Source organism: Cynocephalus volans, chromosome 5, assembly GCF_027409185.1.
Source record: "Cynocephalus volans isolate mCynVol1 chromosome 5, mCynVol1.pri, whole genome shotgun sequence".
NCBI classification, from domain to species: domain Eukaryota; kingdom Metazoa; phylum Chordata; class Mammalia; order Dermoptera; family Cynocephalidae; genus Cynocephalus; species Cynocephalus volans.
The window spans coordinates 36,802,976-36,947,154 of record NC_084464.1 but is presented as its reverse complement, the minus strand read 5'-3'; the positions used below and the strand labels follow the sequence as shown (position 1 = coordinate 36,947,154).

The window sequence follows — 144,179 nt, the reverse complement described above, 5'->3', positions numbered from 1 at the left end:
GGATGCATGTACAAACTGGTTACACCAGAACAAAGTTTGTACTCTAGTTAACAGTATTCTACCAATATAAATTTTCTAGTTTTGGTATTGTTATACACAAATACAGTTATAAAGATATCAGTATCAGGGGAAATTAGTTGAAATGTATAGGGTACTTTGGACTATTTTTGCAAATTTCTATGAGTCTATTATTATTTTCAAATAAAATATTTTAAAAAGTCAGTAAGACAGACAGAGAGAGTGAGAGAGAGAGAGAGAGAGAGAGAGAGAGAGAAGGGGAGATAAGAAATTTGCAGTGAAAAAAATGCCCTAGAATAATATATTCTTTGAAGTATTTTGTCCTTCAGGTTAATTATTACTATCATTACTCATGCATAATCTACAGGAGGTACTTCTATTTTTAATGTGTAACTCAGAACCCCCAGAACTTGTAACTGAAATACACTCTTTAAAGGCAATTTGGCTGAATTAAAGAGCTAAACCTGTTTTCAGTAGGATCTTCCTTGTTGATTGTAGCTCCCTCCTAAGAGGTCAAGCTTTACTTACAATTATACTTCAGAATAAGTGCGAAGTGTATATACTTTGAAAAGGCATATTTAAAATACCAGTTTCTCCACTTTTTTGTGTGTGCAATTTAATATACTAATGGAACAGTTCAAAAAAATAAAAGAAGAACACTCAGAAAACACCAGTTTAACCCAGGTCAAAACCCATAACATTAGCTACCAGCACCCCAGAAATCTGTGTCTCTTTCTTGCTTTTTTTTACAGCTTTATGGATATATGATTTATATACCATAAAATTCACCTGATTTAAGTGTACCAGTCAATGAATTTTAGTATAATTACAGAGTTGCACAGCTATAACAACAATCTAATCTTAGAATCTTTGCATAACCCCATAAAGAAACCTCGTGCCCATGAGCAGTCACTCTCCATTTCCCATCCACACCCTCACCCCCACCCTGGCAACCACTGATCAACTTTCTTTCTCTATAGAGAAAATGGAGAAAATTTATTCCATTGCATAAATGGAATTATACAATATGTGGCCTGTCTTCTTTCACTTAGCATAATTTTTTGAGGCTCATCTATATTGTAGAATATATAATATAAGTAATTTATTCCTTTTTATTGCCACATAGTCTTTCATTGTATGGATATACACATTTTATTTATCCATTAATCAATAGATAAACATTTAGATTCTTTTCACTTTTTGGCTATTATGAATAGTAGCCCAAATGAGTATTCACGTACAGGTTTTTGTGGGAACATATGTTTTCAGTTCTTTGGGTAGAGACCTAGGAGTGTAATTGCTGGATGATACAGAAACTCGATGTTTAATGTGTTGAGAATCTGCTAACCTGTTTTCAAAAGTCCCATCAACAATGTATGTTGGTTCTTATTTCTCCATATCCTCACCAACACTTGTTATTATCTATATTTTTTATTATAGCCATCCTAAGGGATGTGAAGTGACATGTCATTGTAGTTTTGACTTGAATTTCTTTCATGACTAATGGTGTTGAGCTTTTTATTCATGTGCATTACTGACCATTCGTGTATCTTCTTCAGAGAAATGTCTATTCAAATTCCTTGATCATTTTTTGATGGGGTTGTTTTCTTATGATTGAGTTTTAAAGGTTTTTTAAAGTTTATTATTGATAGAAGGTCCTTACATATATATAATTTGCAAATATTTTTTCTCAGTGTGTGGAATAGCTTCACTTTCTTGACGGTTTCATTTGAAGTACAAATGTTTTTAATTTTGATAAAGTGAAATTTATCACTTTTTTTTGGCTTTTGCTTTGGTTGATGTATCTAAGAAATCATTGCCTGACCTAAGGTCACAAAGATGTATTCCTATTTTTAAAATATAAATGAGCCAAAGGTGTCCTCCATATATTAGCCCCTAGGTTGTTCACTTCATCACGGCAGACCGTTAACTCAAAGGCTGGCAGCACCAAACTTAAATTTTTTCACATTCAATTGTTTTAAACATGGCCCAAATAAGCAGAATTTTAGCCATTTAGAGCTGGTTTTGCATACCCTATGAAATTTCCTAATGTTTACTAGCCATAGATGAGATAAGCCCCAGTGCTTTAAAGACCCCAAGCCACTATGGTTTGGGAGTTTTCTGACCCAGAGACTCCCCACTGCACTGCTGCGCACCATCACCTAGATGCTTAGCCACATTTCAGATCCTCTCCCCTGGAAGTCCCCTTGCTCTCCTCCCCTTCTCTGTAAGCTTCTGGATAGTGACAAGACGTGAAAGCCTTCCTCCCCCTTTAAACCTGTTAAAGCAGCACCCTAATAAAGCCTGTGTGTGTTACTACCACTTTGTGGTCATATCTTTTTTTAATCAGTCCAGAAATCTTTGAACTCCTTCCCTACAGTTGTCCTCTAAAGTTTTATAGTTTTAGCTATTACATTTAGGTCTGTGATTCCTTTTATTTTGTGTGTGTGGTGTGGGACAGGACCACAGTTCATCCTTTTGCATGCAGCTCTTCAGTTATCCCAGCACCATTTGTTGAAAAGATTATTCTTTTCCCCATTGAATGGTTTTGAAACCCTTGTTGAAAATCAATTGACCATATGAACATGGGTTTATTTCTGGACTCTGAATCCTATTTCACCAATCTATATGTTTATCTTCATGTCAGTAGTACACTGACTTGATTACTGTAACTTTGCTGTAAGTTTTGAAATTAAGAAGTGTGAGCCCTCCAACTTTGTTCTTTTACAATATTGCTTTGACTATTCTGGGTCCTTTGTATATCCACATGAATTTTATGATTAGCGTGCCCATTTCTGAGATTTGGATAGGAATTGCACTAATTCTGTAGATAAATTTGGGAGTATTATCATCTTAACAATATTAAGTCTTTTGATCTATGAATGTGGGATATCTTTCTCTTTATTTAGGTCTTTAATTTCTTTCAACACAATTTGGAGTTTTAAGTATACAGTTTTTCATTTCTTTTGTTAAATTGATTTCTAAGTGTTTATTCTTTTTGATGACATTCTGAATGAAATTGTATTCTTAATCTCTATTTTGGATTGTCCATTGCTAGCATATAAAAATGCAATTGATTTTTGTGTATTGATCTTTTATCTGCAACTTTGCTGAACTTGTCTATTAGCTGCAGAAACTTTTTAGGGAATTGCTTAGGATTTTTCTATATAAAAATTATCTTAACTACAAATAGTTTTTATTTATTAGCCTAATTTGCCTGTACTAGAACCTTCAGTAAAATGTTGAATAGAAGTGGTGAGAGCAGACATCTTTGTTTTGTTTCTGATTTTAGAGAGACAGCATTCAGTTTTTTTTGCCATTAAGTGTAATAGATGTGGATTTTTCATAGATTCCCTTAATCAGATTGAAGAAATTCCTTTCTATTATTAGTTTATAGTTTTTTAACAAAAAAATCATGAAAGAATATTGAATTTCTTTTCAAACATATTTCTTCATCTTTTGAGACTATCATGTGGATTTTATCTCTTATTCTACTAATATAGTATATTACATTAATTGATTTTCAGATGTCAAATTAATCTTACATTCCTGGGATAAATCCCACTCAGTCTGGAAGAGTTTATGGAGGATTGATATTAATTTTTTTTCTTGATGGTTTGATAGAATTCACCAGTGAAGCCATCTGGGCCTGGGCTTTTGTTGCAGAAAAGTTTTTAATTACTAGTTCAATCTCTTTACCTGTCATAGATTTATTCAGGTTTTCTATTTCTTCGTGAGTCAGTTTTGGCATTTGTCCACTTTACCTAAATTATCTAATTTTTTGGCATGTAGTTGTTCATAGTATTCTCATAATCCTTTTCATATTTGCAGAATTGATGCTAATGTCTCCTCTTTCATTCCTAATTTTTTCAACCTGTGTTTTTTGTTTTGTTTTGTTTTGTTTTTATCTTGGTCAGTCACCTAAAGATTTGTCAGTTTCACTAATCTCTTCAAAGAATCAGCTTTTGGTTTTATTGATTTGTCTACTGCTTTTGTTTTCTATTTCATTGGTTTCCACGCTGTTATTATTTTCTTCTTTCTCCTTGCCTTGGGTTTAGTTTGCTCTTCTTTTTCTAGATCTAAAGTTAAAGGCTTAGATTATTGACTTAAGAGCTTTCTTTTCTAATATAGCCACTTAAAGCTACAAATTTGCCTCTATGTCTTGCTTTAGCTGCATCCTATGTAATGTGCCCTTTTCTGATTATAACTCTTTTCCACACTAAATATATGTACTACTCTGACTGCTTTAATGTTTTTTTCACTTTCCTAAACAATATACTTTAGTTTGTCTTTTTCAGAACTCAATATAAACAAAATCATATTGCATATACATATTTGTATGCGTGTGTGGTTTTCTCCTTTTGTCCACCATTATGTTTGACTACTGGTGCATGTTGTTACAAGTGATCTTAATTGGTTTGTTTACATTTATGTATTATATTCCATAACATGATATTCCACTGTTATAATGTATAATTTATTTATATAATTATATAATTTGAACAGTTGAATTGTTTTCAATTTGGGGCTAATAGGAATAATGCTGTGATGTACATCCCTCTGTATGTATCTTGGAGAACATATGCACACATTTCTCTTGTGTTGAGACTTTGCTAAGCATAGGACTGGTAAGTCACAATGTATGTATATTTTCTATTTTACTAGATAATGCCACATTGTTTTCCAATGAGATTGAACCATATTTCTTTCCCACTAGTAATGCATGAGGTTTTCTATACTCTCCGTCACTTGGTATTTTCAGTTGATTTAATTTTACTTAATCTTATAGGTGTAGTGGTATCTCAGTGTAGTTTTAAGTTTTATTTCCCCAATTACTAGTGAGGTTGATCTCTCTTTATACATTTATTGAACGCTTGGACATTCTCTTTTGTGAAGTGCCTATTCAAACCTTTTTGCCCATATTTTTTATAGGTTGCATGTCTTTTTTATTATGGATTTATAAAAGTTCTTATATATTTTGCATAGAAGACTTTTGTCATATGTATGTTGCTTGTGTGTATTCCATTTTGTGGCTTATCTTTTCACTCTTTTATAGTGAACATGTTATTATTTTAATGTAATCTAAAATATCAATAATTTTCTTTTTGGGTAGTGCTCTTTGTGTTTTGCAAAAAAAAATCCTCCCTACCCCAAGATCATAAACATTTTCTCATAAATAACTTCCAAAAGCTTGATTAAAGACTATTAAATAATCTTTAATCTGTCTGAGATTGGTTTTATCTATGTATAAGGAAGGAGTTCGATTTATTTTTCCAATCTGGATTCCCAACAATCCCAGAAACTTTTATGGAAAAATTTATCCTTTCCCTACTGATCTACAGAGTCACTTATCAAGTGTTGCTGTATATGTGGGTTTGTTTCCAGGCCTCTATTCTGTTTCCTTGATGTATGTTATCTATTATTGAGCCAATAATACACTATCCTAATTATGATAGCTTTACAATAACATTTATATTTTACAAGACAAATCCTCTCCTGCTTTGTTTTTCTTCAAGAGTGTTTTATCTCTCTTTGGCCCTTTGCACTAACAAATAAATTTTAGAATAAGTTTTAAAGCTGTAAACCAAACCAAACCAAACCAAACCAAACAAAATACTACTTTCTGTGAATTTTATTTGGATTGCAGTGAATCTATAAATCTGGTTGAGGTGAATGGGCATCTTTATAATATTGAATTTCCAATCTATGAACATAATATAACTCTTCACTTATAGATCTACATACTGTCTCTCAATAGAGTTTTATAATCTTCTCCATAGAGATCCTCACATCTTTTGTTAGAATTATTTCCTGGTATTTTATATTCTATGCTATCTTAAATGATATCTTTTATTTATTTTATTTTTTATTTATTTTTTTATTATTTTTTTAAATTTTATTTTGTTGATATACATTGTGGCTGATTATTGCTCCCCATCACCAAAACCTCCCTCCCTTCTCCCTCCCCCCCTCCCCCCCAACAATGTCCTTTCTGTTTGCTTGTCATATCAACTTCAAGTAATTGTGGTTGTTATATCTTCTCCCCCCTCCCCGTTTTTTGTGTGTGTGTGTATGTGTGTGTGTGTGTGTGTGAATTTATATATTAATTTTTAGCTCCCACCAATAAGTAAGAACATGTGGTATTTCTCTTTCTGTGCCTGACTTGTTTCACTTAATATAATTCTCTCAAGGTCCATCCATGTTGTTGCAAATGGCAGTATTTCATTCGTTTTTATAGCTGAGTAGTATTCCATTGTGTAGATGTACCACATTTTCCGTATCCACTCATCTGATGATGGACATTTGGGCTGGTTCCAACTCTTGGCTATTGTAAAGAGTGCTGCGATGAACATTGGGGAACAGGTATACCTTCGACTTGATGATTTCCATTCCTCTGGGTATATACCCAACAGTGGGATAGCTGGGTCGTATGGTAGATCTATCTGCAATTATTTGAGGAACCTCCATACCATTTTCCATAGAGGCCACACCATTTTAAAGTCCCACCAACAATGTATGAAAGTTCCTTTTTCTCCGCAACCTCGCCAGCATTTATCGTTCAGAGTCTTTTTAAATGATATCTTTTAAAAAGTTAATTGTATTATTTGTTGCTAGTATGAAAATGAATTGATTTCTTAAACTATCGACTATATACCTAACAACTCTGCTAAACTCTCATAAAGTCCTATAATTTCTGTGTGGGTTCTTTTGGATGTTTTATGCATACAATCTACCTATCTTCAAATAATGAAAGTGGGTTTATTTATTCCTTTCCAATTTTTATGTTTTGGATTTCTTTCTTTTTTTTTTTTTTCTTTCTTTCTTTTTTTTTTTTTTTTTTGACTTAATGCCCTGGGTATTTCATCCAGGTCTCCTTAGTTTTACTTAATGTCTTTTTTTGTTCCAAAGTTACATCTAAGATACCACCTTACAATCAGTTATCACGTCTCCTTAGGCAACTCTTGGCTCCAATATTTCCTCAAACTTTCCTTGTTTTTAGTGACCTTTACAGTTTCAAGGAGTACTGATTAATTACTTTGTAAGGTTCTTCTCTATTGGAACTTGTCTGATGTTTTTCTTGTAATTAGACTGGATTTATGGGCTTTGGGGATTAAGTCTACAGAGGTAAAGTGCCATTTTCATTACATTATATCAAGATTACATACAAACATTATTTATCACTGTTGATAATGATTTTGATCACCTGCTGAGGTAGTGTTGGTCACATCTCTAGTGTAAAGATTACGGTCTTTTTTTCCCCCCATTTCCATACTGTACTCTTTGAAAAGAAGTCCCTATGTGCAGTCTACATGTAAGAGGTGAAAATTTATGTTCTCCTTTCTTGCGGGCTGAGTGTCTACACAAATTATTTGGAATTAGTCTGTAAGGGATATTTGTCTCCCCTCCTCCCCCACGACTTACTTATTTAGTCAATCATTTATAACAGTATGGTCTCATGAATATTTACTTTGTACTTTAGGTATAATCCAGTACCACTTTATTTTACTGCAGAGTGTTCCATCTTTGGCCACTGGGAGCTCTTTCAGTTGACTCCTTTGTCCTTTTGACATAGCCCCATCAATGTAGCTGTTTGGAGTTTGTTTTTTAGCATGTCTTTACTCTCTGTCATTACAAGGTGCTACAGGCTCATCTTGTATATTTCCTGTCTCAGTCCTAGAATCAGCCATTACTTGAAGGGTTCCTGGTCTCTTTTATTAAAGAATGATATTATAAACCAAGATCTGGGAGCTAGGTGTGCTTATTGCTATGGGGCATTGTTGCTTCTAGGACCTCTCAGCTGATTGAGCAAAAAAATAAATGTCTGTGTACTAACCCATGTACATACATATTCCTATAAATATTTGCATGTATTTCCACTAATATTTACATTAAGCTAAACATGAGTTCATACTGATGTCTGTAACTCTAATCCATTGTCACAAGGATCAGTCTAACACCCTCCCCACACTTATCTATAAATTCCCATTTCAACAGTGGCTCTTATCATTGACATCCTTTTATTTAATTGTGCAATTTCAGTATACATGTACAGAAGTCTCAGAATTATAAACCCATACACCCATATGAGACAACTTTATAAACTAAAGCACAATGCTTAAATGCAGTTCTTTTTGTCTTTAGTCTTACTGACTTAACTCATTTCCAAAGATATTTGTTCAGCATCTTTCCCCCTTACCCACTTCAGTTAGGTTGTTTCATACATTTGTTTCATACGCTTGTTAGATTCTCTTGTCATAGTCTGCATTTTTTCCTGGAATGCTCTGATCTTTTATATGATTTTGTAAACATTTGCCTACATTAAGGTTCATTCCTTGTGCTGTGTGTTTTGACAAATACATAATGTTGTGTGTATATGTACATTAAAGTCTCATGCAGAATAATTTCACTACACTAAAAATCCCCTGTGCTTCACCTATTCAACCCTCACCTGATCCTTCTACTGTCTCTGTAGTTTTTTCTTTTCCTGAAAGTCATATAGTTGGAATCATATAGTATGTGGCCTTTTCAGACTGGGTTTTTCACTTAGCAATATGCATTAAAGGTTCAGACATGTCTTCTTGTGATTTGATAGCCCATTTCTTCTTCTTTTTTTTAAAAACAGACTTTATTTTTTAGAGCAGTTTTAGGTTTGCAGCAAATTACTCAGAAAGCACAGAGAGTTCCCACAGTTCCCATATGCCTGCTTCCCCACACATGCCTCCTCCACTCTCAACTTGTTGTGCCAGAGTGGTCCATTTGTTACAATCAATGAACCTACACTGACACATCATTATCAACCAAAGTTCCTCATTTATATTAGGGTTCACTCTTGGTGTTGTACATTCTATGGGTTTTGACAAACGTATAATAAGATGTATCTAACATTATAGTATCATACAGAACAGTTTTACTGCCCTAAAAATCTTCTGTGCTTGCCTCTTCATCGCTCCCTCATCCCTAGCCCCTGGCAACAACTGTCTCCATAATTTTGCCTTTTGCCAGAATGTTGTATAGTTGGAATCATACAGTATCTGGTCTTTTTTGATGGCTTCTTTCATTTAGTATTATGCATTTGAATTTTCTCCATCTTTTCATGGCTTGATAGCACATTTCCTTGTAGCACTGAACAATAATCCATTGTCTGGGTGTACCAAGTTTATTTATCTATTCACCTACTAAAGTGTATCTTGGGTACTTCCAAGTTTTGGCAGTTATGAATAAAGCTGCTATAAACATTCTCATGTGGGTTTTATGTGGATATAAGTTTTGAACTCCTTTGGGTACATACCAAGGAGTGCAATTGCTGGATTTTGAGAAACTGTTTTTTAAGGAACTGCCAAAGTGTCTTACAGAGTGGTTGTACCACTTTGTATTCCCACCATTAATGTATGAGAGTTCTTGTTGCTCCACATCCCCACCAGCATTTGGTGTTGTGAGTGTTTGGGATTTTCAAAACTCTAATAAGTGTGTTGTGGGAACCTACTGCTGTTTTAATTTGCAATTGCCCATCATATAATGTTGCCTGTCTTTTCATATGCTCATTTGCTATCTATATATCTTCTTTGGTGAGGTGTCTGTTCAGATCTTTTGCCCAGTTTTTAAATTAGGTTGTATGTTTTCTTATTGTTGGATTTTCGAGTTCTTTGTATATTTTAGGTAACAGTCCTCTATCAGATATGTCTCTTGAAAACATTTTCTCATAGTCTGTGGTTTGTCTTCTCATTCTCTTGACATTATCTTTTGCAGAGCAGAGGTTTTTAACTTTAATGAAGTTTAGCTTATTGATTATTTCTTTTATGGGTTTTGTCTTTAATGTTATATCTAAAAACTCATCACCAAACCCAAGGTCATCCATGTTTCCTCCTATATTTTATAGATTTGCATTTTACATTTAGGTCTCTGAGCTATTTTGAGTTAATTTTATGAAGACCTAGCTTTTTTTTTTTTTTAATAATTAGAAGGAGAATACTCTAAAATAAAGATAAAAGTATATTATACAATTGAAATGTATGTAGTAAAAAGAGTATATAGTAAGATGTACATAGTAAAAATAAACACATAAACCAGAAGCATAGTCATTTACTATTATTCTAAATATTATATACTATACATATTTGTATGTGCTATACTTTTATATAACCGGCGGTGCAGTAGGTTTTTTTACATCAGCGTCACCACTAACACATTAGTAATGCATTGTGTTACGACATCACTATGGCTACATGACATCACTAGGTGATAGATTTTTTCAGCTCCATTATAATTTTATGCGGCCACCATTGGACATGTGGTCTGTCACTGCCTGAAACATTGTTATGTGGTACATGACTGTAATTGATCTTTGAATGTCAAACCAGGCTTACTTACATACCTGGAATAAATCCCTTTTGGTCATAGTGTATAATTCTTTTTATATATTGTTGCATTTGATTTGATCATATTTTGTTGAGTATTTTTGCATTTATGTTCACGAAAGATGTTGGTCTGTAGTTTTCTTTTCTTGTAATGTCTGTCTGGTTTTGGTATTATGGTGATGAAGAGTTCATAGAATGAGTTAGGAAATATTCCCTCTGCTTCTATTTTCTGGAAGAGACTGTAGCAAATTGGTATAATTTCTTCCTTAAATGTTTGGTAGAATTTACTGGTACACCTATGTGGACCTGATGCTTTCTGTTTTGGAAGCATTCAGGGCCAAGGGAAGACATGCCCTTCAACCCTCTGAAGGTTCTCTGAAAAATCATCTGATAAACACAAATTAACATGAAGAAATGGCATAACAAATGTTATTATATCATAATTTTAAGTGACACAGAAGCCTTCAGAATGAAGGCTCAAAGATATAGGGAAAATTGTTCATATTTACGCTCAGATTCTATGAAGTAGACACAGCTGTGTACAAATGTGATTGGACAAGAAAAGCATGATCTAATTATCATAGACTGAGTGGGAAAACCTAGCAAGACCTGACTGTTCAGATTCTTCTTGGCCTCTCTGTGTAGCATTCATTCCTCCAGGGTACGAGGCAGGACCTTTCCTGGAATGGGACTCTTATGACCTACATAGAGTTAGACAAGGCAGGTCAGAGAATTTCTTTATGGTCAGCTCCAGGACAGAGAGGTGGGGGAAAGAGTAGAGAATGTCTATGACTCACCTTGGGAAAGAGGGATTCTAGTTTCTATGGCTTGCCTCAGGGGAGAATGAGGCTAAGAGACAGGAGGACAGGAGAAGATCAGAGGAAATCTTTGCTTTGGAAGCTGCTTCTGAGGCCTTCACCTTGGGGTATTGCTTTCTGGACCATAACATTCCCTGCTCTGACACTTCCCCAAGAAATTTTATAATCCAGAAATCGGGTGGTGAATTGTTTCATAAGCCATTGAATCAGATTCTCCATTTCAAGAAAGGACAGTCAATAAAACAATTAAACCTTGTCTGTCATTTTAGGCAGTGGTGTTGTAGATTGCCTTCCATCAAAGTCAGGCCTCTATTTAGTGTAAGCAATATGATACCTAATAAGAGGCGTTTCTATGCAAACAAAATAAAACAAATGTTAATGGTTAGAACAAACTATAAACTCAGTTTTTGAGTCCAGAGGGCGGCCAGTCAAGAAGATTTTAGATGTCAAGCTTAAAGTATATTCAGTTGGAGCGAGAGCAAACAGTGGCAATCTGACAAAATTTTCCGGTTTGGAGTTTGTGTCAGGTGTCCCAGTGAAATTTTGAATAGTACATAAAGTAACAGGCACAAAGTTTGTTTATCTGTAAATTGAAATGTTAGTGTGGAGAGTCACAGCCAACAACTGGAGGAATCTTAAGAAATTCAGGATTCAGTTTGGATAATAAAAACTCAAAAACAATGGACAAGTCTTAACTTATAGCAGGTGTATTATAGTGATTTTTTAAAGTATAATTTTTTTCTCTCTAGTTCCCCATTTTTACCAAAGATATCTATGACAAGACTAATTCATTTGGAAAATAAGTTTAATCTTTGGCCAGGTTATTTGCATAAAGTGCAGCAAGAATAATGATTTATCTTATAAGCACTTTTTAAATTGGCTTCGCTGGGACTTTTATAAGGAATCTCAGATTAGACTCTTAAAAGCCTCTTGAGGCTTAGGAAGGCAAACCAAGGATTTGCCTCACTCCCAGACTATTACCTCTGTGAAATGGGTGAATTCCTCTTTTCTGGAGGTTCCCAAAATACCTTGGTTCTTGGGCCTGTCAGTAAGGTACATTCTTTGCTTACCACAAGGCCAGAAGTCTTTTCAAGGGACTTTTTATTGGTTCCATAAAAGTCAGCATCAATTCCTTAAAGCAATCTGGTAGTAGCCGAAAATATGACATTTTAATTAAAGCCTTGGTGAAATAACCAGTGTTTCCAATTTTGTCCTGTTATAAGAAAGTAGATTCTTAGCGAACTCATGCAAATAACTATATTGCCATAAAATTTTTAAAAACTCAGGAATAGTTTTAAAATCTTGGAGGATACAGTTAAGTAGAGAGAAAAGTAAATGTTTCAATTTTGCACAAACGTATACTTTACCCTGTTGTTGTAAAGCTATAAATAGCCCAAAAAGAAAAAAAAAAAAAATTCTTAAACCTGTAAGACAAAACAAAACAAAAAGAATAGCAATATTTCAAACAAAAAGGCAAAACCAATCATTTTGATCCTTCTTTAGTTTAGTCCCATGTAATTAATTCTTGTTCTTTTTGATGTTAGGTTAACAATTTTTATGAGTCCTGTTGATTTTTTTTTTTTAAATTAAAGCTCTGGAGGTTTTTTCCTTTTCTTTTTTCTCCCCAGCAAAACCCCAGTCCAACTGGATAATCTGAAAGTGATTAGCAGAGGACTGTATTTCAGCTTGCTTATTAGAGTCTTTTTATCCTTTTCATAGACCTCTTAAAGACATAACAATTTAGGATTTGTGGAGAGCTTTCAGAAAGAAAAGCATCAAAATAAAGCAATTTACTGTGGATATTCAAGACACAACTGACAAAGAAACTTGGGTACTTTTATGACCTACAATAATTTTATATAATAGCCATAATTATGATTGATAACATATACAAAGACTTATCAGAATCTTAGGAATTTCATATAATTTTGGAATATACATTAACACCACACCTATACAAATATAAAGTTACATGTTTTTGAAAGAAACCTTAAATCTTTAACTCAGTTTTTTTTGAAGTAATCAAAAGACCTAATAAAGACATAGAATCTGTTTTTCACTCTCACCCGCTTTTTTTTTTGTAGTTGACTCAAAAGAAGAACACAAATCTTTACTATCTTTTATCAATACTACATGAAAATCTTGTTTAAAAGAGAAAACCAAATTTTACTTTTGTACTAGTATACTATTAATACTAAAGCCAATTTTAATTAAACCTTAAACAAATCCATCCAATTTTAGTCAGTTTTGACCCCATAAAACAAAAGTTTTATAAACTTTTCATAACCTTTTACAATTTTTAAATTATATTTAGTTTTGTGTATAACAATTTTTAACTTGAAACAAGCTTTAAATATCCTCTAAACAAATTTTTAAAAATAAAAATCATACTTTTATGTTTTTTAAACCATTTTATGAAAAAAACATATATTTAAAAAAAACACTCTGGATATAGATTTGTTTCTTTTTTACCTAATAGTTTTAGTTATATGTATTAATTACAATTATAACTCTTAGTAACAGTAATTTCCAGTGAAAAACCTACGACGCAAGCAATTTTGAACTTTTTATATCAATATTTGTAGATGAAACCATTTCCTAATTTGCGAAGAGATGTGTTTTAAATTCTTTTAAAAAGATCTCAGTATATTTAGCAGTATATTTAGCTTTTTTTGTATTGCATAAAAACATTAAAATATATAAACTTATGTGTAATAACTAATGTTTCAGTATTTTAACTTAGAAATAACTCAGACATTTACAATTACCTACTACTTAATTTAACATAACATGAGTTTAAGATTTTAAATTACTGAAAAGAATTTTGAAACTATGACAATTTTACTTATAATAGTTTAATCCATTCACATTTGTCTAATTTATTCATTTTTTTTCCTTTGAAAAAATGAAAACCGAGCTAAATATCAACTCCTGGGTATCTTTCCCCTAGCCATCCCGGGTCCCAAGTACCCACATGCCATTCAGAACAGCATGCAGGGCCAAAGATAGAACAGATCTACAAAGACAATGTCTAAAGGATATTGTTCCTACTGTTACCAAACCAGGCTTTTAGGCTCATCAGGTGTTAGAAATTGACAAGAAGCCATACTAAAAACTCAGACAAGGCTTTATTGGGGCTTATGCTTGAGCACAAAGGAGAAGGCACAGAAAGGAGGGTCCTTCAGATGGCTCCCCGAAAGGAGCCATTCAGGGTCATTTATAGGGCTAGGTGCAGGCCAGTGTCACCGTTCTCCACCTCTAGAAGAGGTTCATTCTATTCTTCTTGGTTGCCATATGGGCTAATGCTCAGGGCTTCAGTCCTTACACCTGCTCAGTAGGTCCAAGATACATTAGTCCATTTTTGTGTTGTTATAACAGAATACCTAAGACTGGGTAATTTATAAAGCACAGAGGTTTATTTGCCTTATGATTCTGAGACAGTTGCATCTGGCATGGGCCTCAGGCTGCTTCTACTCATGGTGAAAAGCAGCAGGTAGCCAGTGGGTACAAGCAGATCACATGGCGAGAGGAAGCAAGTGAGAGCAAGGGGAGGTGCCAGGGTCTTTTAAACAACTAGCTCTCACAGGAGCTAATAGAGTGAGAACTCATTCATTAATCCCCCCACCTAGGGAGAGCATTAATCCATTCATAAGGGATCTGCTCCCATGACTCAATCAGTTTCCAACACTGCCACATTGAGGATCGAATTTCCATATGAGTTCTGGGAAGACAATACATCCAAACTCCTACAGGCAGTGTTGCTCACTAACTTCAACCCAGGAGGGTCACTGCAGTGGTCACCCTGAAGCTTTGTGTGCACGCAAGAGTCAGGGCTAACTACCTTGGGGAAGTTTGTGGTTTATAAAGTTGCTTATCTTAGCAAAAATAGCTCAGCTGGGTATGCTGGATGGATTCTTTGAAAATAGCTTAGCTGGGTGTGCTGGATTCTTTGTGGCTGGGGTAAGGGGCCTTGAGTCCAGTCCCTATTCTGTCTCACTACCAGCAGTGCCAGGAGGCAGAGCTGAGACAAGGAGGGGACCATATTGGGTTTGGCTTTGTATTGCAGCTAGTGGCCCATGTGCTGTGAACACATACGTCCCCAGGCCTCACCATGGCCACCTGTCCAGAACCCAGAATTTAGAGGCATAGGACCAAAGACAACCTAACAAGATGTGTGCAAGGCTGGGGAAGCCCAGCAGCCTGTCCTCACAGCTTTTAGTTCACAAACAAATTAAGCAAGTATCAAAAATATCACAGAGGTAACAATTTTATAACCTTAAAACATCTATCAGACAGTATAAATCTGTTTGATCAATAGACAGACCTAGGCAAAAACGTTTAAATTAAATTTTGGAAATATATCTATTTTATCAACAATTTTAAAAACTAGTTTTATTGCCAAAAAGTAGAACCACATAAACTTCAAAAGCACTTAGGCTTATTTACTTATGAGTGCACACTATTTATAAGCCAGTATGGTACCATGTAGACAATAGACAAACACATGTATAGACAAACATTTAGACACAACATAGAGCTTACACATGTATACATGTATAGAGAAAAACACAGAAACAAATATACAATATAAAACTCACTAAAAAAAGGACAACTGAATTCAAATGTGTCTCTCTAAATGAAGCAAGTTAAAGCTTATCTGCCCCCTGTGGCAGGAACCCTCACTGATTTTTAGAGAAAGCAGGGTAGCAAATTTAAATCTCAAAGCACAGAGAAAGAGTGCAAGCTTTCCTAAGGAGTTTGGGTGTGTTAGAAGTAACACAGAGTAAGATTAAAAATGAATGTCAACACAAAATAAAATCAGAGTTTCACCATAAGATTTTAGGAGGAGATACACAGGTGGACCTACAAGAAAATTTGAAGTTTGTTAAAATAACAAGTTGAATGCCAGAAAGTCCTATTTTGGAGACAATCTATGACAAATTGTTTTTAATATAGTTTTTGTCCCTTAACTGTGTTATTGAACTAAGGACAAAGCCACTTAACAGATAGAGCCAAAGACTCTTGCGGCTCTGAGAGGAAAGCAGCCAACCCCAAAATAGGTCATTGGTGTGCCATGGCTACCTTTCTCATGAGGCCTCAGAGTCTTTGGTAAAAATACCAACAAGAGAATAGAAGTTCAAGAAATAGGGTTTCAGCCTACTAAATAGTTTCATTGGGGAGAAGCAAAAATCCACAGAGAGAAATAGAGGCCTAAAAGAAAATATACACAAACAAAACCAAAGAGGTGCAAAGAAGACATCTCAGGATATCATAGAGCCAGTCAGTATGCTAGTCATGAACGGACCCATTCGTCGAGCTCAGAGAGAAGCTAAACAAACCAAAGATCCTAACACTTTATAAGCCAAAATTTCAAATCTAAAGCAAAGCTGACAAACAAAACTTATTTTTATCAATGCTTTTATCCTGAGTTAACGGGATTTTGTGATGGGTCTAAAATTTGTTTCGACTCCAATCTCTGTTCAAATGCTGTTAGCTAGTTTTCTGGATACTAACATTTCAAAGAAATTTACATCTCCAAGGGATTAGTTCTCCGACCAGGAATAGAACCTCAGTAGTGATGATCAAAGCATCAAATCCTAGTCATTAGACGACAGAGCCAAGAAAGATTTTAAGACTAGTTGTTATTTTAATCTTTCAATACGTACTTATAGGTGGAGGCCAAGAGAGAATGCTCTTAGTTGGTCACAAACCAAGCTCCAAGACATAAAAACAAGGCCAGAGGAAAAGCTTATTCGGTTTTTGTTTCAGAGACCCACAGCAAAGTTTATCTAAATAGACACCGGGCTGGTAAAAGCTGCAAAACTTTCCAGTCTGCAGGGCCAGCTTGAACAACAGGCTTACAGGGATTTCTAGACTTGTATTCTACCCTATGGTACCCCACTTCATGACAAAACCACATAAAAAGACAAAGGAAAAAAATAAAGACTATTTCTGGGAGGAAAAGGATCCGATGATATGAATATTCATACCAGATGTACACCAGAATCACTACATCTCAGACTAGTCATAGAAATCCTTTTCTTTCTGTTCATTGAAATTTTGAAAAAGAGACAAGCAATGGTTTTCACTATCAACTTGGCCAGATTCTACAAAGAGAGAGAAACTGGGAGTCTGGTAGGTAAGATAAGCTTACCGTTTTGCCAGGTTTCAAGGTCTGGTCTCCCTCAGCTAAGGCTTCCAGAAGAGCAGGGTGGCTTTGGTATCCTGCTCACAGCACCCTAACTCTAGGGGCCAAGGCAAGACATCCCTTTCAACCCCCTGAGGGTTCTCTGAAAAATCACCTGATGAACATGAATTAATATGAAGAAAAGATATAATGAATTTTATTTGATCATAGGTTTACATAACAAGGAAGCCTTCAGAATGAAGACCCAAAGATATCAGGAAAATTGTCCATATTCATACTTAGATTCTATGAAGCAGGCACAGACATGTAGAAATGTGATTGGACAAGAAAGGTATGATCTAATGCTGATGGACTGAGTGGAGAAACCCAGCAAGGCCTGTCCAGATTCTTCTTGGCCTCTCCGTGTAGCATTTATTTCTCCAGGTTATGGGACAAGACCCTTTCTGGAATGGGGGTCTTATGGCCTACAATCAGACAAAGTAGGTCAGAGAATTTCTTTATGGCCAGCTCCGAGACAGAGAGGTAGGGGAAAGATTAGAGTATATCTGTGACCAACCTTGGGTTCTAGTTTCTATGGCTTGCATCAGGGGAGTATTAGGCTGAGAGACAGGAAGGCAGGAGAAGGTTGGAGGGAAACTGCTTTTGAAGCTGCTTCTGAGGACTTCACTTTGGCTTATCACTTTTGGACCCCAAGGTTATTAGTTATTGATTAAATTTATTTTGTACATATAGGTCTATTCAGATGGTCTGTTTCTTTTTGTGAAACTTTTAGCAGATTGTGTCTTTCAAAGAATTGGTCTGTTTCATATAGGTTATCAAATTTTTGAGCATAGAGTTTTTCATAGCATTCCTCTATTAGCCTTTTAATGTCCATGGCGTCTGTAGTGTTGTCTCCTGTTTCATTTCTGATATTAGTATTTTGTGTTTTTTCTCTTTTTTTTCCTTACGTAGCCTAGCTACAGGCTTATCAATTCTTTTGATCTTTTCAAAGAATGCACACTTGTTTTAGTTGATTTTCTCTATTGACTTCCTGTTTTCAGTTTTATCAATTTCTGCTGTGATTTTGACATTACTTCTGCTTACTTTGATTTAATTTGCTTTTCCTTTTCTAGTTTCTTAAGATGAAAGCCTTAGATTATTGATTTTAGGTATTGGATATCACAGGGAACAGTAGGTGAATTTTCCTTCTTTGAACCATAGAGTGTTACTGGGCACAGGTCTAACTACCTGCCTCCTCTCAAAAACAAGCCATTCAAAAGTCAAATGTGGGTGAAAATGGAAGTTGGCTTTTATTCAGGAATACCAGTGACCTGACAGAGATGTTAGCTCAACCCATATCTTCAGTAAACCTGAAGGAGAATGGCCAGACTAAAGCCAACTCCAAAACTCAGATTTACCAAGGAGTTTTTAAAGAGGGGGTTAAGGAAATGGAATGTGAAAAAAGAAAAGCAGGAAGGAGGGGGACATGAGATGCAGGGGCTCTGCAAAAGGAATCAGGTGCAAGGTCTTGCCAAGGCTCCTGGTTTCTGCTCCCGTCCTCACTGTTATCTCAGGGTCCTGCTGGAGGGGTGGAATCAGCCTAGCTTTACTGAGGTCTTCCTCGGTTTCCCAGGGTTTGGATAGTACATGCCTTGTGGCAAGTAGCAGCTTTAAGGTGGCTGGAAAACAACTTTAAGTTTATGTAAATAATGTTATCTTGCCCCATAACCAAGGTTCAAAATATCAAATAACCATGGGAAAAGAAAGAACTCAGGGAAATGTATGCTGAGAAAAAATCTGTCTTTTAAAAATTTGCCTACAGCCCATGCAGTTTAGTTCCCAACATGGCTTCAGTCTTGCTCACTCCAACGGGAGTGCACATTTCATTCTCGTGAGTGTATTCTTTCATTCACCAGATATTTACTGAGTACCTACCATGTGACAGGCACTGCAGATCTTGGTCTTCATAGAGTTTACACTCCTGTGAACAAAACACTGACCATCTCTCCATTTAAAACAAAACCAAAATAAACTAATTTTAAAATTACAGGTAGTAAAATGCACATATAGACTGACAATTCTGAATGATTTTGCCTTTTCTTTCTCTAGCCCCTTTTCTCAGAGTATTACCCTCTGGAAGATTCCTAGTTTTAACAGAGGTAGCCTTTATTGGGGCTCCCTACCTTGCTTGGACCCAAAGCATAATTGACATTTCTATCCCTGCCTCTTTCTCAGCTCTGAGCTGAGAAGCCCTGGCCACTGGCCTCTAAAGAGATCCTCAGCATTTGTGGTAGCATCAGAGCATGAATGAATTAAGAAAAAAAAGAGAGAGAGAGAGCAGTCGGCGGGACACGGCAGGGAGGCGCACACCCTGCGCCACTGCGTCCCTGCGCCCCTGCCTCCTGGCCTGCATCCTGGTCCCGCACGCGGGGGGAGAGCTGAGACACCCATTCCCCAGATACACTTTATGGGGTTTTCAAGATGGCGGTGGCTGCGGCGGTTGGCGCGGAGTAGCTGAGGTGGAAAAGGCAGCCACTGGGCCTTAGGCAGCCGGGAAACTTGTGGACCTTCCTCTTGCCATCTCTTAAGGGAGGACCGCTGCTGGTGGCCGGTCGTGGGGGCTGACCGCCACTTTGCCCTCGGCAGGAGAGGCTGCCTCATTTACAGGCAACAGCTTTGAAGTATGGAGCAGGAAAAGAACTGTTTCTTAGCTGCAAAAGCGAGTCTCTAAACAGGGAACACGGCGCCAGGGCTGCTGTGGATGCAGACAGGATCCCAGAGGCCGGGGCCGCGCTGAAGGCAGCCAGCTGCCCTACTCAGGATTCGAAGTTTCAGGCCGGCATAAAAGAAGATTCCTGGGAGCTCCTGAGCCACGCCGCGGGACTGAGAGAGCAGCCCAAGGCAGCGGGAACAGAGAATGGGGAGGGTGACAAACCAGAGGCAGAGAGTGAGCGCCCGACCTGGCACAGCCCTGTGAGTGACCCCCGACCCAGCCCTGCTCGGGAGGCTGATGCCCACCCGGCTTCCGCCTGCATCACCGGGCCACTCACCACCCTGGGGCTGCCTCCATTTTCTCAGGTGGTGGCAGCTCCAGCCCAGCTCAGCCAAGCCTGTCCTCCTCGCCCGGCTCGGCTCCTCACTGAGCCTTCCCACTTGCTTGCCCCAGCGCAGGGCTTCCCGGGGCCTGCGGGCTGGCCTCCCCTCCCAATCCCTCCACGGTTCTCTGGTGGGGCTGGTGGCGTGGGGCATCCCCGCCAGCATCGGGAGGGCAAGGAAGTACGGGCAGGGCCGACTGTCACTCCACCACACCCTGGACTCCGGCCCCCGGTAAACTTCCTGTTACTGGGAGGCAGATACCATCTCTGCAGCCACCAGTTCGGAAAAACGGTTAACCAATTTCTGGTTAGAAATAGTATGATAGGAGAGTTCCCAAGTCCGCTTGAACCTGCCGGAGAGCTGACTGCAGGCGGGCACCGGACTCGGTCCGTGCCGGGAGGATACAAAGGTGAACCGTGTGCTGCGGGCTCCTCCCCCGAGGAGCTCACGCACTGGTGTGGGAGATAAGACAAGTACACAAATAACCGCGATACCAGGAGGAAGGTGATAAGTCCCTAGAAAGATCTACACAGTGCTACAAAGGCACCCAGAGCAACTGGTCGTCTGGGCCTAGCAGAAACTTGGTAGACTTCCTGGGTGAGGCGGTACCGAGCAGGGTCTTGTAGGCCCAGCTCATAGACGAGGGTTGCAGAAGACACGTCCCAGCCCAGCCCAGTGTGCACAGAGTGGGGAGACATCCGGCCAGGGAGGCGGAGACTCAACAGAAACCACACACCCTGTGGGGTCGCCACTGCACGATCCAACAGCCCGGGCCGGAGCACATGGAACAGGGAGAAGTCCTGCACGGGAAGTGAAAGCTCAACAGAGATCACACACCCTGTGGTGCGTGATCCACCAGCCCAGCAGAGTCCAAGCTGACCAGAAAGGTGGCTCCGCGGAGAGGCCCAAGACCCGAGGCAACCACACACACAAGGCACTAGAGGCCAACTGAGCAGTCACAGAGGTAGCCATACCAAATTGGCAACCACAGCAAAATCTTAGTTAGTCAATAGTCTCAAACCGGTGGACTGTGAAACCCCCTGCCACGATGAATAAACATCAAAAAAAAGATACCAGAAATACAAAAAATCAAGAAAGTACACCACCAAAAGTTAATAAATTTCAAACTCTAGATTCTATAGAACAAGAAGCCCTTGAAATGACTGACAAGGAATTTCGAGTGATAATTCTAAGGAAACTGAATGAGATACAAGAAAACTCAGCTAGACATCATGATGAAATGAGGAAAAGTATACAGGACCTGAAAGAGGAAATGTATAAGGAAATCAATGTCCTGAAAAAAAATGCAGCAAAACTTGCTGAACTGAAGAAGTTATTCAGCGAAATAAAAAACACAACGGAGAGATTAACCAGCAGGCTTGTCGAAGGTGAAGAGAGAACCTCTGAACTTGAAGATGGGCTGTTTGAAATAACACAAGCAGACAAAAAGAAAGAAAAAAGAATCAAGGACATGGAAGAAAATCTGAGAGAGATATCAGACAACCTCAAGCGCTCAAATATCCGAGTCATGGGTATTCCAGAAGGGGAGGAAAACGGAGATTGCATTGAAAACATATTCAACAAGATAGTGACAGAAAACTTCCCAGGTATAGGAAAAGTCACAGATCTTCAGATCCAGGAAGCTCAAAGATCTCCAAACGTATTCAACCCAAAAAGGCCTTCTCCAAGACATGTCATAGTCAAATTGGCAAAACTCAGAGACAAAGAGAGAATCTTAAAAGCTGCAAGAGAGAAGCGTCAAATCACCTGTAAGGGAGCCCCAATCAGGCTAACATCAGACTTTTCATCACAAACCCTAAAAGCTAGAAAGGAATGGGATGATATTTTCAAAATACTAAAAGACAAAGATTGCCAGCCAAGAATACTCTACCCTGCAAGGCTATCCTTCCGAAATGAAGGGCAAATAGTATATTTCTCAGACAAACAAAAACTGCGGGAGTTCACTAAAACACGACCACCCTTACAAGAAATCCTCAAGGGAGTACTGGGTTTGGTTCCTGAAAAATAACTACCACTGCCATAAAAACCCAAGAAAAATCAATACCCACTAGTATAATAAAAATGGCATCCATGAAGAGAAAACAAGCAAACAAAAACGCTATCTACAACCTAAGGAACCAACAAACACAGAAACCAAACAGTAAATCAGAAAGCAAGGAACAAAAGACACCTAAGACAACCAAACAACCAATAAAATGCTAGGAATAAATCAACACCTTTCAATAACAACTCTTAATGTTAAAGGCTTAAATTCCCCAATCAAAAGACACAGACTGCCTGACTGGATCAAAAGGAGGACCCAACTATATGCTGCCTACAAGAGACCCACCTCACCCATAAAGATTCACACAGACTAAGAGTGAAAGGATGGAAAAAGATTTACCATGCAAACAGAAAAGAAAAACGAGCTGGAGTAGCTATTCTTATATCTGACAAAATAGACTTTAAACTAAAAACCATAAAAAGAGACAAGGAGAGACACTACTTAATGATAAAAGGACTGATCCATCAAGAAGACATAACAATCATAAATATGTATGCACCCAATGTTGGAGCAGCCAGATTTATAAAACAAACTCTATTAGACCTAAAGAAGGAAATAGACACTAGTACCATAATAGCAGGGGACCTGAACACCCCACTGTCAATATTAGACAGATCATCTAGGCAAAGAATCAGTAGAGAAACACAAGATCTAAACAAGACTCTAGACCAATTGGAATTGGCAGATATCTACCAAACATTCCATCCAACAACCTCAGAATATTCATTCTTCTCATCAGCACATGGATCATTCTCCAGGATAGATCACATATTAGGTCACAAATCAAGTCTCAATAAATTCAAAAAATTGGAATTATCCCATGTATCTCTCAGACCACAATGGATTAAAACTAGAAATTAATAACAAACGAAACTCTGGAAACTATACAAACACATGGAAATTAAACAGCATTCTACTTAATGACATATGGGTCCAAGAAGAAATCAAGCAGGAAATCAAAAAATTTATTGAAACTAATGAAAACAATGATACATCATACCAAAACCTGGGGGATACTGCAAAAGCAGTATTGAGGGGGAAATTTATTGCATTAAACGCTCACTACAAAAGAATGGAAAGATGGCAAGTGAACAACCTAACACTTCACCTTAAAGAACTAGAAAAACAAGAACAATCCAAACCTAAAGTTAGCAGACGGAAAGAAATCATTAAGATCAGAGCAGAACTTAATGAAATTGAAACCCAAAAAACAATTCAAAAGATCAATGAATCAAAAAGTTGGTTTTTTGAAAAGATAAATAAAATTGACAAACCATTAGCATGGCTAACAAACAAAAGAAGAGAGAAGATTCAAATAACAAAAATTAGAAATGAAAAAGGTGATATTACAACTGACTCAGCTGAAATACAAGGAATCATTCGAGACTACTATAAACAACTATACGCCAACAAATTTGAAAATCTGGAGGAAATGGATAAATTTCTGGACACACACAAGCTCCCAAAACTGAGCCATGAAGACGTAGAAAATTTGAACAGACCAATAACAATAAAGGAGATTGAAGCTGTTATCAGAAGGCTTGCAACAAAGAAAAGCCCAGGACCAGATGGATTCACAGCAGAATTTTACCAAACATTCAAAGAGGAATAGACACCGATTCTTTACGAGCTATTCCAAAAGATTGAATCAGAGGCAAATCTCCCAAACTCATTCTATGAAGCAAACATCATCCTGATACCAAAACCAGGTAAAGATATAACCAAAAAAGAAAACTACAGGCCAACATCCTTGATGAATATAGATGCAAAAATCCTCACTAAAATACTAGCAAACAGAATACAGCAACACATAAGTAAAATTATTCACCACGATCAAGTGGGATTCATCCCAGGGATGCAAGGTTGGTTCAACATATGCAAATCAATAAATGTGATACACCATATTAATAAACTCAAACACAAGGACCATATGATCATCTCTATAGATGCTGAAAAAGCATTTGATAAAGTTCAGCACTCATTCATGACAAAGACCCTCTATATGTTAGGTATAGAGGGAAAGTATCTCAAAATAATTAAAGCCATATATGCCAAACCCACTGCCAATATCATCCTGAATGGGGAAAAGCTGAAAGCTTTTCCTTTAAGAACAGGAACTAGACAAGGATGCCCACTCTCACCACTCCTATTCAACATAGTGTTGGAATTACTAGCCAGAGCAATCAGAGAAGAGAAGGAAATAAAGGGCATCCAGATTGCAAAAGAGGAAGTCAAACTGTCCCTGTTTGCAGATGACATGATCCTATATATCGAACAGCCTAAAACCTCTACAAAAAACTCTTGGAATTGATAAATGATTTCAGCACAGTAGCAGGATACAAAATCAACACACAAAAATCAGTAGCATTTCTTTTCTCCAATAGTGAACATGCAGAACGAGAAATCAAGAAAGCCTGCGCGTTTACAATAGCCACCAAAAAAATAAAATACTTAGGAATTGAGTTAACCAAGGAGGTGAAAAATCTCTATAATGAGAACTACAAACTACTGCTGAGAGAAATTAGAGAGGATACAAGAAGATGGAAAGATATCCCATGCTCTTGGATTGGAAGAATCAACATAGTGAAAATGTCCATACTACCCAAAGTGATATACAAATTCAATGCAATCCCCATCAAAATTCCAAAGACATTTTTCTCAGAAATGGAAAAAACTATTCAGACATTTATATGGAACAATAAAAGACCACGAATAGCCAAAGCAATGCTCAGCAAAAAAAATAAAGCTGGAGGCATAACACTACCTGACTTTAAGCTATACTACAAAGCTATAATAACCAAAACAGTATGGTACTGGCATAAAAACAGACACACTGACCAATGGAATAGAATAGAGAATCCAGAAATCAACCCACACACTTACTGCCATCTGATCTTTGACAAAGGCACCAAGCCTATTCACTGGGGAAGGGACTGCCTCTTCAGCAAGTGGTGCTGGGATAACTGGATATCGATATGCAGGAGAATGAAACTAGATCCATACCTCTCACCGTATACTAAAATCAACTCAAAATGGATTAAGGATTTAAATATACACCCTGAGACAATAAAACTTCTTAAAGAAAACATAGGAGAAACACTTCAGGAAATAGGACTGGGCACAGACTTCATGAATACGACCCCAAAAGCACGGGCAACCAAAGGAAAAATAAACAAATGGGATTATATCAAACTAAAAAGCTTCTGCACAGCAAAAGAAACAATTAAAAGAGTTAAAAGACAACCAACAGAGTGGGAGAAAATATTTGCAAAATATACATCTGACAAAGGATTAATATCCAGAATATATAAGGAACTCAAACAACTTTACAAGAAGAAAACAAGCAACCCAATTAAAAAATGGGCAAAAGAGCTAAGTAGGCATTTCTCTAAGGAAGATATCGAAATGGCCAACAGACATATGAAAAAATGCTCAACATCACTCAGCATCCGGGAAATGCAAATCAAAACCACATTGAGATACCATCTAACCCCAGTTAGGATGGCTAAAATCCAAAAGACTCTGAACGATAAATGCTGGCGAGGCTGCGGAGAAAAAGGAACTCTCATACATTGTTGGTGGGACTGCAAAATGGTGCAGCCTCTATGGAAAATGGTATGGAGGTTCCTTAAACAATTGCAAATAGATCTACCATACGACCCAGCCATCCCACTGTTGGGAATATACCCAGAGGAATGGAAATCATCAAGTCGAAGGTATACCTGTTCCCCAATGTTCATCGCAGCACTCTTTACAATAGCCAAGAGTTGGAACCAGCCCAAATGTCCATCATCAGATGAGTGGATACGGAAAATGTGGTACATCTACACAATGGAATACTACTCAGCTATAAAAACGAATGAAATACTGCCATTTGCAACAACATGGATGGACCTTGAGAGAATTATATTAAGTGAAACAAGTCAGGCACAGAAAGAGAAATACCACATGTTCTCACTTATTGGAGGGAGCTAAAAATTAATATATAAATTCACACACACACACACACACAAACCGGGGGGGGGGGAAGAAGATATAACAACCACAATTATTTGAAGTTGATACGACAAGCAAACAGAAAGGACATTGTTGGGGGGGAGGGGGGGAGGGAGAAGGGAGGGAGGTTTTGGTGATGGGGAGCAATAATCAGCTACAATGTATATCGACAAAATAAAATTTAAAAAAAAAAAATGGGCAAAAGAGCTAAGTAGGCATTTCTCTAAGGAAGATATACAAATGGCCAACAGACATATGAAAAAATGTTCAACGTCATTCAACATTTGGGAAATGCAAATCAAAACCACACTGAGATACCATCTAACCCCAGTTAGGATGGCTAAAATCCAAAAGACTCTGAACGATAAATGCTGGCGAGGTTGCGGAGAAAAAGGAACTCTCATACGTTGTTGGTGGGACTGCAAAATGGTGCAGCCTCTATGGAAAATGGTATGGAGGTTCCTCAAACAATTGCAGATAGATCTACCACACGACCCAGCTATCCCACTGTTGGGAATATACCCAGAGGAATGGAAATCATCAAGTCGAAGGTATACCTGTTCCCCAATGTTCATCGCAGCACTCTTTACAATAGCCAAGAGTTGGAACCAGCCCAAATGTCCATCATCAGATGAGTGGATAGGGAAAATGTAGTATATCTACACATTTTGGATACTACTCAGCCATAAAAACGTATGAAATACTGCCATTTGGAACAACATGGATGGACCTTGAGAGAATTATATTAAGTGAAACAAGTCAGGCACAGAAAGAGAAATACCACATGTTCTCACTTATTGGTGGGAGCTAAAAATTAATATATAAATTCACACACACACACACACACACACACAAAAAAAAAAAAAACTGGAGGGGGGGGAAGAAGATATAACAACCACAATTACTTGAAGTTGATACTACAAGCAAACAGAGGGGACATTGGTGGGGGGAGGAGGGAAGGGGGGAGGGAGGGAGGTTTTGGTGGTGGGCAACAATAATCAGCCACAATGTATATCGACAAAATAAAATAAAATAATTAAATTAAATTAAATTAAATTTAAAAAAGAGCATGAATGAAATTTTTACCTCATAAAACTTTACTCTTTTTTTTTTTTGAGGTCTAGATTTTGAATTTTCAAAATAAGTTTTCAAAGCTCACTCTTAGTGTTATAGGCCTTTGAATTAGTAAACCAATGGTGTTCTCTTTCTTCATGTAGGTATTTTCTTGTGATCTCTAGGGTGGTGAACTTTCAAAATTTATTTATTACACACTTATTCTGGTTCCTACTCATCTCCAGAAAAAGAACAGGATGGAGAATTGTTAGGCAGATAATTCAGGTGAATTGCTTATGGAGCTGACCTAGTTCCTAGGTTAGGTCATAACTAAGCATAAGAAAACATCGGAGCCAGTATTAGGGTGATACAAGGGAGATACAAAATTTAAGGGATGACAAAAAAAAAATCAATAATCAAGATGAATAGTATTTTGACACAATATTTTTAAAAATCAAAATTAAGGCAAAAACTCCATGACAAAGTATCAAAAACTTAAAGACAGGATGTTACGCTGCCATGCCAAACCACAAACTCTAAGGCAAAAGAAAAAACGTGTGTTTCTATATAAGTGTTTTTGTATATTTTTTGATAGTTATTTTTTCAAGAACATTAAAGAATCTGAAAAAATATTGAAACATTGAAAAGTAGGTGTATTAAAACTCGTTTTAGTTTAAATATTTTATTTATACCAAAACCAGAATTTACTACAATTTTATTCTCTTGATTTTAATGGTAACAAATTTATCAATAGTACCTTTAAGAATACTTTTGGGTAATAATGACCATTTAAAAATATACATAAAAGCATGCATGTAGGAACACAAATTTTTCTTTTGCTTTGGGCTCCAATATGACTTCACAGGGAACTGGAAACAAATGTAGTTAGTTCAACTTGGTTTATAATGTGCATGAAACAGACATGGAATCTAACAGAACTTTGGCTATATGATCCATTCAATCAAGTAGAGCAAAACATCGAGAGAGGTTTCCTTTTTACATTTTCAGATTAATTATTCCAGGAATTGTCACAGTGCTTACTTTAACTCATAAGAAGAAAGGGATTCATAAGGTTTAGAATGGATTCCTTCCTATCAAATACATTTAAATATATTTTCAGAATAATTTCAAGTCTATTGTGAACAGAATTACCAGGAATTTGGGACAGCAGTGTTGACGAGAATCTGCTTTGAGGACGTAGATAATAATTACAGAGTTATGCCTCATCAGTTTAAAGTTGGAAGTGGCTTCCCTGATATCCTTTACCCTGCTGTGTTTTTAAAATTATTTTTTATCCCGTTTGAGAAATATGCAGTACTTCTAAAAACGAAAATGAAAATGCCAGAAATGTACTTGAACTCCAAACCCATTTGGTCCACTTTTTGTTCGGAGTAGGATGCAGAATTAAACAATAGGCGTCCAGATTTCACATCATGGTCATGCAGAAGGTATTTGGAAAATCCTCTTGGCAAAAATCATATTCCATTATGATTTAGAGTTGCATCATACCAATCAAGAGAGTCTGTTTAGAAATGGGGATTTGAGAATTGTAACGTGCCTACCTTCCTTGAAAAAAAATACAAAAGATCAAATGCTTCATTTGCTGATGGAGCTATTCATGATTCGAACTGAGTGCAGTGGGAGAGGTAAGTCGTTAAGGAGACAGCTAGTGCAGGCATCCCCGGGAAAGGAGGTCTGCTAAGCGGTGGGGAGAGAAAACGAGAGGAGATAGGGGGTGCTTTCAAGGTGTGCACGTGTAGGTAAACGGGGCAGCAGCGTGCCGGGTATGACGTTATCATGTTGTGCAGAGCAGGGATGCGCAGTCAGGATGCCCACCTCGACCTTGGAAGGCGCAAGCACGGAGAGCAGGACCGAGTTCTGTTTGAACCTCAAGGCTTACGGGAGGGGTGAGGGAGAGGAACTGCGTTTCGGGCGGAGGGAAGTCCCAAGGCACGACCGTGACCGTGGAGGTGGGAGACCGCCCAGGCTTCTTGAAACAGTGTAGTGTAAGCTTCTAAAAGAGCTGGAGGGAGGAAATAGTATCAACGGAAATAGTGTGCTGGGGTAAACATCCTCTCTCCAGGCCAGACTAACACCTGCTGCGAGTGAATGAGCAGCCAAAGAGCGAAGCGACTGCTATTCTTTTGAAATACTCGGGAGAGGAGCCGGCAGACTATGGGCAGGCAAGTGAGGGGGCGTGGGTGCTCTAGGAGCGCGGAGAGGAACAGTGGACACGGGGGATGTGTATTTACATCCATTTAAAGGTGGGGAGAAAGTGCATCATCAGTAGCCACCACGCCTGGGTCCTAAAATACGTTCATTACAACGTATTTTAATGAAAAAGGGTTTTAAGCTGTCAGTCCCAAATGATTACATCTGAAACGCTAACATTACTAATCTTTCCCCGGAAAATGTTTGCCTTTTCATAGCATTGAACAAACAGCCGAGATCCTGTTGTGCCTGTCACCTGTTGAAGTTGCTAATCTCAAGGAAGGAATCAATTTTTTTCGGAATAAGAGCACTGGCAAAGACTACATCCTATACAAGGATAAGAGCCACTTGAAGGCATGCAAGAATATGTGCAAGCACCAGGGAGGCCTGTTCATAAAAGACATCGAGGACTTAGATGGAAGGTACTAAAAGTCCTTTGCTTCCTCACCCATGACTCTTATTGCAATTAGACTCGGCAGGAAATATGCTCATCTAGAAATTTTAAATGAACCAATCAGCACATTTCTTCCTCTAGTAAATTGTGTAACCTTTACTCTTGCTTATTTAGGACATCTCTCTGATCTTAAAATTGTACATTTTACTTAATTTTCCTCTGTCTCATAAGAATTAATTTAAAATTTATTTTTAACTCGATAAATAGTAAAACTTTTAGGCTATATATGTGTATGTGAGTGGGTGGGTATGGGGAGGCACACATTTATCTGGCTTTGCATTCAAAGACTCAAACCTCCTATAGGTTTCCTTTCCTCCAGAAGTGTGTGTGAGGGGCACTTTACCAAACCCTGCTGGAGAGCAGGTAGAATTTTCCTGAAAGCCTAGTTATGATTACAGAACAAAAATGGCAGAGCTCCAACTGTCTCTGCTCTGAACAGTGGTTCTTCTGATCATTTAAACAAAGAACTAATGCTGTGTCTCTCTGCACTGTGCAGCACTGATACCAGGACATAGATTACCTCTCCCCAGTGCAGCAGCAATGCCAGGCAGGATTGTTTTGTTTAAAGAACTAGGGGCACTGCCTGGCAAAGCCAGAAAGGGTTCTTGGGCATATGCTTTGTCAGCCAGGTTCTCAATACCAGTAATGCTGTGAGTGGTTAGCCCACCTTCCAGACTTTGCTTCAGCCTGGTTTGACCTATGTGGGATTAGTCGTTTGGTGTTGCACTTTTGTCTTTCACTGTGTTCTCAATCTTATTTGTCATGTCATTTGTAAGCAGTTTAAGTGTTATCTACTTAGAGGGAGCTGGGTAGTTGTCTAAGAGTTCCCTGCTATAAGCATATAGAAGATAGTCACCCAAGTCTAGAATGTTCTCACACCTGCACACAGATTTGCTTTGCCCAGCCCCACATGTTATTAGATTTTTAAACGCTAACCACTGTTGCACCTGTAGCTTTCTGGGCCCCTCAGGGCTGCCAGACTGGCAAATAAAAATAAAGGACACCCATTAAATTTGCATTTCAGATAAACTGCAAATATACTTTTAGTAAAAATATGGCTCAAGTAGTTAATGAGACATACTTTTAGATGCCACCTGTACTCTAGGTGAACCTCTAGGTAACTTCCTGCAGCCTGGTTTGATTGCTTTCAGTCTTCTCAGTGAATTCAAGTCAGGGAAGCCTCAGACCCAGTTTCGTCACTGGCAAACTTCTACTGCACTCAAGGAGATTGAGGTTTCCTCTTCTAACGATCGCAGCTTTGAGACTCTGTCTTTCCTCTCTTCTTTTCCCTCCCTAGCCATTTCACACAAGGCCCACTTCACCAGCCGTTTAAGGAAGTGTTAACGCTTAGTGGTTGGAGCGTGATCTGTCCTCATAGACTTCCTGGTTTGGAAGCCTGGCTTCATCATTAACCAGCTCGGTGACAACCTCAAACAAGTTTCTTAGCCTTTCTGGGCCTCAGTCTTCTCATCTGTAGAATGATGATGAAAGTATTACCTACCTTGTCAGGTTGCGGAGAGGATTAAGTGATGTCAAACCATAAAAAAGCACTTAAAAGAATGCCATATGATGGCATAGGGTGAGAAGACAATATATGTTAATTATGGTTACTATTATTATGACTATGCCATGAGCTTCTTGTGCAGCTTATGTACAGGGACTATTTACAGGAACTCAGACTGTCCTTATATCTGGCTTGCTCGTCTAAATACAGCGATTGCTTTACCACAGACTAGGCTTTCTCTCCTTCATCCAAAGCCTTGGGGGTGATTGATCCTAGTTTCACCCTGTTCTGTTAACAGGGTAGCATGGAGATAATATTCTTAGTTGCCCTGCACATGAGGAACCAGGTTCTCTCAGCTTTATTCCCAGATGCAGCTCACCAAGCAATTACAGGATGAAACTGCATTCCTATGGTAACTTACACACTACACTCTCCTATCCGCCTCTCCGAATTGCTTATTTGTACTTGGGTTTGCTATTCATCTGAAGAAACTGTCTTTTCCAGAATACAGTCAAGAACAGTGACCTTACCTGTTCTATCCTACCTGCCACCGAGTCATTTTTTTTCTTGATACATAACCCAGAGCAGCAAATCTTACAAGCTGTGGCTTTCATTTTTTATGTCTAACCAGTTTTCACATCTTTTCCTGTTCATGAAGCTGAGTTTCCTCTTGTCTACCTGCCACCCATAAGCACATTGTTCTGCCAATTTTCCCTTTTATGGCCCAGCATGATGAAAAGCTGCAGTAGAAATGTTCTGTTTTAATTTTTGAAAGGTCGTTGTCTACTCATTGATGAAAAAGGAGGTGTCATAAAATAACCCTTCATAAATTAAAGGGCAGAATATGCTATTTGCTTTACAACCAGGAAAGAACATAAAAAATTCTGGATATAAGGAAGCTCCGAAAAGTCAGCATCAGTCACTTATATGTTAAAGGAGATGTTTTTATTTTTTAAAAAATTGATGTTTATGGTTTCAAGACATATTTCTTTGTAAAAGAAAAAAAAAAAACTCTTAAACACAGACACACACTTCACCAAAAACATTATCAAAATAAAAAGAAATGGAACTGTGTATAGCACACCTTCAACCCCCCACTCCCATCAAAGCTCTGGTAAGAAATGGGGGGGGGAGGTACTAAGTGTCCTTGTTTTGTTACAATCTGATTCTCATTCTGAAAGAGGGTTGCTAATAAAAATAGGACACTCAGTTAAGTTTAAATTACAGATAAGCTATAGATTTTTAGTGTGTCTTGAATAATGTTTAAGACATACAGGTACTTATATTTCAAAATTATTCATCATTTATCTGAATTTCATATTTAATTAAGCGTCCTGTATTTTTTCTGGCAGCCATGCTCTGAAATCTTAATTATAAGGAAATCTTTTCTCTTTGCAGTATGAACACTTTAGTTGAACACTATTCTAGATGTGAAGGGTTGTAGAGTAACGATAAATCACGGATATGTATTTACTACCATGTTCTTTCCTTGTTTTGTCCTCAATTATATCTTATCCAGCTTAGCTTTTATGAGAGGGCCATTTCTGAAGACCGCTTCATGCTGTTTGTGTCAATCTCTAATGTGTCATTTTGTGACATGGAGTTTATCTTCATTTTTTAAATCACCTGTTGATGATTAGCCTATATTTCCTTTGATATCTGAGTATTAATAATATTGATAATAGTGAGCTTTTGATAGTTTTTCTTTTATGTATTCCTTTACGTATTTTGTGTTCAGACAATTAACTTAATTCATCGTAAAATAATTCATTTAAGCTTAATCGAGATTAATTTTTATTTTTGCCATTTCATAAACCTAAGTACAATTTTTCATCCAGGTCTGTTAAATGCACAAAGCACAACTGGAAGTTAGATGTGAGCACCATGAAATACATCAATCCTCCAGGAAGCTTCTGTCAAGATGAGCTGGGTAAATACCATCCATAAGGATAAATATATTCTGCTATTATTGTTGTTGGGATCTTTCTTATCATCTTATTTCCAATCTCACTTGAAGCTTTGAAAACATTCTGATTTAAAATTTTAGATCTCTTTTTAAATAATTAACATTGAAAATCCTAAGTGAGAATTTCTCCAAAATATCCCTTCCTTTTTTAAGGAGAAGAATCATATTTATTTCAACATATGTATAAATGTCATTTGATAAAACTTAACAACAATTTACAATAATTCTTAGTAAACAGGTAATAAAAGGAAACTTCCTTTATGTGATATAGAGGATTTATGTGATTCAGAGGGTGAAATTGAAAGTATGTTTACTGAGTATTCTTTAAAAATTCATTTTGTTTTTTAATTTTTTTATTTTTTGGTGGCTGGCCAGAATGGGGATCCCAAACCTTGACCTTGGTGTTAAAAATTCATTTTTAGTAGGCAATACATGTACATGTAAAATATTCAAAAGGTTTAAAATAAAGCTGGCCGGTTGGCTTAGTTGGTTAGAGCACAGCCTTGTAACATCAAGGTCTAAGGTTTGGATCCCTTACTGGCCAGCTGCCCAAAAACAAAAACAAAAGGTAGAAAATGAAATACAAGTTCAGTGAAAAGTAGGTCTTCTCTCCATCTCTGAATCCCTGTCACCAAGTCCACACTTTAGAAGCAGCCACCACTATTAATTAGTTTCTTATGGGTCCTTCTGCAGACATTCTATGCATTTATAAACTTGTACATATTTATAATCTCCCCTCCACTAGGAGCAGACTATATACATGGTCATCCACTTGAATTTTTTCCTGAATGACTCTTGAATTTAGAAAGTAAAAAAAGATTATATTGGACATACTTAGCCAGCAGAGTATCGGCCCAGAAGTTACTAGTGAGACTTCCACCTCCTGTTCCCTTTCATCCATTAATATACACAGAGGTTTCTGTTTCACACTGGGGCATGAAGGAGGAGAAGGAAGGAATTTGGGTGCTGGAATCTGTGGTTGTGGGAAGCTAAGGATGGGAATTATTCTGGCCCTTAGACTGGGTTGGACTGCCTAAGCTCAGAAAAGTGGCCAAAAGATAATGACACTGTTTCTGGGGGAAATATTTGGATGATTCACGGGAAGTAGGAGATGGCCAAAAATTAATTTCTGGGAAAGAAAAGCCATTTCAGAGTCCAAATGATGACCAAACGTGGCACATAGTTGGAGAGGAGGCTAGTTCCTCCAACCCCCCTGGAAACCCAGGAATGATCTGACACTCCTCAAATCTGTAGACAGAGAATGTGGAAAATTATAAGCCAGAATAGGTAAAGAAGGGAGAAGCAGACCCCGTGCAGTTACAGACTAGGATTGGGGCATGTATGTGGCACCCTTTTGGGGAACTCCCCCAAATATCTTGGACACATGAAAATGTGCTAACTCCTAGTCATCAAAACAGTTGAGGCTCTTGCCATCATAATTTGGGCATAAAAATAGACTGTGACTTTATTTTATATCCCCAATGTGCTGAGGCCTGGGAAATTGGGTTATATGTAAAAATGGAAAATACTAAATATACAACATTTGCAATACCTTGTAACAAGATGGAGAAATGGAAGTTTAGGTTGCAAAACAACAGATGCCTATTCCAAGTCAAAGTCCTGGACAAATATTTACAAAGTAAGAGACTGAGAACTAATAGATCATTCTTAAACTCCTCACCATTATCAGGAATATAAAAGAGTAAAGAAGGAGACTGATAGAACTCAGGCAGATTTCTTTGGAGAGCTGTACTGAGGATGCCTGCCCCTCAACTTAAGCCAGATCTTTAGCTGGACTGCCTGGAAAGCCCAATATGTATTCCCCAAGATTGAAGGACACGGTGGACTGGTATCTGACTCTCCCCTGAGAAATCTCAAGGGTGAGTGATTGACTGGGTAGCTGTCACAGACAAGCTGAAGGAGAAGTGGTTATGTTAGGACCCCTCAGCACTTGTAGAATTCACTGGGGCTAAGAACAGGTGAGTGTTTCCTGGGGATGTGATGTGGGCCGTGGTGAGAGAGTTTGATCCTTGACTCATCTTAGGTCCTTCCCAAAAGGGCTACTGAGAGAAGTTGGAAGTATTGCTACATTGCCAGGGGCTAAGGAAAGCATATGTGCCCAGGTAGCATAGAGATACCCAGGTGGGTGTTTCCAAGAGATTAGGTGGAATTATTGAAATAACCCTCTAAAGTGTCCATCAGTAGAAACAGCTTCAAGCAAAAGCCCAGCCCAGGTAGCGCTGCTCCTCTATGACGAAAAGAACCCTGGGTCTCCTTGACTCTTGCCTTCTCTTCAGCTCCATGCCTGGAAGAGTCAGAAACCCTGGATGAAGATTTGGGCAAGGGAGTGAGGGGAGAGGAAGAACAGAGCCCTGGGTAAGAAGAGAGAGGAAGCTGCCCATACTCTGGACTGGGGAGAGGCTTGAACTTTTACTCTTGTTCAGAATTTTGATGATTATATAGAACTGAATTTTTTTTTTTTTTTTTTTGGTGCTGGCTGGTTCAGCGATCTGAACCTGTGACCTTGGTAGGAACTGAATATTTTAACTGAAGCAAAACTATTTAGCAACTAACAGTAACTGTAGTGACCAAACATTTTCATTTTCGTTTTCATCCAGGAACAGGGGATGAACTAGGGGTGAGTCTTACTAAATATATAAGGACAGTGGTGTAAAATCTCATCCCATGAGTTGTGTTTGTGCCTGGTAGCAAATACCTGCAGACAAGCAGGAAAGACAAAATATAAGAAATCCTTCACTCCTCCAGCATTTTCCCTTACGATCTCCCAAAGGTTCTTCAATTTTTACTTTGTTTTAATGGATTTATTTCTTGCAAGGTCACTAACACTTTCCTGTCATGGCTTCCACACAATTCATTTAAAATATTTTTTTAATTGACATATATATCAGTTGTACATATTTACGGAGTAAAGAGTGGTATTTGGATACATATATTATGATTAATCAGGGTAATTAGCATAATTACCACAGCAAACATATATCATTTCTTTATAGTAGAACATTCAAAATCCTCTCTTCTAACTATTTGAAAATATACAGTAAATTATGAACTGTAGTCACCAACAGTGCTATTTCAGAACAGTAGAACTTATTGCTTTCATCTAGTTATAATTTTGTATCAAAATATCCCTTTATTCATTTGTTACCATGTATAAACATTGTGCTGGGTATTAAAAGACACAAACATGGATAAGATAGAGTGAGTATAAATGAGTCGACATTACATGAAGTGGTGGCTAAGACAAGCCTGTAAACAACTAAGAACCAGGATGTTATGGTAAGTTTCTTAAGAGAGATACAGTGTACTATGGAATAATGGCTCTGATACTTTATCTGTGAAGACACACAAGGTAGAGTGTTCATGAGCATGGTCCTCTCAGCAATTTGATGAAACTTCACAGTTTTGGTTGGGAACTAAAGTACTCCAAATGATGCCTCTTTCTGCCATCTAAGAAATTAGAGCTTCCATCTGATTCTCAGTACGCTAGTTCCACTCCTACTCTGCTCCCTCCTACTCAAGAAAGTCTGTAGAAATAGGAGTAAGAAGGTCTTGGTCATAAGGTTACACTTGCCATTGTTCTAACATTAAAAATTTGTTGTATCATAGAAAAAGTTACTTGTGACAATCCTTAAAACTGACTGCCACTCAGCAGTATGTTAGACTCACTATGTGTCAGTATGATTGCTATAGGAATAATAAAAAAAAATTTGGTCTTTTAGGGAGATCACAGAAAACTTCATGCCAGAGATGGCATTTGTGTTGGGTTTTGCAAAATGGGCAGAATTTCAACAAGCATAGAAGAGAAAGAAGGGGTTTCCTTGTAGAGAAAACAGCTTTGGCAATGTGATATGTGGCTAATTGTGTAGTTTACTTGGTTGGAGTGTAGGGCATGTGCATCAAGGTAGTGAAATACAGGACTGCAAAGGTACGTTGCAATGAGGTCTTGAATGCTAGTCTAAGAAATAAGACCAAATTCAGTATTTTATTAAGGGTGTGCCAAGTATTAGGTATTTTGTGTGAATTATTTAATTTTACCCTCACACTGATGCTACAAGATGGTCATGGGGAGTCAGTAATGGAGAATCATTTTCTTACCATCACATTTATGAACCCACCTGCCTCTGTGCCCACATGGTCTCCCTTGCCTCCTGTGATTATGGATGAACTGACCCTGCTCCCAAGGTTAGCCCTGCCCTTGCACCCCGTTTCCTCATATCTACTCAAGGACTTCAGTCCTGCAGTTGTCCCTCTTTCACCTTTATTATTCATTTTGTCCTTGTCTACTAGCCTGCACATGCGTGTGCACACACACACACGTTCTGGTGTTCATATAAGTCCTTACTAGCCCTCCCATCCCCCTTAAGTTATGCTCCCTTTTCTTTAACCCATTAAACAGCCAAGCACCTTGGAACAGGTGTCTACACTCACTGTCTGCTCTGTTACCTGCCATTCTCTCTCACTTGAGCTCTGTCTCTACCACTTCACTAAAACTGCTCCTGTTAAAGTCACCAGCACTCTCCATATGGCTAAATCCAGGGGTTACTTTTCCACTGTCATCTTACTCACACTGTCAGCAGGGTACAGCATGGTGGCCCATCCTCTCCTCCTTGATATACTTTCTTTCCTTGGCATTTGGGAAACCATACTCTCTGTATTAGCTTCCTCTTTGCTGCTGTAACAAATTACCACAAATTTAATGGTTTGAGACAATACAGATTTATTCTCTTATAATTCTGTAGGTCAGAAGTTCAACGCAGGTCTCATTGGCTAAAATTATGGTGTCAGCAGGGCTGTGTCCTTTCTGGAGGCTCTAGGGGAAAATCCATTTCCTTGCCTTTTCCAGCTTCCAGAGGATCCCTTTCTCCACTTGAAAGACAGCACATTGCATTTCTCTGACCATACTTCTGTCAGCATATCTCATTCTCCCTGTTCCTCTTCTGCCTCTCTCTCCCACTTTTAAGGACCTTGTGATTACATTGGGCCCACCCAGATAATCTAGGATAACTTTCCTATTTTAAGGTTAACTGATTAGCAATCTTAATTTCACCTGCAACTTTAGTTCCCCTTTGCTGAATAAACTTACTTATTCGTAGTTCCGAGGAATTAGAACATAGGCATCTTTGGGGGCCATTATTCTATCTACCACACTCTCCTGATTTTTAGTCCCACCATACCTCACCACTTCTCAGTCTTCTCTGCTGACTTATCCCCTGCTAGACTTCTGAATGTTGGAATGCCCTTGAACTCTATCTTAAGTTCTCTTTATCTAAATGGTAAGTGATCACATCTAATTACACAGCTGCAAACACAGTCTTGACTCAGAAGATGACTCGGTAAAATTTATCTTCAGATTTGACTTCATCCCTGAACTCCAAACTCTAATATCCAATTGCCTACTCAATTTTTTAACATGAATTTCTGATAGACATTGCAAGCATACAGCCAAAACAGAACCTAATGCCCGTCCTCACCTTATCCTCAGAGCTGTTCATCTTCTGGCCTTTTCCGTCTCTGTAAATAGCAGCACACCCATTCAACTGAACAAAACCTGGAGTCACCCTTGAGCCTTCTCTTTCCTTAACCCCCCACATCCAAACCATTTATACATCGTTGCCTCCATGCCAGACCACCTTCCGACCCCACCCACTTCTCTCCATTTGCACTGCCTCCATCTGAGTCCAAGTCGCTGTCATCTTCTTCTTGGATGACTGGACTCCCCGCTTCCATGCTTGCTTTCTTCAATCCATTCTGCTTGCAGCACCCAGTCTGATCTGTTAAAAATATAAATCAATTCATGTCATTTCCCTGCTTGAAACCATCTAGTGGCTTCCTATCATACTTAAGAATGTGCATACCCTCTGACTTAGCAATTCCATATCCAAGACCATATCCCAGGGAAATAGACACTGGTGCATCAAAAGATATAGCTATAAGAATATTCATTTACAGCAATACTATTTATAAAACAGAAAAATTGGAAATAATTTAAACATCAGAAATTAATCTGGTACATTCTCAAAGTTTGCTATTGGAGAAACTAAAACAATAAAAGAATGTTTCTGATATATAAAGCTAAAAAGCAAATTATAACCATTATATACAGTATGACCCAGTTATAAAACAAATATGTATGCATAAGCACATGTGGATAATAAGAGCAGCCTTAGCAGTGGTTACCTGTGAAGGCAGCTAGGCTTGGGGCTTCCTGGGCTGTACCAATAGACTGTCGGCTTTGATTATGCTACATTTACGTTTCTTTCAGGCTCAAATTATTGTGATCATACCATATGTATAGAATATCGGGGCCACTCTCACCCAATGTGTCTCTGTGGAACCAACACCAAGTGACTTTTTAAGGAGTGCCCTGTACAGGCCTTCTCCCAGTTTCTCTACGAACAAAGGTGTCGTTTATTGAGGTGCATGTTCTTTGCCACTCATGCCAAGGAGATAAAATGCCATTCTGGGCAGACTTGCTAACTTCTTTGACTACAAGTTCCTCCTTCCTCTGCCTCTCCAAAGGAACACCTGGACCACTAGCTATTTTCCCCAGTAAACCCTACCCCAAGTCTATTGACCTCACCTGGGAAGGCTGCAGATTGCTTTGTTACTATGAGTGGGTTACTTGTGCTGTACAAATACCGTTAACTCTATTTGCCATAAAACTGATAAGAAGCATAGGTTAGGACATAAACACTGTTAGTTTGTGTAAGTGAAAGGACAATAGTCTATTGACCTTATGAATATATAGCCTAGAAATCTACAGCTGCTTAAAGGTTTTTATGAAAAGCCCTAAGTCTTTTGGACAAGACCTGTAGACAGACACTGTAGCAAGAGTGAAGAGTTAAGGACAGGTTTTGCCAGCCTCAGTTCAGAGCCTGGCTCCAACACGCAGTCATGGGACCCTGAGTGAGTTATTCAATCTCTTTGAGCTTTAATTTTCTCAAATGTGAAATGGAAAGAATACTGTTCATAGTCATCTTATTGTGCTATTGTAGGAATTTTTTAAAGTTAACAGCTGTTAGAATCTCAGTACGCAGAGCATAATGATTTATTTGTATATGTTTGTCTCAAGTAGTCTGCATGGATTCCCTGAGACTGGGAGTGCAGGAGCAGCAAGAAGGGATTTCCCTCTGGGCAGAAAGTTGGATCAACTTGAAAACAGATTGAGGCTGGGAGCTGATACAGAGGGCTAATGTCAGGGGCCATGGCAGGCAAAGGGCAAGGCCAGACACGGCATTGGGGTCCGTGGGGGGAAACACTACAGAGATGAGAACATTTGTTAACAAAGCTGACTTTTTAGTCCAGTGCTGATACTGTAGTGATTTTATACCACATCCCAAGACAGGGAAGTAAGGCATGATCCATCTTGCTAAAAACAATATATGGCCATAATTAGAAAGTTGGAAATCAGAAAAGTAGAAGGAAGAAGAATCTAACCTATGCTTCCACCACAAAAACTTTTTTGGTGGCTGGCCAGTTTGGGGATCCGAACCCTTGACCTTGGTGTTACAACACTGCTCTAACCAACTAACTGGCCACCCAGACGGCTTTGATATGCTTCGTTCCAGTCGTCGCCGTCTTCCTCCTCCCCTCCCTCCCTTCTCCTCTTATTTCTCCTCCTCTTCTTATCCTTTTTATTCTTCTTATCTTTTTTAGTGAGAATAATTTATGTCCAGTAAAATTCACCCTTTTTAAAGTATGAGATTTAATGGTTTTTATTGTAGTCTCATGTTGTACAACTACCACCACTATATAATTCCAAAACATTTCCATCACCCCGTAAAGAAATCCTATAACTATCAGCAGCCACTCCTCAGTCCCCTGTTCTCCCAGCCCCTGGCAACCACTAACCTATTTTCTGTCTCTTTGAATTTTCCTATTCTGGACATTTCATATATTCAGAATAATACAACATGTGGCCTTTTATGTCTGGCGTCTTTCACTTAATGTAATGTTTTCAAAGTTCATCCATGTTTTTGCTTGTATCAATACTTCTTTCCTCCATTTTTTTTTTATGGCTGAATAAATATTCCTTGTATGGATAAACCACATTTTGGCTTTGATGAATAATGTATCTATAAATATTCGTGCACAAATTTTTACACGGACATATGTTTTCAGTTCTTTTGGTTATACACCTAGGATAATGGAATTGCTGGGTCATATGGTGACTTTATCTTTAATTTTGAGGAATTGCTAAACTGTTTTCCAAAGCACTGCACTGTTTTACATTCCCATTAGCGATGTATAGTTGTCCTGTTTCTTCACATCCTCACCAAGACTTGTTATTATCCATCTTTCTTGTTTATGTCCTTTGAAGCACAAAACTTTTAAATTTTGATGAAGCCCAACTTATTTATTTAATTTTTAGATCTTATGCCTTTGGTATCTAAGAAAGTATATGGTACACGATATCTAAGTTTAGTATTCTAATATACTTATTAGACTAATATACACCTATACTTAGACTAAAATATGAGGGTACTTTAAAAAATCCATTGAAACATGAAATTGAAAGATAATCTAAATTATTCCATGAACTTCCTGAAGACTCTTTGTATAATCTAAGAAATATAAGAAACCGTTGCCTAATACAAGGTCATGAAGATTTACTGCTATGTTTTATTTTAAGCATCTCATAGTTCTAGCTCTTATATTTAAGTCTTTGGTCCATTTTGAGTTAATTTTTATATATTGTGTGGGGTAAGGTTCCAACTTCATTCTTCTTCATGTGGATATATGGCTGTTGCAGCACCATTTTTTGAAAGACTATTCTTTCACCCATTGAATTGTTTTGGCATCCTTGTTGAAAAACAATTGATCATAAATGTAAAGGCCTATTTTTGGACTCTTCTATTAGATTGATTTATCTTCTAGTCCATTGATTTTTATGTCTCTCCTTATGCCAGTTCCACACTGTTTTGATTACTGTAGCTTTGTAGTAAGTTTTCCAAATAGTAGGAGGCCTCCAATTTTGTTTTCTTTTTCAAGATTGTTTGGCCTTTCTGGGTTCTTTGCATTTCTATATGAATTTTAAGATTAGCTTGTCAATTTCTGGGAGAAAAAGGGCAGCTGAAGTTCTGATAGGGATTGTGTTAAATCTGTAGATTAATTTGGGGAGTATTGCCATCTTAATACTAAGTCTCTCAATCCATGAACATGGGATATCTTTTGATTTATTAAGTCATCTTTAATTTCTTTCAACCATGAGGTTGAAATAAGCTTTGTACTTTTAGGTTTTACACTTATTTTGCTAAACTTATTCCAAAATATTTTATTCTTTTTGATGCTATTGAAAATGGAATTGTTTTATAAATTTCATTTTAAGATTGTTCAGTTTTTTAAGATAGTGTGTAGAATATTGTTGATTTTTTAATATTGACCTTGTATGCTGCAACCTTGCTGAACTTATTTAAGTCTAATAATTTTCTTAATGGATACCTTAGGATATTATAAATATCAGATCATGTCATCTGTGAATAGGGATAGTTTTGCTTAATCCTTTCTAATCTGGATACCTTTTATTTTGTTTTCTTGCCTTGTTGCCCTGGCTAAAACTTCCAGGTAGTAGTGACGAGTGCAGACTTCCTTGTCTTGTTCCTGCTCTTAGAAGAAAAACATCTGTGGGTTTTCTTAGATGCCCTTTATCAGGTTGAGGGAGTTCCCTTCTATTCTTAGTTTTCTGAGTGTTTTTATCATGAAAGGGTGTTGGATTCTGTTACATGTCTCTTCTGCATCCACTGAGATGGTCATGTGGTTTTTATCCCTTTTCTCTACTGATGTGATGAATCAACCCTACATCTTTCAAAGATTGAACCAGCTGGGCATACACCCCACTCAGTCATAGTGTATAATTCATTTTTATATTGGTAAATTGTATTTGCTAATATTTGAATGATTTTATGTCTGTGTTCATAAAGAATATTGGTCTATAGTTTTCTTGTGAAGTCCTTGTCTAGTTTTGATGTCAAGGTTAATACTGACCTCATAGAATGAGTTGGGAATTGTTCTGTCTGCAGTGAATGCTTGTAAATTTATGTTACCTCCACATTCATTTTGAATGAAGGTTTAGCTTTCTTATATGGAGGCAGAGCTCAGTCACCCTTGACACAGTTTCCAGTTCTGTGCCACACCCAAATGGCTCAAGCCACTGGCCAGAGATAAGAACTTAGAGACATCTCTCCTGCCTAGCAGACCAGACTCCTCACTTTCCCACTGCTTCCTTTGAACATATCATTTAGGCATTTACCATTGAACTTAAAGTGACCCCACTCTATTTCCCAATATATACTGCTAGTTGCCACACTCTCTTCTCTCTCCCTGCTTTCCCTCCCTGACTTCTGTGTGTGAGAGTGAGTGAGTGAGTGTGTGTGTGTGTGTGTGTGTGTGTGTGTGTGTGTGTGTATAGCCTGCAGGTGTGCCATGTACTCCACCCAGGGTCTGTAAGTACCAAAAACTCTTAAACATTCACATTGTGGTTGTGTCATTGAAATCTTGCCTGCTGTTCAACCTCTGACAGTGAGGCCTCCCCGAAGGGACCCATGCAGGTAGACTCCCTGCTGGTGCTCTTTGGTCTGGGCCTCTGGTGGCTGCTAGGGACAAGTAGCTACCAGATCAGTTGGTGGACAAACTTGAAGAGTTTTATTTAAAACAATTGGCATAGTTGGCAGGATGTCACTTGTAGCTTGGGTACAATCCCAATGTGTGTCTGCTGTGAAAGGCTTACTAACTCTCTGTATCAGATGGCTCAGTTGGACTGGATGACACTACTACTTGCTGGTGTGCAACTGCGCTGCTTTGCACTGCTTCACACTGCTGTTGTTGGGTGTTGCCTTGGGGTTTCACCTAAAATTGCAGTGGCTGCAGAGAGCTCTCTGAGTTGTCGGGCTCCCCTGCAGCCTCAGGAAGGCAGGTCCCAGTGTAAGGAGGGTGTGTTTCCCTGCACAGCATGAGCTACCTTTACTAGGATTGGGTCCCTAAACAGTGTGCCACTACTTGAGGGTGTGTTGCCCCTTGAGTCAGGTGTATTGTTCTGGTGACCTGGAGTCTCAGAAGTGGTCAGGCAGGACTGTATTGGCAAAGAAGGTTGAAGTCCTGGCTGGTGTCAAGCCAGAGTGAGCTGGCAAGGATGGTGAAACTCTACTTCCATCTTGCCAGTGATAGAGACACATGTTATCAGGCTCCAGGGGATCAACGATTCCCCTCTAGCAAAGTTGGAGAGGGTGATAGACACTGGGTTTCACTGCATTGGTGAATTGGAGCCAGGATGAAAGGATTAAATTGCTAACCCTAACCTGTGATTGGGGTGACTTTGCCTGCATCCCCAGGGCACCCCAAAAGAGGAAATGCTGCAGAGGCAAGTACCTCCTGTGTTGCTTCACTCCTTGCTGCTGCCACTCCTTGTCCCCCTCTCCCCCCCCCAGGTGAAATGAGATACCGTAGAAAAGGAAGCAGCTGCCTGGAGGCCAGTACGCATGAAGGTCACCCCCAATTGTTTCCAGTAACAATCTGTAAGGTCAAAACGACAGGTGGCTACTCGATACCACCAGGAGCTTTTCAGATAAACTTGCAAAGAGAGAGAAGAAACAAAAAAAAATTATTTTTTTTTAGCTCCATAGAAATACATAACTTCCGAAAGTTCATGGAAAAGTAGAATTAAAAGATAGTACACATTTTTCCATGCAGTTTTTGAAGTACCCTTGTAGAAGCCGTTCTGAAGATTTTACTTAAAGGTAAAAAAGGAGGGGAAAGGGACTGATTGTCTTGCAATGGGGGCACTCCCAGTGACAGGTTAGAGGTACCGGCTCCTTTTCTTCTCTCTCTCTGTCCCTCTTATCAATTAGAGACAGAAACTAGGAACCTCAGCTGCAGGTGGCTAAAAGCCTAAAAAAAAAAAGAAGAGAGAAAGAAAGAAAGAGACCGCCGCTTTAGTACCAAGCAAACTCCAGGTCTAGCAAATGCAGTGCTAGCTCTAGATTACTTATTGATTTATGAACAAACACCTAGATACAGGAGGAAAATAAAAGGTAATTAAATAAATTATATATAATATTTAATATAAGTACATAATAAATAGATAAATTGTGTCTATGACTCAATGGAAAATTCAAAATTCATATACTAATTTATATACTAAAGAATTTGTGTAATGGAAAGATAAAAGGGCACCTACTGGCTTTTGTGCCTCTACAACAACATAGGATCTAATTCAACTTTAACATTTGCTAAAATGCATTAATTAACAAAAATTCATTGACTTGATTGATACTGGGGCTCAAATTTTAGTTATGCCTGGAAATCTCACCAAATTTAAATATTCTGCCCTATAATCTTGAGAAGGTAATTAAATATAAAATTTTTTAAACGAGCATGTCTTATTTTAACTGTGGTCTTGCCTCAATTTTCCATGGTTATATACCCATTGATGTAAAATAGTTTACGTTGGACATAGATGCTCTGACACAATAAATAAATTAAAATTAAAGTAAGTTTTGACACTTAAAAAGTGGCTTGATAAAATGGGACCCCGTAAACTCCAGTTAAGAAAGTTAATATGGCCCAATGTAAGTTAAAATAGGGCCTTTGAGGATTAAAATTTCTTATATGAAACCTAATTAATAAAGGGGTGATTATCCCCAATGCTTCTTTATTTAACAGCCAATTTTTTCCCTGTTCCCAAATCTGACAAAAAAAAAAAAAAATATATATATATATATAAAAGCCCATTTTGTATGTTTTAAATCAGGGTAAGGTTCACCATAGTATCTGCCTTTTTGATGGGTTTAGCTTTCTACCACTGTATTAGTCTGTTTCTGTTGCTTATAGCAAAATACATGGAACTGGGTAATTTGTAAGAAAATGAAATTTATTGCTTACAGTTTCAGAAGTTAGGAAGTCTAAAGTCCGGGAACACAGCTGATGAAGGCTTTCTTTGGTGATGATTTCAGTGATGGCAGGGTATCACACTGCAAGATGGTGGAAGCAGAGAGAGCAGAGAGAGAGACACAGACTCTCCTCTTCTTTTAAAGCCCTCAGAACCACGCCCCTGACCACCATTTATAATCCATTCACTACTGCGTGGTCCTACAATCCAATCACCTCTTCAAGGCTCCACCTTTCAATTACCATAATAGGATTTCCCACCCTCTTAACAGTCACAGTGGGGGCCAAGTTTCTAATACATAAAGCTTGGGGGATACAATTCCAGTTTCAGTGAGTTTGGGGGGACATAATTCACTACAGCCACCTACTTGGTAATTTGGAAATGTGGTTATAGGGACTCTTGAGTTACTTCCTAGAGTGAGGATGGGACAGGTAGTTACAGTTGACTCATTTCTGCACTGGATCCTAGTGTAACATTTCTGAACTTTAAAGTACTTTAGATAGACCCTTTGAGGAAGACTTACCCTGATGCTACAATGGAGGAAGATTCCTTTGCCTTATGGTTTAGCAGACACAAGACAGAACATGTGAAGTGAAGTATCTCGAGGAACAGTGAGCACAATGAATGCCTCACAGGACCAGAGTGGCAGCTCCGGTGACAGAGGACCCCTTTTGAGGTGCAGTGATGCACGGAGAGAGTTGGAGCTTGCTATTGGTAGAGTTTTCTGAGCTGAACAGCCAATTGAAGATAACCTAAGAGAGATCAAAGCTCAGATTCACAGTCACATAAGCCATCACCTGGAATGCCTTTGAAGCCATGAGATGTGGTTATATGAGTAGATAGCTCTCATCTATCAGCTTAAAGAGGAGTCACTTCAGCAGCAGCAGGCCCAGCAGCTTTACTGGTTACTGGGCCAGTTCAATTGTCTTATTCGTCAACTGGGGTGCACTCAAAACAAAGATCTAGCCAGTCAAGTCTCTCTGTGCCTGGAGAGACTGGGCAATTTGACCCTTAAGCCTGAAGATACAATTGTCCTGCTCTTTGAAGCAGACATAATTGCTCTGCACTAGACCATCACCACATTTGGATCCTTTGAGACCATTCAAATTCCTGAGCACCTGATTGTTCATGGTAGTTCATCAAATATTGTGCCCTTCCCAGAGAAAAGAGGATATATCCTAATCCCATCGCAGAAGTCAGCATCCAGCATCATAGCTGTCGCTCTCAGTGAATGACTCCTTGGAAGCAAGTCTCCCAGTGGTCGTCAGGTGCCTTACATACCCAACACCAGCCTGCAAGAGTGGCTCATTCAAAAGCAGATCTTGGAGAAGAGACAGAATTCTGCCAGAGCCTGCAATTTCTTCAGTAATGTCTGGGGCATCCTAAACGGTTTGGAAAACTGGCTCCTCAAGAATCAGCAACAAGAAGCTCCTGAAAAACCAAGTTACCAAAAGTGTAACAGCTATTATATAACCAGATCTTTCTCCATTGAGACTGAAAATGTTGGAGAGCCAGAGCTTCATAATCCAGGTGAGGTGGACCTGTGTGGTTGGCTGGTGACTTCCCAGGAATCCCATAACCCGGAAAAGCCTGAGAATGGCAGCCATGAACCCAGTGAGAAGTTCAAGCGCTCGTTTCAGTCCCTCCATGTGAATGACTGGCTTGCTAGCCCAACTCCTGTACAGACTGTCAGGGCAGCCAGCCCAAAGGTGTGGAGATTAAAAACCTGGGCAATCTGAAGCACCTCAATGACCATTTGGAGGCCAAGAAACGATTGTGTCCCTCCAGCATGATTGCTGAGGATTGGCTTGTCCAGAACCAACAGGACCCACATAAAGTAGAGGGGGTAGGCAAAGGCAACGAGCCCTGCACCTGCCTTGCAGAGTGTGTGTGTGATGAGAACTGTGGGAAGGAAGCACCGTATAAATGGCTTCTGAAGAAAGAAGGAAAGAATAAAAATGGGATGCCTGTGGAGCCCCAACCTGAGCCTGAAAAACAAAAATTTCCTTCCAGAAAAGAGATTACAGAACAAGCTAAGGCACCAAAGGCAATGGCTTCTAGAGTTGCAGATTCCTTCCAAGTCATAAAGAACAGTTCCTTGTCAGAGTGGCTCATCAGGCCCTCATGCAGAGAAGGAAGTCCCAGGGAAGTGCCTTGTACTGAGGACAGAGCTGGCAAACAAAAGCTTAAAAGCCCCACGACCATTTCCTGGTATCCCTTTAACACAGCTGAAGATGATTCCCCGATCTTCTTTCCAGGGTGTGGCCAGGAAAGAGGATGGGGAACCTCAGCCAGTTATCCTCTGGAGAAGACAAGCCTTCTACTTCCAAAGAAGGCTCAGAAAGTATTTCTTCATTCACCGCTGCAGGAGGAACAGAACCTTCCCCCAGACTGTTATGGCCTTCCAGCAGTGTGTGGTCTCTTTGCCTGTATGCAGCTTCAAGTTGCTCAAGAAAAGTGGTTACATTGAACCGCTCTACAGATGTGAAGAAATAGACTGCCAGAGTCAAGCAGCGTTTCTGCAGATTGTCACGCGTCCATGAGCTGAGTGACTGCGGCTTGCCCAGTCATTGTTTCTGGGTCTGACCACTGAGCTTAGTTCCTTGCCTGCCTAATTTTGAACTAGTGAAGTAACTGAATTACGGGTTACTGTGTAAAAATGGCTGTTGATGCTAAGGTGACTCAGTTCCTTCTTACAGAAGTATTAACTTCATTCACCCCCACTGGCTCCTAAGATTGGGTGTTACTAGAGTACATTAAAACTCTGTAGTTTAAAAAGAAAAGAAAACATATAAAGAGTGCCTTATCATGGATTACTACAACCTTGGTGCTGTGGTCCCATCCATTGGGGCCCCCGTACCCAATACCTCATATTATTAAAACTACTGATTCTATTCAATCAAGAACTGGTAAGTATTTTGTTCTTACAGGTTTTGGCTAACATGTTCTGCTTAGTGCCTATGTCAACAGCCTCTCAGCTACAGTTTGCCTTCACTTCTGAAGGGACACAACACACCTTTCCAGGCCACCCACGGGTGACCTCCACAGCTTGATTATCACACACAATCTTTGCAGACAAGATCTTAATGACATCCGCCTTCCCCAGGAGCACAAGTATACCATTATGTTAATAGCATCCTTTTCCAAGGAGATTCATTTGATACACATATTAAGGACATTAAAGTCCAATATTTCTTAGTACTTTTGGTTTCTGGTGGGAACATACTCCTCATGTACAAATTTTACTCCTAGATTAAAGTCAACAGCCACTCCTGTAAGTGCTCTCTGAAAATGCCTTCACTGTAGAGGCTTTTGCAAGCCTTTACGATGCCTCCTAGAGTCTCTGGACCACTCATGATGCCCGTTAGTTGCCCTAAAGCTTCTGATGCAAGATGTTGCTGCTTTTGGCCTTATGCTACCCACCATTAAAACAGCAAATGACTGAAAACCTACTGAGCTCTCTTGAAAGTAGAGACTCTCACAGACTCTGAGCCTGTGACCCTCCAAACCCTATGCTTTGGGTCATGGAAACAGCACCCCACAAGCTTTGTATGGCTACTGAGGCCTCCCTAAAACAGGATGGAGCCATACCTGGGCCCTCTGGTATATTTCACCTGCAGGAGAGGATGGCTTCCCCTGTCCTCAGTTCCTTGCCAAGTGCTAGGGTTCCAGAAGAGGTCATCCCTCCCTCAGACTGCTTGACATCCTAGGCAGCCCCTTGGGATTAACTGAATGAACAGTGATGAGAGTTTGTAGACTATGCACATGGCACTGCTAACAATTATACGTGATGGAGCTTAGTGGAATGTGCTGCTTTCCATCCTTGGCCAGTATGTCCCTAATAAAGGACAGGGCCCAAAAGGTAAGTTGTCTTAGCACTGTGATGCCCTGGTTAATGAATGGTCCCATCTTCATGTTTATTATAAACTATGAAGCTATTACCCAAAATTTGTCACCTTCAAGGTAAAAACAAAATAAAATAAAACTCTGGGAATCTCTTGCCTAACAGATATCCAAAAATATAAATGAAAATCACACATCTCCACATACACTAAGGCCACAATGCAAGACCTTGCTAGGACACTTCTTATTTCCTCCAGAGTTGCAGATGCTAGTAGTAACCATGGCACACATGTCACTTCTTAGAACACACCATGCTGGGCTCTTGAAGAAGGCATTCAACAGAACTTTCGAGTCCCTGAGAGGTTCCATATAACTGGTTTAATTGAGAGATATAATGATGTCCTCAACAACTCCTTTTCAAATTCCAGTACAACAAACTCCTAAAGTTCTTCAGTTTTCCCCAGGCCCTAACCTACTTTTTTTTTAAAAAAGTAAACTTTTAATCTTGTCACCTCTCACAAGGTTTAGAGGCCAGAGTAAGGGCACACACACTCCTGGGACTTGTTAACCATAGATTGTCCACCAGGCCAGGCAGCTGTGCACCTGATAGGAGTAAACTTCCACCCAAAACAAAACACTGTCAGGTGCAGCTGCACACTATTCTGTTGATTGTGAGTCTTACTACTCCTGGATTGGGAGCGTTCATTGGTTTACAATCCAAAGGCCCAAACCCTCTAGTAAACTCTTGTTTCAACCAGTTATGACAAATGTGAGGTCCACATCATCTCAAGTGGGTACCAACTTAAAAAGAATAACCCCAGCCCCATATCCCAGATGGCATGGCTCTGGCTCAAAATCTCACCACTGGAGATAACATCACGCCAACCCAAAACCTTGACATCAGAGATGACTTCACCCCCTATGCTACAGACAATTTTACCCCTTACTCTAAACCTTTGCCCAGTGATGCCCATGAACAGACTGTCTTTCCTAAGACAGAAAACAGACACACAGGAAATTTTTTGCTTTTCTCCCTCAACTCATTGTCTGTGAACCCTATGATCCTGATATACTTCATGCTTTCTGTGCAAAGGTATACCCCCACACTTCCATACCAGAAGGGAAGCCTGATAGCGGTGACAAAAATTAATGGAAATTATTGCTTTCCCCACCAACCCCATATCAGTCAATCCCTTGACCCCCTGGGGAGAGGACCACCCACTCCCTGATGTCTTTTCCTACTACCCACCCTCATCCAGCTTTCCCCCACTATCTCTCGCCCTGTGTTTCCAAACATAGCCAAGAAAATCACACTTTCTCCTTATAGTCAGTAGCTCTCCACCCCTCAACTACAACTGCCTTCCATTTCAGGATGATGCCTAGGCACCAAGGGGTGAATTGTACTGAATGCTTATAATTTTTTGTTGCTTTGACATCCTTTGTGAATACAGATTTAGCTTTCTCATGCCACAGGCAGGGCTCAGTCATCCCTGACACAGTTTCCTGTTCTATACCACAGGCAAATGACTCAAGCTAGTGGCCAGAGATATGAACTTAGTTAGAGGCATCTCTCTCACCTCGTAGTCTGGGATCTCTGGTTTCCTGCCACTTTCTTTAAAGGAATCAGTAGGCATTTGAACTTAAAGTGACCCACACCCTATACCCCAGTATTTACTACTAGTTGTCACAATTCTTCTCCCTGACCTCTGCATGCGCTTGTGCGTTTGTGTGTGTGTGTGTGTGTGTGTGTGCGTGTGTGTGTAGCCTGCAGGTGTGCCATATACCGCCCCCCCCCCCCGCAGGGTGTGTATGAAGAGTTGCCTGCAGTCCAACCCCTGACTGTGAGGCCCTCCTGAAAAAAACCCTATGGGTGGATCCCCTGCTGGTGCTCTTTTGTCTGGGCCTCTGGGGACAGTAGCTACCAACTAAGTTGATGGAGAAACCTGAAGAGTTTCATTCAAAATACCCTCCATTTCAATTTATTCGAAGTTTTTTTGTTTGTATGGGGATCTGGGGATCTAAACCCATGGCCTTGGTGTACTCTAACCAGCCAGCCTCTTATTTATTGGAAGTTTGTTAAGGGTTAGTGTTAATTCTTCTTTAAATCTTTGGTCAAATCACCAGTGAAACCATGTGGGCCTGTGTTTATCTTTGTGGGAAGTTTTTTGATTACTAGTTCAATCTCTTTAATTGTAACAGGTCTGCTCAAATTTTCTATTTCTTCTTAGGTCAGTTTTAATAATTTGTATCTTTGTAGGAATTTCTCCGTTTCATCTTGGTTATCTAATTTGTTGGAGTACAATTATTCATAGTATTCTCTTCTCACCATTTTTATTTATTTCTGCAAAATCAGTAGTGATGTTCCTTCTTCATTCTAATTTTAGTAATTTAGTAAAATTTTTTTTTGGCCAGTCTAGCTAAAGGTTTGTCGGTTTGGTGATCTCTTCAAAGAACCAAGTTTTGTTTTCATTGATTTTCTCTCTTGCTTTTCTATTTTTGATTTCATTTATTTCTGCTCTAGTTTTTTATTATTGCCTTTTCTCTGCTTTGAGTTTAATTTGCTCTTATTCTTCTAGTTTCTTAAGGTGGAAGGCTAGGATTTTTATTTGACATTTTCTTCTTTTTAAATGTAGATGTGTATAGGTATAAATTCCCCTCTATGCACTGTTTTAGCTGCATCCCATAAATTTTGACACATTGTGTTTTGGTTTTCATTTGTTTCAAGTATTTTCTAATTTCTCTTATGACTTCTTCCTTAACCAATTTGTTATTTGAAGTACATTAATGTCTACATATTTGTGTGTTTCCCAACTGTCTTCTCTTATTGATATCTAATTTCATTTCATTGTGTTCAGAGAACATACTTTGTATGATTTAGATCCTTTTGAATTTATTGAAACTTATTTTACAGCCTAATATATGGTCAATATTAGAGAGTATTCCACATGCACTTAAGAAAAATGTGTGTTCTGCTGCTATTGAGTGGAGTGTTCTGTGTATGTGTTAGGTCTAGTTGGTTTATAATGTTCAAGGCTTCTGTTTCCTATTGATTTTCTATCTAGCTATTCCATTCTCTAGGCTTATTTTTAGGCTTTATTTTACAAATAGTTGTAATTATTTTGTATAAATTATTTTCGCATCCTGTTAATTTATCTCGTTAATATTATAATAGGGGGCTGGCTGCCTAGCTCACTTGGGAGTGCGTGGTGCTGATTACACCAAGGTGTCAAGGATTCAGATCCCCATACCAGCCACCTACCAAAAAAATATTGTAATAGATATTAGTCGCATTATACCAGATTCTGTATATACATAATTTTGAAGTATGTTCACATTAAATATTAACTTACATAGCTTATTTAGCCATTTATCTGTTGTTGGAGTTTAGACTATTCATAGTTTTATTTTTTGCCATCAAAAATAAAACTAGGGTCTTTGCGCATAAGAGTTTCTCTGTACTTGGAGTTGAATTACTGGCAAAAGGGTATGACTAATTAGAGCTTTTACTGCTATCTAACACGTCATAGTCCTCAGCCTGAAGGTGGGCTTCATGTGGACTAATAGACTAAATGTGAAAGGTAAGACTATAAAAGTAGCAGAAGAAACATAGGAGAACATCTTGTGCCCTAGAGATGGGCTGGCATTTCATGACTCTTCAGATGACACTTCAAGAGTATAGCTCGTAGGGCAAAAATAAAAATAATTTTAAAAAAATTGGTGAATTATGATTTCATCAACTCTAAAGATTCCTGTTTAATGAAGGACACCATGAATAAAATTAAAAGACATATAATAGTATGAGAAATTATTTTGCAGTAATTGTAACCAAGGGATTACTATCTAGAGTATGGGAGGAAGTAATGCAAATTGATCAGGAAAAGACAGGAAATCCACTTTAAAAAAGGAACAAAGGATATGAACTAGCATTTTACAGAAGAAATCCAAAGGCTAGTAAGCATATGAAGGTATTATTTAAATTCATTTGAATCAGAAAACTGCAAATTCACTACTAATATCTTTGTGAGTGATAAGAAGTTGGAAACTAAGATGATGCCAAATGTTTTCAGGGATATAGAAATCCTCATCATGCAGTGGGAGCGTGGCTGGTGCAGCCATCTGACTGACAGTGATTAGTCAGATGAGGTACATGACCATACTAGGGTCCATAAATCCCACTCCTGTTTATATTCCAAAGAAACCCTGTTGTGGCAGAATCTGGGCTCCAGCACTGGGAGACTGAGGAGATAAAATGTGGTGGACGTGCACCATGGAATACTCAACTGCAGTTAGATGAAGTGGGCTAGAGGCACACATGGCAACATGGATGGATCTTAAAATCGTAGTGTTGAGTGAAAAAAAGTAAGAAACAGTAAATTAAAAATGTATGCATGCAATATAAAACACATTTTGCACAAACTTTCAAATGGTATCCTGTAGGAGAGGAAAATGAGAATGGGAAATAGAGATAAAAAGAATAAATAATTTTAAAAGGAAGGAGCTTTGCATGAACCAAATATATGTCATGACCTGAAAAGTATGATAAACACAACCCTTGTCACTTGATATCCTACATGAACGAATAACTGAGTACATCATCCATTCATTCATTCTTTCTACTGTCTTGCATCACCATCCATTCTTTGGAATGAACAACTTTTTGCTCCCACCAAATAGTATAGGAGCATGCCTTTTTCTCCCCACACCTTAGTTCTTAGTCTTTCAGGGCATTCTTAGTCTTTCAGACTTTTCTCATTTGAAGCAAATTTGTATCTTATTGTTTTCACTTGTGTTTGTCTACCAAATATGATGCTAATATTTTGCTAGATATTGTTTGTCAAAATGTGTTTGCCAAATTGTTTTAGTGTTAGAACATTTTCATTTTACATTTGTATCTATTCAGATTTTCTATTGGAATTATTCCTATTGCTGTTAAACTTAAAACTCCTCCCTTATATTTGATATTCTATTTCATTTATATATTATCATGGCTTGGTTGCTTTCCTTTGTGTCTTTAATCAACTGCAATACTTAGCTAACCAATTGCCACAACACCATTTGTTGGATAGCCCACCAATCTGTGATACCTTCTTTAGAAAATATTAAGTTGTTATATAATTAGGATCCACTTCTTGGCTGTCTTAATGACAATAATCAATGACTTCATTGTTATAGTTTTGTGATATGTTTTTGTTCCAATTCTCCTTCATTATTCTTCCTTAAAAAAGATTTTAGGGAATTCCATTTGTTTGTTTTTCTGGATAATATTAACTTAAAACCCAAATGACCTAGATTTCATCAGCTTGTGAAGTCAAAATAAGGGTACCATACTCTCCCTACTTTATTTATAGAACTAGGAAGTTCACAGACGTTACATTTTTCTTCGCTGCATATATGCAATTTATCTTTGTGCAAAGGGCATAGAAACCTTTATGGCAATTGCTCCAGAATAATAAAGAGATACAGATTCTTGCTTTCTTCTGCATCTCTTGAGAGAGAAAATTATGAAGAAGCAAAATCTTAAGAGTGGTTATCAGTTCAAGAGTTTCTGAGAATCTTCCATAAAACCACTCTGTTTTCTAACTGGTCTTTACTAGTTTATAAGTGTGTTTGCTTGTTCTATAATGAACTTCCTTTTTAACTCTATTTGTTCCTTTAAGGGTAAAATAATTACCATTATGATATGATTATTTATTAAATGTCTGCTTTATACTATCCAAGTTGTCAGGCATGGTTCTAGACACTTCAGGAACTATTATCTCCTCTAAATCCCCACAACAATTCTATGAAGTTTGTATCATAATGGTCTTTTACGGATCAAGAAACTGTAGCTCAGGATACTGCTGAGAAGCTAAAGTTACTGCTAAAAAGCAGCAGAATTTAGAATTCCGATCCAGTTGTTTCCAAAGCCAGCATTCTTTCTAGTTCATGACACTGATTTCCAGCAAGCATACAACCAGGAAATAATAATAATATGTATTTTTATTATGCCACTCGCATTTTCAAGAACAGCTAAATAATAATGGCTATATCAAGCATCGTTTTATGTAGTCTTGATTTGATTAAGATATTTGTGCTTTACCATTAAATAAGCGAATAGCTAAGAAAAATAGTTTTTATTAAATTTCTTAAGCAATATTTAAAGGTATTAAAAATAAAGTGAGCACCCATTTACCCAGCACCCAGCTTAAGACATAAGTCAGTAACAACAGAAGATCTTTATATATCTTTCCTTGATCATGTCACATACTCCCCATCCATCCCCCAGAGGTAACCACTCTCAGGAACTTAGCTCTTCTTTTTTCCCTCCAGCTTTATCAATTGACAAATAAAAATGGCATGCAGATGCTCCTCTACTTACAATGGGGTTATGTTTCTATAAATATCATAACTGAAAATATCATTAAGTCAAAATGCATTTAATAAACCTAACCCACTGAACATCATAGCTTAACCTACCTCACCTTAAACATGCTCAGAACACTTACAATCAGCCTACAGGTGGGCAAAATCATCTAACACAAAGCTTATAATCAAGTGTTGAATATCTCATATAATTTATCGAATACTGTACCGAAAGTGAAATCAGACTGGTCGTAGGGGTACTTGAAGTATGCTTTTGCACCATTGTAAAGTTCAGCAATTGTAAGTTGAACCATCTTAAATTGGGGACCATCTGTATATTTAAGGTGTACAATGTGATGTTTTAGTATACGAATACATTGTGAAATCATTACCACTGTCAAGCTGATTAATATGTCCATCACCTCACGTAGTTAATGATTTTTTTGGCATGTGGTGAGAATATTTAAAATTTGCTGAGAGTAGATCTTAAGGATAGCTATTCTCTATTGTTGTATTAATTAAGTTTGCAAAAGGAAAACAGATGGCAACAAATTAGGATAATTTGAGGAGGGTGAATTTACAAAAGCACTTGTTATGAGGTGTGGATGTGGGAGAGCCACTGGGGAAGGTGCAGTCACATGAACTTCATAGCAGCCCAGTTGTCCATCTTTAAGCCCAAAGGGAAGAGAAGGAGCAGTTTCCAGAATCTGCAATAAGAGAGTTGTAAAGGAATGGCTTCTATGAGAGGAGCAATGACATCTGTCCGTGCCCAGAGTACAGCTGGGTCAAAGTGACCATCCAGGGAGAGAGTCAGAGGAATAAAAGCCCAACCTCACTGAGCTCTCTCACCAGATTCACACCGGGGCTTCCCGATGGCCAAACTCACCTGGAAGGCAGAGGATAAGGGAACCCTTTAGTGCAGTCTGTATAGGACAACTTCCTGAAGCAGACAGCGGGTGGACAAGGGTAGATATGGTGGAGGAGTGTGGGTCTGCAGGGACCAGTGGGAGACATCTGGTGCAATCATGTTTCTAGTTTTCAAAGTGCTTTTTTAACAACGAAGGGGGAGTAGTACATTTTATTTTTAACTTATATTGAAATTATCCTATATTTAAATTTCCCAACTTACAGTGCCAAGCCTGGGCAGGAGCAGTGTCTAAGTTGAGAGATGGGGCCATGCAGTCCCAAGACAGTCTTGGGAGAAATGAAACTAAGACCATTAAGTAATCATTTAACTCAAATATTTAATAAATCTTGTTGTGAGCCAGATATTGTTCTTGGCACACTATTGATCCCACAGCAAACAAAAGACAGTTCCAACGCTCATGGAGCTTGCAGTCTTGTCGAGGAGATAGACCATCAGCAAACAATATATAACGTGTCTAGTGATGATAAAAGCTGGGAAGAAAGTAAGGGGGGTTAAAAGGCTGGAGAGGGATAGGACTGCTGTGGGCCAGAGAGCGCTCTTTGAGGCAAGTGGTCAGGAAGTCCTCTCTGATAGAGTGCCATATGAGTCCCCATTGAAGCCAGTGACTGAGTAATGCTGATAACTGGGGAGAGCTTTCCAGGCAGATCTTCCAAATGAGCCATCAATTTGTCAGGGTCAGAGATGTGTAGTAAAAGTGCACAGCCATGAGAGCAAAGCAGGGAAGAGAAAAAAAGGCTTTAGGGGAGGTAAATCCTTAAATTTTCAACCTTTTTCTTGTCATGGTCCCTCAAGATGACTTAGAAAATTGAAGTTTGACAGACATATATAAGTCTTGTTTACTACTACTGGGAAAAGTTCTAAAATGGAGCATTTTTCATTTCATGGATAGTTTTTACCTTAGTTCCACCACAAGCCGTTGTCTTAAAGTGAGTACACTTAATATTCATTTGAAAAGTGTAGATAAAACAGTTTTTCTATTTTTGAGGGAACTGGGAAAGTACCTGGCTTGGAGGTCAGGGCAGAGATACCATGTCAACAGGGACCGCCTTGGTGTAGGACTGCATTTACTTTCATTTAGCAATTAATTCAATTGCTGGTGTTTATTAGGATTAAGTATCCTTGGAGGTAGCTAAGGTTACAGATGAAGACACTGAAAAGTGGAGAAATTAAGTAACTTGCTCAAGGTCACCCAGCTAGTAGGTGGGAAAGCAAAGGTTCCAAACAAGGCCATCTGTCTCCTAAGCCCAAGCCCCTCTGCACCTCTCTGATGACCTCCTGACACGATGGTGACAGATCTCCACCGTGGTCTTGCCTCCCTCCTGTTGATCTTCCCCATGTCTCTCACAGTGATCTTTCTAAAGATAAGTCCTGATTTAATTACAGTCTTGCAGTTAGGGATTGCTTTTGGCTGCATGAAACAGAACCCCCACCCCAAACAGTAGTTTGATTATATAGGTGGTTGTTTCTCCCACATCACAAGAAGTTGGAAAGCAGGTAGTCCTGGGAAGTATGGATGTTCCATGGTTCATCCAAAAGCCAGGTTCCTTCTATCGTCCTGCTTTGACATCCTTAGTATGTGGCTGTTTTCCTCAGGGTCTCAGAGTGGCTTCTGCTCCTCCAGGCATGGCAACCAAGTTCCAAACAAGAGGGGAGAAAGTTGAAGGGCAAATGGTGCAGGTCCCTTGAGTTTGTCCCTCTTCATCAGCAAAATAACAGTGTTCCTGGAAACCCCACTAGAAGACTTCTGTTCACATCTCACTGGCCAGAACTATGCATCTTGTATACAAGAGCTATGTCTATGGCCATTTGTAATTGCAAGGGTCTTGGAAAATCACAATCACCAGGTAGCCATATCACTACCCCTAATAAAATTAAGATGCCAATTGTAAGCAAGAAGGAGAATGGATTTCATGCAGACCACCAGCAGTGTCTGCCACAATTGCTTAAAATTCTTCATTGACCCCTGACTGCCATGAGATAAAATCCAAATCCTCTAGCATGGTATCTAGGGTCCTTCGCAATCTACTCTGGCCGATCTATCCTGCCTGACTCAAACACTGTTTTCCTCGGTCATAAATTCCCAGTCACTTTGTGACTACCGAACTCTCCCTTGCCTCTGTGCCTCTGCACTGTTGTTCTCTCATCCCTTTTGCCTCATGTCATCATATTTCTTCTGTCTCCTCCAAATACCTCATCTTTCACGTCTAGCTGGAGGATTGCTTCCTAGTTGAAATTTGCTTTGACCCTTGCAAGCAGACCAGGTGCTCCTTCCTGTACCCTCCAGGAGCACCTTGAACTCATCTCTATCAACCATTCATTTAGAAGTAATGGAGTTGTGTGTGTGTGTGCGAGTGTGTGCGTGTCACTGATACCGCTCAGATCTCATGAGTTTCTTAAGAATAATATGAATAAGGAAATGAAGTGGCATTGGCCCTAAGCTGTCTTAGCTATTTCTTGACGCAAGTAAGTACTGCCCTTTGTTTTGATTTCTTATGATTTTTGGCACTCTTTAAAAATCATTTTTGTCATTAATCCAGATTTGTTCCCATTTGGTTCTAGTTGTTGAAATGGATGAAAACAATGGACTCTTACTTTTAGAACTGAATCCTCCTAACCCCTGGGATTTAAACCCCAGATCTCCTGAAGATTTGGCTTTTGGAGAAGTTCAGGTAAGGAAACATTAAAATTATAGTAATCTATAAAACTAAGAGGTCCATGTAATGTATATAAAACATTGTTTATGATAAAATCATTCTGAACTTTTCAGCACATTAAGGAACTCCCGAACTTGGCAGAGATTACAAGGAAATACATCCAGAAAAAAAAAAAAGTGAAACTTTAGAGGCGTACCCAAAGGAGACTCATGCAAAACTAGTGGAGGAAGTTCAGAAATTACCCTTGATGTCAGACACTGTTGGATAGAATGGCTAGTTTTAAATTTCTGCCTGTCACCCTAAGATCTTTTACAAATCTTCTTGTGCATTTTTCCAGCTTTAGAAGAGAGTTTCCTCCAGAAGAAACACTTTAATAGTTTGTGATAAGCAATCAATAATTTATTTTCATGTACTTGTATACTTGGGAAGCTTGTGTATATTTGAGCAGTTACTTAGGAAACAAATGGGAATTTGCCCAGAATAGACATAATAAAAACTAATTTATTCCTTGACCTCTCCTCACCCATTTTGTTGGCTTCTCACATTGGAGTTCCTGTTACCTTTGTCTCTGCTTCTCCATACACTCCTTTTCCAGGGATGTGTCAGGCCATGCAAGGGAATGAGGAATTGATTGGAAATTTCCTGGTCTGTGCCTGTCTCTAAGTCATTGTTTGTGGCCATTCTCAGAGGACTTAGGCTTCCCGGAGGGGAAATTTAGAAGGTAATTCATAGGAGAAAGACTTGCAAACCTGTTTAGCCAGTTGTCAGCCAGTCTGTGTGGCTGTGCCTGTCCCAAACCCACTGGGAATCACTCATCGTCCTCCTATTCACTCCTCATTCCTACTCTGGCATTTAAATCCCCAAATACTTGTCCTAACATCTCTAACTGCCTTTCCTTGTAAACTACTTTGAAGGACTGGTCACAAAAGATATTTAGCAGTGCAGCCCACAAATAAGTGTTTAGGAGCTAATTTAAATAGAGTAAAACTAGGGAAATCAATTGGTTTGACACCTAAAACCAACCACGAGATTTCTGTTCTAATAAGGTCATGATCTGTGCTGGGAATCGTGTTCTGTTAGAAGCTCCTATTGAGTTGTACTTGAATCCAGGATTTTGCCTGACCATGTTTAGGAGCAAAGTTATCCAACCGCACTTGTGAGCTAACTAGGCAAAACCTTTCAGTTCATTGTAGCTGGCCAGTAATAATTCAATAACAGGAATCTCACTTTCTTCTAACAGGTAACATATCTCACACATGCCTGCATGGACCTCAAGTTGGGAGACAAGAGAATGGTGTTTGACCCTTGGTTGACGGGTCCTGCTTTTGCCCGAGGATGGTGGTTGCTACATGAGCCTCCATCTGATTGGCTGGAGAGGCTGTGCAAAGCAGACCTAATTTACATCAGTCACATGCACTCAGACCACCTGAGGTAATGAAGCCCTGAGCACTGGACTCTTAAGAAAATGCTGCAGGAAAGGCATAAAATGTTTGCAGATTCTTTTACGTCCTTCTCACTTTGAAGTAGGTTCAGTTGGGATGAAGAAAAGAGGACTAATTATGATAAATATTTACATTTGCTTAGCAATTTCATACTTTTAGAAGTACTTCCACACTTTGCACCATTGGGAGTGAAGAAAGAGCTATTGCGGGAAGTAGGATAGGGCTTAATAACCCTCCCTATCCTCTCACTTCCCAACCTAAGGCCGTTTGGTGCAAATCTAAGTTTAAGAGACATCAAAGTTGGCTTCCCTTTTGAGTTCAACATGTGTAGCAGGAATCAGCACTCATTTTCTATAAAAGGCCAGAGTGTAAATATTTCAGGCTTACAAGCCATATGCTCAGTGTCACAACAACTCAACTCTGCTGCCATAGACAAAAGCAGCCATAGACAGTCCTGAATGAGACTAACTGTGTTCCAATAAAACTTTATTTATGAGTAATGATATTTGAATATCATATAACGTTCATGTATTACAAAATATTATTGTCCTTTTGATCTTCTTTACAACTATTTAAAAAGGTAAACACCATCCCTAGCTTGCAAGGTTGTACAAAAACAAGCAAACAAGCAGCAGATCGGATTTGCCCACATGCTGTGATTTGCCAACCCCTGATTTCCAGCATCCTAACACTGAGCTCCCAACAGATTAACCCTGAGTTGACCTTGTCCAAGACTTCATTGAAACCAAGGCAATATGATACTGATGATAAGAAGTGCCACTTCCCTAACTCAGGTAATCAGAAAGGAGGGAGAAAGAACTTTCACTTGAGACACCACACATAGTAGCAAATTAACTGAGTTATCATATTTTCAGTTCCTTTGCGTAAGTGTGGTGTCATGTTTCTTCATCGTTGTTTTGATATCTTTATCACTTCTACCAGCTTGCTGATATAAACACATAGCAATGCCCACAATGTTCTAATGAAGCAATTTCATTTTTTTTTTCTGTGACTCCACATAACAAAGTTCAGATGTAGGACATACTTCAAGAGAAATGTCCATGACTAGGGATAACATGTTGGTCATGGTTGATTGGCCCTTTGATTTTCTGTTTTAAAGCATTTGGGAACTCTAAGGCATGAATATAATGCTCTGATTAATTTTTTTCTAAGAAAATGGTTTAAAAACTTAACTGATATAGTAACAAATTACTTGCAAAACACTTCTTAATTGATCATAACTCACTAGGGTATTGTGGTTCTACAATTAAAAACATACTTTTTTTGGCATGATACCTATTGCATGATACCTTTGTCCCACACAAGGCTCCTGGAACTAAACTTGCATCATTTCAGGATTACAAGAGCTTTCACAAAGCAGTAAACACCCATTTTAGAGCAATTTATCCTAACTCCCAAAGTTCTTTAAAACACAAGATTTAGTTGCTGAGTCTGGAGATTGAAGGTATGTTCAAAGAATCCCTATTTTGTGAATCCTTTGTTTTCGAGGAGAAACCCTACTGATTTTTTCCTCCTGGATTCGACTTCATTTGGATAGCTTTTGCCACAGTGCTGGAACTTGAAAATTAGTACAGTTGATAAGTGCTGATATGCAGGATTTGTTTGTACGTTTTTTAGGATTACATATCTTCTTTCACCTGACATTATACTCTGTGTACAAGTCTGATTCTTTTTTTTTTTTAATTTTATTTTGTCGATATACATTGTAGCTGATTATTGCTCCCCATCACCAAAACCTCCCTCCCTTCTCCCTCCCCCCCTCCCCCCCAACAATGTCCTTTCTGTTTGCTTGTTGTATCAACTTCAAATAATTGTGGTTGTTATATCTTCTTTCCCCCCCCCCGGTTTGTGTGTGTGTGTGTGTGTATGTGTGTGTGTGAATTTATATATTAATTTTTAGCTCCCTCCAATAAGTGAGAACATGTGATATTTCTCTTTCTGTGCCTGACTTGTTTCCCTTAATATAATTCTCTCAAGGTCCATCCATGTTGTTGCAAATGGCAGTATTTCATTCGTTTTTATAGCTGAGTAGTATTCCATTGTGTAGATGTACCACATTTTCCGTATCCACTCATCTGATGATGGGCATTTGGGCTGGTTCCAACTCTTGGCTATTGTAAAGAGTGCTGCGATGAACACTGGGGAACAGGTATACCTTCGACTTGATGATTTCCATTCCTCTGGGTATATTCCCAACAGTGGGATGGCTGGGTCGTATGGTAGATCTATCTGCAATTGTTTAAGGAACCTCCATACCATTTTCCATAGAGGCTGCACCATTTTGCAGTCCCACCAACAATGTATGAGAGTTCCTTTTTCTCCGCAGCCTCGCCAGCATTTATCGTTCAGAGTCTTTTGGATTTTAGCCATCCTAACTGGGGTTAGATGGTATCTCAATGTGGTTTTGATTTGCATTTCCCGGATGCTGAGTGATGTTGAGCATTTTTTCATATGTCTGTTGGCCATTTGTATATCTTCCTTAGAGAAATGCCGACTTAGCTCTTTTGCCCATTTTTTAATTGGGTTGCTTGTTTTCTTCTTGTAAAGTTGTTTGAGTTCCTTATATATTCTGGATATTAATCCTTTGTCAGATGTATATTTTGCAAATATTTTCTCCCACTCTGTTGGTTGTCTTTTAACTCTTTTAATTGTTTCTTTTGCTGTGCAGAAGCTTTTTAGTTTGATATAATCCCATTTGTTTATTTTTCCTTTGGTTGCCCGTGCTTTTGGGGTCGTATTCATGAAGTCTGTGCCCAGTCCTATTTCCTGAAGTGTTTCTCCTATGTTTTCTTTAAGAAGTTTTATTGTCTCAGGGTGTATATTTAAATCCTTAATTCATTTTGAGTTGATTTTAGTATACAGTGAGAGGTATGGATCTAGTTTCATTCTCCTGCATATCGATATCCAGTTATCCCAGCACCACTTGCTGAAGAGGCAGTCCCTTCCCCAGTGAATAGGCTTGGTGCCTTTGTCAAAGATCAGATGGCAGTAAGTGTGTGGGTTGATTTCTGTATTCTCTATTCTATTCCATTGGTCAGTGTGTCTGTTTTTATGCCAGTACCATACTGTTTTGGTTATTATAGCTTTGTAGTATAGCTTAAAGTCAGGTAGTGTTATGCCTCCAGCTTTATTTTTTTTGCTGAGCATTGCTTTGGCTATTTGTGGTCTTTTATTGTTCCATATAAATGTCTGAATAGTTTTTTCCATTTCTGAGAAAAATGTCTTTGGAATTTTGATGGGGATTGCATTGAATTTGTATATCACTTTGGGTAGTATGGACATTTTCACTATGTTGATTCTTCCAATTCAAGAGCATGGAATATCTTTCCATCTTCTTGTATCCTCTCTAATTTCTCTCAGCAGTGGTTTGTAGTTCTCATTATAGAGATTTTTCACCTCCTTGGTTACAAGTCTGATTCTTAAACCAGATAGTATATTCATTAAACTTACAGACTGTCTTTTAATAGAACAAGCATTAGTTGTAGAATCAGAAATTCCAGATTTGAATACCAGTTTGCTATTTGTTATTCGTATGTTTCTGAATATGTTTTCTCATCTACAAACAAAAAAAGTCAGAGCTTTTTTCTGCAAATCAAATAAACTAGCATGTGAAGGTGTCTAGTGCCATGTTTGAGCTATAACAGGTACCTAATCATTTATTTATTATTCCTCTTTCTCCTACACACCACCGTGTTGTAACAACCCTTTTATATAATGAATGCTCAATAAGTGAAAGTTGACTTAATGTGTGAAGGTATTCAAAAATACTTAGATGATTGATTATGTATTGAGTTGGGCTTAATAAAAATGTTAAATGTAGTTTTCCCATACACTAAATTTTACTGTTTTGCATAGCTGGTGACTCTGACCCTCCTAAAAGATAGATAACACATTCTGCACATCAAGGTGTAGCTATCAATCACTGAAGGTTGAAGAACTTACCCCCTCCCCACCAGTGGTAGTGACTCGTAGGTTCTTCTTATCCCATACTATGTCCCAGTGCTATCTTTTACCGGGAGCTGCTACTGGAGCAATGAGAACAAATAAAGATCATGGAGATCTTCGCCTGCCAGCAACCTCTGCCACGTGACTTTTTCTGCTGTGTTCCTTCTGTTAGAACTACCCGTACTCCGGGCGGGCCGACTGTCACTCCACCACACCCTGGACTCCGGCCCCGGTAAACTTCCTGTTACTGGGAGGCAGATACCATCTCTGCGACCACCAGTTTGGAAAAAAGCCTAACGAATTTCTGGTTGGGAATAGTGTGGCAGGAGAGTTCCCAGGTCGGCTTGAACCTGCCGGAGAGCAGGCTGCAGGCGGGCACTAGACTCGGTTTATACCGGGGGGATACAAAGGTGAACAAGACCCGAGAAAGATCTACACAGTGCTACAAAGGCACCCAGAGAGACCAGTCGTCTGTGCCTAGCAGAAACCTGGTAGACTTCCCGGGCGAGGCGGTGATGAGCAGGGTCTTGAAGGCCCAGCTGATAGACGAGGGGTGCAGAAGACACACCCCAGCCCAGCACAGTGTGCACAGAGGGGGGAGACGTGCGGCCAGGGAGGCGGAGACTCGACAGAAACCACACACCCGGTGGGGTCGCCACTGCACGATCTAACAGCCTGGGCCAGAGCACACGGAACGGGGAGAAGTCCTGTACAGAAAGTGAAAGCTCAACAGAGATCACACACCCTGTGGTACGTGATCCACCAGCCCAGCAGAGTACAAGCTGACCAGAAAGGTGGATCCCCGGAGAAGCCCAAGACCCGAGGCAACCACACACACAAGACACTAGAGGCCAACTGAGCAGTCACGGTGGGAGCCATACCAAATTGGCAACCACAGCAACATCCTAGTTAGTCATTAGTCTCAAACCGGTGGACTGTGAAACCCCCTGCCACAATGAATAAACACCAAAAAAAAGACACCAGAAATACAAAAAATCAAGAAAGTACACCACCAAAAGTTAATAAATCTCATACTCTAGATCCTATAGAACAAGAAGCCCTTGAAATAACTGACAAGGAATTTCGAGTGATAATTCTAAGGAAACTGAATGAGATACAAGAAAACTCAGCTAGACATCATGATGAAATGAGGAAAAGTATACAGGATCTGAAAGAGGAAATATACAAGGAAATCAATGTCCTGAAATAAAATGTAGCAGAACTTGCTGAACTGAAGAAGTTATTCAGCGAAATAAAAAACACAACGGAGAGTTTAACCAGCAGGCTTGTCGAAGTTGAAGAGAGAACCTCTGAGCTTGAAGATGGGCTGTTTGAAATAACACAAGCAGACAAAAAGAAAGAAAAAAGAATCAAGGACATGGAAGAAAATCTGAGAGAGATATTAGACAACCTCAAGCGTTCAAATATCCGAGTCATGGGTATTCCAGAAGGGGAGGAAAATGGAGATTCCATTGAAAACATATTCAACAAAATAGTGGCAGAAAACTTCCCAGGTATAGGAAAAATCACAGATCTTCAGATCCAGGAAGCTCAACGATCTCCAAACGTATTCAACCCAAAAAGGCCTTCCCCAAGACATGTCATAGTCAAATTGGCAAAACTCAGAGACAAAGAGAGAATCTTAAAAGCTGCAAGAGAGAAGCGTCAAATCACCTATAAGGGAGCCCCAATCAGGTTAACATCAGACTTTTCATCACAAACCCTAAAAGCTAGAAAGGAATGGGATGATATTTTCAAAATACTAAAAGACAAAGATTGCCAGCCAAGAATACTCTACCCTGCAAGGCTATCCTTCCGAAATGAGGGGCAAATAGTATATTTCTCAGACAAAAACTGCGGGAGTTCACTACCACAAGACCACCCTTACAAGAAATCCTCAAGGGAGTACTGGGTTTGGTTCCTGAAAAATAACTACCACTGCCATAAAAACCTAAGAAAAATCTAAACCCGCTAGTACAATAAAAATGGCATTCATGAAGAGAAAACAAGCTAACAAAAACACTACCTACAACCTAAGGAACCAACAAACAAAGAAACCAAACAGTAAATCAGAAAGCAAGGAACAAAAGACACCTAAGACAACCAAACAACCAATAAAATGCTAGGAATAAATCAACACCTTTCAATAACAACTCTTAATGTTAAAGGCTTAAATTCCCCAATTAAAAGACACAGACTGGCTGACTGGATCAAAAAGCAGGACCCAACTATATGCTGCCTACAAGAGACCCACCTCACCCATAAAGATTCACACAGACTAAGAGTGAAAGGATGGAAAAAGATTTACCATGCAAACAGAAAAGAAAAACGAGCTGGAGTGGCTATTCTTATATCTGACAAAATAGACTTTAAACTAAAAACCATAAAAAGAGACAATGAGGGACACTACTTAATGATAAAAGGACTGATCCATCAAGAAGACATAACAATCATAAATATGTACACACCCAATGTTGGAGCAGCCAGATTTATAAAACAAACTCTAATAGACCTAAAGAAGGAAATAGACACTAATACCATAATAGCAGGGGACCTGAACACTCCACTGTCAATATTAGACAGATCATCTAGGCAAAGAATCAGTAGAGAAACACAAGATCTAAACAAGACTCTAGACCAATTGGAATTGGCAGATATCTACAGAACATTCCACCCAACAACCTCAGAATATTCATTCTTCTCATCAGCACATGGATCATTCTCCAGGATAGATCACATATTAGGTCACAAATCAAGTCTCAATAAATTCAAAAAAATTGGAATTATCCCATGTATCTTCTCAGACCACAATGGATTAAAACTAGAAATTAATAACAAACAAAACTCTGGAAAGTATACAAACACATGGAAATTAAACAGCATTCTACTTAATGACATATGGGTCCAAGAAGAAATCAAGCAGGAAATCAAAAAGTTTATTGAAACTAATGAAAACAATGATACATCATACCAAAACCTGTGGGATACTGCAAAAGCAGTATTGAGGGGAAAATTTATTGCATTAAATGCTCACTTCAGAAGAATGGAAAGATGGCAAGTGAACAACCTAACACTTCACCTTAAAGAACTAGAAAAACAAGAACAATCCAATCCTACAGTTAGCAGACGGAAAGAAATCATTAAGATCAGAGCAGAACTGAATGAAATTGAAAACCAAAAAACAATTCAAAAGATCAACGAATCAAAAAGTTGGTTTTTGGAAAAGATAAATAAAATTGACAAACCATTAGCATGGCTAACAAAAAAAAGAAGAGAGAAGACTCAAATAACAAAAATTAGAAATGAAAAAGGCGATATTACAACTGATTCATCTGAAATACAAGGAATCATTCGAGACTACTATAAACAACTATACGCCAACAAATTTGAAAATCTGGAGGAAATGGATAAATTTCTGGACACACACAAGCTCCCAAAACTGAACCGTGAAGACGTAGAAAATTTGAACAGACCAATAACAATAAAGGAGATTGAAGCTGTTATCAGAAGGCTCCCAACAAAGAAAAGCCCAGGACCAGATGGATTCACAGCAGAATTTTACCAAACATTCAAAGAGGAATTGACACCGATTCTTTACAAACTATTCCAAAAGATTGAAACGGACGCAAATCTCCCAAACTCATTCTATGAAGCAAACATCATCCTGATACCAAAACCAGGTAAAGATATAACCAAAAAAGAAAACTACAGGCCGATATCCTTGATGAATATAGATGCAAAAATCCTCACTAAAATACTAGCAAACAGAATACAGCAACACATACGAAAAATTATTCATCACGATCAAGTGGGATTCATCCCAGGGATGCAAGGTTGGTTCAACATACGCAAATCAATAAATGTGATACACCATATTAATAAAATCAAACACAAGGACCATATGATCATCTCTATAGATGCTGAAAAAGCATTTGATAAAGTTCAGCACTCATTCATGACAAAGACCCTCTATAAGTTAGGTATAGAGGGAAAGTATCTCAACATAATTAAAGCCATATACGCCAAACCCACTGCCAATATCATCCTGAATGGGGAAAAGCTGAAAGCTTTTCCTTTAAGAACAGGCACTAGACAAGGATGCCCACTCTCACCACTCCTATTCAACATAGTGTTGGAAGTACTAGCCAGAGCAATCAGAGAAGAGAAGGAAATAAAGGGCATCCAGATTGGAAAAGATGAAGTCAAACTGTCCCTGTTTGCAGATGACATGATCCTATATATCGAACAGCCTAAAACCTCTACAAAAAAACTGTTGGAATTGATAAATGATTTCAGCACAGTAGCAGGATACAAAATCAACACACAAAAATCAGTAGCATTTCTTTTCTCCAATAGTGAACATGCAGAAGGAGAAATCAAGAAAGCCTGCCCATTTACAATAGCCACCAAAAAAATAAAATACTTAGGAATAGAGTTAACCAAGGAGGTGAAAAATCTCTATAATGAGAACTACAAACCACTGCTGAGAGAAATTAGAGAGGATACAAGAAGATGGAAAGATATCCCATGCTCTTGGATTGGAAGAATCAACATAGTGAAAATGTCCATACTACCCAAAGTGATATACAAATTCAATGCAATACCCATCAAAATTCCAAAGACATTTTTCTCAGAAATGGAAAAAACTATTCAGACATTTATATGGAACAATAAAAGACCACGAATAGCCAAAGCAATGCTCAGCAAAAAAAATAAAGCTGGAGGCATAACACTACCTGACTTTAAGCTATACTACAAAGCTATAATAACCAAAACAGTATGGTACTGGCATAAAAACAGACACACTGACCAATGGAATAGAACAGAGAATCCAGAAATCAACCCACACACTTACTGCCATCTGATCTTTGACAAAGGCACCAAGCCTATTCACTGGGGAAGGGACTGCCTCTTCAGCAAGTGGTGCTGGGATAACTGGATATCGATATGCAGGAGAATGAAACTAGATCCATACCTCTCACCGTATACTAAAATCAACTCAAAATGGATTAAGGATTTAAATATACACCCTGAGACAATAAAACTTCTTAAAGAAAACATAGGAGAAACACTTCAGGAAATAGGACTGGGCACAGACTTCATGAATACGACCCCAAAAGCACGGGCAACCAAAGGAAAAATAAACAAATGGGATTATATCAAACTAAAAAGCTTCTGCACAGCAAAAGAAACAATTAAAAGAGTTAAAAGACAACCAACAGAGTGGGAGAAAATATTTGTAAAATATACATCTGACAAAGGATTAATATCCAGAATATATAAGGAACTCAAACAACTTTACAAGAAGAAAACAAGCAACCCAATTAAAAAATGGGCAAAAGAGCTAAGTCGGCATTTCTCTAAGGAAGATATACAAATGGCCAACAGACATATGAAAAAATGCTCAACATCACTCAGCATCCGGGAAATGCAAATCAAAACCACATTGAGATACCATCTAACCCCAGTTAGGATGGCTAAAATCCAAAAGACTCTGAACGATAAATGCTGGCGAGGCTGCGGAGAAAAAGGAACTCTCATACATTGTTGGTGGGACTGCAAAATGGTGCAGCCTCTATGGAAAATGGTATGGAGGTTCCTTAAACAATTGCAAATAGATCTACCATACGACCCAGCTATCCCACTGTTGGGAATATACCCAGAGGAATGGAAATCATCAAGTCGAAGGTATACCTGTTCCCCAATGTTCATCGCAGCACTCTTTACAATAGCCAAGAGTTGGAACCAGCCCAAATGCCCATCATCAGATGAGTGGATACGGAAAATGTGGTACATCTACACAATGGAATACTACTCAGCTATAAAAACGAATGAAATACTGCCATTTGCAACAACATGGATGGACCTTGAGAGAATTATATTAAGTGAAACAAGTCAGGCACAGAAAGAGAAATACCACATGTTCTCACTTATTGGAGGGAGCTAAAAATTAATATATAAATTCACACACACACATACACACACACACACACAAACCGGAGGGGGGGGGAAGAAGATATAACAACCACAATTATTTGAAGTTGATACAACAAGCAAACAGAAAGGACATTGTTGGGGGGGAGGGGGAGGGAGAAGGGAGGGAGGTTTTGGTGATGGGGAGCAATAATCAGCTACAATGTATATCGACATAATAAAAGTATAAAAAAATAAAAAATAAAAAATAAAATAAATAAATAAATAAAAAAAAAAAGAACTACCCGTACTCAAAGCAGCATCGGTGTGGAAAGTGGAACTTGCACGGCTCGTTGATGTACACACCACGGTATATGGTGTGCTCTAACGATAAAGAGGAATCTCCTAGTAAATTCCTCTCACCGTTATAGTCAACTTTGAGCAGAAACTCTTCTCTGGACTCTGGTGAGAGTCTGGCTTTTTCATTCCTCGCTTCTTGGTCAACATGTGGTATGAAGGGTAAACTGTCTCTCATACTAGATGATCCTATTTTTTTCACCTTTTAACCTTTTCATCCTTCTGATCCTAGCTACCCCACACTGAAGAAGCTCGTTGGGAGAAGACCAGATATTCCCATTTATGTTGGAAACACTGAAAGACCTGTATTTTGGAATCTGAGTCAGAGTGGTGTCCAGTTGACTAATATCAATGTGGTACCATTTGGAGTATGGCAGCAGGTCTGAAATCTGTTTTCTTTCCACACTTTCCAGTTATGCTTTATGGGATGAATTTTAGGTGACATAGTCATCTTAAGGTTAAGGGAAAAAATGGCCAATGTTGTCTGTGCGTGGTACCGTGTAAATTTAACCTTTATTTGAGCTTTAGATGTTGAACATCACTGTCCTAGGTAAAAGATGCTTGTCTTTCCATTTACTAATACAATATCCCTATAAGACAGGCTAAGAAATCCAATTCTGAATAAGGGGATTTTTCACATTTAAGGTCTGATGTGCCAATCTTTCCAGAAAAGGTGACAACCTTCTCAAATATTGAATTAAAAGCCAAACTGACATACATGTTGTTGATTTTATTGTTACATTTCAGGTAGACAAAAATCTTCGATTCATGATTTTGATGGATGGCATTCATCCTGAGATGGACACTTGTATTATTGTGGAGTACAAAGGTACTTTCTCATCCTCATCAACAAAGAAAAATGAAAAATACTCTTGGTAGGAAGGATAGCAATAGCCATGTGAAATTTCATTCTATGTTCATCTTCTTCCATCTTCATTTTCAGAGGATATAGTATATTATATCCTTGTCTTAGAAAAAAATGAGCTATCTTTCAGGTAATCTTTCCAGAGAATGAATTACCAGTAATGTAGTCTAGGTAGTGACAGGTGCAAAGCTTTTTTTCATAAGGCAACAAATATTTTATATTTCACCTATAGTAATTTCTTCAAAACTACCTTTATTGAATAAATATCTTGTTACTTTCACCTTGAAATATCATCAGGTACTATAATCATACATTTCTGCCTGTCATATGAGAAGATTGCCTTACCACCCCAACGATCACTTGAATATGAGCTTTGCATAGAATTTTCAAAAGACAGAGGGATTTGTGTTGATCTAGTCTCTCCTCCCTTGATTCCTTTGGACTCAACATCTGGAGATGGTTGGGGAAGGCAGCCCATCTACAATCCAGAGTGGAATCAAGCTAATTGTCTTCATGAGATACCCAGAATCCACCAAGTCAAATGGGATGAATTTATTCATTTGAAAATTCAGAATACACTATTGGAGACTAGGCTTTGAAATCTTGCTCTCTTTGTTTTTTCTTGGACATAAGCAATTCTTCTGTAATCAAATAAGTCAAATTATAAAGTCTGTACTTGGAAGACCTTGCCAGCTTGGGAATTCAGACTACAGTGTTCTAGATTTCATCTTGAATACCCATCCTTCTTTGTTTCTCCACAGGTCATAAAATACTCAATACAGTAGACTGCACCAGACCCAATGGGGGAAGGCTGCCTGGGAAGGTTGCTCTAATGATGAGTGACTTTGCTGGAGGAGCATCAGGCTTTCCAATGACTTTCAGTGGTGGAAAATTTACTGGTAATATTTTACATGAAAGTAGTACCAAGCATTAGGCATGGCATTTTGCTAGAGGCTGTGAGAATAAATGCAAAGATAATTGAGACATGACTCCTCCCCACAAGAAACTTACAATGTTACTGGGAAACCAGACTTGTAAATTGCAAATATTACAGTTTGCAGCCCAAAATGTGATGTTGGGGCCGACCCCGTGGCACACTCGGGAGAGTGCGGCACTGGGAGTGCAGCGGCGCTCCCGCCGTGGGTTGGGATCCTATATAGGAATGGCCGGTGCGCTCACTGGCTGAGCACAGTTCGGGCGACACCAAGCCAAGGGTTGCGATCCCCTTTCCGGTCACAAAAAAAAAAAAAAAAAAAAAGACAAAATGTGATGTTAGAGCATGAAGGAAAGGCTGAGATCCGGGAGCATCTCATGGGGAGCCAAGAAAAAGAACCATTTGGATTCGTGGTATAGACCATAGAGCAAAACAGGAAAGGTCCGAAATTGGTAATCCAAGCTTAAACACTCTTGGAATTGGTCCAGGATAGGGTTTTTGCAACTCAACGTGGGCGCATCTCTTGCCCTGTGCAATATGCATATGGAGGAGCCACACAGCCAGAGAAGGGCTCTCTAGGGTGTGGAATCCAAGGCAGGAGCCCTTCTGTTCTAAGTTCCAGGATGGTGCTGAGGTTGGCATGGAGGAAAGTGTGGTGTATTTTGCTCATTTTGGTATCCTCAACAGTAGCATTGTAAATGCTCAATAGAAGCCCAATTAATAAGTTAATACATTTGGTAAGTGATCCCTAACAGTGTGGCCGAAAATGCCCTACTTGCAGTGTAAAGATAGCCTCTGTCTAGTTCTTTGCTTTCTTCTGTAAGTCTGTATTCATTGCCTGCCTCTCAGAGTGCGAAACCACATGAGAGATAGAGGGAAGGCTCCTCAAGGAGTTAAAAGTGTGACTGGGGAGCCAAAATGTATGTATTAAAGGTTAACTAGCATAATCCCATCCTTGCGTGAGTGTGTATCTGTGTGTGTGAGTGAATGCACACACATGTATTTAAAAAGGTCTAGAATATACCAAAATGTTAACAATGGTTATGTCTGGGCTATGGGTAACTTTTATTTTTTTCTACATCCTTATCTGGGTTTGTCAATTCATAGCAATGATAATAGTAACACCTCCCTGACCCTGTGCCCTATATGCTCTGAGTCCTGCCTAACTCCTCAGCTTCCTTTACTGCCTGTTTTCACGATGCTTGCTGTGTATCAGCCCACACTGTCCTGCTGTTTTGTTTCTCAGCTGCAACGTACCAAGTACATTCCTATCTCAAGCCTTTGCATTTGCTGTTTCCTCTGCTTGGTTGTGCTCTTGCTCCTGATTGCCACATAGCTGGCAACCTTCCTTCTACAAAAACCGTTTCATCTCCTGTGTCTCAACCAAATGCCATCTCTTCACTGACCACACTGTCTGATGCCCCTCTGTCCCACCCCACTCACCCCATCTACTCTCTATCCTATTGCCCTGTTTTATTTTCTTTGTAGCACATCACTTTTTGCAATGACTTTATTTACTTGTTCATTATTTGCTTCTCTTGCTAGAATAAATGCTCCATGAGATGAGGGACCTACTTTTTCTCGTTCACCATTTTCTCCCCAGTGCCTAGAACACTGTCTAGCACATAGCAGGTGCACAATATATATTGGCTCAATGAATCAATGAGCAAATGTGAGGCAGACATCATGATTCTTTATGTAGAGGCTGACACAGACATAGAGAAGTTAGGTCATTTGCCCAAGTCTGCACAACCAGACAGTGATTGGTAAGAGTCTAGAACTTTTTAACAAGGTGCCAAAGAACAGAGAACAAGAATAAAAGCCACACTTGGCAGCAGAGTTAGTTCTGATAGATATTCTCTGAAAGCATCCACAGGAAAGCAGACGGCAGCTGACGTTTATTAGATGGATCAGGATTTTGCTCCTAAGTCTAATGGATTCTAACCTCTTTGCTTTTAATCACTGTGCATTGCCAGCTTATGATGTACATGCCTTACTTTTATAATCTACTAAAATAATAAAGCCATTTCCGTGTTAGTAAAGTGTTAATAATTTCAAGAATTACAGTGCCTTTAAAATGTGCACCACTCAAGGTACGACTATGTATGGGTCCAAATGTACAAGGAGAGAGCTCGGTGCATTTTCCTAGTAACCAAATGAAGTTTACAAAATAAAGCTAGGGGGAATTCTCCACTGATGACACAGAGCTTTGTTCTGTTTCTGCATTAGTTCTGTATCAAATTTATCTCCTGAAAGAGTTCCAGTCTCTTAGAACATCTGGTTTTCTGTGATTTCTGAACAGAGGAGACAGTAATCCATATCCTGTCATTTCAGAGGAATGGAAAGCCCAATTCATTAAAACAGAGAGGAAGAAGCTCCTGAACTACAAGGCTCAGCTGGTGAAGGACTTGCAACCTCGAATTTATTGTCCCTTTGCTGGGTACTTTGTGGAATCCCACCCATCGGACAAGTAGGGCTAAACATTTTGTACAACATTTTTGTGCATAAGTTAATGTATGCCAGAATGAGTGGCTTTGATGTGACTATAATGTGAAGTGAGAAAGAAAGTGATTGGTAGGAGTCTAGAACTTTTTAACATGGTGCCAGAGAACAGAGAGCATGAATAAAAGCCACACTTGGCAGCAGAGTTAGTTCAGATAGATATTCTCTGAAAGGATCCGCAGGGAAACAGATGGCAACTGACGTTTATTAAGTGCATGCCAGGAAGTGAACAGGGGGCTTTTCACTAAGTCATCTAAATTCATTCCTCAACGAACTGTGAGGAATGTGATTTTATGCCTTTTTTGCAGATAAAGAATCTGAAATGAGAGAGGCTAAGGGTCATTCCCAAAGTCAGCCTGTTGGAATCACTGTAGTTGAGAAGTGAAAACTAGTGTGCTTAGCTGCAAAGCCCCTTCCTCAATACCACACTACATTCAGAAAATCGAAGTTGTCTTCTCATATTTTGGGTATCTAATGTGATTTTTCTTGCAGCAATATAACTTTTACAAGTGCTGTGAATCATTACCAATTTATGGAACTGTTGCAAGAAATAAGACAATGAATTTGATGATCTTGTGCTCTTTGCCAGTGCTCACTGGTGACGTCATGGAACACCTATTCCAATTCAAGATTTTCTTGAAACAAAAGAAATGCTTGCCAAATATTCAGGATCAAAGACAAAATGTGGCAGTGTGATTTATATTTGCTCATCAATATGCATATGGAAAATCTCAATTATTAGTTTCCTAGGACTGTCATAACAAAGTACTACAAACTGGGTAGCTTAGAACAACAAAAATCTATTGTCTCACAGTTCTAAAGACCAGAAGTCTGAAATCAAGGTGTGGGCAGGGCCATGGTCCCTCTAAAGTCACTAGGGAAAGAACTGTTCCAGGGCTTTCCCCTAGCTCTGGTTGCCTCAGACACCCCTTGGCTTGTAGGTGGCCATCTTTTCTCTGTGTCTCTTTACATGGTGTTTGCTCTATGTGTGTATATATTTCTCTGTGTCCAAATTTTTCTTTTTCGTAAGGACACCAGTCATATTGGTGGCCAACCTTCATGACCTAATTTTAACTTGATTACCTCTGTAAAGACCCTAGTTCTCTGACTTACAGGGTATTAGGAATTCAACATGTCTTTTTTGAGGGAACACAAGTTAACCCATAACTTGTAACAAGTTACAAGTTACAAGTTAACCCATAAAAGGTATTTATGTTAAAAATGAAACTTTTTATAACACAAATGAAACTTTTTATAACACAAATCATTAATAATTATTTTACCAGTTTTCTAGAATAAATCAATATGAAGAAGATTTTATTTTAAATTGACAGCATTATAATTCATTGCAAAATTGCTAGAAAAATTTGAAGATGTTTTTTGGTATTGATAATTGAGTTGCTTTTCAATTTATTTATTTATTCCCCTTTGAATTCAATGTTAATATTGAGTTGACACAAGATTTAGTGAACTTATTAAACTTGGATAGACATAGTTTTGAAACTGATATGCTTTTGCTTCAAAGTCGAATCAGTTCTTCTGAAGAAAAGAATCAGTTTGGCAATGTGGATTTGAATATTACATGAAGATGAATTTTTGGTACTTAATTCTTTTATTGGAAAACTTTTCATCGTTTGGAACAACTTGAGCATGTAAATCTACTTTTTGAACTATATATTTCATGAAATCTAAGTACAGATAGATATTTTTGATGAAAATTTAGTATCTGGATTGAAATGTACTCTACATTTAAAATATGCATTGGATTCCAAAGACCTGATATGCCAAAAAGAATGCACACTATTTTATTAATAACTAAAAAAAAATTTAATTGACAGATAAAATTGTATGTGCTTATTATGTTCAATGTGATGTTTTGAAGTATATATACATTGTGTATAAATTGGCTAATTAATAAGTGCATTACCTCACGTTGCTTTCATTTGTGTGGTGAGAATGCTTAATATCCACCTTCTTAGCATCACGGACCTGTTAATGAGGTAAAAATAGTCTCAACTGTAGAGAACTCCTAGGAACTCAGTTGTTTTGGATAATGAAACCATGCTAGATAGCAAATACCTGAAACTGGGTAATTCATAAAGAAATAAAATTTATTTCTTAGAGTCCAAAATCCAGGGACTATAGTGATGAGGGCCTTGTTCTCAGGTAGTGACTCTATAGAGACACAAGGTATGACATGGAAAAATGGCTGAGCAGGAGAGAGTCTAACCTTCTCACTTGTTCTCCTTTTAAAGCCATCAGAACCAGGCCCATCACTCTATAAACTGATCAATCTATTCACAAGGGCATAGTCATCACAATCTAATCACCTCTTCAAGGCTCCACCTTTCAATTACCATGATAGGATTTCCCACCCTCTTCACAGTCATAGTGGAGATTAAGTTTCTAATACATGAAACACTGTGGGACATGTACAGCCCATAGCATTCCACTCCTGGCTCTTAAAGCTCATGTCCTTCTCACAGGTAAATATATTCATTCCATCCCCATAGCCCACAAAGTCTTAATTTGTCCCAACACTAACTTAAAAAGTCCAAAGTCTCATCTGTGAAATCAAACAAGTTATCTACTGCTAAGATACAATGGTGGGGGAAAAAAAAAATACAATGGTGGGACAAGCATAGGGTATGTATTCCCATTCAAAAAGGGAGATATAGGCCAAAGGAAAGGGGTAACAGGTCCCAAACAAGTCTAAAACCCAGCAAGGCAGCCATTAAATCTTAAAACTGGCAAATCACGTACCTTGACTCTATATTTGGCATCCTCTGCACATTGGTGTTGGGTTGGATCCTCAAATCATCAGGCAATCCCACTGCTATGGCTTTCCTGGTTTCTGGCCATGCTTCAGCTCTCCCAGGCTAGTGTTGCATGCTGGTAGCTCTCCAGTTCTGGGGTCTCCATGGAAGTCCTGTTCCCATGACTCCACTAGGCATGGCCCTGGTGGGGGGTTCTCTGCTGCAACTCTGACCCCACGTTTCTGCTTGGCATGGCTCTAGTGAAGGCTCTCTGCAGTGACTCTGCCCTTGCTACAGATCTCTTCCTGAGTCCCTAGGCTTTTCCATATGTCCTTTGAATTGGGATGGAGGCTCCCAAGTTTACACAGCTCTGTCATTTTCAAACCTGCAGACAACACCATGTGGGCACCTCCACGGCTTCTGGTTTGTATTTTCCAAAGTCATGGGTTTGGCCACACTTGGGGCCAATTTAGCCACAGCTGGAGCAACCAGAGCAGCCAGGGTGCAGGGAACAGCAGTATCCTAAGGTGGCCCTGGGCAGTAAGCCCATGGAGGGTACCTTGGGCCTGTTCCCCAAAATCATTCTTTCTCTATAGGCCTCTAAGCCTGTTATAAGAAGGGAAGCCTTGAAGATCTCTGAAACGCCTTCAAGGTCCTTTTTCCAGTCTCTTGATAATCCCTTTCATGTATACTAATCTTCTCAGCAGAGGGTTGCTGGACTACACTCTTGGTTTCCTCCCTTAAACACACTTTTTACACTTTCTCACTCTTCATGTGGCCAGTTTTCCAATTTTTTACCCTATGCTTCCTTTTTAATTATAAATTTTGGCTTTACCTCATGCCTTTACCACTGTAACTCAGCATAGGCTATTACAAGTATACATGCAGCTTCCTGAATTCTTTGCTGCTTAGAAAGTTCTCTTGCCAAATACTGTGGGTCAGCACCTTTAAGTTCCACATTCCATAAACCCCTCACCTCTGTCAATGTTACACTAAAAGGTTCATTGCTTCCTTTCCATGAACAGAATCTAGAGAAAGCCTAGATTCTGGTGAGAGCTTAGAAGATAAGAAAACCAGGGAAAGTTTGGAAGGTCTTAGAGGCTGGTTAAATGGTGGTGACCAGAATGCTGATAGAAATATGGACAGCAAAGGCCACTCTAAGAAGGTCTCAGCTGGGAATGAGGAAGAGTTCATTCATCAGAAATTGGAGCAAGAGTCACCCTTGTTATAAAGTTGCAAGGAACTTGGCTACATTTTGTTTATGCCCCAAAGTTTTTGACCAAGATGCAGTTTTGACAAATGCAAATGCTAAAAGGCAATTCAATGGAGAAAAGATAATCTTTTCAACCAACGTTATTAGAGCAATTGGACATTCAAATGCAAAAAACAAACAAACAAAAAAAACTTTAACCTAAACCTCAAATCATATATAAAAGTTAGTAAAACAGATGTAAATGTAAATGTAAAACCATAAAACTTTTAGGAAAAAATACAAGAGAGAAACTTCAAGACCAAGGGTTAGGCAAAGTCTTTTTAGATATCATATCAAAAGCGGGATCTGTAAAAGAAAAGTTAACAAATTGTGCTTTATCAAAATTTAACATTTTTGCACTATGAAGGAGACTGTTAACAGAATGAAAAGACAACTACAGGCTTTGAGAACATACTACAAATAGCATACCTGACACAGAACTTGTGTCCAGAATATAAAACAAACTCTCAAAAATCAACAGTAGAACCACAATTTAAAATAATAATTTAAAAAATCAGCTCTACGAGTTTTTTGGGTTTTCTATATGTAGAATCATGTCATCTGCAAACAGGGACAATTTGATTTCCTCTTTGCCTACCTGGATGCCCTTTATTTCTTTCTCTTGTCTAATTGCTCTGACAAGGACTTCCAATACTATGTTAAAAAGGAATGGAGAGAGCAAGCATCCTTGTCTTTTTCTTGATCTTAAGGGGAAAACTTTCAGCTTTTCCCCATTCAGGATGATATTGGCAGTGGGTTTATTGTATATGGCTTTTATTATGTTGAGATACCTTCCCTCTATACCTAATTTGTTGAGAGTCTTTATCATGAAGGACTGTTGAATTTTGTCAAATGCTTTTTCTGCATCTATTGAGATGATAATATGGTTTTTGTTCTTCATTTAGTTGATGTGGTTTATCACATTTATTGACTTGCATATGTTGAACCATCTTTGCATTCCTGAGATGAATTCAGTACAGTTGCAAGATACAAAATCAACATATAAAAATCAGTAGCATTTTTATACTCCAACAACAAACTATAAGAAAAACAGATCAAGAAAGCAAGCCCATTTACAATAGTCTCCCCAAAAATTAAATACCTAGGTATAAATCTAATTAAAGAAGTGAAAGATCTCTACAATGAGAACTATAAATCACTTCTGAAAGAAATTAAAGAAGACACTAACAGATGGAAAGACATTCTCTTGTTCATGGATTAAAAGAATTAATGTAGTAAAAATGTCTGTGCTACCTAAAGCCATGTACAGATTCAATGCAGTTCCCATCAAAATACCAATGACATTCTTCACAGAAATAGAAAAAGCAATCGTGATATTCATATGGAACAACAAAAGACCCTGAATAGCCAAAGCAATCCTGAGCAAAAAAAGTAAAACTGCAGGCATTACACTTCCTGACTTCAAACTATATTACAAATCTGTAGTAACAAAAACAGCATGATACTGGCATAAAAACAGATATGTGGACCAATGGAACAGAGTAGAGAACTCAGAAATAACCCACATATGTACAGCCAACTGAACTTTGACAAAGGCACCAAGAACATACACTGAGGAAAAGACTGCCTCTTCAATAAATGGTGCTGGGAAAAGTGGATATCCATTTGTAGAAGAATGAAACTTGATCTGTACATTTCACCATATACCAAAATCAACTCAAAATGGATTAAAGACCTAAATATAAGGCCTGAAACTTTAGAACTCCTAGATGAATACATAGGGGAAATGCTCCAGGATTTAGGACTTGGCGATGACTTTATGAACACTGAAAAAGCACAGGCAGCAAAAGAAAAAATAAACAAATGGGATTATATCAAACTAAAAAGCCTCTGCACAGCAAACGAAACAATCAATAGAGTGAAAAGGCATCCTACAGAATGGGAGAAAATATTTGCTAAAATGCATCTGATGAGGGATTAATATCCAGAATATACAAGGATCTCAGACAACTTTACAGCAAAAAAAGCAAATAATCCAATTAAAAAATGGCCAAAGGAGCTGAATATACATTTCTCAAATGAAGACATACAAATGGCCAACAGATATATGAGAAAGTGCTCAACATCCCTAATCATCAGGGAAATGCAAATCAAAACCACTCTGAAATAGCACCTCACCCCAATCAGACTGGATATTATAAAAAAAAGACAGAGAATAACAATTGCTGGTGAGGATGTGTAGAGAGAGGAACCCTCCTGCACTGTTGGTAGGACTGTAAATTAGTACAGCCATTATGGAGAACAGTAGGAGGTTCCTTAAACAAGTACAGATAGAACTTCCATATGATCCAGCAATCCCACTCCTGGGGATATATCCAGAGGATTAGAAAACATCAGGTCGAAGGCATACCTGCACTCCCATGTTTATTGCAGCCCTATTTACAATAGGTAGGCGATGGAACCAACTTAAATGTCCATCAATGAATGACTGGATAAGGAAATCGTGGTATATATACACAATGGAATACTACTCAGCCATGAAAAAGAATGAAATTCTACCATTTGCAGCAATGTGGATGAGCCTGGAGAAAATTATCCTAAGTGAAACAACCCAGGTACAGAAAGAGAAATACCACACGTTCTCACTCATCACTGGGAGTTGAATCCATAAATAAACAAATGAACAATAAGGAGAGACAGAGAGGAAGAAAGAAACAATGATCACAGTAATACATTGAACTTTTAGAAAGCTAGAGGTGGAAAAGGGGAGGGGATGGGCTGAGGGAGGGGGGTAATGAAGAATTGGTCAACAGACACAAAGAATGATTGCATATTGTAATGATGAATAAGCTAACTATACTGATCTAACCACCACACAGTCTACACAATTATTGAAAATCAACATTGTACTCCACATGTATGTATAATAAAAAATAAAAATAAAAAGTCAACAGTAAGAAAATGAAAAGTGGACAAAAGATTTGGACAGACACTTCACCAAAGAAGATATATGAATGGTAAATAAGCATATGAAAAGATACTCAACAGCCTTAGCCATTAGGGAAATGCAAACCAACAACACAATGGCATAACTATTAGAATTAATAGCACTTTGGAAAACTGACAATACCAAGTTATGGCAAGGATGCAGAGCAATGGAAACTCTCACATGTTGCTATTAAGAATGTGAAGTGGTGCAGCCACTGGAAAACCGTTCAGTAGCTTTGTTAAAGCTAACTCTACATATGATCCAGCAATTCCACTCCTGGGTATTTACCCTAAAGAAGTTAAAACTTTTATTCACAAAAACTATAGAGAAATGTTAATAGCAGCTCTATTCACAATCACCAAATCAACCCAAATGGCCTTCGGCAGGTAATAGATAAACAAACTATGATATATTCATGCAATGGACTACTGTTCAACAATAAGAAAGAACTGTTGTTACATACAACAGAATGGATGAATCTCAAAGGCATTGTGCTGAGTGAAAGAAGCCAGTCTCAAAAGGTTACATACTGTATGATTCTATGTATATGACATGCTAAAAAGAAAAGGCAAAAGTATAGGAATGATTGTACAAGGTTAGGGGTTGGGGAAGGGTTTGACTACAAAAGTGGATTGCACAGAAGTTTTGGGTGTGATAAAGTTTTCTGTCTTATTCTGGTGGTGGTTACACAAATCTATACATGTGTTAAAATTCATAGCACTGGGGCCAGCTCTGTGGCCCACTCGGGAGAGTGTGGCACTGGTAGCACTGGAGCCACAGGTTCGGATCCTATATAGGGATGGCCAGTGCACTCACTGGCTGAGCGTGGTGCAGAAAACACCATGCCGAGGGTTGTGATCCCCTTACCAGTCAAAAAAAAAAAAAATTCATAGCACCGTACCCCCCCGCAAAAGGACAAAGAATTGGATCTAAGTAAATTTGAAAAATTAAAGAACAAAAAAAGCATGCATAGTTATTCTTAAAGAACACCTTAAGCCTTGTTAGTTAAAGCTAGCTTATTTGTTTAAGCCATATTTGTGATACAATCAAGCTGGGTTACATGCACATTTTTTAGTATTTACAGTCTCTTGAAAAAGCAATATCTACAAGATACCCATTTTGTAGTACTTTGAGAATAATTTTATCATGTTAAATGCCATACAGAAATCTTATAGATGTTTAAACTTTGCTTTTACAAGATTTCATCGATCGTATATATAATTTATTTGACCCTAAGCACATTCAGTGACTCAGCTTCTAGCTATAATGTTTTTATGAGCAAGGTTAATCTGCTTCACAGAGATCCATTTTATGATACAGTTAGTGAGATTAATTTGTGAACCAAGGGCAGGGACTGCCTATATCCAGACAGGGAATTTATGTATCATTTTGTGTGGGTAATAAAGAAACCTAATAAGTTCAGATAAGTACAAATGAGTGTACTCCCATAATAAAATGACACATAAATTCCCCGCCTGGATATAGGTAGTCCCTGCCCATGACGCCTTATCAACTAGAGGCAGCAATACAGTAGGAAGAGCAGTGTACGTGGAATTTAGGTTCTGTTCCTACCCTCCTTTATTAGGACCAATTATCAGACTTCTCTGGACTTCATCTGTCTCATCATTAAAATGTGACATCACTTTGAAGATCTTCTATGTTCTCTCTCATGACATAGCTACATGTGTGTTATTGCTTAATGTGACCTATTGCTGAAAAGTCTCCTCTTTTTATCCCTCTTGTTGATGTTATTTAGCTGAGACATCTCCCAAATTTTATCAGAAAGATTGGCCTAAGGTTAAAAGATAATTTCTTGTGATCAATGCTGTTCATTTGTCATTTAGTGAGCAGCACTGTGCTACGCACTGGAGAACCAGAGATAAAATGATTGTCCTCAGAGTTATGGTCAATTGGAAGAGTAAAACAGGCCCATGTAATACAGAGTGATAAGGGTTACAGCAGGCAAGGGGGTACAGATGGGGTGAGAAACTGCCAACCGGATGAGAATGTGAAAGCTACATGGTAAAGAATGAGTAGGCACTGACCAGACCAGCAAAGGTAAAAAGACTCTGAGATGAGAGACTGCAGCTCAGTATGGGTGGAGGGGCTCTGTGACGAGTGCAGGGAGAGATGAGGGACGCAGGCTGGGAACAGCGATGTATGGCACCCTGCATGGTTTGGATTTTTTCCTGAAGAGATGGGGAACCTGATAAAGAATGTAGTGAGGAATGGGGACAGTCAGATGTGCACTGGAGAGGTTGAGTTGCATGCCTTACGTTTCCCAGTGTTGGGAAAGGAAAAGGGAATGTCGATCCTGGAGACCAGGCGTGACTAATAATTCTTCCCTAATTGGGACATTAGCCCAAGCAGTCTTTATTTTTCCATTGAGTAAGTGAAGGGGAATTGGGAAGTGGGAATGTAGAGACAACAAAACATTCCGTCATTGTACAAATCAGACCATGCTTCTGAGAAAAACCTTTCTTACGTGGGAATGCTCTTATTTCCCAGGTATATTAAGGAAACAAACATCAAAAATGACCCAAATGAACTCAATAATCTTATCAAGAAAAACTCTGATGTGGTAACATGGACCCCACGACCTGGAGCTACCCTTGATCTGGGTAGGATGCTGAAGGACCCAACGGACAGGTTTGACTTAAATATTTGCAAAGGATAAGAATGCTTTATGAACTTTTTTCCTCTGGCCTTTTGACAGGTCCCTACTCTGTAGTAATATTTTTTGTTGACTAGCATACTAACTAAGCTTGTTGTGCAATAAGATCCATACATCACTTTCTAAAAGAGAATCTGTATAAATGGAATAAATGATCCAGTAAGTAGCTCTCAAATCTAGGGAAAAAGAAGACTGGTTTTTTCCCTAAGCTTTTCAGTTTGCATAATAGTTACTCAAATGTTTTCCTCATCATAAAACCTTACCAGAGAGTAAAGAGTGACTAAGTATTTTTCTATTAAGGACAATTGATGCAGCTCAAAAATAAGTTGTTTTATGTAAATAAAAAGCAATAAGCAAGAAAGTTTTCATGTCAGTAAAACATTCTCAACTGCCTATTCCATAGATATTACATTTAGACCAGTAACGATACACTGGAAATGCAATTTGAGTTAACGTTGATGTTGCAAACCTTTATTTTTATGAATACTTGTTTTCAGCCAAATTAAACCATATGGACTGTGTGGAAATAGACTAAAAATTTTGGAGAGTGTCTACACAATTAACAAAAGCACACTCTCTCCCAGCCTTACCTCTACAAAGTTGGCATGAATAGTAAATCAGCCAATTCTACCTTTTGCTAAGTTCCCATATCAGAGTTACCAACTCTGGTTAATTCTCCCTCATAAATCTCTCACAGATTCATTACTCATCCCCAGCCTCTTCTTTCCTGGCCTTAATTCCACCTTTCACAACCTATCTCCTAGATTCCTGCCGTGGCCCTGACCTGTAGCTATGGCTCCTTGCCCACTCCTGATTCATCCTCCACGCCAGCTTTATTCAGTCTGCTGGTCACAACCCATTGGTGGGTCATAAAATCAGTGTCGTTGCTCATAACCAGCATTTTCATTAAAAAATGGTATGGAATAGAACAGAATAGAACAGACCTGAGTGCATTGCATGTAACGAGGATATTGTTACATGAAACTTTTGCTTCACAGGTACTCACGGTATATGGACCTCCAGGGTCCTGATATAAAAGACAGTTCTGACTGGGATAATAAGCAAAATGTTCAAAAGCTCCCACTCCACATTGCTGACAAAGCAACCTTCATAAAATGCAAAACTATTCCAGTTACTTCCCTGCTTAACATTCTTTAGTATCTTCCCAGTGACTTTAAGATAAAAGTGGTTTTTTATTCTCCGGGTCAAGAGTGAAAAAGTTTCTAATTATTTCGGTTATTATCAGGGCATTCAAGAACCTTTGTCATTTGGCATTTGCCTAACTCTCCCAAATCATCTTGCTGCACTCTTTCAGATGTACCCTACAGCAGTAATTCTCAAACATAATGAATAACTGGAGGGACTTACATAAATACAGATCCCTGGGCCCCACCCCCTACATCCCCTGAAATTCTGATTCAGTAGATCTGAGATAGAGCCCAGGAATCTGCATTTGTATCCCTGAGTCACACCAAAGCATTCTGGGAAAAAGAGGATCAATATTGCTGGGTCTCAGCACTAACACAAAGCGTAAGGGACACATAGAGACAAAGTGTATAACTGCCTTGTGAGAGGAGAGGAGGAGAGGACAGGAGGGCCCAGGAAATGTGGTCAAGGAATGCTCGATCTGGATCTTTGGCATTTAGCTAGGCCTTAGATATGAGAAGGAAGCCACAAGTAGAGTAATTGGAGAGAAGAAAGAGATTCCGGTCAGAGTCAATGGCATGTGCTGGAGAAGGAAGGTGTAGATAGCATCATGGGTTTGGTGAATGCAGGTACTTCAGATGAATGAATAAATGTATGCTCTTCATTCAGAAATGATTTATTGAGCTCCTTGTGTATACTGGACATCATACTAGGTACAGGGGATAGAGCTGTGAAAAGGTCCTAGCCCCATGAAAACATCTGTATACCTGAGTACAAGGCTCTTGGGTGAAGGTGAGTGAACCAGTGCACCTGTAGCTATGGGGACATAATGGACTAAAAGTGTAGATTGAGAAGAAGGATATAGAGACCTACTATTACCTACAGAACCTTTACTAGGCAGCTGCCTATTTCCCTCCTTAAATTTCCCTTATCCAGATCACATCCTATTCATTCCCGGTATTCAAGATTCCACATTCCATGCAATGATCTGTCTTCACATGGATTGTCAGAGAACTCCATTGTCCATATTGCTGACTGGGTTTAAAGATAACATTGCTCATCTGTCTGTCAGCTGTGCTTAGATTAGTACACTAAGGGTACCATTCAAGTGTATTAGAGATACAAAATTCAGGGTATATCTCAAAAATAGCCTAAAGTCATTCATATATTCAACAAATATTCATTGAGCGTCTACTATATGCTCAGTCATGGTTGCTGTTTTCATCAAACTTATATTCCAATGGGGCTGGGAAGCAGGAGTGTGCGGATAGGTTCAAATCAGTGATTTTGAAACTTTTTTCCCAGACATGGACTTCTTTCCTCAAATGAACTCTGACTTGAAACCCATCACACTAATAATTAATAGGAGCTGCTCTGTGCTAGGCTATGGTGGGGCCCCTGAGGCATTTCCGTGGGACCCCTGGGAATCACCTGAGCAGTCTCAAAGCTACTCATCTGGTTGACTTGCTCTTTAAGTGCTGACTTCATTATCTGTTGCTCTCTTTCACTGTTCTCTCACCTTTATGTCTTTAAGCAAGGGCATCACAGAGCCTCCAGAGGGAACTAAAATTTACAAGGATTCCTGGGACTTTGGACCATATTTGAAAATCTTGAATGCTGCTGTAGAAGATGAAATATTTCTTCACTCACACTGGATAAAGGAATACTTCACTTGGGCAGGATTTAAGGATTATAACCTTGTGGTTAGGGTATGCTATTGAGTATTACTTGGCTTTGCTTTCTCGAATTATGGAAATAGATGAAAACTCCTTAGTTTCTTGATTTATTTTTCAATAAGCATTCATTGACCCCTACTATCAGCCTAACAGAGGAAAGATTTGACAATGTGACAATTTGAAAATTTAGGGAATATTCTGGAGTTCAGCTCAGTTTCTCTTTTGGAGCATCTTTATCTCCTATCACCATATTTGTTGATTGTTTTTGTGTTCATGTATATTTTGCTTTTGTTTTTGCATGACAAGAACAGCTGTTTACACTGTGGGGCTAGTGGGTGGGATCTACCCAGAGAGGTGGTGCCCTGCAACAAGGTGAGATAGAAGTAGGTAACTCATGTCTGCAGATGTGCTGAGAACTGACTTGCATACAGAGCCACAAGCCCCAAGTCCAGGTTATAACCTAGTCACCAAAGCTGGAGGTGTATCCGAAAGCAAATGAAGTACTAGCAGACAGGGGTGAAAGACAAAGAGGAGGTCTGAAATGGATCAGGAGTAACTACAAAATTGGAGAATAATTCCTGGCTTATATTAAGTACCCAAGGATGTGCAGGGGAGCAAAGTTTAGGGATGGCATCAGGAAACGGACACCACCCACACTCTTAGAGACAAGTATTGTTTACCCTCAGAGTGTAAACTATTCCCAAGTTTACCTTTCAATCCCCAAATGTTAATGCCAGGTAGCACTTGCCATTCTCAAAAGCAGTGATTCCCAAAAACCCACCTGGGGGTCATTGCCAGCCTGTGACAAAGTTTTTGCTGGGCAATAGAAAAATAAGTAAGGGTGGGAGTGTGCATGTTGGTACAAAGACACCAATTCTCTTTTCTTACTCCAAAATTGGGTTCATTCTATTTTGGAGGCATTAAAACATTCTTCCTTTAATGAAATAAAGATAGCAGATATAAAATCTTAAAGACAATCTTCACTTGGCAGAATAAAATGTTTGTACCTATATTAGTCCTCAGATATTATTTAGGAAATTCTCTTTGAAATCCAAAGACCTGGGAAACATTGGTCTAAATGATACTTTCAGTTGGACAATTAGTATGAAAAAGAGAAAAACTTTTGGAATTTTCAATGAAACTACTTATATTTAGCTGTTCTATGATGGTGAGAAATGTTCCACATTTTATTTATTCACTCGCAAACTTATGGTAGTATTTGATGTCCCATTACTAATAGTACTTGACATAATGACAATGTTCTCTAAAAATTTGATCAAAGTTAGTGATATGAAGCAGTTTTGCTAATGTAGAAGACAAGGAATTGAATGTTATCAGTTCAGGACAAAGAGAGAGAAACAGACTTAGTATTAACCTCCAATTCACTGCTGTCAGTCTCCAAGTCATGGCTATCATTGAAGGGCATTTGAGTCTTACACATTCTTAGAGTTTTTAAAAGACCTTGACCACCTGATTGATATTCTTCTTCCCTTTACCATGTTGTCATTTGCACAGATGATTGAGACAGATGAGGACTTCAGCCCTTTTCCTGGAGGATATGATTATTTGGTTGACTTTCTAGATTTATCCTTTCCAAAAGAAAGACCACGCCGAGAACATCCCTATGAGGAAGTAAGCAGCAACACTGGTGGAAGTCTTTCTTCCTTCCTTACTTCTTGCTTCCTTCCTCCTTCATGAATAAATAACTAAATAAATAAACTTTTTATTTTAGAATAACTTCAGATTTACAGAAAAATTGCAAGGATAGTACAGTTTTATTAGCATCTTACTTTGCTATGGTGCATTTGTCACAACTAACAAACCAATATTGAAACATTGTTCTTAACTCAAGTCTGTACTTGTTGGTTTTTGAGCCATTCCCAACATTCGCTTGTCTACCTGCTTCCTTCAAAACACCTGCTCAGCCTAAGCTGTTATTAGACCTGTGAGCATTGATCTCCGCCTGCCTTTGCCTTCTGTCCAGTGATGTCTCCTTCCCCAAGTGAACCCATGGGTGTCTCTGTAAAGGGATTTAAATCAACATAAACCAACACATATTATTGATTGAACTCCAATTTTGAGCAACTCTCTCACCTGTGGCAACATGACGTAAAGGAAAGAGCCATGGTTCTGGTGACAACATCAATACTGGGACTGGTACACCATCCCCGCTAATCATGATTACTGACTATGAGGCTTTAAGCAAGTTATTTAACCTGTCCAAGCCTTAATTTTTTTTTCCTTCCATAGGGCTTATTCCCACTTTACCAGCTTATTGTAATAGTCAAATGACATAATATATGCGAGCATGCACTGTAATTTTAAATTTTATATGAATGTAAGAATCATTAGATAAGTTATGAGGATATACACTGTGCCCTTAAGCTTATTGCATGTGCCACTTAAATGTGTGATGCCCTAATTGTAGAAGTTCAGATATACCTTAATATATGTAATAGATGTGTTCTTAAACTACATTTTAATAAATCGACTTGCATTTTTATGTTTAGCAAAGTACTTGCTATTAAAGAGAATCCTATGTTGAAACTTCAGTAAAACCAATAGTCTACTACCTGATTTATGAGTCTTAAAAACAGGATTTTACATAAAAGAAAAACCTGTGTGAAGCACCATATAGATGATAAATAGGCTTACACCCATTTTTAGCAAAACGAACCTTTTCATTTGTTACTTTATATAACAGACACTTACCTAGATTGTTCTATAGTAAGCACAGTTTTAAATGCTTTGCAAACATGAAGTCACTTAATCCAACTACGACCCATGAACAGGTATTAATTACTATCTTCCCCATTTTAGAGATGAAGAAACTGCGTACTGAGAGGTGAAATAACTTGCTCAAGTTTGTACAGCTGGTACGTGGTGGTGCGGGGCTTTGAACTCAACCGGTCTAGCTCCAAAGTCTATGCTCTTAGCCACTGTGTTGCCTCTCCAGTCTGAATTTACAAAACCTGTAAGTGAAGGTGTCTGTTAACCTTCAAGGAGATTCATTTTTGGAATTTTTCAAATCCCAATTTCATTTAAAATATTTAATTTGAAAAAAAGTCATTTTTTTCCAATGTTTTATAATGCAAGTAACAGCTCTGTTGCAGATTTAAATGCACCGTGGAATAAATCATCATGCCTGCGACACACATGGTGGTCTATAATGTGTCTCTTAGGGCTTTTATCTCCCAGAATTTTAGTGAGATTTCTGTATGATTAGGTTTACTTAAAGAGGTTATGCCTATACTTGGAAGAGCTCCTCTTCTTGCTACCTCTCATGATGCCTCACCCCATCCTTTATTGCATTAATTGCTTTTCAAACTCATAATTATATTTTCCATCGCACCAACTCTCCATTCCTAGATGCATGGCTTCTGTAGCTTTCCGTCCTCCTGCTTGAGTCTGGGTGGACTCCTCTCTAGGTCTGTTGTGAGTTGGTCACCTTCACTGCTTCCAGACCCCACCCGTGTCTTCCCCTTCCTTGCTTTACTCCTTGTGGGACTTTTTGCTGAACTCACTGCCTGAGAAGGAAGCCTGGGAGCTGGACATTAAGTACTTTCCTGCCACATAGTGTGTGACAGTTGGGCTCAGCATGTAATTCTGAGTGACTAATCATTTTCCATAAACACCCGAAGGCATGGTTCTTCTGGCTTCCAGTTGTATGCAACGTTGCTCTAAAGAAAACTGACTCCAGGCTGCTCCTTCTTTCTTTGTAGGGGACTTTTAAAAATTGAAGGATTAATCCATACTTCCCAATAAGAAGACTTTTGCAAGCTGATCTAGGGTTATATGTGAATGTATATGATTTGTTACCCAGCGGGCTTTACTTGAATGCAGAGGTTACACATTTAAATGCTCACAGATGAACCCACAGCAGAGTCCATAAGCAGATGAAGCCAGGTGGGGATTGTACAAAGTGGAAAACAAATGCTGGATCAGAAGGGGGCAACCCCTCCTGAGCTCCTGCTGATCTGATTGTTCCAGAGAACTTGAAAATGTGGATTTTCATGTGGAAAAACCCAGAGTCATAAATGTAGAAACCTAATTCAATGTTTTAAAAAAGTCTATAAACTAAATGAAACAAGGGCTAGGCTGTATTTAGTTAGGGGATCACCAGTATGCTCTAAGCCAGCTGGTAGTTTAGGGACCCCTAAGTGCCCAAATATGGAGGCACCGCACATACACTACCTGTCTGTGTTCTCCCCACGAAAGTGATTCCGTTTATTCAGAGAACTCTGAAAGCGTTTGGCCTGGGAGCCACACGTAGGGCTAGGGAAGAGGTCAGCTGTTTTGTGGATGTACTTTTGTGCTTGTCTGTCCCTGCTGTCATCCGTGGTTTCTCCCTCTATTCCCTCACATCTGAATGCCCCTGCACGTTGTCTCTGGGACTTTGCCTTACTTCCTCGGTTGTCATTCATCCACTTGCTTTCTAGATTCACGAAATGAGTTGAAATCTCCTGACTGTCGATGACTCCCTGTTGTCTTCTCTGTGGCACTTTCTACCTATCTGATTGCTTTGTCAACACTTTAGGTGGATCTAGAAACACAGAGGTTATGCATGTGATTTGCCCATTATTTTGACCAGAAGTCCTCTTCCTAGCTCCAGTGACAATAATCCCTTGTTTTTATTCTCTTCTTGACTGTTCTTGTGCATTCTTTCAAAGTCCCTCTTCTCCAGCCATCAGCTAAATTTCTTGGTTCCCTCTAGGGTTCTGTGCTCAAACCACTATTCTTCTCCAGTCTCTTCCTGGGTCAACACGTAGACTAGTATCTCTTCTTTGCTGATGACTCCAAAAATCCATGTGTAGAGCCCAGACCTCTCCTGGCTCCCTTCAATACTGTCAAGGTTTGGAGTCTTAGTTAACTGCCTGCTGGATATCATCATCCAGATTTCTGAATTCTTGGCACATCATTTTAAACCTGTGCAAAATTCAACCTTTCATCTTCCTTCTCTAAAAATGTTCTTTCTTTTTTTCTATCTTGATCATTGGCAGTATCATCCCCTCAGTTAGCCAAACTAGAGACAGGGAGCATCTTCAACTCTTCCCCTTTCCTTCATCCTCAGATCTAATTGATCATTAGTACCTTCTCATTTTACACCCTCAACGTTACTCAAATCTATGTCCAATTCTCCCAAGCACTCCTCTCCAGATTAAAGGTCAGGAAAAAACATCCCTTTTCTACTGAGAAGAACTAGTTCCCGATCCTGCATCCTAGCCAGGTGGACTTTAACCTGACCAAATGTGGAATCATATCTTTAAATCTCTCCTGGCAAAAGAATAGATCCGCTGTCCTGTGTTGTAACCTCAGCTCAGAGCGGATATTATTGTTTTAACTGCCAGAAAGGAAAGTAAATCCAAAATGCCAATCTTCTAATCATTCTTTGTCATTTAATAGGTCGTCATTTATGAAAGTTTGCCTCTACTGGCATTAGCATATTTACCAGGGAAAAAATGTGATACAGATGCTGAAAAAGCTCCTGTAAACTTTAACACTGATACTGATGGATTGTTAAAACCATGTCCCATCTTAAGATAACTTCCCTTTAGGCTCTCGTATATATACTTTTTTCCTCACAACAGTCCCAAAACAGAGAAACCAAAGCTTAGCAAGCTTAAGGTCACATTATTAGTAAGTGCAGGGCTGAGACTCAAGACCATCTCTGCTTGTCTGTAATCCTGTGGTCTTCTGATGATTCAATAGTTTGAGAGTCAGAAATTGGGATTCCTTAAGAGTAAGGGCCTAGACCACCTGATTTAAGGTAATCCTGCTGTATGGCAGGCCAGAAACACACAGGTTGCTGTCAGCTTGCAGGCTCTGCTTTGACTCTAAATGTTCAGGTGGATACTCAAACCGTCCACTTTTGGAATGACGATGATAGCAAACATTTATGAAACTCTTCCCAGGCACCAGTCCTTGTTTAAAGTATGTTATGTACATGGATTGATTTAATCCTCACAACTAGCCTATGAGGAATGCTCTATGATTATCTTCATTTTACAGATGAGGAAACCAAGGCACAGAATGGTTACCAGGAACACCTAGCTACAACCTGGATTGACCCAGCAGCAGGCTGACTCCAGAGTCTGTGCTCATGGCCACCGTGCTCTCCCAGCTCTCCATCCATTTCTGCTTTCCTTCCCTCCATTTCTGCTGTGCTGTGATTCCTCCTTTTCTCCTCAGCCTGTGACATCTGCTCCAGGAGACTTCTCTCCTCGACCCCCCAGGCCCCTGCCATCATGGGTAGCTGCTTCTCCCAGGGACATGAGGGCTCAGTAGTCTGTGCTGCTGGGTCACTCCTGCTAGTAGTTTCTCGTCTGTTTCAGATCCGTAGCCGGGTTGATGTCATCAGATACGTGGTGAAGAATGGTCTACTCTGGGATGACTTGTATATAGGATTCCAAACCCGGCTCCAGCGGGACCCTGACATATACCATCACCAGTGAGTCTGAAAACACCTGTCACATCCTAGAGATAAGCAGAGTCAGTGACTGCCCGTGTCCCCCAATTTCTGACAGATATGTGAGATTTCCCCATTATAGCTTCATTCCTTTGGTAGGAAAGTGAAACATTCTAGAGAGTCATTTGTACATTCATGTGAATGTGCTCCTAGACCCTTCTGGAAGTGGTTTTGGTTTGGGAAAGGCAAAGACATTGTAAGAAGGAAAGGGTGTATTTGCCAAGAGAAGAATGAAGAGAGGGTATTTTATGTGACAGAGGCAGGTCATTGAACTACAGTGATCTCCCGTGTCACATTGTCACCTGTGCCCAGCCCTGAGCATGAATTTGGTGGGCCGGTTGGTTGAGGGGAATGCCCACTGGGTTTCTGCCTGCCTTTACTTCAGAATGGTGCAACTCTTTAAGATCATATTTGGAATATTTGAGTTGAAATCCCAGACAGGGCAATTTCCCATTTTTCTATTTGCAAAATAATCACCAAAGGGGAGAGTACTCTTTCTTATTATTACCACCAATCCTCTGAAAAATGCGGAAGTTTAATTTCAAAATTTTAATTACTTAAAATGTATAAGCAAAACCCATTATCTAACTTACACCCTGAGCTTGCAAGCAAAGGCATTTATTAAAATTTCATTTTTACTTATAACCTTTTGAATGTTTTAAGTTATAATAAAATTTTTTTTTTATAATAAAATTTTTAAAGGATGTGAAAGTATATCAAATAAAAAGTAAACAATCCTGTCTAGCACCTCCCAGGAAACCCTGTTTCCTGCCTCTCCCACCACCCACTCTCAGCGTACCCTTGATAATTGCTCAGTGTGTGTCCTCCCAGGCCTATTTCCGGGCATAAGAACATTTCTCCATGTATATTTGTTTTCAATTGTCCCACATTGTTGGTGGGGAGGAAGTATTATTACTGCTGCTGTTTTTAATGCAATTTGAGTGCATATGTTCTGCTACTTGCATGTTTTACTTCGTCAATGTATCTTAGGTGTCCCTCCAAGTTGGAACACACAGGTCAGCCTCAAACTTTCTGACAGCTGTAAAACATTCCAGGTTTTGTTCATTTTCCATAGAGCATGTACCTGACTTCTTGTTCTGGAAAACAAAAGGAATGTGGCAACTTTGGGGGGATTCTGGAGATTTCTTAAGACAATAATTCCATCTTTAAAACTTCTAGGATACTGATGCTAAAGACTATCTCATTATATTGTGTCTTGATAACAAAGGTCATAAATATAAGAGGATTCAATAATGAATGCAGTCACAGCCCACTTTATCTTTGTTGCTCTTTAAATGTGACATGTGAGTTTACTAAACATTTGTCTGGTTATGAAAATAATACATATCTACTATAAAAAATTTGAAAAAAAATTTTAATATACAAAAAAAAATGAAAACCACAAATAATCCCACCACCCAGAGAGAAGAATTTATGCTTTGATGTCTAGTTAGTCTTTACTTTTCTGTTTACTAGCACATACACACGTACTTTTTATATAAATAGGATAATATTGTACATACTTTTGTACCTGCTTGCTTGTTATAGTAATTTTCCACCTTACTGTATGTTTTCCTAGAACATTGTCTTTAGTGCCAGCCTACTTGACACCATATACCTATATTCATACTTTAACCAATCTTTGACCTTTAGGTTGTTTCTAACTTTTCACTATTTGAAACGATCATTGGGTAAATAAATATGTAAGTGCATCTTGCACACTTTCATAGTGATTTCCTTAGGACAAATGCTAAGAGTGGAGTTGCCAGATCCAATGCATACAGTGTTTTCAGGCTTTTGGTGCAGTCTGCCAAATCGTTTTTCAGGCAGCTATTTCACCTTCCCATAAATAATATATGAGAGGATGCATTTACCTGTGCCTTCACTAATACTAGGTCCTAATGCTTTTGTGTACAGCATATAAATCCAGATTTTCACATGAGAACTCCTTAAAGCAAAGTACATCATAGTACAATAAAAATAAGACATAATCATCATGTTTTAAGGGACTATCTTAAAACATGTCCAAAACTCAGAAAATTCTAAGCTACAGGAGCAGATGAAACAGCACAGAAACACTGTCTCTTAGTGAGAGTGAGTATCAGGTACAAAAAGGTTCTGGCAAAACAACAGGCATGGAAGTTTCCAAAACATATTTCACTGCTTTATCTCTCATACAGGTTTTGGAATCATTTTCAAATAAAACTCCCCCTAACTCCACCCGACTGGAAGTCATTCCTCATGCACTGTCAGTAGAGTGGACCTGTGACTGATTCCTCAGGTAAGGCATCCTGTCGGTCCGGGAGATGCCCTAGCGTGGATCCTAAATTTAGCAGCCACCATGCCTGTCAGAAAATCTGACTTTCATGGGATTGAGAAGAGCTAACATTACAAGAGGAACATTCAAGTTTAAAAATAAGCATATAAAACACATAGTGAGTGTGTCCAGTCCAAAGTCTATAGAATCTTTAGTCTGGTTGAGGTGAACATACAGCCAGTTAATAAACAAAACAAAAAAACGATTTCAAGATGTCAGTGAGGATTCCGAACTAAATCCTGAGCACATGAGGGAAAAGCAGCAACAAAAACTGAAGGAGAAAAACTAAAAACCGAGTAAGATGGAAAACATGACCTCTCCATTTCCAATAGACTTTTCCCCTTTTTCAGACTGATGGAGATCAGCTTGTCTGGTGCAAATCAGATCTGACATTTCTTTCCATGGCTTGAGATGTGGTTTTATTAGCAGAATTACAAAACCTGTTTCCACATGCTCATGATCAAAAGGAGCATATAATATTACTACAAATAGTATATTTCTTGACTCATGCATTTATTTATATATTCATTTATTTCTTCCACAAACATCTATCCCATCTAGTTGTACTGTAGGAGTCTATTAATTGTTTCTCCCAGAAAATGCTGAGTTGCCTGGGTAGCCCTTAGTGCTTAGCACAGTACCTAGCATACACATGATTTTATTCCTAATATGCCTCCTAAGGAAGGAACAAATGAATTTCTGTCTCCCACTGTCAGCATGACTTGCCTCTTAAAATAGGCTTCAATGCTTTACCAGTAATAGTAAGCATCAAATTAGAATATCATTTCCATTCTTTTCATTTGTAAAATTCTTTGTTCCATACTTCAGCCTAGCACAAGGTATTGGGCTAGATCTTCTAGATTATGATTAGAAACTAGAAGGGATGCTAAGGAAACTTCCATACAACTATATTACAAGGAAGACTCTCCTAAGCACTATATTTGTCTCTTTTTTTTTTTGGCTGCTGGCCAGTAGGGGATCAGAACCCTTGACCTTGGTGTTACAAAACCATGCTCTAACCAACTGAACTAACCAGCCAGCCCCTAAGCACTATATTTGTTGTACAAACTAAGTGTTGGGATTACTGAGGAGAGAAAGATTACATTCGATGTTTTGAGATGAGCAGGAAGAGCATTGTACTTAGGTAGTATTTTGTGGGAAGTGTCTTAAAGACTGGGTAATGTTTTTAATAAGCTAAAATAGAGAAGAGGCATGGTAGGAAGAATATTCCAGACAGAAAGAGTGGGTGAAGTTAAACTACAGAAAAAATGCAAAGGTAAATTTGAGCAATAGCGAGTCTTCCTGGTACGGCAAAGAAGTAAAGGAAACCAGGAAAGGGGCATGACTGGGAACTGGGAGAATTAAAACGTCAAGAGAGCTCAATTCAGATGCTGAGCAGGTTCAGCAGTTTTGAAAAAGCGGGAGATGTAAAGGTAAGGAGGTGGCCCCATTCAAAGTCTTGGAGATGGAACTGTCCTAAAAGAAGTTGGGTTGAAGGTGCTTCTGTATAAGTGGGTGAATGAAATGGAACAGAGACAAAGGTAATAGGAATTGGGAAGTCAATGTGTGCACTTGGAAGTTTCCAATAAAGCGTGGTGGTCAACACCTTAGACTTGGAATCTGACTTTATGAGTTAAAATTCTGGCTCTGTCATCTACCATATGACCTTAGGCAAATTAGTGGACCTTCTTGTGTCCCAGATTTTCATCCATAAAATGAATACAATAATATCACCTACCTCATAGGGTTGTGTCATAGGTGTAAGGCGTGTCTACAAGTGTGCCTGACACATGGTAAGTAAACAATAGGTGGTAACCATATCAACCGTATAAAATAAACAGGAGAGCCAGATTCCAGTTCACATTTCAATGTTAGATTCTTGCTTACCTTAAGGCATCATAGACTATATACCTTGAACTAAAGAATGAGAATAAAAATTTGCCCCAAATGCAATAAGAAAATAAAAGGTGTTAAAATGAGATTCATACTGTTGTTCATTTCTAACATCTTTAATTCACAGGGATGCAAAGCAACATAAAAAATTCAAGAATTTACGGGTCAATTAAAAACAAATTAAATCTTAAAATAAAAGACAGTTTACTGATGTTACATTCTCCAATACAAGAAGTTTATACCAAAGAGACTGTGCTTTATGAATTAGCAATGAATAACTACATGTTGCATTTGTGAGATGTTTGCATATCTTACCATTGGGGATCACTGCATAGCCAGATTCAAAAATTTTTCACATCCACAATTCTCTGTAAAAAGAACCAGTTGATCCCATAGGAACAAATTCTCTATGAAAAACAGCATAATGGGAGGAGATAGTGCCGGAGTCCAGCCCCAGCTGCTTCTTGGAGCCCGAGAAGGATGTGTGGAGTTGGCAAAAAAAGAAAGAAAGAAGACGAACCAATGTGTCTAGTGCATAAGTGGATGACGGACAAAAGCCATTCTCCTTTATTTATACCATGTTTACCCTCTTTTTGATTATACTGAATCATAACTTTCTAAGGAATTACACATCATTTTTTACAGATCATAATCTTTTAGGAAAGTACATATCATTCTTCAAAGTGACGAAAGTAGGGAGTTATCTCAACCGATTGTTCCCAGTCAGTCACAGATCATAATCTCCCAGAAAAGTACACATCATACTTCAAAGTGAAACAAACTTAACCAGCAAGCAAGAGTTTTAAACCGAGGTCTGTGGCCAGTGGCCAGAGTTCTCACGGTTGGCAGCACATGCGGTTTTAAAGTAAAACATTTAACCCTTGCAACATATGATTTCCATATCCATCACCTATTTTGATTTTAATTTTTTATCTTAATTGACTAAAGGCAACCATTATTTAAAAAGCACATCCTTTTATAATATGAATTTAGCTATTTGTGTAAAACGATTCTTTGTTTAAAAAAATTTTGAACAACTTAAAAACCCAAACCTAACTGATTTTTCCATAAACAAAACTTTAAATCTTTTACTCATATTTAATCTTACCATACCATATATTTGTCCTCAATATATGGCCCTGTATAAGAAAGAGGGGGTCTATAAGCTCCTACATGTTGCATGCTATTTCTTCCTCCAGGGGCCCACCAGATTTTGTTTTTCTTTAATATTTAACCAACATAATTGCCATCTCTGACAATGAGAACCAAACCCCTGTATGGTAGAATAGTGACCCAGGCAACTTGTGCCTCAGGTAAATTTACAGGAAAACGTATTGTTACTTGGGACCATTTATTCTGCCCCACCACCTTATCCATCCATCTGTACAGGAAGACCTCTCGGTTTCTTTGTATCTTCTTTTCTGAACAATGGTTAAAACAAATCATGGACCCAGGGGTACTTTTCAACATTTTTACCTGGGTTACATTAATCAGATCAAACTTGTTTTTATTAACTGAGAAGTTTCCCAAAAGGCCAGTTTCGTTAACCAAGAAAAATGTAATTTCATTTGTATAATTATTAAAGGGTATTTCCAAAAAGGGGGGTACTGAAACTGCCACCTCACACCAGACGCACAAGAGCATAAGCATTCCCATAAAACATCCAGTCATTCCCACGGGGGGTTGATAAATCCATGCAATCCAGAGAATACTGGAATAGGGATTCTCGGGAAGGTTTCTGCAGGGCCCAGCCACACACACAGAGATTCTCCGCAGCCCTGCTGAACGGAGAACGGTCTTCCTTACATTCCCATGCTGTTTCCCACGCATGCACGGCCTCTGACAAGATAGGAATCCAAGTGTAGAAGATACAGCGAGAGGAAAAACTTCCAAGGCTACAATGAGAAACAAGGAAGGAATCAGAGGAGCAGACATTGCAATAGGAGAAAGGAGGAAGAGAGAGAGACCAGATCAAGGGACCAGAAGAAGAAAATGGGAAGGAGAAAAAATAAAGATGGAATTTAAAAAGAAGAATGCAAAAACAGGTGCTTTGTTCCTTAATAGATTGATTTCCCAATAGCGTCCCTGAACATAGCTGAGTAAGATGTGTTCACGGGCTGTTTTCAGTTTTTCAAAAAGCTTCGTTGAAATCATATATTTACCAAAACAAGGCTGCAGAGGCTGCCCTTAAAGGTCACATTTCACTGGGACGGAAATGATTTTGATTCAGTTCCCAAATGTGTTATTTAATGCAGCTTATAAATTCTAACAGTTACGTAGATCTTTGATTAATAGGAGATATAAACACTAATTAATGAAATGAGTTTTGTAGATGAAGGTCTTTCAAAATTAATAGACAAATCACCAAAAAGATTCATATCTTGAAAAAATTAGCAACCTCTCTTCTGAACATTTTCAAACATTGCGTCAATGTTTAAAAGCAACTAATTTTCCTGTTCCTGATAATGTCTGTAGTTTTTTTTTTTTTTTTAATGATATTCATGTGATTGTTTAAGATACACAAATTTATTCCTAGGAAAATGTGATTGTTTACTAGGTTTCAGTTTTACATGTTGATGTTTCCAACACACACATGCCCCACTGATTTGAACATCAAAATCTATTTTCTGGTTATATATCCTACCTCATTAAATCTGAAGATACAAGAATCCCATGGTGGAACTTGTCTCCTTAAATTGCTAGATACATACCTGGTAATAGATATGTTGATTATATCCTTCTCATTAAGATTGGACAATGATGTTTGATTATTATGGCTCACTTTACACATTATTTATAACAGAAATGCTTGAAATTCAGAAATTATATTTTGTGATTTATAGTAAATTATTAAATTATTGTTGAAAATAAATGTAATGTATATTAATAGAATACATTAAAATGCCAATGATGGAAAAAGATTATTTTAAAATATGAATTTGTTTTCTCACTGCCGAGTCCCTTGTTATTTTCATGCTTTTCCAGTACTCTCCTTCTGATATCCTGATTCCAGTAATTCCTTGACATCACCAGGACTTCCGATTCTTTGACCAGACATCAGCCTCTATGTCTTCACTTCCCTTCCTGCTCTTCTCCCTGTGTATGCCCCACATCATCTGCTCTCTCTCCCTTGCTAGTATCTCATGTCTCATTTTCATTATTCAAATAAAAAAACATGAAATTATCCTTTCTACTGTGCTCTCACACCAACTCCATTCAGCACATCCTTTCACCTCTACCTTCAAAATATACCCAGGGTCTGACTACTTTCCACCATCTCTACTACTACGAAAATCAGGAGAGGAAGGAAACCTATAAAGGTAATCTTGGCGTTGGGTGCTCATTTTCCTTCTTGGGTATCTGCCAATTCCAGAAAAGGCTAAGAAGCTGAATGCCTCAAAACTTGGCTCAAAGCCACTCAAGGGGTTCTGTAAAAGACATTCACTGGGAGGTACCTTGTGGGCTGCACAATTTTAGTGTGAAGTCACTCTAGAGGGTTCCAGGGAAGCTGATAGCTGCTGGATGCGGCTGCTCACCTCACACCTAAGGAGCCCCACTCAAAAAAAATGTGCTTCTGGGGTATAACTCCTCCTTCCTGTAGTGCTCCTCCAGTGCCCTTTACATACGTAGCTTAACTTCCCATCAGCTGTCAGAAAAGAATGATTTAATTTTACGTGATGGGCAATGATCGGTGGATTTGGAGCTGAGAAGAAATAAATTAATAACTGACAGTCTTGATAAGAATGCATGTTGTAATCTTCTAGGGAAACCACTAAAGGAATAGTAAAAGAATGTGTGACTACAAAGGGAAAAATGAAATAATCTTAAAATGTTTCTCCGAAAGAAACCAATAAAACTAACAAACAAAGAACAAATGGGATAAATAGAAAACACCAAGCTGGTAAATTACATCAATAATTGCATTAAATAGAAATGGATGAAATGCTCTCAAGAGACAGATTGACAAACTGAATTTTTAAAACAACATTCTTTACTGCTTACAAGACACACATCTACGAGATAAGTATACTGAAATCTTGAAAGCAAAGAGATGGGGAAATATATACTGTGAAAACACTAATAAAAAGAATGATGATGTGGCTATCAATCTCAGACAGGGTGGAACACTTCATAATGATAAAAGTTTCAGTTAATCAGGAAGATATAAAAATCTAAATTTGTATGCAAATAATAAAATAACCTCAAAATATACAAAGCAAAGAATGGCATAACAAAATGAAGAAATAGCTAAATTGAAATTACAATGAGATATTTGAACACACCTCTCTCAGGGAATGATAAATCAATCAGACAACAACAACAACAAAAGAATCAGTAAACACTTGAAAGATTTGAACAGTACAGTTTTAATTGACCTAATTGACATATAGAGAATACGGCTCCTAACAACCACAGAAGATGCACTGTAAAGATATACTGATCTTTAACACAATATGACTATAGGCTGATTGTATACTTGCAGCAAGTCTCTACAAATTTCAAAAGATTTAAATCATATTACAGTATATTCTCAGACCTGAAGGAAATTAAGATAAAAAATCAATAAGGAGTAAGCTAATTATAAATCACCATGTGTTGGATATTAAGACTTAAATTCTAAATTAGTGGTTTTTAAACTTCATTAAAGGGATTCTAAAAGGGCTAGATACAGGAAAGATATAATATCTTCATGGACTACACTCAATATTTTAAAGAAGCCAAGTCTCCCCAAATTGATTAAAAGAGTCAATGCAATCCCAATAAAAATTCCATCAGTCTTTTAAAAATTAAGTTTCATAGGTTGATTCCAAAATTTATATGGAAATATGTACAAAGTTTCAAGAGTAACTAACACACTATTGAAGAAGAGAAGGTAGAATATGGGCAATCTCACATTTTCCTAGGCCAGTGGTTCTCAAACTTTAGCATGCATCAGAACTACCTGAGGAACTCGTGGCCCCAAGCCCAGAGTTTCTGATTCAGTGAGTCTGGGGTGGGTCCCACAAATTTGCATTTTCAACGATTTTCCAGATGATGCTAATGCTGTTGGTCAGGGGACCACACTTTGAGAACCACTGTTCAAAATAACCCATGGAACAAGAAAGAAATTCCAATGAAAATCAGAAAATATTTCGACCAAATGATAATGAAAGTACAATATCTCAGAACCATTATGGCAAACTAAACCATGCTTACTAGGAAACTGACAGCCTTAAATGCATATATAAGGAAAGACGAAAGGCTGAAAAATCAATGAACTAAGCATTAAAGTCAAGAAGCTGGACAAAAGGTGGCAAATTAAACCTATACCAAATAGAGAAAGAAAATTAAAAACTTAAAGCAAAAAGTAATGAAATACAAAATAGATGTACAATACAGTGAGTCAACAAAGGCAAAAGCTGATTCTTCAAAAAGACTACTACTCGATAAACACCTTGGTAGGCTGATCAGAAAAAAAAGAACAAAAAACCGATATTAGAAATTGAAAATATAGATATTAAAAAGATAATAAGATGACAGAATAAACTTTTGTGTGAATAATTTTGAAAATGTGGATTAAATGGACACCTTCCTAGAAAAATACTGCTTACCCAATACAGTATAAGAAAAATCTCAATAATTGAATAAGTATCAAAGTAATTGAATCTATAATTAGATATCTTTTTACAAATTAAACTTCACTCCAAGATAGCTTTACAAGTGAAGTTTTCCAAACATTTAGGCAAAACATAATGTCTATTACTTTTAAACTCTTTTAGGAAATAAAAAAATGAGAAAACTTTCCTCTAACTTGTTTTTTGAAGCCAACATGATCTTGACACCAACACATGAAAAGGACAGTTTGAGCACCAAAATTTCAGATCAATTTCAGAAATGGTCAGAGATGCAAAATCCTAAACAAAATATCAACAAATGGAATACAATAATTTATAAAAATGATAATTTATCACAACTCGGATTCAGTCCGAGAATACAAGGTTAATTCAACATGTGAAAACCAATCAATGTATTTCACCACATTAGCTGAAAGAGAAAAGTTATAAGATCATGCCAATATATGTACAAAAAGCATTTGTTAAATGCTTTTATGTTCATTCATAAATTTAAGGGGGAAAAAAAGCTCTTAGTAACTAGAAGTAGAAACCTTTCTACAAAAGAAAAGAAAGGAAACAAAACACTATTGCAAATATCTTACTAATGGTGAAATGTTTAAAGCTTCCTTCTGACATTGGAAGCATTGCAAGGATGTCAGCCATCAACACTTCTTTGCAGTATTATCCTGGAAATTCTAGCCACTGAGAACAGGGCAAGAAAAACAAATAAAAGGTATAAACATTAGAAAGAAGTAAAGCTGTCATTAGTTGCAGACAGTATTAATGTGAACATAGAAAATCCAAAACATTCTACAGATAAGTTTTTCAGAAACAATAAATGTGTTTAGCAAGATTCCTGAATATCCATATAAGGTCAATATACAGAAGAAAAATCTAATATTCTTATATGTGGAAAATAAAATTTTCAAAAGATACCATTGACAACATCATCAAAAATATTAATACCAAAAAAAATACGAGGAGGGGTGGAGAATCAAGATGGCAGAATAGACAGTCCCCAGTGTCACTCATTCCCACAATCAACCACTTACAACTATTAAAAAGCAAAGACTGTGAAGCTGGGGCTGCTAGAGCTCAGAAGAGGAGGAGATACGTAGAGAGTTCATGAAGGCAGGAGAAGCTGCAATGAGAGAAAGAAGGGACCGCTCCAACCATTTTGAGCCATGGCCCTTGTGAGCACATGAAGCAAGAGCTGGTAAAAACCACAGCTGTGCCTTCTGTGTGAAGTCACCTGGAGACTGCAAGAGAGAAGAAGGCCTTGGTGGGCCCCAGGCCAGCAAACCAACTGACAGGGTTCCCGTGGACCTATGTACAAGTGAGGGGCCACAGACAACTGAAAAAAAGAGCCACTCAAAGGCTGATGAATCATCACAGGGGACCTGTGTATGGCCCATCCCATGGGAAGTGTTCAGAGTGCAGGTGGTAGTGGAGACGGGCCCATAGGGGAGCATTGGGGCACAGCATGGACAGCTGATCTGCCCCCCAATCAGCACAGGACCACTCAGTGGAGACTAGTCAGAAATACAGAGCTGCAGGTGGTGCAGTTTGCTGAAAAGACTCAGGCCCAGACCAGAGTTTCCACACAACCCAGGTGTCAGACATCACGAGACCTGGACGTGCTTACAAGTTCAACAATTAAAACCTGAGCTGCATGAAAAAGCCTTCCCCAGAGAATCAGCAGCGAAGCAGCAATTTAGCTCAACCACAGGGCTCAAATGCTGGTTCCCTGAGGAGGTTCCCCTACTTTAGAAGTAAGGAAAGGACAACAAATTAGTTCCAGTGTAGAGTTTAAGTGGTTGTGGTAGCTAATAATCCAACACAGACCTGAAAGCAAACACAAAAAACCCAAGCTCAGAGACGAAGTTCCGATATTAACCAGTGAAGGTCTAACACCACCAAAGAACACCTATGAAACCTAGAAGAGCCAGAAGCCTCCCAGGCTCCTAAGCCAGAATGAGGTGGGTCTGAGGGCCTCAGCCACAGCCCCCTGACATCCACATCCGGTCCGTGATGACCACACCACTGCCGGAAGCTCCCAGGGCCCCAGAGCTGGAGTGGGGGGGACGCACAGGCCTCAGCCACACACCCCCACCCTCCACAACCAGGCCGGCCCTGACCCCCTCCCCACACTCCTCGTCCCCCTGCTCTGCAACGTCTTAGAATGTAAAAGAATAATAATAAATACATTTTAAAAAAATAAAAATACCTAAAGGATCTCAAATATATATATACATATTAAATACTTAAGAATAAGTCTAACAAATCCATAAACACAAAGCAAAAAAACAATATTGAGAGAAATTAAATATCTGAATACCAAAATTAAAGACCTAATAGAGGGACATATCATGGTGATGAAATGGAAGACTCAATATTTTTAAAATGTCAGTTTTACCCGACAGGTTTAAAGCTCCCAACAAGCATTTATTTTATGAAAATTGATAGGCACTTTCTAAAATTTACACGGCAACAGAAATTTCAAGAATAACCAAGGCACTCTTGAAGAAGACAAAGAAGTAAGGGGAAAGGAAGGAGAGAAAAAGGAAGACAACAGAATATATTCTACTGGATAACAAGACTCATGACACTCTAGTAATCTGACAGTTAGCTGGTGGCACGAGGGAGACAAATAGATCCATAGAATAGAAAGTACAAGAACAGACCTAGGCATATTTGGACACTATCTTTAAGACAAAGATGATATTGCAGAAGAGTGGAGAAAGTACAGTCTTTTAAATAAATAGCGCCAGGTGAACTGGATATTCATATTTGGGGGGAAGGGTCAGGGAATCAACCCTGCCCCCTATTTTATCGCACAAACAAGGAATCAATGCCAGGCAAATGATAGATCTGAATGTGAAAGGTAAGCAATGAAACTTCTAGAAAATGAAATAGAGGCATATATTTGTGACCTTGCTGGCAAGATTTCTTGTTTTTCTTTAAGGTCTCAGTTCAAGTTTAATAGAAACTACAAGGGATTGGTGGGCTGAAGCCCACTTCTGCTACATCACACACATCAGATGGCCTGCCGCACAACACAGCACAGGACATCCCCCCACCCAAGGGAAGAAAGGCTGGCCTCCCAAACCCCTGTAGGAATGGCCGTCCTGTATCACACACACCACATCGCGGCTGAATCTAAAGTCTTGTGTTTTAAGCATGAGAAAAGTACAAAGGAGGTTTTGTTCTCACGGCTGCCCAGGGCAGCTCAGCACTAAAACGACCCAGCACTCCTGCTTGGGGAAGTATTCTGTGCTCTTTTGCACATCGGGCTTGATGGTATCACTGTCAGGCTCCCAGCCAGCTGGGCACACTTCCCCGTGCTTGTCAGTGAACTGGAAGGCCTGAACTAGTCTCATCCACAGAACGGCCGACAAGCAGGTGGTTCACAGTGATCTGCTGAAGGATATTCTCTTTATCGACGATAAATGGCCCCTAAAAGAAAAGCCTTCGTAAAGCTTCAAGACCCCATAATCCTGAGCAATGGTACGCTTGGGGTCTGACACCAAGGGAAAGTTCGTGGGTCCCGTCCTCCTTGTTTCTTAGGGGTGCCGATTTATGCCAGGTGACAGAAGTGGGGATCCACAGAAACACCGATACCTGGCAGTTGTTCTTAAATTCTCCTGCCCCATCACTGAAAGCAGTGATCTCCGTGGGGCACACACAGATGAAGTCAAGAGGGCAAAACAAGAACACAGCATGTTTTCCTTTGTAGTCAGACAGGCTGGTATCTTTGAACGGACCATCTGGCATAACAGCTGTGGCTTGGAAGTTGGGGGCAGGGTGCCCAATTTTGACATTTCCTGAAGACATCTCACTATCAGCAGTTCCCACACAGAGCATCTTGAGACACATGCCACAGAGACCAGCCAGGAAGAGGACATACAAAGATTTCTTTAACAGGACATGAAAAAGCACTCACCAGGAGCTGGTAAAACGATTGTTTTTGGCCTCAAACATACAAATTATACCACTGAACATAACTAAGGTTTTATACTTGATGTTCGAGAAGCATATTTAAATACTTTCAAACTCTAGTATGCCTTGGCATGCCAGACCATTGATGGATACGAAATAGGTGATGTATGTAGGTGATTGCAACCCCTGAGGTGTGGAGAAATTTCACTTTCAGTGAGGAAACATACAGAGGGTCTGGATGATGGCGGAACAGACATTCCCCAGCATCGCTCTCTCCCACAAATCAACCTATTTACAACCTATCAAGTGCATACAGAACAGGGAGACGTCCAGTGGGGGAGGCAGAAGCTCCGTGGAGACCACATGCCCAGCAGGGCCGCCATCACGCAATCCAGCAGATAGGCTTCACCGCCACCACCCGGCTCCATTCCCAGCCCAGCCCACTGCGCACGGAGTGGTGAGACGTCCAGCAGGGGAGGTGGAGTGAAAGGATGGAAAAAGATTTACCATGCAAACAGAAAAGAAAAACGAGCTGGAGTAGCTATCCTTATATCTGATAAAATAGACTTTAAACTAAAAATAGTAAAAAGAGACAATGAGGGACACTACATAATGATAAAAGGATTGATCCATCAAGAAGACATAATAGTCATAAATATATATGTACCCAATTTATAAAACAAACTCTATTAGACCTAAAGAAGGAAATAGACACTAATACCGTAATAGCAGGGGACCTGAACAACCCACTGTCAATATTAGACAGATCATCTAGGCAAAGAATCAGCAGAGAAACACAAGATCTAAACAAGACTCTAGACCAATTGGACTTGGTAGATATCTATAGAACATTCCATCCAACAACCTCAGAATATTCATTCTTCTCATCAGCACATGGATCATTCTCCAGGACAGATCACATATTAGGTCACAAATCAAGTCTCAACAAATTCAAAAAAATTGGAATTATCCCATGTATTTTAAAATTAGAAATCAATAACAAATGAAATTCTGGAAACTATACAACCACATGGAAATTAAACAGCAGGGCCGAGCCCGTGGCGCACTCGGTAGAGTGCTGCGCTGGGAAAGCGGCGACTCTCCCGCTGCGGGTTCGGATCCTATATAGGAATGACCGGTGCACTCACTGGCTGAGTGCCGGTCACGAAAAAATGACAAAAAAAAAAAAAAAAAAGAAATTAAACAGCATTCTACGTAATGACATATGGGTCCAAGAAGAAATCAAGCAGGAAATTAAAAAATTTATTGAAACTAATGAAAATAATGATACATCATACCAAAACCTGGGGGATACTGCAAAAGCAGTACTAAGGGGGAAATTTATCGCATTAAATGCTTACTTCAGAAGAATGGAAAGATGGCAAGTGAACAACCTAACAATTCACCTTAAAGAACTAGAAAAACAAGAACAATCCAAACCTAAAGTTAGCAGATGGAAAGAAATCATTAAGATCAGAGCAGAACTGAATGAAATTGAAACCCAAAAAACAATACAAAAGATCAATGAATCAAAAAGTTGGTTTTTCGAAAAGATAAATAAAATTGACAAACCATTAGCATGGCTAACAAAAAAAAGAAGAGAGAAGATTCAAATAACAAAAATTAGAAATGAAAAAGGAGATATTACAACTGATTCAGCTGAAATACACAAGGAATCATTTGAGACTACTATAAACAACTATACGCCAACAAATTTGAAAATCTGGAGGAAATGGATAAATTTCTGGACACACACAAGCTCCCAAAACTGAGCCATGAAGACGTAGAAAATCTGAACAGACCAATAACAATAAAGGAGATTGAAGCTGTTAGCAGAAGGCTCCCAACAAAGAAAAGCCCAGGACCAGATGGATTCACAGCGGAATTTTACCAAACATTCAAAGAGGAATTGACACTGATTCTTTACAAACTATTCCAAAAGATTGAAACAGATGCAAATCTCCCAAACTCATTCTATGAAGCAAACATCATCCTGATACCAAAACCAGGTAAAAATATAACCAAAACAGAAAACTACAGGCCGATATCCTTGATGAATATAGATGCAAAAATCCTCACTAAAATACTAGCAAACAGAATACAGCAACACATACGTAGAATTATTCACCACAATCAAGTGGGATTCATCCCAGGGATGCGAAGTTGGTTCAACATATGCAAATCAATAAATGTGATACACCATATTAATAAAATCAAACACAAGGACCATATGATCATCTCTATAGATGATGAAAAAGCATTTGATAAAATTCAACATTCATTCATGACAAAGACCCTCTATAAGTTAGGTATAGATGGAAAGTATCTCAACATAATTAAAGCCATATATGCCAAACCCACTGCCAATATCATCTTGAATGGGGAAAAGCTGAACGCTTTTCCTTTAAGAACAGGAACTAGACAAGGATGCCCACTCTCACCACTCCTATTCAACATAGTGTTGGAAGTACTAGCCAGAGCAGTTAGAGAAGAGAAGGAAATAAAGAGCATCCAGATTGGAAAAGATGAAGTCAAACAGTCCCTGTTTGCAGATGACATGATCCTATATATCAAACAGCCTAAAGCTTCTACAAAAAAACTCTTGGAGTTGATAAATGATTTCAGCACAGTAGCAGGATACAAAATCAGCACACAAAAATCAGTATTATTTCTATTCTCCAGTAGTGAACATGCAGAAAGGGAAATCAAGAAAGCTTGCCCATTTACAATAGCCACCCCCCCAAAAAAATATATACTTAGGAATTGAGTTAACCAAGGATGTGAAAAATCTCTATAATGAGAACCACAAACCACTGCTGAGAGAAATTAGAGAGGATACAAGAAGATGGAAAGATATCCCATGCTCTTGGATTGGAAGAATCAACATAGTGAAAATGTCCATACTACCCAAAGTGATATACAAATCCAATGCAATCCCCATCAAAATTCCAATGACATTTTTCTCCAAATGGAAAGAACTCTCCAGACATTTTCACTTTAGGTTGTATGGACATTTTCACTATGCAATCCCCATCAAAATTCCAATGACATTTTTCTCACAAATGGAAAGAATTATCCAGACATTTATATGGAATAACAAAAGACCATGCATAGCCAAAGCAATACTGAGCAAAAAAAATAAAGCTGGAGGCATAACACTACCTGACTTCAAACTATACTACAAAGCTATAATAACCAAAACAGTATGGTACTGGCATAACAACAGACACACTGATCAATGGAATAGAATAGAGAATCCAGAAATCCACCCACACACCTACAGCCATCTGATCTTTGACAAAGGCACCAAGCCTATACATTAGGGAAGAGACTGTCTCTTCAGCAAATGGTACTGGGAGAACTGGATATCAATATGCAGGAGAATGAATACACTAAAGTCAACTCAAAATAGATTAAAGAATTAAATATACACCCTGACACAATAAAACTTCTTAAAGAAAACATAGGAGAAACACTTCAGAAAGTAGGACTGGACACAGACTTCATGAATATGACCCCAAAAGCACGGGCAACCAAAGGAAAAATAAACAAATGGGATTATATCAAACTAAAAAGCTTCTGCAGAGTAAAAGAAACAATTAACAGAGTTAAAAGACAACCAACAGTGTAGGAGAAAATATTTGCAAAATATACATCCAACAAAGGATTAATATCCAGAATATACAAGGAACTCAAACAACTTTACAAGAAAAAAACAAGCAACCCAATTATAAAATGGGCAAAAGAGCTAAATAGGCATTTCTCTAAGGAAGATATATGAATGGTCAACAGACACATGAAAAAATGCTCAACATCACTCAGCATTTGGGAAATGCAAATCAAAACCACACTGAGATACCATCTCACCCCAGTTAGGATGGCTAATATACAAAAGACTGTGAATGATAAATGCTGTGATGTTGCTGAGAAAAAGGAACTCTCATACATTGTTGGTGGGACTTTAAAATGGTGCAGCCTCTATGGAAAATGGTATGGAGGTTCCTCAAACAATTACAGATAGATCTACCATATGACCCAGCTATCCCGCTGCTGGGAATATACCCAGAGGAATGGAAATCATCAAGTCGAAGGTATACCTGTTCCCCAATGTTCATCGCAGCACTCTTTACAATAGCCAAGAGTTGGAACCAGCCCAAATGTCCATCATCGGATGCGTGGATACGGAAAATGTGCTATATCTACACAATGGAATACTACTCAGCTATAAAAAAGAATGAAATACTGCCATTTGCAACAACATGGATGGACCTAGAGAGAATTATACTAAGTGAAACAAGTCAGGCACAGAAAGAGAAATATCACATATTCTCACTTAGTTGTGGGAGCTAAAAATAAATAAATAAATACAGAGAAAAGACGGTGGGGGGGAGAAGACACAACAATTTCAATTCCTTGAAATTCATACGACAAGCAAACAGAAAGGACATTGTTGGGAGGGAGGGGGGAGAGGGAGGAGGGAGGGAGGTTTTTGTAATGGGCCACAATAGTCAACCACATTGTATATTGACAAAATAAAATAAAATAAAGAAAAGCACTCACCATAAAGGAAACAAAAAAAATTGGAAAGTTAGACTATGCTAAAATTAAACTCTATTGATGACTCAGCAATCCCACTTTTAACTACTGACCCAAGAGAAATGAAAATTTATGTTCACCCAAAAACAGGAACAAGAATGCTTGCAGCAGATTTATTCAAAATTGCCCCCAAATTGGAAACAGTTCAAATATCCTTCAACTTGCACATGTATAGACATGCATTCCACGGAATAGTGTTCAGTAATAAAGAAGAATAAACTGTTGATACATGCGACATGAATGTATCTCCAATACGTGAAAGAATCCAGACTCAAAAGACAAACGTACAGAGATGGAGAACAGATCAGTGGTGGCCAGAGGTTAGGGGTAGGAGAAAGAGCCAGCTACAGGGGGCAGCATGGGTGAGGTTCTGGTGGTGATGGAATGGTTTTGCATTTTGATTGTGGTAGAGGCTACGCAACTCTATGCATCTGACAAAACACTCTGAACACCAAAAAGTGGTGAATTTTACTCTATGTAAATTTAAAATAAATTAAATAATCTGGTAAAAATTAATAACCCCTGTTCACTAAAAACAACATTAAGAGAATAAAAAGGCAAGCCACGGAATGTCTCTTACAAATTAAAAAAACATGAATAATAAAATAATATAAAATTTGATTCAGTTACTTCACAATAAAAGGATATCCAAATGGATGATAAACTTTGAAAAAATGACCAGATTAATTAATCATTGGGGAAAGGCAAATTAAAACTCCATTGAGATACTACTACCCATCTAGTAGAATGCCTGCAATGAAAAAGACAATTCCAAGCATCACTGAGGACGTAGAGCAGTAGGAATCCTCGTACTCTGCTGCTGGGAGTAGAAACTGGTATGACCGCTTTGGAAAACCATTAGGCACTGCTAAAGTGAATACACACATAGTCTATGAGAATCCCACTTGTTGGTATATACCCAACAGAAATATACACGTGTATTCACCCAAACCCATGTGTCCCTGAGAATGTTCACAGCAGCACTTCTTGTAACAGCAGAAAACTGAAATCACCCCAAATACCCATCAGGAGAAGATTAAATTGTGGTATATTCATGCAGTACAGTCCTCCACTGAAGCAGTTCTCAAAGTGCGGATCACAGACCTAGGGAGGTCCCCAAGATCCTTGTACCAAGTCTTTGAGGTCAGAGCTACTGTCATAATAATACTAATGTTACCTCCTGTCTTCTCCGTGCTGACCTTTACACTGACGGTGCGAAAGCAATGGCGTGCAGGACCGCAGACGTCTGGCACGATCAAAGCAGAGGCATGAATCTGTGTAGTGGTCACTGTATTGTTTACTCCGAGCACTTACAGTTAAAAAAAAAAAAAAAGTTTGCTTTATTCAACATCCTTGATAAGGAAAGAAAAAGCATTGGTTTTGTTAAATTTATTTTATGAATTGATTAAAGACCTTGGGTATGTCTCAAGGGAAGTATGCAGAGAGCATGTCTGTTACACCCTCAGTTTTGATGACTGTCTTGAAGAAAGGAGCTTACGTGACTGAGTCGTGAGCTACACCGGTCACCTTTTTCATGGAACACGATTTTTCCTTGAAAGAAAGACTGGCAAACTGATGATTCAGACTTGGATATTTGGCAGACAGTTTCTTTAAAAAGAAGGAAAGAAGCCTGTCACTTCAAAGAAAGTAACTGGCAGTATTTCTTGTATCATTGTATTTCAGTATCATTTTTACTCAAGTAAAAATTGGAGTTTTGGAAAACTTGTATCTACCGGTGTGGCCGGTGTACAGCATCACAATGTGTCCTGGGGACCTGGGGGAGACACTCTGGGACCAGTGGGACTCGCCACAGAGATGTTGAGAAAGGGCCACTCATTCTATTCACAGCTTAAATGCTCAAGGGGTTGTGGAGAATTGAAAGTAACTGAAATTATCTTCTTTAATGACTCAGCCACACAAGGCCAAATAGCACAAGTGGCGTCTTTGCTTCCTGCCAGCTAAGCTAATCAGCAGCTGCCCAACGAAAGGAGAGCGCAGCTTGCTGTTCTCAGACTGTGGTTTTTCTTCTCTCACTCTTTTATATATATATATAAACACACACATCATGTTTTTGCCATTTTAGAAGACATTAAGTCAATGTATTGATTTCCCTTTTATACAAACAAGTTAACAGGCTACTTTTCATACATCTTTATTTATTATATGACAGTCATTATAGATTTAAGTAATTTCTATAATTTCAACTAACTAGTAGTTATTTCAATTGAAAATTATTTTAGTTATGCAAATAACCATTGAAAATGTCTTCTTTATGTTATATAAATTATAACAGGAAGTGTACAAGATATAAATAAAGAAAATAATAAAATTTTGCCAAGGGATATAAAAGAAGACCAGAATAAAAGAGGAGAAATATGTTCTGGATGGAAAAATTCTATATGGTACCAATTTCTAAATTCAGTGGAATCTCAGTAAAAATCTAAAATTCATAAAGCATTCCCACAGATAAATGAAAGCATGTAAACGATGAAACAGAAAAATTGGTGAGAGATATGAATAGGAAATTCTCTAAGGAAATACCAGTGAATAAATGAGAAGCTTAAATTCATAATAAGGTACACCAAACTAAATGTACAAGAGGGGTTATTTGCAGAATTATTTATCATTTTAAAACTTAGAAGAAACAAGTATCTATCAATTGAGAAATATGTATATTAGAGTAGATCACATTATATAAACATATGTTAAAAATAATGAGGTAGCTCTGTATTGATCCAGAAAGACATACAAGGCACAAATTTAAAAGAAGCAAGTTGCAAGAAATATCACTTTTATGTTTCAGTAACACTAGGTATAATAGTGTGTACATGTATACATGTGTGCATGCACGTGTGTGTGTAACTCCAAGGGAAAAGATCTGGAGTGTTCACACCAGTCTATTAACAGGGAGCAGACAGACCGGAGGCAGGAAGGTAATGATATCGCCTTCTTACTTTATATACTTCTGCATTACTTAAACTTATTACAACAAGAAAGCATTCCAGTATTTGTTGTGTAATCTAACTGCACCACTCTAACTCAGTTATAATATTTTTAGTATTCTTTTCCAGCTTTATTCAATATTATTGTTTTTACCTACTTAGATATTTTATATCTTCTTAGACATCAATTTTTTCGTATTATTACATGTTAAGATAATTTTTATGTTTGTGTAATATTCCACGTTCTGGATGAGCCGTGACTTGAATTCTGTTAAACTTTAAACAATCTTATGAAGAATATTATCCATATTACTCTTTTCACATTTATGGATTCTTTTCTTGATAAAATTCTTCAAGTTAGATCACCGAATCCAAGGATATGAACACCTGTGGCTTTTGATAGCATCGTCCCAAGCTTCCAGTGAATGTGCAGGCCCGTGCAACACATGCACAATCTTTCATGCTTTTGCATACGTTGATTCCACAAGGAGCTCCACAATGTTAATTCGGCAGAAACCACCCCTACTTCTGCTTGCAAATATTACTCATATACTCTTTCTCTTCTAAAAATTCCTCCAGTACCTTTAGGGTGAGCACGTTTTCTGAAAATCAGTAACAACAAAAACCTTCAAAATATGCAATACCTTTACATACTCTTAAGCATCAACCGATTGTAAGAAAAAAGATATCAGAACTCTGCTTCCCTTATTTTAAAAGATGACCGGTAAGGGGATCTTAACCCTTGACTTGGTGTTGTCAGCACCACGCTCACCCAGTGAGCAACCTGGCATCCCTATATGGGATCCGAACCCGTGGCCTTGGTGTTATCAGCACCACACTCTCCCGAGTGAGCCACGGGCCGGCCTGAACTCTGCTTCCCTTATTTTAGATGCTGAAAAATCAAGGTTAATTTACTCAATAAAATAGGTAATCCACATTTGTAGGATTATGTATTTCCCCTGTGGATTCAGTAACTATTTTCATTTGAATGGTGTAAACGTGACGAACAGTGCTAAGCAGTTGCCTCAAAAAACTGCAATGAGCCAATGTTGTCGACAGGTGGCGGAAGAGGACCACGCCGCAGCCCCGCGGCCCGCGCTCGCTCTGTTCTGCCCCTTCGGTGCGTTCGGGCTGTTGCTGCTGGCTCGATGACGACCTCGAAGTAACACAAGCGGCCGCCTTTCGCCTCAAGAATCCGCTTACTCTGGTGTGTCTAAGAATTGGGAGGCTCCCTCTGTGCCCCCAGCCGCACCTCTCCGCCGGTAGCTCCGGCTCCCCTGCCCCGCCCCTCCCCCTGTACCCCGGTCTTGCAGGCTGATGGGAGTGGCGCGCTGCACCGAAGCTCTACGGAGCAGAAGATTAAGAATTCAAGTTTTAGCTAAACATGACTTTCCCCTAGTTTGGTGAGGAAGCACCTAAGGATTTAAACCGTTTACAGGAGGGCGCTTTGGGTGCACGCAGTGCTTGGTCATCCTTTCCCATTCTCAAATCCAGGCCTGGGGGGGGCGGGGACAAAACCATTATTTATGTACTCATTCATTCATTCGTTCATTCATTCATTCACTCATTCATTCATTCACTCATTCATTCATTCATTCCTATTATACGTATACGCGGGGTACAACGTCGACTTTCAACAGTTGTGTACAACGCGTGGTGGTGGATCAGTACAGCTAGCTTATCTCACCCGACATTTAGAAGCCCCCTCCCGCTCACAGGGACTCACCCCAGAGCCCGCCTGGCTCGGGCCTCAGCAGGGGCGGCTCTCACTCGGTCTCCTCAGAGATCCCCACGGGTGACCGCGCAGACAACCATTGAATCAAACCCACACATCTTCTAGCGACAAACACTTACCTATTTTCCCAGAATGTTGTCTCGAATTTTAAGAAGGAAGGGATATTTTCCTCATTTGCCAAACAGACGAGTTTGCACTTGGATTTGTTAGCAAAGCAACGTTACGTCTTGTCCTTTGACTTCATCGCTCCCCACCCCCCACCCCACTTTTCAAACTGTGCATCTTTGAGCCAACCGGGAATAAGAAAGGGCCCTGCGTTGGAGACACTGCCTCTTGATAAACATTCTGTGTACCCTTCAGTACACAAACACTAGACTCCCTTTGCTCTGAAATGTCATCTTGCAAGGAGTAGATTCTTGGCGTCCTCCTCAGCCTCCTCTGTGGGAGGATAGGAGAAGGGTAGTTTTGCTCCTCTGTTAACAGTAATTAAAAAACCAAGATGGGTGGATTGTACTGTTCTGTGTAACCACAAATATCGCACCATTGATGGGCGTAGCCCTAAAGAGAGAGCCACATGTGTTAAAAACAATCTGATACAGAAAAGGGGCCCTGCCCAGTAATCCAGCTATAGAACCCAAGGTGAGAACTTTTTTATTTTTGAGGTGTGGACCGACCCAATCGGGCCTGTGAAAATCTTGTTCCCATTAAAACAGCATTTACAGACCTGGTCATTTCAGTAGCTGCAATTGACTCAGGTAAATGAGACCTATTCAGCAGTAAAAATTTTCATTTATTTATTTTGTACGAAAAAACTCTAGGACCAGAATAAATTTGTTTCCACAAAATAGGTCAGATTCTTACATGGCCAGGCAATGAAGCAATGTTTCCAGGGGCCCCAGGCCAATATTTCTCTGGAAAAACATTAAAATAGGAGTGGCCTCACGAGCCAGAAACAAACATTATAGTGCCCTCAGGGTAGACCGATGTCACTAAGTTCAACCAGGTATGTGGGACACAGTGATCAGGGCATTTATGTCCATTGCAGCAGTGAGCCCCAGCTGCCCTAACCCCACCAGCTGAAGTGCCCACAAGTTCTAGTGCGTGTCTGCAGAGTTTACAGTGCATTCTGCAAATAGCACATGTCTACTCATAGTTATTGTTATTATGTTGTCACTGTATACTGTTTACAAAGTTTTTAGGAAGCCAGACAGGCTTCAATACCATTACCCAGGAGATACGGTGTTTTTGTTCCTGCCTAGAAAGACAACCATTTTGAGACTGAGTCTCACCTGCAATTGATTTCAAGAGGACAAAATACCAACTTCAATCTCATCTCTCCCATCAGTGACTTGGGCAGAAAAGAGAAAAAGTGTTCAGATGAAGAAGAAAGAGCAGTGATGCAAAATTGGGCAAATAAAGGGAGAAATTCTTCCCAGGATAAAATGCATCCTGGGCTGATATTTTGGAGAGCTAATTAGAGAAAGCAAAAACTTCTTAGGAATGTAATTGCAAAACACTCTGAACTTACAGTGCTACACCAAAATGAAGACTGTTCTTTGACGTGTGATTAGGTAGTTTTAGCATTTATCTGAGTTTAGGTCCCTGTGGAATAGGAATAATTGTGGACACAGAGGAGGCAGGAACTGGATAGCCAGAGATAAACAGAAACCCAAGTCTGAACAGAACAGAGTTGATTCTCATTGCCCCACTCAGCTAAGGGTTTCAATCAACTTAAGTTGGAAATGAAAGAGCAATTAATATTAGAAACTCATGGTATCATATATAATGTTCAAAGTAACTGTAAGGAAACCTGCTGTTGATTCTCATTCCCGAGTGTGGATTTATTCATTCTCAACTCCTGAGCTGGTTTTCATGGGCTCAAGATTTGCAGAACCCTTGGGTGCTAGATGAGATGCCTTCTTCAGGGGGCTCTGCCTCACCCCTGAGACGAGATTCTGCTTATCAGCTGGGGCAAGTCAGGTGCAGTGAGCCATGGCTCCTGTTCCTTCCAAGTGTTACGTGCCCCCTTTACATGGCACTCCCCTCCTCTGGGCTGCTTCTAGCTCCCACTGAGCTTTTCCTTTCTTTACATCTGTCAAAACTCCAACCATCCTCAACACTTACCTCCTTGGCATCTCCAGCCTGCAGCTGTCTGCATCTGTCTTTCCTTCTCTAAATCCCATCCTGCCACAAAGCTGAGCACCTACCCAATGGCCAGTCATTTAAGGCGAGTTAATCTTATGTCCTCTGTAAGCTCTGGAGGTCAGGGACTGCACCTTATATCCATCCTGTGGTCATATTACCTAACACAGTGACATTTTCAGTTAATACTTACCAGTAATAACAGCTAACACTTATTAAACTGTATTAAGCATCAGGCACTTTGCTAAGCATACAACACACATTGTTTCCTTTAAGATTTGAAGATTATATTATCCCTATTTCACCAATGAGAAAACCAGCGCTCAAAGAGCTGGTTAACTAACTTGCCTAAGGTGTCACCATCCATTTGGATCCAGGAATTTGCACTGTCTTCCTGCCTATGGAGCAGGTGTCTCCTGTGCCATCTGCCTGGACATGTCCCAGGGTGGGAGGAGGTGGTTCACGTCATCTTGTCTGGCCTCAGGACCTTTGTAAGGATTGGAGGCATGTTCGTAGAGTGCTTCCTGTGTGCCCATAAAACCTGTGCTTTGCAATGCTAATAGCATTTCTGGAACCATGTGAGCAGCCAGGTGGGGGTGGAAAGGTCCATGATGCCTGGAAATGAGTTCCCAGCACACGGCCTCAGTTTAGGAGGAATTGGAGCAGCTTTTGAAGTATTCTCTCCCTCCCTTTCTCCCCACGCTGTATCTGCTACCTTCTCCACACTGAGGATACATTTAAAATAAATAAATAACTGTCTTGGTTTAAGGATACATGTGGATATTTTATTTTCCCAGCTGCAGCAAGAACAGCCTAGATGTTTCAGATTCTTGGGGTTTTCAGAGATGGGTCATGTCAACAATGCTGTCCTCTTAGGATATTAAAGAGTACCAGGGCACTTCAAAAAGTTCATGGAAAAAATAGAATTAAAAGATAATTAGAATCTTTCCATGAACTTTTTGAAGGCCCTTCATATTAAAGGTTTTCATTCAGAACATCCTCCTGACATATGATAGGTCAGAAATATGATTCAAATTAGTACCTTCCAGATTACAAATATAAGATAACAATAATACTGAGTATTAAATTATCATTATTAAGGACTTACATTTCTCCAGGGCTTTCTATTGGCTTTTAGTCAATATGCTAAGCTTCTAATAAGCATTGTCTTGTTTAATCACCCAAAACTATTCCCCCAAATAGGTATTTATTAATCACGCAACCTCGAGCAAGGTACACTGAGCTTCAGTTTCCTCATCTGCAAAGTGGGGATAATAACAGCACCTGCCTCCAAAAGTTGTTAGGACGATGAAACTAAGTAACCCCCATGGAGTGCTTAGCCCAGCACTTAAAGCAAAGTAAGAGTTCAAACAGTGTTCATGCTTGTCCCTATTTTATACATCAGGAATCTGAGACCCAGAGAAATTAAGTATCTTGCCCGAGGTCGCATGGCCAAGATCTCAACCTCAAAGTGAAATCCATTAACCACTCTGCTATACGGCCTTGCTTAGTTAATTGTTGATTTAATTGAATAAGGTAATTAATTATTTAAATTGTGCCTTTTGTCCCCTGACTATACTGTGCCTGGAGATGAACTCCCTGGTTTCAGGGCACAGGGCTACAAAGATCCAGGCGAGTTGATATATCCCTTACCTGCCATCCTGCAACCCACAGGATGATGGCTGGAGGAGCTGTGGGTGAGTTCATGCCATCATCATGGCTATTAACAGCCCTAGTTAAGGTGATTCTGTGACCTACTATGCCCAAACTGGTCTGGGTATATTGCAATTTTCTCAGTATAATTGTTAACAGTGCCCTCTCTCTCTCAAAAGGTCTTGGTTTGGACAAACAATTAATGGTCCTTCTACTCATAGTGGTATCATCTTTAGCAAATAAAGGGCAGCTTGTTCTCAAAATCTGTTGACTCTTTGCCCCTGTTCACATACTTTCAACAGCCATGTCTTACCGCACCCCTTAATATAATTTTTTTTTCTTTTGGCAGCTGGCCAGTACAGGGATCCTAACCCTTGGCCTTGATGTTATCAGTACCGTGCTCTACAGAGTGAGCTCAGTGGCCAGCCTTCCCACCCCTTATTGCTGATTGCTTTAAACTTCTATCCTTTCTCCTTGGAATTCTCCCCTCCATACTTTCACAATTCTCCCTGGTTTCAGATACCCAGTTGTAGCATGGGGGTTAAAGGTGTAGGCTCTGGAGTCCCGTGACTGAGGTCTCTAGCCTGGTCCCACCACTCGCCAGCTGGCAAATCACTTCACCTTCTCCAAGCCCTAGTGTCTTCATCTGCAGGAGGAAGAACAGACTGGACCTCATCAGATTGTAATAATATAATGCTTGGAAAATACGAGTTGCATGTTAGTCTCATTATCGTCCCCTTGTGGGAAGAGCAAAAAGAGATGCTGGAATACTCCAGCAAATGAGACAGGTACCCTTCCCAGTTTTATCACATTTGCCCCTGTGAGGCACTAATGCACCACATGAGGCATGGCTGAGGATCCTTGGGTAATGGTATGGAAAAGCATTAATGGATTATTTCACTCCTGTTAAACAAGGCTGAAGGCTGAGCTTACCACATAAGTCAGGGGAAGCCTATTGGTACAAATTGTGAGTGCCAGTGCCAGCCCCTCACCCACCACATGTCAAGCTACCTGGGATTCCACTGCTACTTTTTGCATGGGCTTGAAATTTTTTTTAGCCCCTGAGAGTGTGCTATTCATTCTCAGAGCCCCTGAGTTTCCTCCACCTCTTCAAGGAGCCCTAATGCAATATCTCTGCTACTCTGCCTGCTTTCCCAGTATGGTGCCCCTAGCTCTGGACTTGTCTTTACAGTCTCTACTGTGCCTCATCTTGCAGGAGCTGCTTTCTGCCAGTGATTGCCTTGGTGAAATGAAAACTGATAAGTGTGGTGGACACATGTTGGTTTTGTCATCCTAACATCCATTCTTCTCTTGGTAAGAGCACCTGAAGTTTTCTTTGCTGAGACACTCACCCACACTCAGTACTATAGACAAGCATACTTCAGAAAGTTCATGGAAAAATAGAGTTGGAAGATAATACGACTCTTCCCATGAACTTTTTGAAGTAGCCTCATATGTGGTTTGGTGGGGCTGCCCCTTTTCCCCACCCCAGCCATTGGCACGTGACTGAGGCCTCATCAATCAGAATCATTGGTTCTTGTGAGTCATGAATTTACTTGAGACCACATGACTCAGTTTGAGCCAAAGAAAAGTAATCCTGAGATTTGGGCTGGGGTGACAGGGAGAGCCACTTCCTCCTTTTTGGTTGCTAAGTGAGAAGGGAGACCGTCTGTGCCCCCTGAGTCAACACAGGGAAAAGCAGAGCTGACAAATGAAAAAAAGATAGATTTCTGACAACATTGTTTTGGCACCTGATCTAGCTGTGCTTGAAGCCAGTCTACCATGGCTATCGAGCCAATTAAATTCTATTTTATGCTTATGCCGTTTTGAGTTAAGTTTCTGTCATTTACAAAGAAGAGTCCCGGTTAATGCAACAAGGAAATGTGTGATCCCTCTTGAAAGGTTTGCATTTCAACGCCAGACATGTCTTCAGCTCAAAGACAGGGGTTTTGTGCGGTAGACTTCAAGTCATCAGCGTCCAGCTGAGATAGCCAGAATATTTTGAAGTGGGGTTAGATATTCAGACCTTATCCTTGTAGTGACTGTCTCCTCTGCCTGGCACTGAGACTTGCCCAGCTCACAGGACTGGCCCCGTTGGCCCCAAGGAGCTCCTTGGCTGGCTTCAGGCCTGCAGACGCAGCGAGCCCTGTGTGACCCCTTCTCGTGAGAACACCTCTCACCATGATCCACCCAAAGCGCTCGTCCTTATCCTCAGCACTGGCGACCCCTGCAACGGGAAGTAAGAGTGATATTAAGTGAGAATCAGCGAAGGTGGCAGCTTGTCCTAGAAACGTCACCTCTTATCTTGCCTCCATTTACTGGCCGTCTCATGTGTAGATTTCAGACAGGCAGCTGGAATTGGCAGGAGGGTCTATTTTTCCAAAAGTTAAAATGGCTCTTCAGTTATAAGATGAATATGTTCTGGGATCTAATGTACAACTTGGTGACTATAGTTAATGCTGTATTGCGTAATTAAAATGTGCTAAGAGAGTAAATCTTAAATGTTCTCACCACAGACACAGAAAACAATAACCATGTGAGGTGACGCATGTGTTAGCGCCCTTGACTGTGGTAACCACTTCACAATATATGTATAAGTCAAATCATTACACCTTAAATTGATACAGTTTTATTTATCAATTATACCTCAATAAAGCTGACGGGAGAAAAGAAAAAGATATATTGTCCATGATATATGCTTAAATAAAAATAGCAGTTTTCAGAGAAATATGTGCAGGACGATTACATCTTTATAAACATATTTCTATCTGCATATGAATAGACAAAGTCTGGGAGTCAACATATCAGTGGAGACAATGGCTCCCAGCTGGCAGGAAGAAGCATGCGGGGTGGGAGTGGAGGGGACAGGGACATGGGAAGCAGCAAGATCAAGTCACATACCAGATTAATAAAAAAAATATATAAGAGCGGCTGTCCTCCTTGTTTTCTTTGAAAGAAGATCACTTTCCAAAGGCCGAGAGATCAGGCTCCCCAGGAGCCTCGCACAGTGGGTGGGACCCACTGAAGAACGCAGGGATGAGAAAAAAAATCAGATCTGAGGACTGAAAGAATCCCTTCCACATGGACATCGGTTACATTCATTAACGGTCACAAATGGGTTCAGGCCCATTTTTTGATCTGTGGGATTGTTTTAAATTGAGCTCTAGAAACACACCCTGAGACACGGATTCACGCGTACGAGATTTATTAAGGAACTACTCCCAGGAGAAGTCAGTAAGGTGGGGGAAGCAGACAGAGACAGGGAGGAACCCAAGCAGGTGCCCTCCAGGCAGAGTCCCAGCCCTGGCCTCATCCTGCAGGGGAGCTCTGGAGAGCAAATTGCACCGCAGAGTGTGTCTCCACTCAAGGCAAGTGTGCTGGGCTTTCCGACTCCCTCACTGATAGTTGGCAGTCTCTGGTTAAGGGCTGCTCTGGAGGAAGGGAAGACATAAACTCCTAGGCCCTTCAGGCCCTCTGCATTGCAAAGTGGTTCCAGTAGCTAAGGGTGGTTAGGAGTAAAAGCACAGAGAGGGTTGAGGGAGGAAACGACACAGAGATATGGAAGGATGGAAGGTATCTGGTATGAGCACCAAGAGTGCGGTATTAGCTTGGGTTCTATTTATATTTATATAGAGAGATTTATTATGAGGGATTGGCTTACACAATTATGGAGGCTGAGAACTTCCACAATCCTCCGTCTGCAAGATGGAGACCTAGGAAAGCCAGAGTTGGAGTCTAATCTCAGCCTGAAGGCCCCCAAAAACCAGGAACTCCAATGTCCAAGGGCAGGAGAAGATCGATGTTCACGATTAACTGGGAATACTAAATTCTCCCTTCCTCTGCCTTTTTGGTTCTGTCCGGGGCACTCAATGGATTGGATGATGCCCGCCCACATTGGTGAGGGTGGATCTTCTTTACTCAGTCTGCTGATCCGAATGCTGATCTCTTACAGAAAAACCCTCACAGGCACACCCAGAAATAATGCTTTACCTGCTATTTAGGCATCCATTAGTTCTGTCAAGTTGACACATAAAATTAACCAGCACAAGTGCTTATCAAAGACTCATCACAAAAGACTACAAAATATGGAGTGACTCGGCTCACCCATTCTGGGAAGATTAACCAGTCCATAATGGTACCCTTTCTTTGAGTATGACCATCACTCCACCTACCACCCCCACCTCTTTCCCACACATACACAATTCAACCCTCCACAGCTGAGTTCATCTGCCTCCATGACTACAATTGGGCCTAGGAGATTCCTCCTTGTGAGAATTTGATTTGGAGACAGAGAATCATATTCAGTCTGGCTGCTGGCTTGGACTGCGGTGGTGTGGATTGAGAAAGTGAGGTTGCCATTGTGAGGTGGCCAGGCTTGGACAGAGGTCCAGTGAAGCGGAGAAAACCAAGCCACAGAGAGAAAAAGGCGCATACAACCCGATTAATAGCTAAGAATTATGAAGTGCTGGCTACAAAACAGGTGCTGTTTTCCCAGGGATGAGCTCATTTGATCCTCACTACAATCCTGTGTGGTAGGAATTATAGTTATTCTCATTCAAGGTCCAGAACACTCAGGCGTAAAGTGGTTTAGCAAATGATCCAAGTTCACATAGCTTGAAAGCATGTGGTCAGGATTCTTTCCTCTGGTTTAACTCCAGAGGCATGCACTGCCCACAAGGCCAGGAGGGCAGATGAATGCTCAGAAGCCCAGGTTAGAGTCTGTGGCTCTGAGAGCAAGCGAAGGCCTGGCAGAGTCTGATGGCTTGCTGCCTGGGTTCCTGGTGGCCATCCCTCCTCCCGCAGATACCTGCTTAGAAGGTTGGCCCTACAATCTTCTTTGAAATTCCCTCCTCCACTTTTTTTTGGTAAATGGTATTGTGTTTTCAATATCAGTTTCCACTTGTTCATTGCTGGTATACGACAAACCAATTGTCATTGGTGTACTCACCTTGTATCCCGCATCCCTGCTCTAATCGCTTATTAGCTCCAGGAGTTGTTTTTGTTTTGTTTTGTTTTGTTTTGTCAGTTCTTACAGATTTTCAACATACATGATCTTGCCATCTACAAATAAAGACAATTTCATTTCTTCCTTCCCAACCTGTGTACCTTTTATTTCCTTTTCCTCCCCAAACTTAAAAAAAATCAGTTTATATTTATAGTGGATTTATACTGCTTGCACTTGCTCTTGATGAAATTTGATGAAATGAGAAAGAAACTGAAATTTTTTTTTCAATTTATCCCAACTCCAGAAGCTCCCTTTCCCACCCCCATGCCCAGGTTGGATGCACAGGAGTTTCACTAGGGTTAGGCTCTAGGGTCAAGACAGGCAACGCCTGAGCAATGTAAGGTCAGCAGCAGGATGGGCTATAACGTCTCAGCTAGAGCCTCACCCTTTTGGTTCTGTAAAAATGAAAGTGAAAATCCCCCCTGAGAGACAAGGTTGCCTCAGAAATGAGAAACAGGAAGAGACTTTTCAGGTGTAGATGGTAGAACTGAGGACATTTTCAAGAATTGCCAAAGAAATTACGCTTTGCATTGTTATTTAGATTAAGTCAGAGTGGCTTAAATTTTCTTCCTACACCTGCAAGAAGAGACAGCCAAGGTGTTCTCTGTCTAACAAGAGAACCTGAACAATGCATAGACTGGAAGATAAAATAACACGAGACTGATAACTTCATTTAGAGCTTAAATGAGAAGATTCAGTTTCCTATACTAGTCTGCAGCCAACTGAACAAACATAACTTCCTTTTATAAACACGTATTATAACCTTTGATTAAACAAAATTTTTTTGTAAAACTATTGAATTTTAAAGGGATGTTATAATCATGATTATAAGAACTAGAGTAAATAGAAATTTAAACTTGAGTAAGAACATTGTTTCTTCTGTCCAATTACTTTGTTTATAATACTCCTTAAATGTAATATATACATACTGTAATATACAGATATATAGTGAATATGTGATACTCACTAGAGTGCAAAATATTTTAATCTTCCTTTTCTTATCTTTGCCAAGCAAGAACTTTTCAACAGAGCACTTACATTCTTCAAGAATTTATGTCAACAATTATTCAATCCTTCATATCCAGGACAATTGTAGCTTATATTTCTAAAATTCACATTAAAGAAATACACCTAACATTTCTGATTTCCAGAGTTAGACTCATAAAATCAGCACCTTAGCAGAAGATGCCTTAAAATGACAGTATGGTTATAAAACCAAAGAAAAAAGACATGGTTTGGTCAATAGTTTTAACCACAGATTGCAAACGTTTGGTGCAAATATGATGTTTCTCTCTCTGGCCCCATAACAGAGGTCCCCGAGCCATCAGAGTAGTCTTTCTCACTGAGCCTGGATGAGGTCTCAGAATTCTTGTCAACCTGGCATTCCAGGAAGCCTCTATTAGGCTGTTAGGGATGGCAATCCTATCTACCACCTATATCAGTCTGTGATTTTTTTTAATGTAAATTACAAGATCCTCTGGCTAATTTATGCAAAAGGAGAGTTATAAATGGTTACTAACAGCTCATAAAATCACTGGAAGGGCTGAAGGCACACATGCTAGCCTGAACTTCTCAAAAGGACTGGCCTGCTAAGGAAGCTATTGCCACCAGAACCCCAAAAGCACCATGACCAGGAAGCTGCTGTGTCCACAGTGGCCCTGCCCCTGCTGGCCATTGCTGCCGTGCTTGCCAACAGCTCCACTCGCCCTGCACAAGGCCAACAACTTACTTGGCTGACTCGCTTCCAGGACTCCTATCACTGTTCCCGCTCATCAGACACTAAGTCCGACAAGGATCTCTAGCTGCAGGAGCTTCCCACCACGACACAGCAGGAGGACACACTGGAAGAGGGAGTGGTATTGGGTGAGCCAGTCTGCAGTTCTGCTTCACCAGCTCGGGATGAATCTGCAGTATCAGTTATGGGAAGAAAGCACAGGATGACTGGAAAGCACTGCAAGGTATAAAAATGGGAATTTGGCAGTGTTCATTCATGCAACACTGTTCAGGAGAGAAGGTGCCCCAATGAGATAAATGTCCAGTCCTCTCAACAAGTAAGCTCTAAAAGAGGAGAGAGAAATTTGGGGCCGTTATAACTCGATGTAGAGTAACCAGCCATCCTGGTTTGCCCATGACTGAGGGGTTTCCTGGATGTGCCACTTTCAGTGCTAAAACTAGGAATGTCTCAGGCAAACCAGGGTGAACTGGTTATCCCAACCCAATGACACTAACCATTAGCATCAACCAGCTGGCTCACTGGGTTCACATTCTACTCTCACCAAGCAAATTTCAGATTATAATTTGACTTTCCAGTGTGTGGGGGATAATGCCCCCAAAACATTTAGGGCAAAGTCTGGCATACAGTAAGCACTCAATAAATACTTATATTTTTGTATTTTAAAAGTTTGCTTCACTTTTAAATATGTTGAGCAGTTAACCCAAAATATTTCCTTTTTCTGGGCAGTTTTCCTTCCTCTTTATACATCAACAGATTTTCTTTCTGACATATCTGTCTTTCTGTTGAGATTTTGCTTAGTGTGAGTGAGGGAGTTTCCAGAGACAAGTCCTCTCTTGGTGCCTTGGCTCTTAGTGACACTCCAGACCTCAACGCTGCACCTTGGTGCACGATGACTCCAGTGAGGCTGTTCTCCCTTCTCCAAGGCTGTACGTGGCAGCTGCTGTTCTCTCAGGGTATCCCTTACTTTGATTCTTTCGTGTGGCAACAGCCCGTGGTATAAATGAGGATCTTCCACACTTCCCTGAGAACCAGCTGTGGGGAAGGGAGGAGCAGGAGAGCTACGGGCTCCTGAGGACACAGAGGCAGGACACCTAAGTGGCAGAACAAGCCTCCTTTTCTTTCCTGCAGCTGGAGGGGCTTGTTCTTCCTCCCACTGCGGCCTGGGCCCCCTTCTCAGGCTGCACTCTCTGCTCCCAACCCCCCATCCTCCTTTCTTCCCATTTAGGACGTACCTGCCATTTTTCCCACAGCCTTTGCTCATGTGAGTCTTTGGCCTAGAATGACTTTTCCACACCCCTCTCTACCCCTTTCACATGCTGCCCATCTGTCTTTTCTTTTTTTTAATTTTATTTTTCTATTAGCATATTCATTGTTACAAATCATACTTATTCTTTATGTCCCTTATCCAATCTCCCACCTCCCCTCCCCCTCCCTCATTCCCTCTTCCCCTCCCCCATCTAGCAACCATAGGTTTGCTCTCTCCGTCTGATAGATGAACTGTGCCTCTGTTGGTTGGTTGCCTGGATGATCTGTCCAGTGCTGAGACAGGTGTGGTCAGCTTCTCCCCTATGATTGTAAATCAGATGCTGTTCTATTACCCTGGAGTGGGCTTTGTGAAGAGAGAGATCCTCTTCCCTTTTTTTTGGTCTCCGCTGGTGCTTCACTTTGTGTCAGTGCAGTTGAGAGTCTGCTGTGCCATCTGCACGGTGGCTGTGACTGCTGCTATAGAGACTAGCCACTTTTGGGGCAGCCGTGGCAATTGTGGTGGCTGTGGTGGGCTACCTGTGTGGAAATGGAGCTTTTGGTGTGCTCTTTACCCAGTTGCAGGAGGGTTTGGCTTCCCTGAGCTCCATCCCTCAGGGCCCCAGCGGAGCCCTATGCTGCCCGTCTTTCGAGGTGTAGCTCAAATGCCACCTTCTCCCCAAATATGTCTTGATCTTCCTCCTCCTGTCAGAATTGGCTCTCCATCTTCTGGGCTCCCAAGTGACTTAAAGCAGCTTCTCTAACTTCAATTACATTGGATCTGGTAATATAGATATTTGTGCATCTGTCTACATTCCCCACTGGATTTTAAGCTCTCCAGGGTAAACCCATGTATTATTCATCTTTGCATGCTCAGTGTCTCCTACATTTTTAAATAATGAATTGGATTAAGCTGGTAAAAAAGAAAACTTCTGGGCCTCTTAGACAACCTTGCTCAAATAAGCTGGACAGAGTCCCATGATTCCAGGGTCCTTGGCAGAGACACCAAGAAGAAAAGACCCCTTACTGTTGCTTTCTTTCTCTGTCTTCAACTGCTTCCTCCTCCAGCCTAAAAATGTGTGAGAAAACATGTCACCCCAATCAGATAAATTGTCCTTGTGGGAGCAAGCTGCATAAAACTTTTGAGGATCTCTGGTTTCATAGCACAGTTTTTATAAGATAGATAGCTCTTAGCTGTTTGCTCACACATAAAATATAACATTTAAACATTGCTGAAAAACACATATACTTTATTACTGAGAAGTCTGGTTTGTAATGGCTTGTGAATATGGAAAGAGCCCTGAGCTATGAATCAGAACAACTGTTAATATCACCTTAGGAACTAACTAGTTTTGTGGCCGTTGACAAGACAGTCATCCCTTCAAGTCTCTGCTTCCTCTTCTGCAAAAGGAAGGTATGGGCTGTGATATGTGAGGTCTCTCTGGCTCTAAAGTTCTGGGAGATTCTCGCTCCATGGTTTACTTATAAGTAAAAAGAAGAGATGACGCCTTTGGATCATCGAGTCTTTCACTCCCTCTCTTCTGCCATGGCTGGGAGGTATCCCAACCAAATGGCATTAAGGTCAAAAAAGAGTGAAACCTTCTAAAACCAAGTGTAGTGATGAAACTCTTCTCTGCATCTTGATGTGTCTCCAGGGGAAGCCCACCACAGAGGTTAAACAGACACTTCATTAAAATTTTCTTTCTGTCTCAATCGAGGCTGTTCCATTGGGCTGATGGAGTCAACAGAGAAACTGACCTCATTCTTGTCTCTACTGTGACACCTAAAGGCAACTCTGCCCCGCTGTTGTCAAACGGTCACTGTTGGTATGGAAAACTTTTCTAAAACTTCAGATATCTGGGCCCTTAATACCAAAGAAAATAAGACGCTTAAGTAAGATGTCACAGTGATTGTAAACATAGAGGACTCTCGGGACTGCCATCGTGGAGCTAAATTAACAAATTCATACCCAGGTGCTATCATAGTTATTCCTATACTGCTTCTCTGGGTATTGCCTGAGTCTCCACCATCTGGAGCTTAAACTCAATGTATGGGCACTTTCCTTTATGGCTAGGTGGTGAGTCACTCAAAGTAGGTGCCTGGGCGTCATCTCCAGACAGCTCCCTTTAACTCTGTTTTCCAACAAATCAATCACCAGTTCTATGGGTCTGAAATCTTCATTGCCTGTCTCCTCTTCTCCACCCTCACAGTAGTAGTTAGCTTACAAGCAAAGTTAAAGAATTCGGATTTTATCCTGAGAGTAATGTACACTATGGAAGGGGTTTTAAGTGGTGACAGTATATGCTCAGATCTGCATTTTCAAAACATCACTCTGGCTGTAAATAAAAAGTGAACTGGGGTAAGTGGCAAAAATGGGATATCAGAACACCAATTAGGGGGCTGCCAAGGCAGTATGGTGACAGGTGGTGGTCGTTTGGGACAAGACCATGACTGTGGGGACAGCGAGAGACATGAGGACTAGCGAGCAGGGACGAGTGCCTAGGTCTCTGGTTTGAGCAACTGAGCAGTTGGGACTGTTCACTGAGACAGGAAATGCTGATGGAGACACCAGTTTGGGAAGGAGGAAGGGAAAGAAGGAGAGAGGGCAGGAAGAGGCTGCACCTGACTAGAAGACAGCAGACGAAATGCAGACATGGTCCTCTCGCTTGAGCCTCTTGGCTTTTTCTTTCATAATTGAACTCAAAATTGTCTGTCTCTGCTCCATTAAAACCATCTTCCAAAAATGGGTCTAAAAAATTCCATGAAATCTTACCTGACTGAGCTGCAGTGGAAAAAAACATTGTATTGAGGTTTGGGCATGGAGTGGGAGAAGACTTGGCCCTGATCGACCAACCTGCTGTGCAAACTTGGATGTGTCTCCTGATCTCTCTGAGCATTAGTTTCATTTTCTGTACATGGTATATATTTTAAAAATAGAATGTCATTGACAAATTTAAGAAGCACTGAATGTGCAGGGCATAGTATATAATTACACTGCACTGTTTTTCACTTAATTTGAAGAGTTAGTATAAATTGTGGTTAAACATATGGACTCTAGAGCCACATTATCTGAATTCAAATCACATCTTGGCCACTTGCTAGGTGTGTGACCATAGCAAGCTACTGAACTTCTCTGTACCTCAGTTTCTCCATCTGCAAAATGGGCATGGGATTATTATGTGACAATTATATAAGTTAATATGTAAAGTACTGCATGCGTTAGATAATTATTATTTAGAGTAGTTAGTCTTCAACCTTCACTCTTTTTAATCTGTCAAATGGGATTGCTAATAACTACTTATTAATGTGAATGTGGGGGAAATGAAACAAAATCATATATCTACATAAAGCATGCATCCCATAGCCTATCTTTTCATAAGTATGCAACAAATGTATGTAGATAGACAGCCAGATGGCCACAGCTAGAACCTGACTTCCAATCTCATTCCAATTTCCGAAGAATAAACTGAGCTGTTATGTTCTTTTTGTGTGTATTTGCGACAGGAGAGAAATAAATCAGAGGCTGTGCTGTCATTTTCCTCCTGGTGTTTGATAAGCTTTTATTTTAAAATAATACCAAGGTTTTTTTGGTGGCTTTCTTTAAAAGTGATTTGACGTGCCTTGGCTCAGCACATTCCATCCTCCACTGAGTAATTGAAGGTCTGTTTCTCCCCAGGATGGTTTTAAAGTAGAAACAGACATGCTGGTGCTCTCTCTCCTGCATCTAACATCTAACTTCCATTTACTGAAAATGAGTTGAAGGAAAAATAAAGGATCACATTAGGATGCTTCCCCCCCCACACACATGTTCTTTTCAACACGTTACTTCCTAGCCGACTCTATGTGTTTCCGTGATGAAATTCTGTGACTTATGAAAATTTAATAGCAGCATGGACCCGAAGAAGAGTAAAAATTGATATTCTACACTTAACACAAATGAAAATGTTCCTTGGGAGAATAACACTCCATGAGGCAATTTATTCCAGGCATTTACGAGTATATATTTGATAAAAGAAAAAATAAAACTCAGAGTCAGAAAAGGAAACCATCCAGTGCCAGCCACAGACCCAAGTACCGCTAATCTGACCAGAAAGACCGTGCAAGATGGTGGCCAGTCCTCGTTCCATATGTGCCTCTCCCAGTCTCTCCACGATTACGATGCGGAGAATGGAGAGATTTGTACTTAAGTTCACAAGAGGAAACGTAAACCTTTCAACTGCCTCTTGTTTTAGACTTAACTGTACTTACTGCCCCCTCTGGCCTCCCTCATCTTCTGGTCTCTTATCTGATGCTGTAAACAATGCACATCAGAAATGTGGGTGACTCACGCAGCAGCAGTGGCTTTAGGAAATGTGTGGCTTAATGAGGACCAAAGAAGGCCTGATACTGATTGCGGGGGAAAGAAAATAAAGTGCCTGACTTTGTACCACATTCTTCACGTTCAAGTTCATTGCTACACAAAATTTCAAAAGCCAAATAGTGAAAGAAGGTGACAGAGGGAATCTGGCCACAGCACCCTGACAGCTTCCTGGAGATTTCCCTCATTTAGAATTTGCCTAGTTGGCAGCAGCCTGATTTGATTTCTTTAAAATGCTGTATAGAGCAGAAATATGTTGCAATAAACGATTGCAGAAATAGAGAATGAAGGAGACTGATAGAACAGCATCCATTCCTACACCTCTCAAACACACTTTTCTTAGCTGCATTTGCAATTCTAGGGAATTATGTCCAGTTACAACAGTCAAGAAAACCTACTCTGCATAGACTTTGTCCTAATCCTGGTCTCTACCCTCCCTGCTGGGTCAGAACATGAGGCTTGGGGAGCACACATTGTGAGGAATTAGGGTCCAAGAGCGATTGTCCCAGCAAAGTCCCACATGGCCTGCACGAGCCATGTCACTACAGTTGACATAAAGGCCCAGAGAAGTGGTTTCTCAGGTTAACAAAGATAACCTGGAAATAAATTCAAGTAATCCGGGCAGCATCTAGAAGCTGGCAAAGGCAAGGAGCAAATCCTTCCCCAGAGCCTCCAGAAGGAACACAGCTCTGCCAACACCTTGACTTTAGCCCCTTAAGACCCATTTTAGCCTTTGACTTCCAGAAGTATAATATAATAAATTTGTGTAGTTTTAAGCCACTAAGTTTATGGCAATTTGCTGTGGCAGCAATAAGAAATAAAAACATAGGACTCTTGAGGTAATATATCCCAGACCCCCTCATTTGGCAGATAAGGAAACTGAGGCCCAGAGAAGTTGCCAACTTTCATGAAGTCACATGGCTAGTTAATAATAGCTGCTGACAATACAAAGTGATTTCTCTATGCTAAATACAATTCTTTGCCCTTGGCATGTATTAACTCATGAAATGGTCAGCATAATCCTAAGACAGAAGCTCTCATTCATATCCCCATTTTACAAATGAAGAAACTGAGGCACAGGGATGTTAAGGTCATGAAGCTACTAAACAGGCTGCTGAGAGTTTGTACCCAGGCATTTCAGCTCTGGAATGTCCTCTCTTTACCACCAGGCGTAGAGGAGGCTGAGCTCCTGGGGGCCAATTCAGTACTCTACGAACCCCTCGAGTGTTATTTGATCTCATTTCACCGTGACACCTCTGAGGTCTGTTATTCCCATTTTGAGATGAAGAAAACAAGACACAGAGACTGAGATGTGTCTGATGCACACATCTGGTCAGTTATAATCACAATTTCCCCCTAGTCCCTCTGCTTGCAGCACCCTGAGAGACACAAAAGATAGATGGCAGGGCTTCTGCCTCCAGCAAGCTTATGGATTATCTTGAGCTAAATTTGGTAACTTGGGTGCCAGTTTTTCCAGTTCCAACCCCAGAAAGACTATTTCTGGGGCCTTGATCAATAACTGTTCCCTGGAGCAATGATATTGCAGAGGGAACTTGGAACGATGTAAGCAGCCAACATACTGAGCTTCCCCTTCCAGAGCAGCTCAGAATGTCCGAATAGGAGGGGCTTCAGTACAGCCATCTGTTTGGAAGAGGGTCTAGTACCCAAGGGTCATGTATTAAAGCTGTATTTTTATAGCCAAAGTGATATATTTGGTTGGGTTGTATATTTATTTGGGGAGATATGAGGAGGGGTTGATAGAAATTTGGAGCAGGGAGGTGTGGACTAAATCTGGCCCCAGCTAACCCTTGATGTCACAAATTCCCCACGTAAACCACTGTATATGTCAGCTCGGCAAGAGAAGTATATAGTTCTTGCCACCAAGAAGCTGACTCATTGTTTGGACATGCACATTAAAATGAACCAGAAATCAGATAAAAGCCATAATAAATTCGGGCCATCCAGGCACGGGCCAGATGCATGTGACAGCCACAGGTGCGTGGAGGAGGCCCCATCTCTGTGGTTTCAGGAAGGCTTCATGGAAATAGATCCATAAGGAGCTAGTGTAATCTTAGGTGGAGAGGAAATGATGGGTGAGAAGGTTTAAATCAACATATCTGAAGACAGCGCAATGAGCATATTAACTGGTGCAAAGGACTCACAGGTGCACAGAAACTCACTCGTGTTGGTTATCACTGAATCATTCATTCATCACACAAATGTATTTTACTCACCTCCCAAGTGCCAGGATCTCTTCTAGGTGCTAGGGACCCAGCAGTAAATAAATTGTGTGCCCTGAACTGAGAGGTGTTGCCCTGATTTGGGCTCCAGAAGCCCTGCCCCACGATCCTGGCAGCCAAGCTCTGCTCTCCATTCCTGCCTGCAGAGAGAGATTTCCATTTCAGGCCATTCCTCCCTGCAAACAGATACACCTGCCCTCCCCCAGCCATTGCATGGCTCCTCTGACGAGGGCAGACACAGGAGCCCGGTGATCAGCTCTGCTCGAATAAATTACTGCCCCATCATCTTCATGCATAAAACATGGCACAGGAGCTGAGAGAGGCTCGGCTGGAGCAGCCCAGCTCAGCAGCTGCCTTCAGGCCAGTAGGGAGTTAAGGGAAGGAAAGGCAAGTTACAAGATAAAGGAAGTCAACAGAAGCCTCAAATATATTAAGAGAGAGAGAGAGAGAGAGAGAGAGAGAGAGAGGGAAGAGGGGTTTTTGTTTTATTTTCGATTTTTTATACATCTGGCCTTGACTTCCGGGACTGCTACGAGACCTTTTTGTTTCCTGCCATGAGAAGGTTTTAGGATCTCTTGGGACCATGGTGTTACCTTCGCGATTACGCTGGATCAGAAACAGGCCATGGAGGGACAGGATCCGGAGGCGGCAGCTCAACCGTGAGTGTCCCCACGGGTGTCGCGGCTCCTCTCTCCTCCACTGCCTTTGTTTCCCACACTCCTCCCCAGGCACCCTCGTTTCTTCCCCCCTGCAGATCGGCTCCCATCTTTCCCCTTCCTCCTCGCCTCCACTTCCTATGCACCCTCTTCCAGTGGACTTTCTGATTTTTCATCCACTCCTCTCTCTCTCTTCCTACTTCCCTCTCACAGCCCTACCCCGATTAGAGGTAACTGGATATGCTTTGTTTCAAGTGACAAGTAAGGGAAGGCCTGTTTTCTTTATCCCTCCATCTAGATGGGAAATACAAATAAATATTTACATTGGCTAAGGGGTCGTGTGGATTGGAACTTTCGTTTATTACAGTGAGAGAAAAATGGAATGTCTGAATCAAACAGGTGTCAGTGGTGTGGCTAGAATGGAGGTGAAATTCAAGGATCAGTGAACCCTATTTCCTTTAAAGGACCCAGTCATATGCTTTGTAAATTATCAAGCTCACACTAGGTTCCTCTTGCATGGACAGGAGCTCTAAGCAAAAGGGAGATTTTAGTGCCGAAGTAATCTGAGAAAGAATAAGCATTCCAGATTCATGTTAAAATTGTTACCCATCAACAAGTAACAAATTAGTGTTTCTGTTTCTGGAGAGGCTTGTTTATCTCAAATGTCTGCAAATTCAAATGGCCAGAGGAACTAGGCTGCTGAGGCAAATGAGTGAAAGGGATCGGTTTTCACAGGGGCAAGGGACAGTTCACTTTCTTCTTGTCTCTGTCATGAGAAAAACAAAAGTGAAACCATGATGATATATTACAATTGACATTTAGTCTCAGTATAAGGATGCGAAAGGGAGTGGTAGAGAGTGTGGTAAATGTCCCACCATGGGGCAGGGGGCACTATCATCATGTTTCCATAAGGAATGGGTCCAGGTTGCCAGATTTTCCAACTCTTCAAGAAAAGCAAAAAATACTAATTTCTAAGTGAAAGATTTCAAGTTTAAATGTTGGCATTTAATTCTTCAAATTGTAAATACTGTAATTACCGATGCTCTGATGCAAAATGTGACAACTGTGGACAACCAGTTACCAAGCCCTAGTTTCTGTTCTGAGTGTTCTCATTAGACATCCAACACACAGTGGTATTTACACCTAGTTATAAGTTGGCAAGTATTTCTCATGTGTGAAAAGCCTCTGGTGCAGACAGTTAAATTAAGATGAATGAGTGGTTTAGGAACATAAATGGCAAACACTGTCACGGTCTACTAGTTTTGGAGCCAAGCTGGACTGGTTGGGTGCCAAATGGCAACCCACATAACATGGAAATATTTGGTACCCAGTGAAATTTTTTACATTTTTCTTTAATGTAATTGAAAAAGCCATTAGGAATTTTCTCAGAGCCTTCATCTTCTTGGTCATGTTTCTTTCACTTGAGCCTACCTCAAATTCAAATTCCAGTTTTTGTGACACTTCATTCTGTATCTCTAGAAAAATAGTTGTGCTCCCACAGATTTAAGACAATACCTCTGCTGTAGGATGTGTCACTGAGAAAAGATGGAGTATTGATCTGTGTGGTTTTGCCAGTATGGGTGGGAAGTTGGCCTATGTGCTCAAAACAAGAACTTGTGGGAGAAAACTGTTTTACTACCGAGATTTCACTTAAATTATGACTACCTCAAAACTGTGCTGTGATTTCTGCATGGTTTTAATATGAAAAGATGATATGTTAATAGATGTTTAATCCAAGCTTGACGTTAAGCAGGCTAGCCCTGACCTCTTTGGCATAAGTGTCTGTGGAAGGAGAGGATTCTGACATTCTTCCAGGACGGACAGAGCTGTGCTCTAGTAGTGACAGCACGAGTTAGGAATAAGAGCAGGATCAGGTGACTTTTCAGGGAGATACATTTTTCCAGTTCACAGAAGACCTGTACATGTTTGCAGGCAGAGAACTATAGGAGATGGAAAGCAGAAAGAGTGAGGGCCCCGATGGGGGCAGGAACCACAAGGAAGTTCCTCACCACAAACACCAGCCTGCAAGGATAGCCCTCAACAGTGTTTTGCAGTTGCTGAAATCTGCTTTGATAACTTTTCCCATCTTCTTTCTCCGAGGATTTTCTCACAGGTCAGCATCTCCTCCAACTGAGGACCCATGCTTTATTGCCCTTTGGGGTTATTCTGTCATTGAAAAAACTAAGTTAGTACACTCCTTTTTCCGCAAACACACAAAGGGGTTGTGAATGGCAATAGGAGGTACACTTGCTACAGCATGCCACTTCCATGCCCATGCAGACATCACTAGTCAGCCACAGCTCTTTCCTTCTCTCCCAAGGAGGCCAGGCCCAGGCTTAGAATCCTTTCCAATACAGTGTCCTAGGCTACTATTTCTAATCAATCAGAATTGCCTCATCAGTTGAAACCAGTATTTTTTTCCTATTGCTTCATAGCAAATCACCACAAGTTTATTGTCTTAAAACAATGTATGTTTATTATCTCATAGTTTCCATGGTTCAAAAGTCTGAATGTGAGTTACCTGGGTCCTCTGCTCGGGGTCTCCCAGTGCTATAATCAGAGTGTCACCTGGCTGCAGTCTCGTCCAAGGCTCAGGGTCTTCTTCCAAACCCAATGGTTGTTGGTAGAATTCAGTTCCTTTCGGTTGTAGGCCTGGGGACTTCAACAACTAACAACTACCCGTTGTTCCCTGTCACCTGCCCCCCCCCACATCATGACAGTTTGCTTCCTCAAGGCCAATGACAGAGTGTTTTCCTGCTTATAATCTCTGCTTTAAAGGCTCACCTGATTAGATCAAGCCCACCCAAAATAATTTCCCTCCCTTTTTTTTTAGACATTTATTTTTAATTGAAACATATTGATTGGTCATATTTATGGGGTACAGTTATATTTCAATACATGTATACAATGTGTAATGATCAAGTAAGGGCAGCTAGCAAATTCATCATAGCAAAAATGTATCATTTCTTTGTGAAGAAATGATACACTATCCCACCTCCCACTTCCCCACCCTAGTAACCACAATTCTACTCTCTACTTCTAAAAGTTCAACTTATTTTTTTTTTTAGCTCCTGTGTATGAATGAGAACATGCAGTATTTATCTTTCTTATCTGAATTATGTCACTTAATATAATGTCTTCCAGGCTCATCCATGTTGCTGCAAATGATAGGACTGCATTCTTTTTTTATGGCTGAGTGGTATTTCATTGTGTGTGAAACATTTTCTTTATCTATTCATCTGTCAACAGATACTTTTTTGATTCTATATCATGGCTAATGTGAATAATGCTGCAATAAATATGGGGGTGCAGATATCTTTTTGGTATGCTAATTTCCTTTCCTTTGGATAAATACCCAGCTGTGGGATTGCTAGATCATATCATAGTGCTGTTTTTAGTTTTCTGTGGAAGCTCCATTCAGTTTTCCATGATGGCTGTACTAATTTATATTCCCATCAACCATGTATAACCATTCACCTTTCTCCACATCTTTGCAAGTATTTGTTATTTTTTTTGTCATTTTGATAATAGCCATTCTAACTGGGGTGGGATGATATCTCCCTGTGGTTTGGGATAATCTCCTTTTTGATGGGCTGAAAATCAACTGATTGAGGACCTTAATTACATCTGCAAAATCCTTCAAATTCACCATACAACCTAATCATGAAAGTAAATCTTATCAGATTCACAAGTCCCTCTATGCTTAAAGTAAGGGAATTATGCAGGGCATGTCTACCAGGGGGCAAGAATCATGGAGTCATCTTCGAATTCTGCTTCCCACAAAACCCAATTGTCTCTCTGCAGTAGAGCCTGGGTTTTGAGCTACTGGAAAGCTTTGTTTTATTTTTACTTTTTATTATGAAAATTTTCAAATATACAGAAAAGTTGAGAAAATAGTATAATGAATCCCATATACCCATCACTTAAATTTAATATTGTTAATTAACATTTTGCCACATTTGCTTAATCTGTTTTCCTGATGAAATATTTTCAAACAAAGTACAGACATTATGACATCGCAACCCTAAATATTTTAGTAATCTAAAAAAAAGGACATTTTCCTACATAACTGCCTAATAAAATTAAGAATGATCCCTTCATATTATTTCATACACAATTCCTCGGGAAAGGAGGGGAGTTAGCAAGAAATGGGTAAAGGGCTACAAAAAATGATTACACAGTATAATGACAAATATAGTACTAAAGGTAAATAAATATAAAAAATACACAGTTCCTGTTCCTCAGGTAGGAACCCATTTCTAATGTGCTCTTTATGCCTAGAACCCCCCTTAGCAAAATGCCTAGCATCTAGTGTGCTCAATAAACGTCTGAGTTTAATCAGAATTATATTTCTACTTAAGCAATGGCTCCTCAAGTCCCTCTCCCCTTCGTCCCCCTCACTTCTTCCTTTCACTCCTGGAGTCTGTAATGAAATATTTAGATCATTTTCCAGTCCATAGTAGTGTGGTATGGAAAAATGATGGAAGCAAGCTATAGGAGCCATAATGTGTGACCCTTCTTAGTGGTATTTGCATTTTATAAGAGGCTATAAGAGAAAGAGAGGCTAGACCACTGCAAAGACCCACACATGTGATGGTGGGCAGACACTCAAGGCAGGGGCTCATCTGGTACCCTGTAAACCATGTCAAGCTGCTTACCTGAGACCTACCCAGGTAAAGAGGAGACTAGACAGAGCAATAGCTCAGCGGGCCTTGGACTTTCTAAATGATGACAGCAGTGTCAGGGCAGGGCATGGAAGTGAAGAGTGGACGTAGATAACTGGGTGGCCTGTGATCCCTTCTCTCCTTTAATCTGCCACAGCTGGGGGGAGCTAAAAGAAAGAAAGCCTGGAAGCTTTGACAACAGGGAGATTTGGCTTCCAATCCTGCTTCTACAACATTGTAGCTGTTGGCCTGTGGGCAATTCATTCCACCTCCCAGAACGCCCACTTCCTCAACCAAAAAGTCGTTACTACAATGACACCAACCTCACAGTGCTAATGGGAGGGTTTAAAAGACATAAAATATGTCAAGTGCCTAGCACAGTGCCTGCCATGTGGTGGTGGTAGCTATTGGGAGCTGAGAGCCTAAAAGTGATAATGGTGGCATTTGGGACAGTATGCCACCACCATGCTATTCCCCCAAACAGGGGGGGCCAGGAATGCGGTGCTAGAGAAAGCAGCTCCATCTTCCTCAACCTCAGGCCCACCCCCATAACCAGCAGACTTGCCAGGAAAAACCTCTCCGGGCCCCTGGGGGTGCGGCTCCTGTTTTTCTGGGAAGATGAGATGAGTGTTTGCCCCGCAGTGGATCCCCTGGCTGTTTTCAGTACCAGTAAACCCAACCAGATGGCAGTGCCCGTGCTGAACTTATTCCTTCACCTCCTTAAAGAGTTGAACTCCAAAAACAAACAAACAAACAAAAACAGTTGAACTCTGTGTCTAGGCAGCCACAGGCTGGCACCCTCTGTAGATCCCAATCAAAGGAACAAAAATGAGTTCTCCCTGTCCCACTGAAAGGACAACAGTGACAAAGCTGATATATGCTTGAGATTGGGAATGCTGCTGTCTCAAAGATACCACTGGTGACTTCCTTCCCAGTGTTAATGGGGCTTAACTGTCTCATTGTGCTTCGTTGGCCATTCTCCTGACTCAGCCTGGTGGTATTCTTGTGACCGGGCAAGAAGAGGACCTGGTCAGCAATGGTTTGAGTTCCACAGACCATCCCCTGGACTGTGGTTGGGGGTGTGGGTGTGATTTTGAAGCGTCGTCCTCCTGTCTGTGGTCATCCTGGGCTGACAATTCTACACAAGGAGGTAAGAACCCAACAGGATATTCCTTTCCCCACGTGGGGCTCTGGAAGGCAATCTGATTCATAGAAAGGGACTTAGGGTCTCTTCTAAGTACCTTTGTGTCTCCAGATGAGAAGCTGAGGTCAAGGGAGGCAGAGGGGCCTGGATAGGAGGAGTGTGCAGGCACCTTTCCCTGCAGCCTCCATCCATGCAGGGCCACCCACTCTGCAGATGGCCCAGCTTGCCGAGGGATCCAGCATCAACTTGCAGAGCAGCCCAGCTTGCTATCGGCTTTCTGTCCTGGCTTACCTGCTATCTGGCAAGGGCTGACAGACGTGTTGTCAGGCCTCGGCAACACTCCCGTTTCTCTCCTGGGCTCCTCCTCTGGGATTTTGTATTTAGCTGCTTCCCCATGCCTGTACAACCTGTGGTTGCAACCTGTGGTTGCTTGTGCAAACTGTGGTTGCAGATTTAGCTTTTCAACATGGTTACAGACATCCAAATGTCCTAGACCACCGCAGGAGCCGCATTACTGCCTTTCCTGAGCTGCTGTTCGGTGTCTTGCTGTGGTTCTGACTTAATAGAAATTGCTACAGAGTGGCAAACTCCCAGTGCTGCAATTGCTGCCTTCCGGCTGCGCTTCTCTGCTCATACACCAGGTGAGTTCCTCTCTTGGTTTCTGTCTTCTTTAAAGCCATAAGCTTAAAGATTTGGGAGGAGGTCAGTGAAGGGGTCACCCCAAATACAGAAATGAAGAAAGAAGCCTTTTAGAACATTCTCTGTAGTTCATAGGTCACATATCTTCTTCGATTCCAGTCAAGCCACCTGCTAAATTTGTCTATTAACAGCCTCAGCCAAGACAGCAGGCAGCCAGGTCCCCCAGGGCCCAGGTTTTTCCCCCATTCTGAACCTTGTTTACCCACAGCTCTGCCAATTACAGAAAAGAGGACTGTATTTTGTTTTAGAGACCCTAGTATTTATAGTGGTATAAGAATTATTTAAATATCTTCAAACATGGCCTTGTCTATTTTCTCATCATCCAGAAGAATAATGGCCTCAGTAGAAGCCTTCCCCTTCTCCTTCCTTCCTGAATGACTGAATCCAAGGGCA

General features: G+C 39.6%; 1 protein-coding gene and 2 pseudogenes across 1 annotated transcript; 2 read left to right on the top strand and 1 right to left on the bottom strand.

The window, feature by feature from the left end:
- Nucleotides 1-47,187: 47,187 nt before the first annotated feature.
- Nucleotides 47,188-49,055, top strand: LOC134378782 (nuclear receptor coactivator 4-like; annotated as a pseudogene).
- An 11,192-nt stretch (nucleotides 49,056-60,247) lies between these two features.
- LOC134378720 (cytidine monophosphate-N-acetylneuraminic acid hydroxylase) lies at nucleotides 60,248-97,489 on the top strand. The gene is made up of 11 exons (XM_063098031.1): nucleotides 60,248-60,349; nucleotides 61,575-61,765; nucleotides 72,245-72,392; nucleotides 72,760-72,841; nucleotides 73,639-73,776; nucleotides 76,146-76,281; nucleotides 85,780-85,920; nucleotides 88,626-88,800; nucleotides 90,283-90,399; nucleotides 95,100-95,215; nucleotides 97,414-97,489. The coding sequence occupies exons 1-11, from the start codon at nucleotides 60,248-60,250 to the stop codon at nucleotides 97,487-97,489; spliced, it is 1,422 nt and encodes a 473-aa protein (XP_062954101.1).
- Nucleotides 97,490-108,246: 10,757 nt separating this feature from the next.
- LOC134378934 (peroxiredoxin-1-like) lies at nucleotides 108,247-108,871 on the bottom strand (annotated as a pseudogene).
- Nucleotides 108,872-144,179: the final 35,308 nt, after the last annotated feature.

What these genes read in the sequence shown, in the direction of transcription:
- LOC134378720 (XM_063098031.1), top strand. Translation starts at nt 60,248, where the DNA reads ATGGATGAAAACAATGGACTCTTACTTTTAGAACTGAATCCTCCTAAC. An exon ending in TATTATTGTGGAGTACAAAG is followed by an intron (nt 72,842 to 73,638) that starts GTACTTTCTCAT and finishes GTTTCTCCACAG; the next exon opens with GTCATAAAATACTCAATACA. An exon ending in CCTGACATATACCATCACCA is followed by an intron (nt 95,216 to 97,413) that starts GTGAGTCTGAAA and finishes TCTCTCATACAG; the next exon opens with GTTTTGGAATCATTTTCAAA.